This window comes from Lichenostomus cassidix, chromosome Z, assembly GCF_008360975.1.
Source record: "Lichenostomus cassidix isolate B80296 chromosome Z, HeHo_3.0, whole genome shotgun sequence".
NCBI lineage: Eukaryota > Metazoa > Chordata > Aves > Passeriformes > Meliphagidae > Lichenostomus > Lichenostomus cassidix.
In genome coordinates, this window is record NC_139511.1 from 33261465 (window position 1) to 33405643 (window position 144179).

Below are 144179 nucleotides of genomic sequence, written 5' to 3' on the forward strand. Positions count from 1 at the left end.
AAGTGCTGACTGAAAGAAGTTTATGCCTGGCTTCCAATTAAATACTAATACGATAAGCCTAGGTAGCATAAACTCCTTGTTGTTATGAAGATGGATTATGTTAGCTATCAGCAACCTCTGACTTGCCAAATTTATAACACTGACAGTATCTTTTTTCTAGTGGGACCCTCCTCCACTGATTCCAGTAGTGTTTGGATTGGTGTCTTAGATATGCAGCTGTTGCTAACACAGGGTAAGTATTCAAATACTACACAAAACGAGTACAAGAAGTGGTTAATAAATTTATCTTGTACAAAAATCTAACCTGGAGATAGAACAGAAGACAAGAGGAGATCTAGTCCTTTTTCTTAGCTCTCCAAGGTCATATGTAGCTGACAGTTCTCCATCTATTCAGATCAAATTGCACATTTCAGTGATACTCTGGCTCCAAGTTTAGGCAAGATCTGGGCATTTGTACCTCTATTATAAAAGGGACAGAACAGAAAGAGTCTACATTATGTATCTCCACCTGGACCTTTTATGAGCCCTGCCTGCATGATGTATCGATAATGTGAGCACTTTGGACTCTGCTACTCTGTACAAACAGTATGTTCATCATTTTTTTAGATGCAAAAAGTGAACTCTACTGTTAAATTCTTCACAAAGTGATCTGGCTATCATGACAGAGCTTGTTGGGCTCTACAAGCTTTTGGAACCTGCATGAGAAAAGATAGACATTTTAAGTCTGGGACAGACAAAAAAGCGATGTAAGCAGCAAACAATCTAAGCTAGCCAATAGGGAAATACTGAGGAAAACAAGGTATTTAAAAAATATTATCTTATCCACAAAGCTGTTTAGTCCCATTATGAAGAAAGAAATTGCTTTTGCTTTGCCACTTACTGGGATTAGAACAAATATATTCAGAAGGCTGCAGCAACTCCTTAATTTTTTTTCTTTCAAAATTGCTGTCTTCCAATTGTTAGCAATTATCTGTTTCTTACCTTTGTTGCCATTGCTCCATCAGTAAAAGTGTAACAGCTGGTTACATTCTATGGAAGGAATGGGAAAGTAGCTCACTTGGTGCCACTAAGCATCTTGTAAATGCATTTTTACTCAAAGACACACTGTATCCCACAAGTCTGACAGACCACATAATACAGCCAGTAAGAAGTTTTCAGCCAACATATGTAATCGAAGACTCGGATACAGTAAAAATGACTAAAAAAGATGCAAAATCTATCTCAGAAAAATATCATTTTGTGAACATACCAACATTAATTTGAATAAATCTTTAAATGGTATTTCAATTAACTTTCCCAGTAATGAGTAAAGAGTGCATGTACCAATTCTTAATCAAAACATATTTATTTCCCAATAGTTAACATTAAAATAACCTGCTTATTTTCACTACTTGTTCATTATTTTGTCTATTCTGTGTACTTCTGTTTTGGTATATGTGATAGTTCAAGGTCGGTTTTATGATGCACTTATACATGTATTTTACATACAACTCTAAAACATCACTATGTTTTTGAAACAGAAATTTCATCCAATAAACCTAAGTAATAGATCACCTTACTCTTTGTATATCCCTGTGTACTTTTTCCTTTTAGCTTGTTACCTAAGCTTTGCTATTTGAACAATGATTTTCTTCTTCTCTAGTCTGATTTTTTAAAAATATTTGATGGTGTAATGAAGTTCTAATGAATTTGTGACATCACTCATTTCCATGGGAACAGACTGATGCTTTAAACACAGGATTATGATGAATTCAACACAGGATTTAGTAGCAGGGAAACAAGACCATGGGCAAGAAAGCTTTCATTAGACTCAATGGTGGAGAAAGGAATATAAATGCTGAATACACTTCCACTTTTTAGCATTACATTTCTATGTGATGATCCATACACTATGGTTATTTTTTTCAGAAGTTCACAATATTTGATACAACCTCTGTGGAATTCAGACATTGCCAAAAATTTCAGACAAATTCATTAGTCTTATTCTTGTGTACCTAACTCAAGACATGGTGGGTTTTCATAACTTCCTGCAGTGGTACGTATGCTTAGTAGAGGTAGTAGGCTCTCATCACCTTTCAAAAATCATGCTTAGAACATTTCAGGTTTAACTTGGAAAAAGTGAAACACAAACAACTGTTGGAAAATATGACGGTAGATTAATTTGTCTTAGTAAGTTCATGTTAAGTAATTCTAAATGTTTAACATAATGAGTCAAAAACCCCACCTATTTTAATATATATTTATAGTCCAACACAATCCAATTTATGTAATGAGGGGAAGAAAAATCTGTGTTCTGTAAATGGCACTCCTTATAGCCAAATTTTGTCATTATGAAGCACCTTGAGTATAATACAGACATGTAAAGAGATGTGGATTTCTGTTGGGTCAAATTCCTACTCTTTGTTTTCCAGGCTAAACAACTACAAGTTGGATAAGTAATTTTACTAAAAATTTCACTCAAGAGTGTTAGGGTTTGAGACAGGACACTGCCAGGAGGATGCATAAAAAGAGGGCAACCAGGCTCCAAGCTTAAAGTTGCAAAAGAGTGATTTAATTACTTAACAGAGTTGGAGGATAAATGCAAGGCAAAAATAAACTTTCCATACAGTTTTTGTTCATCGTCCCCTTCCTTCTTAAGAATCTATAGTATTCACCCCCTTTCCTCTTTTATAACCACCAAACCCAGGTAGGGAGGCAGGATGTGGGGGGTATTTTCTCAGTCCACAGAGCAAGTCCATACATCTATTCCTCACTACAATTCTTCTACTACAAATACTTTTTATCTATACTTATCTCTCTTTCTCGTCAGGCAGTTTCTCTGCTCTCACCCCCCTGCCCTCTTTCCAAACCAGCAACACAGACAGGGGCAGGGTGAGAGGGGTCCTCTGGTCAGTCCAATCAGGGAGAGGGGGTTCTCTACTTAGCCATGGGTCCCTCTCACGAGAGACAGTCCTCTGGGAACTTCTTTGGCGTGGGTCCAATCTCATGAGCAACATCCTGCCCGAATTCTGCTGCAATATGAGTCTTCTTGTCTATAAAGTGCAGACTCTCCCGAGCTAAGGCCACGCTGCCTTCATCCCAGGAGCAAGGTCTTTCTCTCCCTTGAAAAGGCCTCTGTAGCTTTAACTCTTTCGAGACTCCAAACTGGATCACAGCTTTCTCCAGGCATCCACCTGCTCCTCTGGCATGGGCTGTAGGTGGATTTTTGCATCCTTGTGGACTCCATGGGCTGCAGGGGAACCTCCTGCTTACCCCATGGCCTTCACCATGGCTAGCAGAGAGTTTTCAGCTCCGGGACCCAGAGCACCTCCTCTCCCACCTTCTCCACTGACCTTGACGTCTCCATGCTGTTCTCCCTTCACATATTTTCACCTCCACCTCCTCCTCCTCCAACTACAAAGAAATGAAAGAAGTATGTTCCTCCTTTGTTTTGATTTTTCTTAAATATGTTTTCACAGAGGCGTAACCAGCACCTCCAACTGGCCCAAACTTGGCCAGCAGCATGTCCAACCCCTTCAGAGCTATCAGAGATTGGCTTTGCTGGACTTGATGTAAAAACTTCCAGAACTTTCACTCAGGACATACAGGTGCTATCTTTGTGCCACTCCCCACCCCTCAAACACCTCCCCAGGCCTACCACAAGAGTTTCTGAGGGGTCCAAATTTCTCATAGATGTTAAAAATACTTTACTGATGTTTTGGGCCAATCAAAATCACCACAAAGAGTCAAAGCAGACTTCAGTGGTTCCATCTTGTTGCCACTTCACCCTACAGTGCATACACTTGAAGCTATACTGACAAGGCTCAAAGTAACACTAAGGAACCAGAATCTGTGGTGATATCAAAACTACAAAGAAAACTACAAAAGTTTTACTCGGTGGTGAAGCTATACTATTCCATGTTTCTGTGCAGTGGCCACTGGAAGGATTGTCAGTTCTAATCCTGCTCTGCTGAAGATGTATGCATTCAAAGAACTATGGCATACTCCTTATGAGCTTCACTGGCAGAAGGTGCCAGATGAGATAGCAGAAAGATGCCAAGGATATTCAATACCTCTGTTGCAAGAAATATCAATCTTGAAGTCGTAACTTGAGTCTGACTAATACATGTATTAACAATAATACAAAAAACTGGCCCAACATACCTAATTGTATTAAATATATTCCAATCTTCACAGTTTACTAGCTCTTCTGAATATCTTGGGAACTTCTTTCACTAAGTAGCTTTAAAATAATGTTTCAGAACATGGAAATGCCTTTACTTCTTTACCCTATTGGTAGACTGTACCTTTCAGAGGAAAACAGCATGCTTGGAAAACTTCAATGAAGAGGAAAACCATAAACTTTACTTTTCTTTCAGGTACACTGTTGAAACACCACATAGGCTGCAAAGTTTCTGAAAGTTGTGGGCCACTGCTGAAGTAGAAGGCTGTGGGCAATATTAGTTTAACATTCTGACCTAATCTTGGAAATTTGGTTTATGTTTTTTTTAAGTTTTAAACATGGTAGATTGAGTTCTGCTTAGCAGGTAAAACATACTTCACCAGGCATAAGGGAACTGGATAATAATTTCACTTTACAGACATACACAAAATGATGTACACAAAAAGATATACCTAGATATATCTAGAAAGAAAATGTTAACTATGACTTTGCTGACAGGGATTGTTTTTGGTAGATATGCTTCCTTGAATTGATGTTTAATTTTAAAGAATTGCAAAACTTGATTCCTAGATGAGATCCTATTTTTATGGATCTACAAAAATGTGTCCTTAAGGAATGTAAGAAACTTGAAGTTTGAAAAACGCTGTGTTGAAGTGGCTGTTCACTGGCATTGGTGAATAACTCTGTACTGAGTCTATGACCAGGCACACAAGCATGCTAGCCACTTACTACATATTTTTCTTTTGTTTTCATATACCAATCAGTAGGTTCGTTGCTCTTGATCTTAAGGATCCTGCTTTCTTACATAGGCAAGTGACTCACACTGGGGTGATTAAATAGAAGTAAGGTTATGATGAATCCATTTTGACAAAACAGTCCTTAGTTTATGAAGTTTCCCAATTCATCTATTCTTGAATCCATGTGAGATGTGAAGACTGATGGTTTAACCTTTGCTCTAGCCCGGAAATTCGGGTCTTAAGGTCATGCAAATTCCTTTGTGACATTAGAAGAATTCTATATAGGACTGAATAGGCTTTCAGCAAAAATGCTTATTCAGCTTATCAAAGTATCTTAATTGCATCAGTATGTAAAGTGTGAAGAATGCAGGAAAATCTAGTTAAGGCTAGAACATAAAAGGTAATGTAGTCTAATGAAATTGAACAGAAGATCAAAAAAGGTTCCAATGTTTTCTCCATATGGTGTGAAAATCAATGTGAAGTTTTTTTAAGAAAAAGAAGTATTATATTTAGTACAGCTCTGCACAACATAGGGAAAGATAATGAAAATGGGGAAAGGTAATAAATACATTTTAAATCATAACAGCATACATTTTCTTACAGTGATTTGTGCATAATGCATCATATTTTTCAAGCAGTAACAATGCAATTATCTTCTTAAAAAATGCTGCAGCTTTTAGCAAAAAAGTGAATACCTTAAACTTCATGTATTATCTACAGTACATTGACTGTAACCTGAGTTTTGTGTTTAGACTGAAAAAACTAACCCACCTCCCTCCAGAAAAAATTAGCTAAAGAGAAGGGAAGTGAAATTATGCTATTCAAGAATGTAATATACATCTTAACTCTTGGCTTGCTCATGAAGACTAATAAAGAATTGCAACTAACAAAAACAGAATATATAGTGTTTTTCATTTTTCTGTTACATTTTTTTACATTACTTGAGCCTAGAACACCAGGCTTCTCTTAACTCCTCATAGTGAGCTGGCTTTCATGACAAATGTATTGCCTTCAAACAGGGCAGAGGTTCTTGGTAACTTCTTTTCACTAGAAATAGCATTAAATGAGGACAGACATATTAAAGTACTTTTGATCTCCTGATTGTAATGGTGACAGAAATTTTTAATTTGTTTCATTGAGAGTTCTACTGAAATGTCCTTTATTACTTTAATTAAAAAACTTTTAAACAAAATGTTATTCAGGATAATTTCCCCTTTTATTTCATTAAATGCTCGCTTAGCTGAAAACACCACTCTCTGCATTTAGACACTGCTTTGATGAAGATAGTATTTCTTTGTTCCAAAATGCTTCCTTCTGTGGGCTAATACCTAGCTCTATTTCATCCTTCTTGATATCACAGATTTGACAGGATTGTTTTACTTCCTCCTTAGCAGCAGCCCTAAGCATTTCACCACACATAAAAATACCCTGATAAAATTGGGAAATCCATTTTCTACCAGAATTTCATGTAAAATATCTTAAATCAAATGTTGATTTCATTAGTACTGTTGTCCCTGGTTTCTGTGCTTCTTGAGCAGCTTTCACTGGCCCATCTACACTACAGGACCGCTTGCCCTGCCTGTTGCCAGAGCTGTGCTGCTGCCAGAGCTCTCAGGCACAGTAAACATTAATGTTGGCTCTGGAGTTCTTCAGAAGGATACAGATAGGGAAGGCGAATATTGTTTCAGACAAAGGTTTGCCTGATCAGGAAGAAAATAAATGATTTAAACAATCTTAATAAATAGCTGAATGGGGTGCATTCACAGTAAGAAAAATATTCAATGATGTTAGAGTTGGTTTATACTTTGCCTGAACACATAGTTATTTAGCTGGCTCAGTAGATTTCTGATGTCTTGAGCTATTTTAGAAACATGAGAAAACTTTCTAAAAGCTTTGGCAAAAGGTGACATATCAGCATGCACTTACTTGGGAGTTGTAACTAGATACAAATATATCAATTTTTAAGAATCTTCCCTGCCTGTAAGTTCTCTGTTTTCAATATGTGTTTACATCTAACCTCATAAAAATACCTTTATTTCATGCCCTGTTGGGATAAACTGTGTGTCCTGCCTCAAAATAAAGCATTCTGTATATTTTACTTAATAAATATCAGTCCAATTCCAGTTTTAAACACGTAACGGCCTCCCTAGGCTCTGATCTTCTAGTATTACAGGGCTGTAGTTCTGTGGCTCCTAGTTCAAATTTACCCATGGAAGAGGCCTTGCTCAGCATGTCTGTGTTCCTGTAATTGTTTCAGCATTATGTCTTGTTTGTGATCTGAAGAGAATGGGTGGACAATTTTGGGAAGTAGGATTTTAAGAAGTACCATATGTAATTGGCTTACATATGCCAGGTGCTTGTCCACCATATCAATCCAATGCAGTTGTCTCCATTTCCAAGATGAAGGAGTACATGCACAAATAAATGGGGCTGACATTACTTCAAAGCCAAAATCTGCCCCCTGCTCCAAGACGTGAGTGACACAGTCATGAGTGACACAGTACAGTTTTCAATAACATGTGCTGGAGCCAGGTAACAAGTGCCAAGTAAGCAAGCTTGTAAGCATACCAAAGCAGACTAAGTTTAGTAAGAGTAATTCCTGAAGAGAAAAAGTAAGCTGTAAAAATATCATGTATCTTGGCATTACAGTCTTAAAGCTGCACTGAGGAGAAAAAAAATAGACAATTTAAGAAAACAGCTACCTGCAAAACATATTGAATAAGCACAGTGCCAAAAAGGGAACGTGCTATGTGTGTTATATGCTTACTAATAATAAATACATAAAAACAAGGGTTTTGTCTTCATCAGTATCAGTGTTAAAAGATCAAAAAGGCTTTACAAAAAGTTAAAAATCAAGATTGGAAAGGCAAATGTACTAACTGCATAACACAAAAATCAGAAAAATCCTGCTGTTAGTAAAAAGCAAGTATGTGAAAACTAGAAGAGACAAATGCTTCTGGTGGGTGGTGTGAAATCGAAACAACCTTTATAAACCAACTTAAGACTATGGGTATCTAACGGATCTCTCTCTCTCTCTCAAATACCACAGTCCCTTTACGGAGACAATTACTTTTCAATTTGCAAGAAAGACAAGGGATCTGGTTTGATAAGCCAAAATTGGGTACTATATTTTCCCTCTAAAACATGCTCCCTTTTCACTTTATCCATTGACACTGATATACTCATCCAGATAAAATGAAACTATTTGTTACACCTCATCTACATTCATCAACGAAAGAAAACAACTGAACTAGGTGAGATTCCTTGTTCATATTCCTGCTTCACTATACATACTGTCTGCATTCTTTCATTGTTCACTGTAAAACTGTGTATTATATAAATACACATGCAATTATTTTTCTGTCTCATTTCAAATGATTTATTAGCATTTTAAATAGCACTAGATCCCTAACTGAACATCCACAAGTAGTTTCACACCCTTTGGTTTTAGGTACTTATTTTAGATCTAAAGTTAGAGACCACATGCTTCTGTTATACTTAATTAACAGTGAGATTTTGCATCCAGAAGATAAACCATGGCAGGTACCTTGCACTGAAGCACACAGAAGAGTGTGATGAAGAAACTTCTCTCCACAAACCACATAATCAGTCTCCCAACTTCTGCATGTCTGCACTGTGCTGTGTAAGTTGCAACAGTACTAACCCCAAGCCCCAACCACCCCTCCCTTTCAGACTGCATTATCAAACAAAAGCCATAAGCCAAGCTAAAAAACAGGCTGCACATTTCACCTTTCAGTTTCAGTCATGTATACTGTGAGAACTTGCAACCTGATGTAAATGGGCTTCCCAAGGCAACTCCAAACATAACATGAATTAGGGTGAAGGACCTTCAAGATTTTTCCCTTGGATTAGATTATGACTGAGGGACCATACCAATAGTTACAGCTGAGTGCAGAGAATTTGGTGAGCTAGTCTCCATCTACACTGGTTCTATTTTCATTCACGCTAACACTGCTTCTGTGGGCATAAGGGAGGCTGAGTCAAGATTTATTATAATAAATTTATTGTAACCATCATCAAATATCAATATTTGGATTTCTGTGTGCAGCAGCAATCAGGCTACCAATCAATGTGATATGTTGTTTAGGTAATTTATTTCAATAGTCTTCCAGTTGCCCCATTTTTTAAAAATTAGGATATATCTTTAAATAATAATCTACATGCCAACATACTTTACCTTTCTGTGTACTACTTTGACCCCAAAGCTGTGTTTAAAAACTAAACTACAGTGAAAAAAGCAGGCAACAAGAGAATTTGGAAAACTCTGCTTTCATCTGAGTCCTGAATTATGCTTGCATGTCAGTGGAAAGGGAGGAATTGAACACACAGTATTATACAAGGCAGTGTAGTATTAAATGACTACAAAAAACCACACATATATGCACATCGTATCACGCAGTTTTACACATTAATAGAGAAAAAGTAAATAGCAATTCAATTTTCTTTTCACTTCTTACACAAAGTAAATTCAAACAGTGGCATCTAAAAGAAAACTACATTTCTAAAATGCTATGTTTAAAAAATGACTGGGTCTTTCTACAACAGATATGAGCCTGTTGGCTTGATTGCACTTACTGACCTCTGCTCAGAAAGTCACTAGTCCTTGGGTCTGGGAGCCCCTGCAAATGACGAAACATCTGTCTTCAGCTTCAAGGCAACACTACAACGCTGCAATGAATCTAGTTCTGCTTTTAATGCCTTTTTACCTTCTGTGTCTTTTAGAATAGTGTTGTCTCTCTGTTTCTATTGATGTACTTGGATACGATATTTCAAAATTCCTTCTCATAAAATAGAATGTTCTTCAACTACAAACAAAATTTCTTTATTTCTTTCTACTGGAAGTCTTGAGCATACTGCGGGCTCTACTGGAAAGGGCTGTAAATCACAAGCTATCACCCTGTTTAAATAGTGGAACATAATAAATGCAAGGTGATAGTCTGCCTATTCCTCCCCACACACACACATTTGCCCTTCATGTGCTCCACAAGAACAAACAGGACATTATTTTTAAACTTTCATTTCTCTAGAAGGAAGGCATGGAGGAGCTGCTGAGCAACAGCATGAAGGAATGCAGTAGCTAGTTTCCTGAAACAACAACCAAAATGGCTCTATCTGAGCCTCTGCTCAGAAGCAGCATGCTTTATTCCCCTGATTAAGTAACACTGAATTATGAAAATGACAGGGGGCGGCTCAAAGGCATGTATTCAATTCTCAAGGCCTAATTCAAAGGAAGTAAACTTGAAGAAGACAAACTTCACAGCTTTTAAGAGCCTCATTACTGACCTGCATTAACTGCACTTATAACAACATTTCCCAGGTCCTGTGTAAGAAGTTGAGCCAACTTCTTTTATACCAAATGCATGTACATATACTCTGGCTCAAGTAAATTGTTATGGTGTTGACATATGCGTTGGTGAGATTTCAACTATTTTGAAACAGGTTGTTGAAACAGCAGTCTTGTATCATGTGAATTTAAAACAAAACATAGCAATTACCTGCAACCTCCATTGTTACCGCTTTTATTGTTTGACTTGTTTTAGGCTGATATGTCTGTTAGTGTGCACAGAGGGCAAGCTGACACCATGGCAGTGTTGCTTAGAGACCTAAACCCAGATCTCAACACCAAGTGTGTTAATTTGATCCTTAGTTTTGCAACACAATGGTAATTCTGAGTGCTCCAAAATAGGAGAGTATCCAGTGCAAGCAGTCTTTTCTTGCAGCACGCAGAACCATGTGCTACCTGGTTTCTGTTACTGAACATAGGTGTTTTCTTTGTTCAGTGGTGATGCCACGACTGGGCCTGGCCATGGCTGTGATGCAGGGGAAGGAGCAAGTGCTGCAGAGCTCAAGAATGTTCAATCTGATGCCACCACACACAGCACAACAAAGCCTGAGCATGCAGCCTTTAAGGTGGGATGTTCTCAAGTTCTCTGCAAATAACCATGCTGCACAACTTCCACCAGCATCATGAAGCCCTAATGAAACGAAACATCTGCCTTTATTGATGTTTCAATAAACACACACCTGTGTATCTCAAGCTGTGTGTGAGAATCACAGAATGCCAAGGGGTTAGAACGGGCCTTAAAGATCATCCTGTCCCTACCTCCTTTCCATGCCATAGGCAGGGATATCTCCCAGGAGACCAGGCTGCTCAAGGCCTTTTGTTATCCAGCTTCACCTTCAGCACTGGCAGGACTGGGGCACCCACAGCTTCTCTGGGCAGCCTGTTCTAGCGTCTCATCCACTGTCACAGTAATTTCTTCCCAAAATTTCACCTAAATTTCCCCACTTTTAATTTGTATCGATTACTGCTTGTCCTACCACTACAGTTGTAGTGATCTTCCCTTCAGACACTGGAAGGTTGCTATGGGGTCTCCACAAAGCCTTCCCTTCTCCAGGCTGAACAGCCCTAGCTCCCTCAGCCTGTCTTCGTAGGGGAGGTGCTCCAGCCCCCTTATCAACTTCATCGCCTCCTCCGCGCTTCCTCCATCAATTCCATGTCCTTCTTGCTGTGCTGAGACCCCAGAGCTGGATGCAGTGCTCTAGGTGGGTCTCACCAGAGCAGAGCAGAGCAGAGCAGAGCAGAGCAGAGGGGCAGAATCCCTCTCTCGCCACGCTGCCCACGCAGTTTTTGACGCGGCCCGGGATGCGGCTGGTTTTCTGTCAAGTCTCAGATCTGCCCTGGCCGACGAGCCTTTTCCTGCTGCGAGCACCAGCCGGGACGGGGCCGGGAAGGAGCGGAGCCCTGCCGGGCCGGGCCGAGCCTAACCGAGCCGAGCCGGCCTTCCCGCGGCCCCGGCGGCGGCGCGGGCGGGGGGAGCGGCGCCCCGTGCGTGCCGCAGCCGGTCACGTGGGCGGCGGGACCGGGGCCGGGGCCGCGACAGGCTGAGGCGGCGCCGGCAGCAGCGATGGCGGCGGCGGCGGCGGCGCTGGGCGGGCTCGGCCTCCTGCGCGCCCGGCTCAGGCTCGCAGCCGCAGCCGCCGCGACCTCCGCCGCCCTCGGCCGGACCGGCCACCGGGCGCCGCCGGTGCGGGGAGGTGCCGCCGCCGCTCTCCCCTCGGCCAGGAGGAGCTACGGCTCCCAGGCGAAGGAAGAGGAGGAGCTGCGCGTCCGGTACCTGGATGATGAGCACAAAGGTAACGAGGGGAAAGTGGCCCTGCACCCGCTGCCCCGGCCCGGCCGGGGTGACCCCTGCGGGCTGGGAGAGGGCGGCCCTGGGGGAGCTGCCCGGCGGCGAGGGGCGGGAAGAGAGCGGCGGCTCCTCCTTCTCCTTGTCACCGCGGCCGGGATGCGTCGCTGGGTGCTGGAAGCTGCCGGCATGGCAGTGGCAGAACTGGGTCAGCTTGGTCCCTCTTGGCTCTTAGCAGCATCGTGGAACGGTTTGGGTTGGAAAGGACCTTGAAGACTATCTGGTTCCAACTTCTCTGCCATGGGCAGGGACACTTCATACTAACCCAGGTTTGCTTAGAGCCCCATCCAAGGTGGTCTTGAACAGCTACAGCGATGGGGCATCCACACCTCTGGGCAACCTATTCCAGTGTCTCTGGAACCACCCTCACACTAAAGATTTTCTTCCTCTTACCTAATCTAATCTAGATCTGCTCTTTTTCGGTTTGAACCCATTTTACTTTGTCCTGTCACTACGTGCCCTTGAAAAATTGTCTTCCTTCATCTTTTATGTAGGTTCCCTACAGGTACTGGAAGGCTGCAATTAGGTCACTTCAAAGCCTTCTGTTTTCTACACTGAACAATTCTGATTCTGTCAGATTTTCTTCATAGGAGAGGTGTGCCATTCTTACCATGCTGGTGGCCTCTTCTGGACTCAGTCCAGCAAGTCGATGTCCTTCCTGTGCTGGAACCCCAGAGCTGGATGCAGAGTTCCAGGTGGGTCTCACCAGAGCAGAGCAGAGGGGCACAATCCCCTCCTTGGCCCTGCTGCCCATGCTGCTTTGGATGCAGCCCAGGACACGTTTGGCTTTCTGGGCTGGGAGTGCACATGGCTGGGTCATGTCCAGCCTCTCTTCCACCAGCACCTCTAAATCCTTCTGAGCTGGGGTGCTCTCCATCTGTTCGTTCCCAGCCTGTGTTAGTATCAGGGTTACCCAACCCAGCTGCAGCACCTTGCCCTTGGTCTTTTTAAACCCCATGAGGTTCCCATGGGCCCACTTCATGAGCTTGTCTGGGTTGCTGTGAATGGCATCCTGTCCTTGAGGTGTGTCAACAGCACCATGCTTCTTTTGCAGAGTACTGTAGCATACGTGCTGTGTGTGTGAGATAGACCTTTCTGAGTTGGCATCTGTTGGCCATTCTAATTGTGAGAAAATGAAGTTTAGCAGCAAACTGCTGGAGTCATGCTGCTTCTGACATCAGTTTTGTGCTTGTGTGCAGAGACAGACAAGGGCGCAGAACTTATATTGATGTTTTCTGTGCTGGGAGGTATAGCTTCAGTATTCTCTCATCTCATGCTGCTTTCCTGATAACCATCTTGTCCTCCTTGCTTTTAGTGTTGTCAACTATTACTCACCTTGTTCTACCCAGCTATACCAAGAGTCTTGTTTTAACTTACCTGGTTAAAAAAAGAAAGAAAATCTGTGCTCCTTAGTGACCTGCCACCAGTGCATCACAGCACAGACACTTTATACTTCCTCTGACTTCATGCTCACCAGATTTTGGAGATGTTAAGCTTCCTTTGGTGTTTGTCACTTCCTTCCCCTGTGGATGCAGCAGGGCTTGGAATGATGGAGCAGAAGTAAGTTCAGGCTCTGTGCCTGAGGATTTATTTTTATAGCCATGATGTTATACCTGCTTTTATGGAGAGGGCCATAGTATAGGGTTTTGATCATCTGCAGCACATGAATCTCTTTATCTCGAGAATATATCTTGGAACCCCCATGTGTTGAGATGCACAGTTCAGTTTACATCTTTGAGCACATTAACTCAGCTGTTTCAGACCTGCTGCAAATTCAGGTAAATGCCTGTCGGTTGAGTATACCTGTATATAGATTTGTATACAGAGAGGTAGCTTTAAAACTGAATTTTAGTGTGAAGCTTAGAAGATTATTCTTTTTTTCCGAGGGAAAACTGATGTGCTTTCATCTGAGGGCAGGTTTTAGTCATTATTTAGGGTTGATAGTAAAGATGATGTAATCTCATCCTGAAATCATCTTCTGTCTTACTTGTAGCTCTGTTCCCAGCTCTTTCCGTTTCCTTTAAGATGTACTCTTTTGCTCCAGTTTTTTCAGCCAAGTGGAAGTCTGAATTAATTTTAAACATCTATTCAGATTTTTTGGGGATTATTTTAAGTTGAGGAAGAGACTGGAGCAAAGAAGAGTTTGTAAAATGTTAGAAGAGTGTTTTTTCTTGTTTATTTTGTGCTTTACCAAGAAGTGGTAGGAAATAAAATGATCTTACTACTCAACTTTTATTTCTGCTATTACAAAACAAATGTAGAATTAAGCAGTGGGTTCCACCTGTTGAATCAGCTAGGAATCATTGTTTTTGTAGTGTTAGGAAGGTGTTTTTTACTGAATATCTAACCTAATGCCCCAAAACATGGAGATAGTATTTGAAATGTTAAATCTACTGTCACTATCATAAGGAAGAATTCAATCAGTATATTTTTAATTAATGAATTCTCTTCAGCAAAAGGATTTTTCTTTAGTATTTGACTTTCAGAAGGACATAGAAGCAAACACTGTTTATTAAAAAAAGATAAGAACAAGGATCTAGAAGTAGGCCAGAAGGAGATATAAACTTCGTGTGCCTTCTTCAGCAGTACAAAGAGCAGGCAACATTTCTGCAAAAGAAACATGGCTCTGCTTCCTTCTCATAGTGCTACCACATGCCCTCATCCTGGCCCTGTATGCCAAGTTAATCTATATTTATCTGCTTACAGCATGTAATATCCCTGCTGAATGAGGACACCACCTCTATAACATACCTGTTGTCTTTCTTGCTCTTTTCTACCTTGCCATTCCTTGGTCTACCATTTCATGTTCTACACTTTCCCACGTGGGACTCTGGTGCCCCTGTGGACTCATCCCACTCTCCCATTACATTCTTCTTGACTCCATGTAAGATCAGAACCTGTTCCTCTGCCTACCTTCTGTGGCACACACATGCTTGTTCATGTTGTGGTTGTGCTGTTGCACACACCTAGTGTTTACATGTTGCTCAGAGAAGATGTATTGTGAATATTGGGAAGATAGGAAAACTGTCAGTACGTGCCTCATGTACAGGCACTTGTGGCACATGTCATGTAGCACCAGACAAATCTTTGCCTGTGGGCAAAGTTGCAAACTGTTCTGCTTCATATCACTTCCACGTGATTTGCATACCCCAGCTCCTGGGAAGTTGTTAAACATAAGCTAAAATGAGACTATATTCAAAAAGGCAAGTTACTGAAATTTTAACTCAAGGCTTTCCAGCTTCCAAATTTGAGCTGAACTAGAATACAAAAGGTGTGATATTTTTAAAGAATGTGATTGAAAAATACCTGTATATTCTGCACATGTTGCAACTTGGGAAGCTCTTAGTATCAGTTTTCTGTGAGTAAAGGTGACTGTCAGTGCATTAGTATTTTTTAATTAAATCTATCTTTTGCTTTATTTAAGATTCTATTTGATCATCACTAGGGCTGAAATATATTACAGCTGCTGACATTTCAGAAGTCCTAGCCAAGTTGCACTAGTGATCCCATTACAGATTTAAATGAACTTAGTACTTTTGGTTTTTAAGTTATAGGTGCAGTTGGGAGAAATACCTCTTTAGTCTTGACTCCATTGTTGCAGTGTCGCTTGCTGGCATGTGATATAAATACTTCTTATAAAATTTAGGTTTTATACTAGAATGTCTCCTTATGATTAGATTTCCTAGCTGGTTTTACTTCAGTTTAGAGTAAGACAGCTTTTGGCCTTCATCAGCTAGAATTTTAATGTACACGGAATGGACAGAACAAATATGGTCTTGGTTGAAGTTGTTTGTTCAGAGGTTGGAAACTGATGGCTAGCTGAAAAATTGGAAAAACTTACCCTTCTTTTGCCATATTTAAAGCAGGGCTGAGAAGGTGAGATCTACAATTTAAGAAGTTCAGAAAAGAGAGCAGAATTTAGAGATGAAAGAGGCGCAGATAGGGGATTTTGAATAGTGTTTTGGTGCTTTTAAAAAGTACTGCTTAGTACACATCTGTGTGATTTTTCACTTAAATACTTCTTGATAAGATGATTAATGAAAGCCACCAGGATTGTGCATGATATACTCACCATATGTTCTTGTTTTGCTTAAGAAACTACTTTAGAATAATAAACATCTAAGTCCACTTGTCTGCCTTGGTTTATCTGAGTAGTTAAATGAAACAAGCTTAAAAATAACTTACCTCTCTTTCGTTTTCCTTCCATTTTTCAAACCATAATTCAAACTTTTGAGAGACTTTTTTTTAAAATTATGGAAGATTACATTTGTGTGAGTGTGTATTTAATACAAATTAATGATAATAAAATAAATACAAATAAAAAAAATCCGCAAGTGTTTTATATGCAGAGGTAGTGAGTCTTTTGAACTCTGACAAAATTACTAATATGGGTTTAAAGACAAGACTTATTTTTAAGGAACCACTTCAATATGTTTCTACCAAACACTGAGGATGAATGTTTTGATCCCTAAAAAGTACAAGATAACAGAGATAAACACCATTATTAAAAATAAGATTTCCTGTGTGCTGATACAACCAGAAGTTAAACCAGCATCTAATTTCTTCACTTTATTCAAGTCTTAAATTTAGTGGATGCTACGAAATCAGGATGTTTCAGGAAATTTATTTTGAAGCTATCTTCAAGATATGTATATATCTTTATTTCACTAAAAGACATTTTTTGCTTTTATTATTCATGACTTTAAATTTTTTTTCTCTTAAACATTGAGAATTCTACCACAGGCAGCTTTCTCTTTTGACAGAGGCAACTTGTAAGCAGAGAACATATTGTATATTTGCATATGCTTTTCTTCTAATGGTTAGCTAGGAAAGTAGTATGCAGGAATATTGCTGCTTATATTAGACAACACAGGGAGTCATCGTCTCTTGGAGAGCCTAGCCAGTTGAGATGATAGTTTTCAGTATGCAGATGTAATTTTTAGTAGATGGACATTATGTGCTGAAGTGTGTCCCAGAAAGAATGCAGGGATGACTCCCAGGAAAAACTATAACATTTATATTGAGGTTAGCATTATGTGAATTCTTATTCCTTCTTAGTATGTCTGTCACGTTTTTGACACCATACAGATACAACAACAAAACAATTATTATTAATAACATCATCAACAATAACAACATAACTTCGGCTTACATGTATTAATGACTACTTTTTAAAATTTTTTCTTTTATGAGTAGATTTTTAAAACACTTTATTTGAAAGGATTTTGGAAACCACATCTATATGAGGGTGCTTTGTGAAGAGTGAACCATCATTACATGCTTCAGATAACAATGTAACGGGTATTTTTATTGAACAGTTGCAGCAGTCAGGTCAAGTCCTAGGTGACTGGAAAAGAGGAAACATTGTACCCATCTTTCAAAGGGGTAGAAAGCCTGGGAAACACACCCATCAGCCTGACCTCTGTGCCTGGAAGAGTCATGGAACAGATCCTCTTGGGAGCTGTGCTAAGGCACATGGAGGACAGAGTATTGATTCAAGACAACCAGCATGGCTTCACCAAGGGCAAGTCCTGCCTGACCGACACAATGGCCTTGAATGATGGAGTGACTCCGTCAGTCGTCAAGGGAAGGGCTGGAGGTATCATTTATCTGGACTTCTCTAAAGCCTTTTACAGAATTCCCCATCAGTTGTTCACTGATGAGAAGTTGTTTGGATATTGGCATCCAGCATGTAGTGGTCAATGGCTCAGGGTCCTGATGGTCATCAGTGACAAGTGGTGTGCCTCAGGGGTCCATACCGGGACCAGTATGATTTAGTATCTTCACTGATGTCATAGATGACGGGATTAAGTGCACCTTCAGCAAATGTTTTGATGACACCAGGCTGAGTGGTGCAGTTGACACACCTGAAGCATGGGATACCATCCAGAGGGACCTGGACAAGCTCAAGAAGTGGGCCCATAGGAACCTCATGAGGTCCACCAGTTCCAAATGCATGCAAGGTGCTGCACTGGGCAACTCTGCGATTAATGCAGGCTGGGGATGAACAGATTGAGAGAAGCCCTGCTGAGAAGGGCTTGGGGGTGCTGATGGATGAGAGGCTGGACATGACCCAGCCATGTGCACTCCCAGCCCAGAAAGCCAAACGTGTCCTGGGCTGCATCCAAAGCAGCATGGGCAGCAGGGAAGGGAGGGGATTGTGCCCCTCTGCTCTGCTCTGGTGAGACCCACCTGGAACTCTGCATCAGCTCTGGGGTCCCAGCACAGGAAGGACAAGGACCTGCTGGAATGAGTCCAGGGGATGCCATGAATATGATTAGAGGGGTGGAACACCTCTCCTATGCAAAAAGGCTGAGGGATTTGTGATTGTTCAGCATGAAGATTAGGCTTTGAAGTGACCTTATTGTGACCTTCCAGTACCTCTAAAGAACCTACAAGAAGTCTGGAGATGAATTTTTTACAATGCCCTAGAGTGAGAGGACAAGGTCTTTAAACTGAAAGAGAGTAGGTTTAGATATATATTAAGAAAAAAATTTTCCTGTTAGGGACTGAAACAGGTTGCCCAGGGAAATTGTTGGTACTCCATTTCTGGAGGTATTCTAGGCCAGGTTGGATGTGGCTCTGGACAACCTGGTCTAGTGCAAGGTGTCCCTGCAGAGGACTTGAAACTAGATGATGTTCAAGGTCCCTTCTGTCCTCAGAATGCTGAGGTCTGGTAGTAATGGCATATCAGAACAGAACTGATTCAAATGTGAATACAAAGAATCTCTTTTCTATCTATCACTGCAATATGTAGGTATCCCTTGCTAACCTTCTATACTTTTCCTCTTGCAATTTCTGCTTAATATTTTTTTTCTTACTTAAATAGTACAACTGGGTGGGTGCCATCTTTATCCTTAACTTCTGTAGAATGAAGCAGAAATGGTAGTTTTATGTCCTGATACAACACAACTAAAATGAATTGACCTGTATGATTTGTCTTCAAGGATCATTCCTTTGTAGGAAAAAATGTTAAAAGTGCTTTAATGTTGACTGGAACATCCTTCTGAATACACTATTAGTGGTGGTGGAGTAGCAGTCTTTAGGCTTCAGAGGGGAGAAGAAAAAATCAAGTGTCATTAGGTGTCATTGCCATTAAGTATAACATGCATCTGAAAAGGAGTATATTTTCTGAGTCAAATATGGTGTGGGATAATAGCATCTCTAGTTTATTCAAGCATGGGATCTGTTGTGCCTGAAAGAGAGGCAAAGTCAGGGTAAAGGGTCCTTTTGTTGCTTTAACGTGGGATGTTGCTTTTGCTTAATCTACTTGTGTTGAGCATATGGAGTATTCAAATTTGGAGTGATCTTCCTCCTGGAGAAGAAGTTGTAACAGCTGAAGAAAAGTGCTACAGCACCCCTCCTTTTTGCTTAACAGAACATAAACAGATTCCAATCTAAATGCTGAATAATGACCTTAGCAGGCAGTCCTGTGTGAATACCTCCAGCCATGGGGATAAACAGGTGGGAATTTAGACTTAAAGAACAAGGGAGTGAAGGTCATTTGGGTTGGCCTAGCTCCTCTCCTCATTTAGGAGGTATCTGTACATAGCAATTGACTGTACCTTAGGAACAAGAAAGAGGCATATGCTTTATTACTTGTGTTTGACACCATTTTTATTTGAATCTTGGGAGTGCTAGCTGGGAAATGGGAGACTTTGTCTTCAAATTGGTAACTGCAGAAGGAGCAGGAGCTCTTTAGTCTTGTGTGCATGTGTGTGCATACATGCAGGAGGAAGCAGAGGAAGTGAGCTCAAACACTAATGGATTAGTCCTTAGGGAGGACATGTTTTCCTGAAATAGCAGAAGCAGTATGCACTGAGATGACAAGGAAGGCTATGAGAGCCAGATTACGTACAGATTGCACATTCAAAGCTTAATGGTGAAGTAGTAATCACCTGGGCAAATATGGAGTTTCTGGAATTTGTGTTTTGATTTTGTAGGTTGATGGCAATACAGTGGGAATTTTTGTTTGAGGCAGAGCTCCCCTTCTGCCTTTCATTCCTGGTCCCTGCCCTAGGCCTTTGGCTCCCCTTATCCTTTCATTGTATGCATAAAAGGTCCTGACTGATAAAATGTTACAAGGGCAGAATCAGCTGTGTGCTGGTGTTTTTAACTCAGGCAGTTGTGTTGGGTTCAGGCTGCTATAGGAATAGCAAGTTCAGTCATTGCCAAAATAAACTTCAATAATCACACCATATAAGGTGAGTGGGACAAAATAAAGACAAGTTTAATTTCTGCTGCAGCATTCAAACCAGTGCAAGGTAATCAGTCAGTGAGACAATTGATCTGTAAGTGGACTAAGGGAGCTGTGAATGTGTCCTTGGAGCCAGGTACGAAGCACTGAGCTTGGTTTTTGTGTATCAGGAGAGAATTTTTGTGTGATTTTGTTCCTTTTTAAACCAAAGTACAAGTTTCCCATCTGGGGCGTTGTTTCTATGTTTACAACTTCCTTTTACCTGTATCAGAGTTTCTAGTCTTTGCCATGGTAGCACTGTTAAGAAGTCTCTGGAGATAGGCTCTCAAAATATGGAAACATGTGCTTTACAGTTAAAGCATCTTTCCTGATTGCATGTCAGCACCTCATGCACAAACATGAAATTTGTGCATGCAAATGTGTAATTCCACATTCAACCTTTGTAAGCACTGTTTCCACATGAAGATGTTAGCGCCATATTTTTGTTCTCTAAGTGTAATTTCTGTTGAGTATTGAAAAATGTAAATCAGTTTATTTTCTCTCAGAAACTCAGTAGTGGTTACACTAGCATTTTTCTTGTAGTCCTCAATGCCTTTTGTATAATTTCATAATAATTTATGTAGATGATACATGTTTTACTACGTTGTAACAATTATGTGAATTTTTTCCCCTCCAGGAATTGTGGTGCTTGGATTAAACAGATCTCATGCCAAGAATGCACTTAGCAAAAATCTTGTAAAAATGGTAAGTGAAAAGAATAGTTTTTAGTATAAAGGTGAAGTATTGGAATTAAGCTCTTTAAAAAGTGTTTGGTTATTCCCCTTCCTCCTTTTCTCTGTAGATGTCAAAAGCTGTGGATGCTTTGAAATCTGATAAGAAAGTACGAACTGTTATATTCCGGAGTGAAGTCCCGGGGATATTCTGTGCTGGTATGCAAACTTAATTTTCCTGAGAAGCTGGAAGTCTGTATTCTCTTATTGCACATACACACACTCATACACACACAAAAAAAAGGCAAAAAAAAAAATCGCCCAGATTCCAAGGAAGCATGTCTTTTTCATATATTCATCTCAGTAGCAAACAAAACATTTTTGTATGATTTTCCTCAATTGCTAACATGAAAAAAATTTTGTGTTTATTCTTTCTGTGTCATAAAGTATTTCAAAATATTTAATAGTTTATCCATGGTGGTGAAAAATCATTTAATTGAACTAGAAACTCTTGCAAGTACTGTTAGAATAAGGTGCAAGTAATTTTAGAGGCCTTATAAAGAGGCTTTATAGAAAGCTGTATCAAACCTGTATTTTAAACACATTAACTTGAACCTTTTATTAAAGGAAATTATATAAACCTAAAATTTCATGATGAGTATGCGTGTTTCTTCAGGCTGAACGTATTCTTAAATTAAAAGCAAATCAAAACAAAAAGCACACACCCCAGCCCACATATCCAACAGTACATGCGTCTTGCCAAAGTGCTCAGAAAAGCAAAAGCACTCAACTACCCGATGCTGGGAGACAGAATTTGCTGACATGTCAAGATCAATTCGTAGAGCAGTATCTCTTATGAATATCAAGTGAATAGTCTTCTGATTTAAAAATGTTTCAACCAGTTCTTACTTTATTCAAATTTAATTTAAATCCATTTGAAACTGAAAACAGAAGACAGTTTGTTCATTCTAATGTATTAATAGAACTGTCAAGAAAGAAGAGATCAGTTCTGAAATTTTACTTTTCTGATCATTTATGTAGTTGGTATGCTTGATAGCTCCAAATAACATAATTATCTCCGTTTTAGATGCAAAGTAGTTTTTTCAGTTTTTTGAATATTTAACATACCTAAGCACTGTTAGTTGAGTTTAAAATTCTTTTTGTTGCTGTTAGTAATTCTGTTCTCATGCAGATACAGTTTGTCATTTACAAGACTTGTGAAATTAATTGTCTTGGAAAAAAAGGGAATAATCAGCTCAGTACTTAGCAATGTGTTGAATAGGTTAGATGTGTATGTATTAATCAGCATATTTAATTTAAAGGTTGTATCTTGTTTTAAATCAAGAAGTTTTAAGTTTTAGTAATCTCAGGAAAAAAGGTTTAAACACTGTAGTTTTTAAACCAATGAAGAATGAAGCATCAGTGCAACATGTGCAGATGGTGTTTCAAGTTAAATGTTATGTACATGAAATTTAAAGGTGGCTGATGGGTTTTCTATTTGACCTTCTTGAATTTTGTAATAGTGTTATATTGGAGATAGGAAAGCAGAAATACTGAATTTTAGGGAGACCATTTGAGGTACGCTACTATTAATGTATTTATGAGCTCCGAGTACGTCTCCAATATTCTTTGTTAGCTGTCTCTTTAGAGCTGTTTTGGTATTAAGATTTACCATAGTCATTGCTGTTTGTTTGTCTGGCTTGAAAAACCAAGCAGATCAGATTATGTGTTAACACGTAACAGTAGACAAGATACAAGGATGTTTATGTTGGACATTAGGAAGGCAAATTAGTCCTGAAGACTCTGAAAGACAGGGTCTGGTTAGTTATATCTGGATCTTAACCCAGAGAGTAGACAGAGTGTGAACTACATGTCTGTAATTTAAAAAAAGTGATGGGTAAAATAAGGGTCCTAAGAAAGGAGATTCCTGCAGGTGAACAGGTGAAATAAAGAATGTTCCAACAGTGGTTACTGAAATTCAAAGTGAACCAGAATACTTGAGGCAGAGTTTGTTAATGAAAACAGGAAAAAAGTGCACAGTGGATGGATGGGTTGCTTCAGTAGGTGACTTTAATGGATACAAAGAGAATGATAATGGAGAAAGTATAGGGAGATGTGGAAAAAATAGGTAACAGCTTAAGGAAGTAGGATGAAGAGAGGAACTTACTGGATGTAAGAAGGCATTTTCTGGAGCGGACTCAGGAAATTCAGTGGAACAGAAGAAAGTATTTTCAAACTTAAATGTTAAGGGAGAATGTGTTACTTCAAGAACATTTAATTTCCTTGAAAAATAACTTTGTGAAATGTCACATTTTCTTATGCCTTTATAGTGCTGTTTAGTGCTGGAATGTTTTTATTTTTTTGTGTTTCCTCAATAATATGCTTTCTTGCTAACATACATGGGAATGTATGTTTTAAAAAATACAGTTCTATGAAGATTTTGTGGACAACCATCTGATGTTTAACAGACCACATATTGAGAAACTTTGTCCTAGGACGTAGTTCCCTTTTATGTGAGGAATGAAGTCCAAGATCATTAAATCTTGCCATTCCTTAGCTATCAACAAGTATCTGTGAAAGCCACAAGCCAAGTGTCTTGTTTCCTTCTAAGGCCTAGTCCACAAAACATGACCTCCAACCATTTTCCACAAAGTAACAGTGTGGGTGATTAAAAGGTTTAAACTCTGTTGATGACTGATGTAGATTTGGGTATGATTTCAAATTATGAAATTTTCACATGGTGAATTGGGAGTGTGACAAAAAATGGGATTGCGTAAAAGAATGTAGAGATGTGGCAGAAATCATATCCTTTCATTTCTGCATAAAAATTCACTTTGAGTCTTTAACTACTGTTTCCTTTATGTCTTCCATTTAATACTTCATACATCCATGGGTGCAGATGGTTCCTCCTTAATGCTGTAGCAGTGATCAAATAGGACTCCCAGAAATCAAAGACTTGCATGTCTGGGGTTAAGGGTGTCTATGCTTATGCATAGACTATGTCTGTGAGTACTTATGTCTATGAGGGCTTCTTGTGATTCCTTTAGAGATGCTCTGGCATGGAGTCACTTCTTGACTCCTTTCTTTCTCCATCTGAAACCAAGTAAGTAAAATACTGGCCTTTTTGGAGTGAACATGTATGAGTAGTCCTGGCCTATGTAAGTAGAGGCTGTGTGCTTGCCCCATTCTGCAGCCAAAGCAGGCGAGTCTGTACAGGAGTCTTTTTATTTCCAGACAGTGTTCCATTCTTGAGGAAGGCACAGTCTTATGCAAGGAATCAGGCAGGTATTCCATGGGTCAAGTGTCTGTGACTAAGTAATCGTGGGCTGTGATGTGTTCACACAAGGGGCTGAATTACATTCACATAGGCAGTTTGAATAACTTGATTTTTCATTATTAATGTAATTTTAACATATGTAGATTAATGATATTGCTGAAGTACTTTTTATGAGCAGATTTTTAGGCTTTTTCAAATTCAAAATATTTCTGAAAGTGTAGGTGCATAGTAGTGTTGGGCAATATGGTACTGTGAGGAAGAGAGGAAGCAGTATCCACAAGTTGTTGCAAAAACCAGTTTTATGTCAGCGTGTTCACAGAATAATGTTGGAAATCACAGGATAATGTTGGAAAATACTTCAGTGAGGTCATTTGGTCCAACCTCCCTCCTCAATCAGAGTCATTCTGGAAACAATCTTAGAGCTTCTTCTGATTTTAACTCCATGAAGTCTAAGAAAAGATACAAATAAAATACATTGCTTAAGATCTACTCTTTTTTTTTTTTTTAAATCAGACAGTATTTGATAATGGCTTTGGTCTGAAGAGTTGAACAAGTTAGTATTGCATCTTAAGGCTTTTGTTGTTCAATTTTCTAGGGCTTTGAGTAAAAGCCAAAATAATATTTATAGAACTTCTAGTTATTATAGAATTTTATCTTTGGAAGTGTTTTGGCTGAAGCTGAAGACTGCTGCATGGTTCTAGGGCCTCTGCTTTCTTCTAATTTTTCCCATCTCACCCACTCTTGTCAGTGTGTTTGATGATGTGAAATAGGGATTGTGCTATATTTTGCAATTGAAAACTATGGATATTTGAGATCAGGTAATATGCTTTCCTTTTTAAACAGTTTTATTTGTTGAACAGTTTTATAGTGATTAAAGAAACAGATTCCTTTTATATTCTTTTCCTTCCACCTTTTTCCTTGTTGTTCCTTGTATTGTTTTTCTTGGTACTGTCATGTTCCTCCAGCCCTCTTTTCGTGTGCTGTCAAGAAGGCATTAAAAAAAGTATTCCTCATGTATTTGTTTCAGGGAGAAACTTACTTGCCTGTAGTCCATTGGTTCCGTTTACAGCTCATGCTGATAAATAAAACCCCTTATTACTGTTTCACTATTCAGAGTAGTTCCTTTTGTGCCTGAAAAATGAGGGCAGTTGCTTTACTCTTACTGTCCAAGTTCAGTCAGGGTTTGTTTGTTTCCTGAAAATCCACATGTGAATTGTCAGTTTCCCTGCATCCATCCCTCCTCTCTTGATATGCAGAAAAATCCTACCATCTTATAAAGGAGAAGAATGAGTAGAGGAACACCCTGCTTCTGGGCTTTGATTTGCATAGGAGAGTTAGGAGAGCTTTCTTGGACAAGGACTTGTAACTTTTTGAGATTTTTGTGGTGCCTGTGTTTAGAGTATAAGTGTTTAGAACAGTCTCTCTTCAGCATTGTTTTTTCAAAGTGAACTGATCTGTCTGAAATAGAGGTTGTGAGGTTGACATGTTACTTGCTCTGTATATGTGTGCATAGAAAGAGAGAAAGCTCTGGAACAATTTTTACTTGACATATTTGAAAAAATGTTCTTTGGAGACCTTATTTCAAAAATCTTTGAGATGTATCAGAATATAGACAGTTAACTTTTTGTTGTTGTTGTAACAGACTTTAAAGACAGTTTGAAAAGTTTGGGTATTTGAGCTCTTTAAACCACTTTGACCTAAAAGTTACTGCAGCTTGGCCAATAAAGTCCCTTCTTGGAAAAGCAGAAGTAATCTCTGCCAGCAAAAATTCACCATTAGAATCTGTGGCGTGAGTAAAGCCAACCCAAATGCTTTTCCTGTTGGCATGAATCGTTGGCATCAGTATTTTGTTTCCAGCAGGGTTGAATTGGCTATATGGAGTCTAATTCCCGGCTGCCACTTCCAGCTGGTGTAGTTCTTCTGGCAGAAGTTTACGAAGCAGACAAGCCTGGTAGAGCAGATCCTTGAAGACTTATTTGTTTATGAGGTTTTAATGTGGAGGAGTGGAGGAGTTTCATAATAGCTCTCAAATACTTGACCTACTCTTATTTTTATAGAACTAGCAGGAGTAGTAGGGAGGTATTACTGTGGGTGTAGTCTCCTTTTTTCTTGCAGTCTCTGTTTAGCAAGCATGGAAAAAGTGTATATTTTCCCAGGGCATATTTGGTTCTCTAGATTCCAGCTCCTGCACAGAAACTGAGAAGAGAGTTTTTGTATTACTCCAGTCTTCCCTCTTGAGCATTCAGATCACATATGAAAATGTTTTAGTATCTTGTGAATATTTCTGTTGCGGCACATACCTTTCATTCCCCCAAATAAAAGCCTTTTGATGTAGAGTGTAGCTAGGTTCCTTTCCCTTTTTCATTCCAGGCTTTCACCAGTGTTCAGACTCCAGCTGATGTTAGCTGCTTGTAGACTGTTAGGCTCAATGACAGTTGCATTTCCCCTGGAGCAGCATCAGTGACATGAAATGCGTCAGGTTGGTCAGCCGTGCAGCAGCTCTGTCTTGTGAGTGTGTGTGCAGTCATCTGTTACGTTTGAATTCTACAGCTTGCATTTGTCCGACATAGATGATTTTGCGTCTTAATTTTGTTGTTAGCTTTCTGGAATGACTAATTCCTGTTACAATTTTCTGGAGCACATTTTGAACAACTGAGCTGATAAAGAGTGCAGTTAGGATTGTGGTTTGATCCTCTAGTCTATATACAGAAAAAAATCCCAATAAGAAACACCAGTTTAAAATCTTTCTTTTGGAGGTACCTCAGTCAGCTAACTCCAAATGCTCCTCTACCTTGTGTGCTGACAACACATACTGAATTCCAGAAGAAATTGGAATGACAGTGGATTTTTCAGAGCTAAAAATTGTAAATAGGAGTTTTCCAGGAAGTTTTTCAGTAAGAATATGAAAACCTAACTGTATTAATTTTTTTAATCTCCAAAAGACCAAACCATTTCTGTTGAGAAAGCAGGCACAAGGAATGTGGTAGGAAATTGGGTGGGACTGTACTCAACAGTTGAGACTTTAAATCAGCATCTAATCAACTATGAAACTTTAGGCTAGGAATCAGTTGTCTGTCTTCTCTTAGTCATTGCAATGCCTTACTTGAGAAAATTACAGAATTTGGTTTTAGTTTGTTCAACCTTCTGAAATTTTTTCTCTACTTGGGAATAGAGCTTTTAAACCAATATATTCAGTTCACATGAGCCTCTCTGAGAAGGGACCAGGAGCTGTCCTGGTACTTGACAGAGCAAGCTGCAGCCAGTTCCAAAACAGACCTATGACTGCCCAGTGCTGAGTCTGTAAGTGATGCTGGTTCCACCTCTGTAAAGAGCATGTGCAGCAGCCATGAGGGACCAGTGAGAAAAAAATGCAAGAGGAACAGCCCTGGAGACATCTAGATCAATAGCAAGGAAGGGGAGGACGTGCTCCAAGTGCCAAAGCAGAGATTCCCTTGCAGCCCAAGGAGAAGACCATGGCAAAGCAGGTTGTTGCCCTGGAGATCACGAAGGATCAAGCTGGAGCAGATATCCACACTGCAGTCCTTGAGGAACCCCATGCTGAAGCCGGTGGACATGCCCTGTCTGCCTGAACCCCAGGGAAGCTGAACCCTGTGAAGGGCCCAGTCAGGAGCAGGTTCCTGGTAAGAGCTGTGACCTGTGCAGTACAGCCTATACAGGACCTGTGCAGGACCAAATGTCCTGGCAATTGCAGTCCATGGGGGACCCATACTGGAGAAGTCTGTTTCTAAAAGACTGTGCCCTGTGGAAAGGACCACGCTGAAGCAGTTCTTGGAGAACTGTGTATCCCATGGGAAGTCCTGGGAAAGACTATTGTGTGGGAGGGATCCTATGCTGGATCAGAGAAAAAGAGTAAGGAGGAAGGAGTGGCAGGGGTGAAGTGTTATGGTCAAACTGCAAGTCGCATTCCCCCTTCCTTTTGCTCTGCACAGCAGTGGGGAGAGGTGGGGGAGTTAGTAATAAAGTTAAGCCAGGAAAAAGTAGAGATGGAAGGGTGGGGAGAAGATGGATTTATTTTGGTTTTTGTTTCTCACTATATATCTTTTATTGGCAATAAACTAAATTTATCTTTCCTAAGTTCAGTCTCTTTTGTGCATGGTGGTAGCGAGTGATCTCCCTGTCTTTGTCTTGATCCATAAGCTTTTAACTGTATTTTCTTCCCTATCTTACAGAAGAGGGGAACTAGCAGACAGCCTAAGTTAACCTACCACATCCACTTATGGATTTTTCAAAGTAAGATTGAGGCAAGACCTTTGCTCTTGAAGAGCTATGAAATTGAGGGTGGATTAGTTATATAAAGTCTCAGAGGAATTTATGTAAATGTAGCATAGAGTTGTTTATATATATGCATGGGTAACATGCCCTTTATAATATGTTCATGCAGTTATGTAGGAAAATGTAGAGACCTGTCGATAGTGAAAATGGTTTGAATTTTGTATGAAGATTGTTTTTTTATGTGCAGTCAAATGTGGACATTTGTTTTGAACTTTTTTTTTTAAAGTAATACAGGTAATATGAAAATGAAGAAATTCTGAAATTTCTCTTTTGAATTTCTTGTAGAATTTTTACTTTTTTCTAGTTAAGCACTGATTCCATGTATGAGATTTAATAAATAAAAATGCATGTCTGCTTTTGTTTACACAGATCAGGAAACTCTGTTGCTGTCTTATAACCAATTTATAAGACAAATAAAAGAAATGCTGTGACTTTTAGTCAGATCTTGCCTGTTGTAGCAAAATGCAGTTCCCTCAAAATTATTTGATGATAAAAAGCTGCAGTGATACCAAAGTTGGCTAAGAATGAGCTTTGTAACACAATTTGAAGTATTAGAAAGCGGGCATTCTTTATTGCAGCTCCGGACACATTAGGAGGATTTTTCCTCTAATTGAACGCGTGTCATGAAACTTTACAACAGGGTATTTATTCCATCATGATCATACATATTCATTACAGCATACTTCCTAGGTAATACATAAACATCACTTTTCCTAGAACTAATTTACATTCATCTGCCTCCTACTGGAAATTCTTTTATGATCCTAGAGGGTCATCTAGAGAGGTCTCTGGTGGCCATGCTGGGTGTCCCCAATATTTTGATGACTTTACCTTGAACTTCTCTTAGGGCATGTGCTGTTGTTTCTTGGTACATGACTTTGCTGCAAAACGCAGTTATGTTCCTCATTATCTGTTTATGCACTGGTTCCAGCTACCAGTTTAGCATCCTGTCTGTCTAATTTTACATTCTTTTATCTAATTATCTAGTTAGAATTGGAGCTTTATTTTACAACTTCAAGGAATTGAAAATTTTTATTCTCTGTGTTGTCTGTCTGCAGATAGATAGTTGTCTACAATTTCCCTCAGCATATTCCAATCTAATGAATGTAGTATTCATAGTGAAGCATCAGGGTTTTGTAGGATTTAAGAAATTTAGATCTAAATTAGTATTTTTTTTGTATTTTAAGATTCCTTGGTGATGTTCCTTTCACCAGCTGAAAACTTACTGAATGCATGTGGATGGACATGGTGTTTAAGTGATTGAACTCTGGGTGCAAAATATCACCAGTCTGTATAATTTGTTAAACCCCTCCAGATGGCAGGTAATACTCCTGTGTTGAATCTCCTCTCCTCTCCTCTCCTCTCCTCTCCTCTCCTCTCCTCTCCTCTCCTCTCCATTTGCTGACAAGTCTATAGGATGGTCTTTTAAAAATAGTAGAGATCAAATATCTCTGAAGTATTTTAAAATAATAAGTTCTTAGACAATAGAATTGAGTTTGCAATATTGGTGTTGAAAATGTATTCAATGGATGGGAAGTTTTGCTATTTGCAAGCACTTTGATTTATTTTTCTGAGTCAGTTTAAAGCCTTTGGGGACGCTGGGAATAAGAGGAAGTACTGCTTGTGAGCTGCTTAACTTGGTAGAGTGACAAGTAGAATTGCAGCTGCTGTTTTCATGTCTGAGTTTTGTGTGAACAAAGGATAATTAAGAGATGTTCCTGCTTATGGCTCAAATACTTACTTGTCCTTAGTTTCACACAGAAGAACACATTCTGCTGTGTAAAATGGCAATACTTTGGCCTTGGGTGCTGCCCCAATATTAATTTGTGCCAGAGATGTTTGTGCAGGAATGCCAAATATTTTAATGTTGGTTTTTTTTTTTTTGTGTGTGTGTGTGCATGATTTAAGCTTTCTGAATAGACCTGTAGTGGCCAAAGATGAGCCCTATGTCTTTAACCTGGAAGGTACTTCTTCTCCACTTTGGGTTTTCTCACAAAAATCCTTGTTCTTCCGAGTTGTGTATCTCGGAAAGTTTTCTAGTCAAACTCAGTTTTCATGTCATACAGTCTTTCTAAGGCCATGACTTCAAGGCTTTCTTCAAGTTTGTTTGCCATCTGATGCATGCAGAGAATGGTCATGTTGTAATTTTGAGCCAACAGAATGTGATTATTGTTGCAGATATTATTTACAAAGTATCTATATTTTCATGTACGTTATGTATTATTTACCAGAATATTTAAATGTTCAGTGACAGTATCACTTGCTGCATAGCAGCACAGAATTCTGTATCATTGAATCTTGACCTGTGGGAAGCTTACAGCTAATGTACCATCATGACTAATGCAGATCATTGAAAAAATTAAAAAAAAAAAGGCAGCCAAAGAGATGCTGGGTGATGCCTGCGAAATCAAGGGAAGGAGTGAAGGGTAGTGAAAAAGAAGAAAAAGACTTTCACCCATGTCTTCATCTGCATTCAGGTAATCTAGCAGTTCAAACTGTTTTTTTTTCTCAGGAAAAACTCATCCTTTCTTTAATAGGATTTGTGCTTGAATATTGACTTTGGGACTTCTTTAGAAGAAATTCTGGCTTTCTCTTTTTTGCCACATAGCACACTTCCTCCTTTTCTGTTTACAGCTCATAAAACTGGGTGTGCTGATAGTTAACTATTTTTGTACTTATTGCTAATCAAAATAGATAAACCCAGCGGTATCAATTCCTTTTAATATTAAGCCCCCCATATCTGCAATGGTCAGATGTATGGGATATGCAAAATATTTGAGTCAGTCATCTGTGATAGTGCTATGAAACATCTTTTTTTTTGATTACTGAATTTACTAGAAATCAAAGTGGAGCAAACCAGTTGCTGAGAATTCTGGGTGTGTTCATATTTTTTGAGTTGAAAGGCCTAGTATTATTTACTAAGTATGTTTGGTCTGAATATTCATTGAAGGTTTGAGAAAAAGGATGAAGAATCTCACCACTAGCAAGTGTTGAGAGTCTTTCTTATGAATCAGAAGGTAGAAAACTGTGTGTCAGTTGTTATTTTAGGGATTAGTTGTTAGCAGGCTTTACTGCAAAGCTGTTGCAATTGATACAAATGGGACATGGTACTACATTAATGCTATTTTTTTCAGTAGTAGTCATGTTGGAATAGTCCTGTATGATTATTCTATTAAGTAAATTAGTTTTAGGTTTTTGTTTAAAAAAATAACTTTGGTGCTGGTCTCTTCAGGGTATTTTGTTACGGAAGATGTAGAATAAATGGAAATTAATGTTTGCACCATTAGTTTGGAGCTGAATAGTAGGGAGCTAAAATACAGCTTTTATGATTGTCTAGGTTGTAAGGATTCAGTTATGTTTAACATAGAAGTTGTCTTAATGAAGGTTGAATTTGAAAATGAAAAGTTGTTTGGGGAAGTTGAGTGTTCAGACTACCAGAATGACTAAAGAAGTACTTCTGTTATGCTTGATGTGGAAATAACATAGAAGAACAAGTGGTATAGGAAATAGCTGGGTTTTTTGTTTTGTTTTGTGTGTTTCTTTTTTTTTTATTTCTTTTTTTTTGTTAAAAGAAAAAGCTCTGTGTTGAATAATAATTGCAACATACATTGCTTTTCATTAAATGCTGGTATTATCATTACCATGATGTGATTTGTAAACTCATAGTCTCATCCTGTAGCTGGGATGTTTTATGAGATATTATTCTAAGCTTGGGGCACACAGGTTTGTAATGATTTGATTGTTTTAAAGGCCTATAACTGTGACTCCTAGCCACTTACCAGCTGACCTTCATGACTGCTACCACTGTTTTCTCTTTTTGGATCTTCTCCATTGATTCTATATCTACCTGAGGGTCAAAATTTTTGCCTTTGTGTTGGTCTTCTGGTGGTCGTGACTTGTTAGCCTGACAGAGGTTGATCAGAACGGAGACAGCACAGAATCAAAAATAATGTCTTAATTTACTATTTGGAAACATGTAACTGTCCTATGCTGGTATTTTTCCACCAGTCCTGGTGTTGTGGTTTAACCCCAGATGGTAGCTAAGCACACACAGCTGCTCGCTCACTCCGTCACCAGTGGAATGAGAGAGTGAATAGAACACCTACAGAATGAGATAAAGACAGTTTAAGAGGGAAATCAAGAGCTATGGACACAAGTAAAGTAAAACAAGGAATTCATTCACCGCTTTCCACAGACGGAGAGGTGTTCAGCTGTCCAGGAGAGGAGGATCCCATCAAGTGTAACGGTGACTTAGAATGAAAAATGACATCACTGCAAATATACTTCCCTTCCTCCTTCTTCCCCTCACTTTATATCCTGAGCATGATGTCACATGGTCTGGAGTATCCCTTTGGTCAGCTTGGGTCACCTGTCCTGACTCTGTCTCCTCCCAGCCTCCCATGCACCTCCAGCCTCCTCACCAGTGTGGCAGTGCAAAAACCAGAAAAGGCTTTGCCTTGGTGCAAGCCCTGCTCAGCAATAACAAAAACATCTCTATATTGTCAACCCTGTGTTCAGCACAAATCCAACACAGACCCATAGCAGCTGAAAAGAAAAAAGTTAGCTCTACCCCAGCCAAAACCAGCACAACTGGTCTCTTACGTGTTTCGTGGAGGAAACTGCAGGAAGTCCTGCTGTAATAGGGCTGTAAGATGAGAGGGACTAGGGAGTGACTGAGGCAGTTAGTGGATGATGGAAGTTTCACAAAGAAAACTGGTTGGTATTTGGGAAAAAATTCACTTTAAGAGGCAAGGTTTATCTTTATAATGTTTCTTGTTTTTTTTACTACTTCTGCAAGTGAAGATGAATTCAGGAAATGTGTGTGAGGTGTAAGCTGCTTTTTTGTTCTTCAGCTGAGGAGGCTAACAGGAGGAATATTGATGTGTGTGTCTAAATTTAGAGCTGGACATGCAGGATGGAAAAAGAGGCAGCTGACTTTAATCTATATCTGGTCTGAATCTGCATAGGCATTGGAAGAAAATTGTGGACCTTTTGTATATTAAGTTAGTTGTTTATATTCAGGATTTTAGGTGGAAACCTGTGTGAATTAGTGCCTGGGCCTTTCAGATAGTCTCAGCATTCAGAAGCTGAAAGGAAAAAAAAATACCCTGCCCACCCCTGCCCCCTGCAATCCCTGAAGTTATACTTTCTGAAATATCCTATGTATGAGAAGTGATATAGCAGATAGTGCTTCAAATATGCTGATCTGCTTGTAAATTATTGCAAGATATGTAAGATGACTTGTAATGGAGCTGTAATGCTGCCATCTTACCAGAGGGAATGTTTAGGACTGGCGTCTTGCCACAGGCTCACATATATAGAAATTGCAGACATTTTGTTTGTGTTTCACAGTTTGATGGGTCTCAGGAATGTTTCTGTGACACAGAGGGCATATATGCAAAGATACAGATATCAAGTCATGCTAATAAATTATAATAACAAATCTTACGGAAGAATACCAAGATCCCTTTTGGCTTAAAAATCATATATGCACATTTAGATAACTTCAGGAATATACAATATACATTAAAAAAAGTTGTTTCATTAATTTGAGTTACTTTCTTATGTAGGAAATATACATAGAGGCCTTCATGCCAAACTGGTTTTCCATGAACTAAAATGACTGCAGTGAGCACCCATCTCACTTTGTTTTGAAATTCAGTATATGGCTTGCTTTTTATTATTGTTTCATGTAAATGCATTTTCCTTTGTGCTCAGTTCACACGGTGTTTGCAAAGATTTGTGTCTGTACAGGTGTGCAACAGGATTGATGGTTGCTGTTCAGTAAAGCAAATGGCTACGACAGAAAGAAGATAGTTAATTTTAGTGATGAAAGGGGGTTTTTCCTAAGTTATGAAAGATGCATTAACCATATATTGTGAACTGGTTTCTTAGATAAAATGATATTTACAGGCAATTATGAAAAATGTGTCATAATCTCCTTAGTGTGTTTGTGTAACAGTACCAAAGGCTTAGAGATAACCCAGTTAGATAGGCATAGGGCCAAGGTCTGTGTTTGCACCCAGTGACTGTTTGTTTATAGCTCTTTGGCACTTCAGAGACATATCTTAGTATATTAATTCACTGTTAAAGCTGGGCCCCATGATAGTACTCTGGTTTTACTTTTTTGGTTCCTTATGTGTTGCATACTCAAATATCTTCCTAATGCCCATGAACATATGCGCCCTTACTTACATTAGTTTCAAATAATTTTGGATCTTTGCAGTTGCTGACTTTCTAAGAATTTTGTGCATCTGGAAAATTGAGTTCCAAATACTTACATGTAACTTTTGAAGTTCTACATTCCATTTTTTATGAGAAGATTTTAAGCCCTTGCATAATATTTTGTGGTAAATTATTGATTTCTTTACTGTTGGGGTTTTTGTTTCATACCTTTGTTGAAATCATTACATAATTTTTGTTTTGGCTGAGACAGAGTTAATTTTCTTCCTCGTAGCTGGTACAGTGCTGTTGTTTGGATTCAGTATGAGAATAATGTTGATAACACACTGATGTTTTGGTTGTTGCTAAGTAGTGCTTACGCTAAGCCAAAGGCTTTGCAGGTGCACAAGAAGCTGGGAGGGAGCACAGCCAGGACAGCTGACCCAAGCTGCCCAAAGGGATATTTCATACCATGGAATATCATGCCCAGCTTATGAACTGGGGGCAGTTTCCTGGGAGCTGCTGATTGCTGTTGGGGGACAGGCTGGGCATTGTTCAGCGAGTGATGAGCTGTTGTACATCGTGTGGTTTTTCTCCTTGGCATTCCTTTCTCTCTTTCTTTTTTGTTATATCATTTTCTGTTGCTGTTGTCATCGTGGTGATAATGATTATTCTTATTTTATTCTCATTATTAAATTGTTCTCATCTCAATTTTCTTTTAAATTTTCTTAACACTTTTTCTGACTCTCATTCCCATCCTACTGGTAAGGGAGGTGGAGTGGGTAAGTGGCTGTGTGGTGTATTTAGTTGCCAGCTTGGTTATACCACAACAGAAATGCACTAAATGTAGAGAACCAAGTCAATTTTGCCACATAAAGGTGGTGATTATATCTGTTTAACTTCAAATTAAGAAATAAATATAATAGAAAAACTAAATATGAGAACTTTTGAGAGTTTGAATAAACTTAGAATAAATGTACTGGAATTCTTTCCTCATTGAAAAGTTTCCAGGTACTCTCCAGCATAGGCAAAGTTAATGTGAATCTCAGTTTTTTTTAATCTATGCTAAAGGAATAAGAAAACTAAAAAAAAAAGGGCGTTATGCAAAACTATGTTTTACCAACAATACATTATTGTTTTACAGATTATCCTTTGAGGAAATGATCTTTTGATATTAATTTCACCTGTTGTGTGCATGTTTGATTTAAAACCTAAACATAAAACCTCAGAGAACAGAAAATGCTGAGTAAGTTGCACTGGGTTGTAAGAGCTTCCTTTTCAGTAGTACTCACAAAAGAAGCTGATCCTCAGAAGCAAGTGCTAGCAGTTTTTTGTTTAGTAGACTTTTTGGTACTTTTTTTCACTTTTTATACTTAAGTTCTAGATCTCTCGTAACTTACAAGAAAAAATCATGATCCTTGAAGAAACAATGTTTCATTTCTTAATGTTCTGAATTAGTAACTGATCTGTAGGTATTGATAGAGTTAGTTTGAATCTAAAATCTTGAAAATATTTAGGAATACACTATAGCATATTCAGTACATAAATTTATTTTGTGTGTTCTGTACCTTTAAAACATTTATATTGGAATATTCATTTTTATTCTGAAAAAGAAAATTCTTCCTCTCTTTTAATTCTTGAATATACTTTTTATAGTTTTGGAGGAGTTGTTTATTCACCCTTGGAAAATGGGACAGACTTCCAAAGCACTCAGTTATGCAGAGATATGCTTAGGATGAATGAAGTTCAGCTGGACTTTGAACTGGCAAAAGAGTAACAAGAAAAACTCCTATGTTGTGGTGTGTAAGTACCAAACGTAAGGTCAAGGAAAATGTAGCTCTGCTGTTACATGGGACTGATAGCTTCATTATGGATGACACAGTAAAGGTAGAAGTATTCTATTTTCTCTTTGCCTTGGTCTGCATGGGAAAGGTCAGCTACCAAGAAGCTTATGTCAAGAAGCAATAACAAAATTAACAGCAAAACATTGACGGGGTAGGACTGAGTTAAGGTCCAGCTGTAGCAGTTGGGCACATACACCTGAGCAGGATGTGGTGGGATGCATCTGAATTGGTCCACCATCTCTCTTATTTGAAAGGTCACTGAAGGCCTAAGTGACAGGAAAAGGGCAAATATTGTAGTCATCTACAAAACTGAAAATTTTGGAAACGACAGAGCTGTCAGTCTCACTGTATTCTTGGGGTTGTGGAACAAGTGTTTGTGGAAGTTGTTTCCAAGCACTTGAGAGACAAGAAAGAAAATGGCTGTGAAAACCAAACTCAGATTTACCAAAGGTAAATTGTGCTTGACTAACATGATGCTTCCTGTGATGAAACCACTTGTTCAGTGGATGGAAGAAGAGTTATGGATGCTCGCTATTTGACTTTAACAAGACACTTCACATGTTTAACCCTAGTTTTCCTGTAGACGGATACAGAAAAGATACAGTTTGGACATACAGACTGTGAAAAGCATCTTACCTGTAAAAATCAAAGGACAATGTGATGTTAGTGGCTCAAAGTCAAACTGTCAGGTGATCCTTGGAGTTCCTTGAAAGCCAATGCTGGGTCTGATAGTGCTATTCAATATCTTTGTAAATAGTCTAATTAAAGGACTGAACCTTTGCTGAGTTTGCAGATGACTTCAAAGTGGAAGGAAGGGAGATGTCTGGAGAGGAGGAGCCACCATTCATTCACAGAAACACTGACAGGCTGGAAAGTTGGACCAACAAGAATTGCATGTGTTGAACAAAGATTAATAGGAACTGCATCTGGGATGGAATAAACTTAAATGAACAGGCTGGGAACACACTGGCTGGGTTATATCTGTACTGTAAAGCCACCTGTGGGTTCTGGGAGACAGCAAACTTAGCATGAGCTAGTACTATAATATGGCATAAAGAAGGCAAATCGTGTGATGGACTGCTTCAGGAAGAGAATCATCAGCGGATCAAGGCATGTGCTTGTTCAACTGAGCACTTAGTAGGCCAGCATAAGGTCATTAGAGGGTTGGAGGTTGATGGAAGGGGGAGAGATAAATAGTCTTCCTGTGCCTCATCGATTCAGAGAAAAGTACTCTATTTACAAAGGTTTTTACAGTGACGGAGGAGGCAGTGGGCACAGGTTGCTCTAGGGAAATACTGTCCAAGTTAAAAAAGAAAAAATTTCCAGTGTGCGAAGATTATTAAGAATTAATCATAGGGATAGCTTTTCCAGAGGAATGGTGGAATCTCCCTTGCCAACAGTATTAAAGACTTGGAAGTGGCCTGGACAACCTAATCTAGGGCTATGCATTTGGTAGAAGTTTGGACCAGGTGATCTTGAGAGATTTTATATGAGAAGATAAAAATAAGATCTCCAGTCTAGACTTGTCTATTATTTTATCAAATAGGTGATTTTTTTTTTTTTGTTACTTTACGAAAGGTTGTCCAGAATGTCAGTCATTAGGGTGCATTCTGCCTGTTCTTAATTGAGCAGGTTGAACTAATTTGTATTCAAGATTACAGTCAGTAATAGCTCTAATGGTTAGAGATTGATGATCTGAGTACCTCCTGGCTGAGCTGGAGGTACAATGGAATTATTACTGCTGTGCATGCATATTTTGTCTGCATAGCCTAAGATGTTTTAGTTTTACATGGGCGAGGGTTTCAGTAGTGACTGACATTGTTTTGTACTGTCATTTGTCATGCATGTAGCTTTACATACAGAAAAATGTTAGTTGAAAGCAAAATAAAAGTCATTAATCTACAGGGTAACATTATTATGATCAAATTTAAATTACACTTTTATGGGTTTTAATAGGGATTATAAGGATATAAACTGGAAGTATGTATCAACAGAATAATACTAGTAACTTATTACTGTGTTAATAAGTGTACTTTGTGTTAGACTTGATACTATCTTTAGATGAATGTATTTGTTTCATGAGGTATTATAATTTTAAAATTGAGATTTAAGTTGTCCTGAATATGTTTCAGGATGTAAAAGCTTTATTTCTGAAATTCTTTGACATTTGGAGAAAAAAAAAAAGTGTTGATAACTCTTTCTGGTTTTGAATGTGAGTTGACTATAGTGTTGTCCTTGCATATGTACGTACACCTTCCTTTGGGGGTATCACTAGCCTCATAGAAGTTTGTTGATGTTCTGCTAATGACTTCAACTAATCTTGCATTTCTTGCAATGGCTTCTCTAGGAGTTGCACACATCTGCTTTTGAGAAAAGATATTTCCATTTACCTTAATGGATTATTCTTTTTTTAGTGGTTATAAGTTAATCTGTAATGTATGTCAAAGTTGGCCCTTTGCCCTCAGTATTTTATTTAGTTCAGTATGTATGGAGAAGGAGGCATATTAATTCATAGTCTGCTTAAATGCTTTGTGTGGGAATAAGATGTGGGTTCATAGGAATTCTTAACATTTTAATTGGTGAGGTAGTGCATGTTTTGTACTTCTAGCTGAAAGCGTTGTAAGTTTCCTTTATAAATTCCTTATCTGTTTGATTGGATAGGTGGTGCCTTTGTGTTCTGCTGTTTTGAGCATTCTTTGTTCTTGCTGACAAGATACAGAAGAATTGGTTACAGTATGCAAGACAGTATCTTCTGACATTCCCCAGTGTCGCTTCCTTACTGCAATTTTGGTGTGTTGACAGAATTAGTCGAGCTGTGTTTGGTAAGATCAAAGGGCAAGCTCACAATGACACTGCTGTGCTAAGAATTTAATACTTTATTCTACCTCAAATGCCTGTTCATGTGTCACTTCCTTTCCTCTACTCAGACAAAAGACACTTCGAGCATTTTTGACACTTGGTGGAATAACTTCCCTGATGAATTTTGGTGTTTCAGCTTTCTAAAAAACCACTTTTTTAATACGAAATATTTATTGAAGAAAGTTAATTGCTTAAGTGTCATGTACAAAGCATTAAATTTTATGCCTTTTAATTTAGAGATATTGTGGTGCGTTTTGGTGTGTTTTCTAGGCATTTATATTATTTGGAAAGTGGGGCTTACAGTTGGAACATATCTTACAAACACAACATACAGCTTTTCAACAGTATATAAATTCTGATTAGCAGGTTTGTGGAAATGTCCAAATAAGGCAGGAGGCATGGGGTCAGAATAATTGCTATAAAAATTGGTTCCCTTTGGTGTGTTCTCTGAGTTGAATAGCCATCCTTGTCATACATATGTGTAGGTAGAAAAATTCTGGTGAATAACAGCAATATCCCTATCTTGCTGGACTGCCCTTGGCTTTCTCAAATAAACATTTTCTCTGGCATCACTATGAACTGGAAGTCAGGCACATGCTGCAATAATTCTCTCGTCTGACAGTGTACTATAGCCATCCATTAAATAGCCAAATGTTTGAAACCGTGCAAAAGAGAGTTATTATGACAGGGTTTTCAGATTTAGGGGAAGTATGGTGAAAAAGTCAAACAAACTAACCTTCCTATTTTCTTCCAGTATTGGAGGAAGGAAGTGAAAAAGTGATGGATCAAATCAGCCGTAGATTTTCTTTTGGCTTGACAAACCTCAATACAAGTGTAGTTAGTATTTAAAACACCATGTATCTTCCTTACATCAGTTTCAAGGATTGATTTGGAGAGACCAGTTTACGTACTTGCTGCACAACAGACCTCTGACAGACTGCTGTTTATACTGGTGTTTTTCAACCATATCTGTTCATTGGAAGTGTGCAGGAGACTTCTCTCCTACGAGTTTGCTGTGTAAATTTTGAAGTGATACTTCTGTGAATTAAATTGATTCAAGAAGAGCTTATTTACAAGTGGAGAGTACCTGACCGAATCTTAATATAGCTGTAGGAGGAAGTGGTTGATGGTACTGTCAATGTAGTCTTTCACAGTGGCACTTCTCTTTTGTCCTGTAGTAGCAGCTAGTAATTTGAAAATGGCATTTCATGATATTTAAAATGTAGTTCATAAAATGATGGGACCAGTGAGGTGAGAATTGTGGGGCAAAGCTCCTGAAATCACAGCTTCTGTTATTGTTCTGAGTGGATAAAAATCAATTTGTGGGACAAAGCATCGAAACACCAGGAAGCAGAACATATAGAAAACAACGATTCATGCTCCAGTACAAACCGGATGGTTGTGGGGATATAATTATGGTGTACCATCAAAACTGCAACAGTCAGTTTGCCTCAGCTCGCTGGTAGCTCAGGCTTGCCCTTTTCCTTCTTGGGTAGGAGGGCTTAGAGAGTTCTGAGTTCATTGTGGTGGGGAGGAATGGGCCCACAGCAGAGCCCCCAGAGTCTGTTGGGTGTGGATGTGGGGGAGCAGATAGGTCAAACTGTCCACCCATTTCAGCTGCGGCCCATGTTAAAATTGTAGAGTTTTGTTGTGTCAGACTTTTTGTGGTTTGAAAACCTTAGCTACTTTGTTGCTCTCAGCAGTTAAGCAAATACCATTCTCGGCTACTTTGAAGTAGAAAACCTGGGGTGAGAGGAGGGGTCTTTGATTTCAGCAGCTGAGAGAGCAGAGCTCGCTGGTTCAGCCTGCATTCTCCTTCATGGCTAGCTTCAGAAACATAACCTTTTCTACTGCTGACTTGAGAACAGGTTTTGAAGAAATATGTGAATAGTTCTCTCATATATGGGTCACAGAATTCTTCAATAATTCTTTAACCAGTAGTCAAATCTTACAACAGGAACAAAGGTATTAAGTTGGTGGCAGTTCCATCTCCTGTGACCCAGAGGATGCCAAGGAGTGTGTTCTTTTGGACTGCAGTGAATGGCTTCTGACTAAAATTCTTCTGAGAAAGCTTCAATTACTATTATTATTCTTTGGAGAGCTGAAATAGATAAAGGGCTACCAAAAGGGCTCTTACAGTTTCCCTGACATTTATGAGGGAGAAACACTTAAAAAAAGGAAACCTTAGTTTACAAAAGTTGATTAAGGCACTAAGATCAGCTATTGTACTTGAAATTTCTTTGCTAGCTGTGTTTTAATCCATTCTTAAACAAGGTTTTTATTGAATATTTAATTGATTTATGTAAATGTCTTGAAGGAATTGTAAGTCTATATTGTAAGTGAAGGAAGAAGTCTGCAGTGTATTTTTTATTTTAGAAGGGTTGAGGTTTCTTATGGTTGAGTCCATTTTTCTATTCATATATTCATATATTCCATTTATTTTAGGGTTTGAATAAATCAAACCCTAAAAATTGCCTTAGTCTTATATTTACAGAAGATTTTCTTAGCAGTGATACTGGATGTTTTCTTTATAATCCCTTTCATGGGGATGCCCAGTGAGCAGGATTGCAGTGTGTGGAAGTTTTGAGTCGCATTGTACAGCCAAAGAGGTTTTTGTTTATAAAACATACAGCTTCTTACTTAGGCAGTGTTTTGAACAGAGTTGAAGAAGCTAGATCCAGATATTAACTAGTATCAAGTAGATTATATTTTTTGATTCACATGCTTGCTGATGTGCCTTTTAAAGCAATTTACAGCTTAACTTCTTAAACATGATGTTTCAAAAGCTCCTTTTAGCTCCAGAACTCTATACATAAATGGATTTGTGAAAATTATTTGCAGTTTTATATGATTTAGAATTCTATCCAGAATTATGGATGCAAATTTTGTTTGCTTTCTGAGTTCCTGGCAAGATTTCTGTATGCACTGATTGTGAATTACGGAGGTAGCAGTTGCAGTTTTGCTGCAGTGCAGGCTTGACCATAGTAATTCCTGTTTTGTACTGTCTGATCAATTGGCCTGTCCTACTGTGTCAGTTGGGGCACACGCTAGAAGGTTGTTTCAAAGTTTTTGGCAAAGTGCCTGCTAGTGTAAATTAAGCTTAACATTACTTAGCAGGAAATATTCAAATGCAGCCTGGACTGATGCTTCATTGATTTTACATTGACGTATGTTGAAGGAGAACAGAAGTCACAGTGAAATGAGGATGCTATGACTGAAGTAGAAGAAAAGTTGTAGAGCTACATTATTGGGCATGGTACTTTAAAACAACAAGTGTATATCCATCAGAAAATGTCATCTTGAGATACTGATTTTCACAGAGGTAGTCTAGAATTGATTAGCATTGCAGCTAATCCTCTCAACAAAAGTATGTCTAAAACTACATTTGATGAAGAGGGTCAGGAGGCCTAGCGTGAGTTAAATCCAGAAAGGTAAAAGGGGAAATGAAACCCATGACTGCATAATTTAAAATTCTGATCTACAATCTTAATTTAATCTGAGTTCAATGCATTTTTCTGAAGGGATAGTGTTCTCAGGGTAGAGAAACATAAACTTTTTTTATTGCTTTTTTTGGGTTGTTTTCTTCTTTAGGCTTTTCCAGCATGCAAAGACACTAACTCAATAGGTTAATTTTTACCAAATGGAAAAAAGAAATATGCTAAATTACTGTTTCAATTCTTTGGAGAGTAAATATGTCTATGCGGGTTTTGTCTGTTTTATGTATTGTTCCTCTATAAGAAAGATAGGCTTCTGTATTTAGGTATAATTATTGTTAGTTTCTTTTTTTTTACACACTTGTGAGAGAAAGTCTTAGTTTTTCCTATAAGTGAGTTTTTAAAAACACATCTATGTCAATGTCTAGTTATAGTATGCTTATTGAACAGAATAATTTTTATATACTCATGAAGAAATAGGTAAAATTTTTCAAGTTGTGGCCTTTTTGACAAACAAAAAATAATGGTATGTAACATTCTAAAATACATTTAAGTAAATGAGTTGAAAGTGAGCTGAAAAATTGGTCCACTGTAGCATTTTTATTTGAATAAATATAGTCTGTTAATGTAAAACCATGCAATGTATGTACTGTATGATCTACCAATATGAGAATAACAAGAGTACAATATGAAAAAAACATATTTATCAGACTTTGTGACACAGTTGGGAAAATCAAATAGCATGACAGATGAACCATAAGCGTAAATGCTACTGTTCATAAACTATTTTTATAAGAGAAAAAGAAATGCCACTGGGAAGAATATACTTAGTGAAAATCTGGTTATGGATTTCTTGGTTTTTGTTTGTTTGGGGCATTTTGTTTTTGTTTTTCCTTGAAAAATAGTTCATGTTTTCCTTGAAATCTGCGGAAAATTTATGTGACCAATTTAAACTCCTTGTCTAGAAGTAGGCTTAAAATTTTTATGAATGAAAAATTATTTTACTTTTGAAAATGTATTTACAATACCATTTACAGCTTGCTAACATATATATGAAATATCACTTACAGGTGCTGACCTTAAAGAAAGGGCAAAAATGCACTCAAGTGAAGTTAGTTCTTTTGTCTCCAGAGCAAGAGCAACTATTAATGAATTGGGTAAGTAACCTCTCCCTTAAAAAATGTTATTATAACTTCAACCTGAGAATGTTAGATCAAAGGCATGACATAAACATGCATAGTTAATTTTTGACAGGTAGCAGAGTATCCCTAAATATGTAGTATCACATTGCAGATCTTGGATTGGAAGGAACCCATAAGGATTATTGAGTATGTTGATAAATATGAATCATAGTGTGTTTATTCTTTTAAAATGTTCCAAGTTGAGTTGTACTTTTTTAAAGAGTGCTAGAAGAACTAAATCTCAACTGGAATAGAGGCAGTTTGCCCTGGCGTTTTTATAAAGGACAGATTGTTCAGTGACAGATTGTTCTGTGACACCAATGTGCTTTAGAATTCATGCTATTGCATTGTTGTAGTTGGAGTAGTTAATACAGTCTAATATGTTTTAGAAAAATGTTAAACATCAGCTGCTGATAGAAATTTAGCTACTAAGGTCTCCTAAAATTTTGTTTAATATGTTTTGGTGCAGAAAAACCTGTTAACAGTTTTGGATTTTAATCAACTTGTATCAGTTTTTAAGGACAGTAATTTCTCTGTCAGGTTTACATTACAAATTCACCATCAAATAATTATATTTCTACATCTCTGCTGGTCAGTTTAAATATCATTATTTTTCAACAGGTTATTGCCAGTATGATCTGAAAAGACAAGTGTAGTGTTCCAAGTTTGAAGAAATTAATTTTCTACATTTAACTTAAATATAAAATGTATTCTGTCCCTTGAAATTTTGGCACACAGCTCTGAGGAATAAATAATTACTCAGAAAATACTCAGAAAATTTAGATGCATTTTCTTAAGAACACTATGTCAGATTTTGGTTTGGCAGAATGTTATGAATGGATACCAGGTTTTTTTTTTAGGTAAATGACAAACTGCTGAGGAATGAATCTTTGATTAGGTAATACATAGAGTCCTGAAATGAATGTAATGTCTTTGAAGTGGACACTCAAGGCTATTTAAATAAGTGAAGTCTCTAAAATACCTAGAAGTGAAGAGATCATTCATTTCCTGCAGCTGATACTGTATATCATGCTGGTATTTGTCCTTTTATTGGAATACCAAGCAAGTGGCAACAAGTCATTCCATTCATTTACTTTGTAAGAATTTTGGGAAGCTGTCTTAGCATGAAGTAATAATTTTTTCAGCTTTCCTTGGCTTGAAGTTACTGGAAGTACTTTAAGCTGCTATTAGTGTTTAAATATGGGCAACTGGTTTCAAGATTTTCCTATGATTAGTAAATAGTTTTTTTAAAATTCAAATATTTTCAATTTTTTTAAGTGAGAAAATTTCTAAAGTCTGAATAAATATTATTTGGATTTGGCATTCTTCACTGAATGGCTGAAAAACATTCACTTTGTTTGATACGGATAAATATTGATGCTTTGTTTTGTCTCAGGGTTGAAAAAAAAAAAGAAAAATGTTTGATTTTCTTCATCTTCATTAAGGTTCCTATGCAAGTATTTAACTACTGAATATGTAAGCAACCTTTCACTTTTACCTAAAAGGCTTATAGTGAATTACTTGAAGTTTAGGAAACCAAAGTGAGTGCTTTCATTAATTGATTTATAGTTACTTGAGAAGGAAGCATGGAATTGTGAGCAAGTGGAATTAATATTGGAGAATCGAGGTCACTGAAGTAACTAGTTAGGAAAGTTTGTGTGGGAATGTACTAGCAAGTCACATGCATGACATTGGTTGGAAAAGAGACAGGATTTGAAGATAGAGCCTAGGCCTGATACTGGAACAAAACTTTTTGCTTAGATTGACCAAGTGTCTCTGTGCTCTCCCATCTTTGCCTCTTTCTCCCCCTTTCCCTTTCCTCCCTCCCTCTCTCCCTCCCTCAACAGTAGATATAGTTATGGGATGGATTAAAGATTTTTCTGGAAGGTCTTTGCAGATCAGTTTGGAAATCGTAGAACCTTAAAATGGTTTGGGTTGGAAGAGACCTTTAGATCATCTTGTTCCATCCCACTAGCATGACCTTGAACACTTCCAGTTCTGGCGCATCCACAATTTGTCTAGTCAACCTGCTCCGGGGCCTCACCACCCTCACAGTAAAGAATTTCTCCCTAAAATCTAATCTAAATCTGTTTGAATCCATTTGTCTTGTCCTGTTGCTACACTCTCTTGTAAAAAGTCCCTCTCCATCTATCTTGTAAGGTCCCTCCGGGTACTGGAAGGCTGCAGTTGGGTCACTCCAAAGCCTTCTCTTTTCCATACTGAACAATACCATTTCTGTCAGCCTTTCATCACAGGAGAGGTGCTCCATCCCTCTGATCAACTTGGTGTCCCTCCTCTGGACTCACTCCAGCAGGTCAGTGTCCATCCTCAGGACCCCAGAGCTGGTTGCATTACCCCAGGTGGGGGTCTCCTGTGTCGTTCCCCACATCAGGAAATGGTGGACAAGATTAAAAAAATATATATATTAGGTTAGATTAGATGGGTGGATTGCATGATGCCCTTCTGAATAGAAATGAACATTAATTTCATGATGAGTCAGAGGTTCTTAATTTTTTTCTTTATTCTTCTGAAGAAGTGATCTGTCATTACAAAATGTAATTTATGTAGATCTATAGAGACATTGTATTTGCGTTCGGTCACTGTGATTAATCTGTATATTGAAAATAATGATATTTTTCTTGCCCAGCAATAGCTAGAATGCTGTGAGATAGTTAAGAGCGGGAGACAATTTTCAAATTAGTATTTGCTACTGCAGAATGTTTCGCAGCCAGGGAACAGTATTTACAGTCTCCTATTTTGTTCTTTTTTCTATCCGAGTTTAATACTGTAATCTCATTTAAAATGTATTCTACTTCTTGCTTTTCAGAACTAGGTCATGTTTTGATAATTGTGTTTGTATTCAGATGTGTGACCTAGTAAGGAGATATGTCTTTTTAGCTATATTTTCAGAAAGAAGACCATTAAGTTACCTTTACAGATGAAATGCAATAAAGGTCAATTGTGTCTCGAACAACTAGATAAACTTAGCTTTTTAGAATTGACATGCTTTGGCTTTCTTCAATTTCTGTCAGTTTCATTACATTTAAAATCCTTACGCTGGTGGTTTTGTAAAAAGCTGTAGTATCATTTTGGAATACAGTTATAGAAGGGAATTTTCTGGAAATTAAAAGCATACTGCTTTTGTTTATATGGGAATAATTTATAACTTCTTGCTAAATTTAGGTGAAGTAGTAAGACTGCAGTAAATATCACTTTGTTTAAAAATAAATGCATAAAAAAAGAGCTGAAAATATTGAACTGAGCCATTAGTTGCACCACTTAGAGCTTTAGGTTAGGGAGGGGAGAAATCAAACCAGCCTCTATTTTTAGCAATGGTTGATTTTGCTAAAATTATACATGAATTGTGGAGGTTTGTTTAGGGTTTCTTTTTTTGTGTGTGTGTCTGGGGCTTTTTCTATTTTTTTCTTTGTTGTTTTTTTATTTTTTTAATAGTAGGTATTATAAGACTACTTGCCATTATTATGTTCTGCCTTGAAGCACTTAGTTACTAATGTAAGGCTGTCTTTACCCTCAAGAAAGTAGGAGAGAAAAGCCTTAATAAATGTCTCGTAACCATGCACAGCAAGACAGGCCTGGCTAAATTAAGTCAAGTGATAATGATTTCCAGCAGCCTTGTTTTTGATGCTTTTGTAGCGGGAAAAAATGCCATTATTGTGGGTCAGATCTTCAGTATGTATTTTATAGTATGCCTCTCATTGAGCCTATGTTGTTCTTTATACAGGCTGGGTCAGGGCTGCGGCAGTGTATATATGTTATCTTTTGGGATTTCAGTTGCAAAACAGAAATGTATGCTATGAATGGAGCTGAATGCAATAACCACATTCCTCAATAAAAACACCATGTTTAATAGATAGAAAAGCTGAAGCTGTAGAAAGAATTTCAATTCAGCAAATACATTTAATTACTCAAAGTGGCATTTGGCCCCAACCTCTCTTAAGGGAGAAACACCACTGATTAGCAAAGCTCTTCCAAAGAATGTAGGCATAAATGCCCAAATCCCACAAACGGAATAAAAATTGGAGGCTGACTTTCTTGGTTACTTTTTAAAATTAAGTTGTGGTCAGGCTTGTTTTTTATTTCATGTTTGGAGACAAAGCAACTTACTCATGGCTTGATGGAACCTAGATCTGAACTAAATTAGGAATTTTTTATTAAAATTAATTTTTAATGATTTTTAAAATAAAATACTAAAGTTACTTGTTTTCTGTTGGTCATGTTGCATTATAACAAATCTTACAGTTCTTTGTTTAAAATATCTCATTAGTGTTGATGCATAAGCTGTAATACAACTTCAATAAGTGGTGATATTTAGTAGCTTTATTTATACATAGTTCTATTGGATATGATTATTTTTAACATAGTCCACTTTGAATGAGATCATCCTGAATGAAAGCACCTTGTGGTCAGTTGGTTACATGTGTGTTTTTTATTGTGCGCTTTTTATTTTATTCAGAGTAGATACAGTTCTATATTTACAATTTTCCCCCCCTTTCTTTAGCAATTTTTCTGTCCTAGCTTCTTTCAGTCATCACCAAACTTTTAATTTACCTGGAAGAGTGCACTTTTTCATCCTTCAGAAGAACATTGTCTTTTCAGAGAAGTTCCTAGTTTGACTATTGAAGATCATGCCTACATGCATTTTTTGGTGGCACATTGTATATCACAGTTTGGTTTTGGATTCAACCTGTCAAAAATTGGTTTCAGAGGTCTGAAGAATGGTATCAAGATTATAAAAACTTTCACCTGATTTCTGATCTGCTAACTGCTACTCCACCTTGCCATTGTGAAGTCTGAAAAATAAGCAAGAATTATCACTGATAAGATCTGTGCTGTGCCTTGTTTTACTGTTTGAATTTCTGAGGGTTTGGGGAGCTTTGGATAGCATTTTAAACCCTGGTTTAGTAAAGAACATTCAAAATTTACCAAACTTACCAAATCTGTCTGTGTTTGCTGGAGGTAGATCTGGCTATCAAAGATGGAGTACTGTAGTTTGGAAATCCTTTGGTAAGAACTGTGGATTTCTCTTTCAGTGACGAGAGAGATACAGGTTATGAGTTAATTTTACGGGAAAGCTGAATGAAATTTCAGATAACTATCAAATTTGAAAGAGGACAAATTAAAGCTAGCAGAGCCATGCTGAACAGCAGACCTCAGGCACGATGGTCCTTCTTTGTTGCTGACCCTGTGAAAGGTAGATTTCAGCACAGTATTTCTCTTGCTGTATTGTGATATTACCTGTTTGGTTAATTGTACAACATAACTAATACAGTCCTTGACTGCTAGCATTCTGACTGTGTTGCTGAGCTCTTGGTTGTTTTCCAACAGTAGATTTATTTCTTCTCTTGATACTGAATTAATTTAAGATAGCCTTTGACTAAGTGTTGTCTGATCCTGGTGCTGCTGTACAGCCATGACAAAAATCAATGTAACCTTAGCAGTAGTTTAGTTTTCCTTGTGGTAATAATTCCAAATGTTGTTCTGTGGGGAAAAGAGGCTATGCTGTGGACATGGCTCCTTCCACAAAGGCATCTGTACCAAAAGGAGGGCTCTGCTTCTTCAAATGGTTTATTGAGATCAATGTAGCCAGTTTACACTGTGTTAAAACAGGCCTCCAGTATAGCTTGCTGTCTAGGGCTTCCATTCCCTCTCTAGTGAGCCACACTGCATTTTTTATGCATTGGAAAACACTATCCTTTCTCACCTTATACAGGTTAGAAATTGCATGTTTCAGTTGCTGAATGAGAAAGAATGGTTTGTTAGCTCTTTGTTTTGCCTGTCTTGGTCTCTGGCTCTGCTCCTTGAACGAATTGGTATTCATAGGGTAGCAACTCCTGACCTGGTACTGAGAGTGTAATGTTGCTCTTCTGTTGAGGAAGAGCTGAGCTCACTGCTTGGACGAAGCACAAGGCTTGGACTGGTGAGGCTTTGCATGAGGCATTTTCAAGTCTTGTATTGAATACACCTTTTGCCTAGATAGGCAGTGGCTTGATGATATTACCAAGCTAGCTTATTAAAAAATTAATTTATGCTTAATGTGAAATTTTAGGGAGTGTTCCTTCCGTGGTGTTCTGTGAATGACCTGGCTTAAAACTATTACTTGGTAAATTATTCTAATTAGGAAATAAAAATATTTTAGCACCAGACTGGGGAATGTATTGTGTCAAACAAGAATGCTAATAATCATAGAGTGTATGTTATCTTCATACTGTAAATCAGACAAGTAGACAATAAAAAAATTAAAACCGTATCCCATTTGATTCTCTTAACAACCAGAGATTATATTAGATACTATAGTTTTGTGTGTATATCATATAGAGACTATAGTTTGAGTTTTATTGTGTGCTCTTTAAGAAAGAAAAAAAATCCTAGTTGCGTAGAATGTAAAAATGTAACTGAATTAACTCCTTTGTGTTTTGTAAATTCACTGCTTGATTGTGTGCTGTGCTACTTGTGTGAACAATAAGTTCTTAAATGTACTTAATAAGAGTAAAAAGTACAAGAAATAATTTTCATTTTTCTTCCATCCAAAGCTTTCATTCTTTTGCACAGAAAGTGGATTCTGTCATCTAGGTTTTACTTCATTATTGTCTTACTGAGAGCAGAATGAGACTACAAGACGAAACATTAGTAAATATGAAGAAACTGAAGAATCTGTTTATCAAACTGAAGTGTGTCACTGGACGTGAATGAAATATCTAAATGATTTTATATAGTACAAGAAAATAATGGAAGAGTTGGATACCAAAAACTGTAGCTAAAGGGTTTAGTTAAACCCCTCTTTCATTCCCATTAGTTTCCCAGTTTCTGTTTCCATTATCAAGAATGTAGAACTCACTGTTTCTCTTACTTGTCCATAATAAAGTACCAAATGGAAAATTTTAAAATAAAGAATGTAATTTTCCTCTATTAAAGTTGGAAGGTTTTTTGTCAATTCAAATATATATTATTTCTAGGTCAAATATAAGGGTGAGTGATTAATGGAGGAAACTGGGAAATTAATAGGAATGAGTGAAGTGCTCTAGCCACTGTCAAAATAAATGGAAGAAAAAGTTTATTAATACCTTTTGCTTAATATCCAGCTGTAATGTGCAGTAACCATTTTCATTAAAAACCAAAATTTCTTTACAAATATTAAAAATATGTATTTTTATGTAGCTCTTTATTGTTAATGATTGTCTGTCTGAACTTTGAAGGTATTAAAGCAAATACAGTAATGTTCAAATAAGTCTATCAACAGCTGTAGTCTGTTAAGCTTCTTATTGAAAGCACAGAAATTAGAGGGTACCTAAAAGCCTTTCACAGGTATAACTAGCAAATGCAAGGCAAAGAATTGCGTATATCCAAATACACACTTAGCCTATTCAGACTTTAAAGTATGGTCGTTTTTGCAGATGGATATACTTCTGAAACATACAGAGATAGAGAAACTAATTTAAAAATCACCTTGTCATTATTTTTGCACTTTTGAGTCGTAGTGCTTTGTAACATTTAATTGCTTGCCTTGTGCAGAAATGGTTTGAACAATCTTCTTTACCTTGAAGTTCTTGCACGAAGATTTGACAGCTTCTCCTAGCCATTTTCATATGTTGCTGCATACAGTGGTTGGCTTTCTTAGTGATACAGAATGGATGAAAGTACTTACTGAAGTATTTTGTTTCTGTTAGCTTTTTTACCCTTAAAAAATCTTTTTTTGCTGGTAATGCTTGCAACTGAAAATTCAAGCAAACTGCTGTAGTCACTGACTTGATAGCACATTTTGGAAGGCAAAGTTACTGCCTGAAACAAAACTGTCATTGTAAAGGTTATATGCCATTGTAATGTTGTTCTTCCGGAAAAGGTCCCCAAAAATTAAATCAAGATATAGTATACTGTTTTGCAATTATTTTTCTGATTTCATGTGACATAAACTATTCAATATGTTAAGTGTAATTTTGTGATTATAATGTTGCTAGTATAAAGAATATTCTGATTATCAGAATTGCACAGGGACTGCCTCTACTTGCCATTCAAGGTGCATAGTTTATGTCCTTTGTGCCCCTTTGTTTTTCCTTTTTAAGTTAAAAAAAATCTCAGTTTTTATAATCAAGAGCTCCATCAAGAATCTGGGTAGTGAAGAGGTGGAAGAGAAGTCTATTCTGAGTTCCAAAATAAGAGTTTTGGTATAAAATTTATCATTTTAAGAACAAATTAAAAATAAATTCCTAGTTATTATGCAAGTGAGGATGTAGTTTTAAATTATCAGTACTGCTGATTCAAAATTCCTATTTATGTCTGTGACCTTTCAAAAATTCTTTTCTAACTGGTAACCAGACAACTTGGAGATTTTGGGTTTGTAAATAAACTCTGTAAAGAAACAGATCTCAAGCCTTCTCAAGCCTTTTTTCCAATATTGTTGGTGTAAGAATCAGCCTATAGCTTTGCAGTATTATGTGGGTTTAAACTCCTGTTAGTTGAAATATACACTGAAGATAAAAGTATGTAAATAAGTGCATTGCTTTGTATTAACAAGACTAAAATTTGTAATTCTTTATTTGACATTCTCATTCTTAAGATATGACTCTTTGTTCCTCTTTCTTGCTTTCCTAATGGGTGACCTTCAATTATGGAATCAATCCACAGATACACACTTAGTGGTATTTAAACATTTGGGGGGCATTTGACCACTTTTATTAGTTTGAAGTCTCCATTGTTGCTACATTTAAATAAAAAATATACTAAGAAATGGGGAGGGAACTTTATTATCTTTAGATTAAAATTTGTCCTTGGAAAGGTTCTGGAACAACTAAACATGGAAACTACTACTGGACACATGATGGACAAGAAAGTCATGAAGTATATTCAGCGTGGAGTCAGAAGAGGAAAATCTTGCTTTACCAGTCTTACAACCGATGATGAAATGACTAGTTTGTTAGATGAGAAACAAGCAGTTGGTATTGTCTACCTCGACTTCAGTAAGGCTTTTGACAGTATCTCTTGTGTAAGATTTTCATAGAATAACTGGTGAGTAGGGACTGGATGAAAAGGTGGTGAAGTGGATTGAAAATTGGCTAAATGAATGGGTGCAGACTGGGCTTCAGCAGCATGAAGTCTGCTTGGAGGCCTCTAGCCTGCAGTGTGTATCCCGGGGCAGTGCCATGTTCAGTTCTGTTCAACATCTTTAATGGTCTGGATGATGGTGTAGAGTGTAGCCTCAGCAAGTTTGCTGGTGATGTAAAATCATAAGAAATGGGTTGTGCTGCCATTCAGAGGGAATTCAGCAAGCTGGACAAATTGAGTTACAGAAATGTCATAAATTTCAACAAAGGAAAATGCAAGCAACCTCGTGAACTGAGTATGTTATAGGGGTAATGATATGAAAAGCAGCAGCACAGAAAAGCTGTGCCGGTCTGGGTAGGACACCAAGTTGAACATGAGACAGCACTGTGCCCTTGTGGCAAGGAATGACAGTGGTATCCTGGGCTGCATTAGCATGAGTGTTGCCAGGACTTGAGGGAGGTGATCCTTTCCCTGTCATCAGCACAGGTGAGGCCACTGCTGGGGTACTATGGCCAGTTCAAGGCTCCCCAGTAAAAGACACAGAGTACTGGAAGATCCAGTGAAGGGCCATGAAGGTGATGAATGCTGTGGAGCATCTCTTCTATGAGAAGAGGTTTAGCAAGCTAGGACTGTTCAGCCTAGAGAAGAGAAGGCTCGGGAGATAATCTCAGCAATATAAGTATCTAAATGGGAGGGTGTTAGAAGATGAATCTGGGCTATCTCTGGTGGTATCTAGTGACAGGACCAAAGGCAGCACACACAAACTGGGACAGAAGAGATTCTCCCTGAGCATGGGGAAGTCCTTATTCACTGTGAGGGGGACTGAGTATTGATACAGGTTACCTGGTCAGGTTGTGGAGTCTCCCTCCTTAGAGATCTTCAAAAGTCATCCGGACTTGGGCCTGAGCAACCTGTTCAAGGTGATGCTGGTTGAGCAGACAGGCTGGATAAGGTGAGCTCCAGAGGTCTCTTTCAGCCTCAATTATTCTGTGATTTAAAGGTTTCTCATGTGCTGCAGATGTATGTGGGCAGATATTTGCCACACTTTCTTAATCTGCTAGAGTTAGAAAACAAATTGTGGAACTGTTAATCTATTCCTCAGTTTATAGCATACTTTCCTCTAGTAATCCACGTAATACTGACAGTATGCAGGATATTTTTATACAATTCATCCTACTAGCTTTATGTTTTATGAAATCCATTATTCAAAAGGAAAAATGAGCTGCTGGAAATATCCCCTGAAGTTGCTTGCCCTAGTAAGCTGTTCACTGATCAACCTAATTTGTCAAACAATCAGAAATGCGCATGTGGAATAAATAGCTTGTACAATCAAATTCTTTGTTCTGTGGCAACTCAGTTGTGTTGTCATTTAAAATTGAATTCTCTAGCTACTTCTGTCTTAGATGGATTCTCAGTTTTTGAGGCAAGTACAGTATGCTCACTACTTCCTTTTCAGTTTCATTCTGGGAAACAAGAATTCTTCTGTTCATAATTAAAGACAAGTCAGGCTTTTTGGACATTGTCCAGTATAGGACAACATAGCAATAGCAAGGGAAGTTAAGGTGACTGTCTTTCATTTTAATGTTTTATATTGAATGCATAAAAAGGTATGCCCTAAACTGGGGCTTCATTTGAGTGTTCTTGGATGCCAAATTTGGACTGCTATAATTAGTTGAATTGAAAATATTTGTCCAAATCTGTAAAACTGTACTTCAAAAATAGAAGTTAATTGTATCTGAGGGACCATATAGTATTTGTACATTGTTAGGGCTTAAGTGGGCTTTCATGGAATTTTCTTTTCTGATTCAGGGGAATCATGAAGTGTTGCTGAAGTAACAGTGCAGACCTTTTACTTTAAGAGAAACTGAATTCTACGTCTGCTGGACTTCAGTTCTTTAATGATAACCACTATATCCTTGCTAAAGGAAGGGAATACTGCAGGTACTCTTCAGGTTGGCTGGAACTGCTGCAAAGCTACAAATGGGTGATTCTAATACGCTTCATTGGCACTTGAATAGTTGAAATATCAAAATCTTGTGCCTAGCTCAGGAATGTGTTTTTTTTCCTTTTATGTAAGTACAGTTATCTGTGGTTTATATAAGTGGTTCAGTTGCTTGCAGAAAATATTACAGGTATAAATTTATTTAGCAAGCAAGGAGGACTCTCCTAGGAGGTTGGTCTTTTTGAATTTGATGTTCTGAATTAGTAATTCTCTTTTCTGAGTATTAAATATTTTTAAGTTAATCAATTTGGACAAGTTCATGCAGGTTGACCAGGAACACAAATCACAAAGTCTGGAATTCTGGATAACCATATTATTTATTCTTCCTCTGCCTGTTTCAGGAACTCACAGTAAGGGATCATTGTTAGTGATAGGTCTTCCTCTGAGTAATTGGACACCATCTGAGGAATGTGTTTTTTGCCTGTTATGTGAAATCTACTGCATGTAATATTTCATAAAAACAAGGCTACTTTCATATGTAAATTGTTGCCATTCAGGTTTTACTGTATGTATTCATTCTTCATACTTCCTTCTTCTTCAGTAATTGTGGAAAATAAATTTTTCCTTGTTGATCAGATTATTTATTTTTTATCAGTAGTGTTAAAGTGACGTTGTAGAGGAATAGGAAAAGGCTGCTTGAGCATTACTAAAAAAGTGTCATATTTAATGCAGTTTCATCTCAGCTATTATTTTTCATATCCATAATTTTATAAGAGCTTTCTTAATAAATTAGTCAGAGGACTAAATAGTCACATATGATTCAGGTCAGTAGAATCCAGGCAATTTCTGCTTTCTATTTGGGGAATGTCAGTGTCTGCAATAATATGAATCAGCTGTGTGGGCTTTATGGCACACAGCTGAGAAACTATTTAGTGGTCAAGTCCTCCAGACCAGTTCCTTGTATTCATATGCTGGCCTGTTGTTTGTCATATCATGATCTCTAAGTAGAAAGGAAATCCCTTTTAGTCACCAACAGTAGTCATCCTGTGGAAAGTCACTTGAAGATGAAATAACAATTATCTTCTTCACAACAGTTGTGATTCTTTGAAATTACTTCCAACACAGTACCTGTGTTTTAATATGCTTGATTGCAAAGTGTTCCTTCTGTGATATTCTGTACTCATGGCAAAATTGTGGGAGAATTTAGCTTACTCTTCAGTAATGTTTATGTCTTTCAGTAGTGGACAGTCACAGGAGAGCAGGAGTTATCCAAAGACTACAAGATGCTGCTGGTCAACCTAATCTAAAACTTAATGCAACATGTCTGTCAACCAGGGATGTATTCCTGAAGTTGAGCTGAAGATTCAGTTAGTGCAGAGTAGGAAGCAGGTCCATTTCTTTATATTGCTATATAATTTTTTATTTTGTTTGGGCTTTTTATGGGTTTAGTTTAGCTATCTAATGTTACTAAGTTTATTTTCTCTTACTGAAGTTCTTCAGTTTACCTTTTGGTCACCCTATGTGTATCATGACTTGAATAGCCATCAACGATGCTTTTTTACACGTTTTGTCAGCTTCTGTGCTAACAGATTATTCCTCAAATAACTTAATACATAAAATTTATTTTGCTCTGCTTGCTCATGTTTGTCTTCTCTTCAGCTAGAACTCTCTCTTCCTGTGATCTCAAATATAAGGATGTGTTTTTGTCTTACATCTGGCTTTGTTGCTGACATAGCATAAACTGAATTGGACCCTTCTATTTCTTTACTGTGCTTAGAACCTTTTCATAATATAATTAAGCATTGATGTTATGTTAGGGTGTGACTATTAGCGTTTGCTTGGGAAGTGTTTTAGATGCAGGATAGAAGTGTATTTAAGGAACAAGCAGCATGTTTTATAACAGAATAGATGTGGGAAGTATCCTTTCTGAATTCATTGTGTGAATTACCTTTATTTATTTTGTATTCCACACTTTGATGTACTGTGGTAACTCAGTGAAATTCTCTAACTAAAGTTCAATGCTGCTTATTACTTAGTCTTTTTAACTACTAACATTTATTGTCTATATACATGGTCTGCTCTTGTCTCTGTGTTGTACTCTCTCATTTAGTTTGGATAATCTGTTTCTTTTACATATATATTAAATTCCTTTTTGATTTCACTATGCAGCTCATGCTTGCATCCTGATAAACCTGTATCAGATCTAGAATTTAACACTAATGATTAGTAGTACAACAATTGCCTGAAATTTATATCCTGTGATTTGAAGTGTGACAAAAATATTGAATGTTAAAGTGTAAAACCACTAGGCTTTTTGGTAAAGCTTTAAATACTTTTTTTATCACTCATAGCAAATGAGCCTTGTCATGTAGAATCATTGTGGAGATTGACCTCTCTATTTGTGTAATTTATTCTTCCTAAAATTTGAGTGCATACAACTCAATTAAGTCTACAGGGCATTATTTGTCAAACATCATCTCTGTTTTTGTTATGGGCTCAATAGCTTTTGCCGTTGTACATTAAAGTCATGCAGATAAATGCGATCAGGTGCCTCTTATGCTACAAAATATTAATACCCCAAGAAACTTTACCTTTGTTAACAACTTCTAGTAGCCTAGAAACTCAGTTTACAGTCCCAAATGATTGCTAACTTTTTTCTGTGCTAGTTTTTCTGATTCTTCATAAGAACATGTTAAAAGGATTAATTTCCTAAATTCATTTAATAGATATACACGAAGCTATTACAGAGAACTTGTATTTTTCCTTTCATTCACTGTCAGGTGATTCTTTCAAATTAATATCCTTGGGAAGTGATGATTCTAACATACATTCTCAAGCGCCTCTTTTTCTCCTTGAATTATGAATTTTTTATTATTTCATTATAGGAATGCTGGCTGTAATTCTTGAAACCAAGCTGTTTTATAATATCCATTCTTTAACTTTCATTTCCGTGTGTAATAGTCTACTTGAATTGCACCATAGCTAATTCCGGAAGTTGCTTATCTTAGGAAAGTATTCTGCTTTGGAGTACTGCTAAAGCTATGCATATAGTGCTCAAGATACTCTTTGCTAGTCTCTGATAAATGGAACATTCATACAGGCAGTAACTGCTGGAAACTGTAGTTAACAATGACCCTGCCTTCGTGTTCAGGAAAACTATTTTTTATTTACCCATGGCAAAGGCATATTCCTTTAAGAGAATTGCTAGCTGTGTCAGCTAGCAGAATTGCAAGATTGTTTGGCAAATTGGTTGTGTTGACAGGGTTATAAGTTTCTGTCAGCAACCTGGCCCTGCTGGAAATGAGAGTTGCCTTTCCATATAACTAAGGAGAAGTAAATAAAGAAAGAGCAGATTTTTCTACTATTTCTCTATCTCCTATACCTTCTGGGGCAGATGGCAGGTATAATGGATACCTTGAGCTCTTTTAAATCATTGAAAGAGCTCTTTCAAACAGTAATCAGTAGCCTCTTTTGACGCTGAAGTTGATTCAGGTAATCACTATTAATCATGCTCCAAAACAGCAATGCAGGGGCTTTGTTTTAAAGCATCTGTTAGAATCTTGAAAATCATTGCTAAGTTTCTGTTCTTTTTTTAAAGACAATTGGATTTTCATTAGTTGTTAATCATAAAAGCAGGTCGATTTGCAACTAAAATAACCTTTTTTTAATTACATATTTTGTTTGTTACCCAGTGAGAAATTGCAGATTTGTATAATAATTATAATGCTGATGTACACCAATATTTAATTGATTTTTTTTAATGAAGTTGTCTGAAGTGTATCTGTCGGACAGGAAAAAGGTAAACTAGGTAGAACAATTTCTAAATTTAGAATTAGCTAGTAAACTAGGAAAAGGAAGTATTATTTGTAGTTATGCATTAAATAAATAATTTTTGTCATATTACCTTTTTATATTTTAAAAGGAAGTAAATCTCTCGCTTCTCATTTTCATTTATATGTTAACAGAAGGTTTTTTCTATTTTTGGCTAAGACTGAATGAGCTGGTTTTTGAATTAAATTAGCTGAAACATTTAAACAAAGAAAATATTTTTTAACATCTGCAGAAAAAGCTATTGCTGTCAAGAGCTGGTTTAACATTTCAACAAGCTGTACACCCAAGTGTCCAGCTAATGAATTGCTTTTGACTATCTTTGGAACTTCAGCAGTAATAATGTACTACTGTAATACTGTTTGAGTATATTTTAAAATGGATAGCTTGTGGTAACTGTTACGTTAAATATAATTAAAGCTGTAATATACAAGTTTATTTCTCAAGTGAAAATGCATTTTTCATCAAACTTTTTGGTGAAAAAGGACGAAGAAAACTTAAACTTGCAGAAGGTGAAAAGCAGTACTTTAAGCTGATTGTTTAAATGAGTTTCCTGTGCCAGAATACTGATGATAAATTAGATACAAACCATGCCATGGTCACGCAGGCCTCTGGAGCCCTGCTACCTGTCAGTTGTGCTGGCAGCATGTGCATCTGCTTGTCAAGCTGAAGACTTTCCTGCCCCTATTAAGCTGTTAGCTCCTTCTTTACAGGAGAAAAGGGGCAATAGTGATGGCCACTATTGCCAGTAGTGGTCTGAGAATGTCAAGACACAGAGATCTTCTACCTGTGCAAGCCTCAAAGGCTCATACCTGCATACATACAGCTCTGTTTCATCTGGGATTGTTTGCATAAGTGCTTTGTCTAGCTCTGCTATCTGTGTTCTTGAAGTTTGCTTTTCAGATTTGTGTGAAAAGTGAGCAGAAGCCAGAGAAAAATACATGGAAACCTATTCAGTCCCAGAGGGAGAGGGAGGGTCATTTTTTTGGCCAAAGTGTGGCTGATCAATCAATTTTTAGTCACAGTTTATTTTATGAAACTTTTTTCCGATAGTATGACTGTGCAATGAGCAAAATGTAATGAACTCACCTTCCAGAGATGTCCTTTATGAGGTTGGTGTTAATTGGTGCTTTCTTTTTCAGCTAATTTGCCTGTACCCACTATTGCTGCAATAGATGGAGCTGCCTTAGGTGGTGGCCTAGAACTTGCGTTAGCCTGTGATATACGGGTGGCAGGTAGGTCTGAATGCTGCTATAGAATATAGGATTGTTAGTGTTATAGCTGGCTTGACTAATCCATCTGTTGGCAACAGTGTTATAAAACTTATTTTGTGTTTGACGTTGTTTATAACCCATTATTTTAAAAGACTTTAGCAGAAGCTTGTCTAAGTGCTTGCTAATGTTTCATTTAAAACAACTTAACTCTGTTAGCTGGATTGGTTTTGTTAAATGTTTATTTGATTCTTCTGACCCTAATTTTATCAGTATTGCCAGAAGGGTTATGTAACTATTATTTTTTTAATTCTTGTGCATTTGAAGTGCTCTAGATGGAGATTTGATTTTATCTAAACAGGGTGCAGGGAAAGAACAAAAGTTGCTAGTGAGAGAATTATTACACAAGAAATTAAATTATAAAAATGACAACAACTTTTGGAAAGAGGAGCTTCGAGCTAATAAGCTGTCAGAACTATAAAGCCAATTGATGAAAAGTAAATGGAAATTTGGTCCTGAACAATTGCCAGTAATTTAGGATTTATAAAGTTATTTGACCTTACAGAATATTCTGTCACCTAAAGAATTCAAATAATCAGATACAGAATTCTACCCCATTCTAAGATGTTAAACAATAACAGCCATTTTCTTTTAGTACTTTCCATTTGGGAACAAGTCTCTGTTACTCACTGTAATTGCTTATTTGCTATTTATAAATTAATAAGGTACTGAATTTGCCTTGATGGAGGTTGTTGGATCGTTAACTAAAGGCAGATCAGTTGAATCTATTTGAAGTATTTTTAATAAACAAATGCTTTTTAAAATGATTTATTGTTTTTGAAGAAAATCTAATAAATTAACAAACTTCTAGGTCATCATCACATATTTTCTGTGGGTTTTTCCCCCTCTACATTGTAGTAAGATCTCCTTTACATTCTCTTTTTTAGCTTCTTCTGCTAAAATGGGCCTAGTTGAAACGAAATTGGCAATCATTCCAGGCGCAGGTATGAATGTTTTGCTTTTGCTACTACAGATAACTAAATAACATATGCACTTAATATTAGATTCAGAATTGTTTATGGATTTTTGCTTATTTTTATATTTCTTTTAAGTATTACAGCAGGTTTTACAGCTTATTGCTTGTATTATATAACAAAATTAAATAAAAAGAGTAATTCTTGTTTTCAGGGAGGGTCACCTATATATTATGTTTTTAGACAAAGCCTTCATTGACTAAGTCAACATTGAGTGATTCTGTAGATGACATTTAATGTCTTGATCTGAAGGCTGAATAATTTTGCTAAGGGTCAGGCGAGGAAAAAAGATTAACTGTCACTGTACAAAAACAATTACTTGAATTAAGATCCACTTCTATGTAACATATGGTACTTTAGGATTCAAATTCAGTTTTCAAGATGCTTGTATATTTGTTGTTAGGAGTTTAAGAACTGACAGTGTAGCTATGGGTAAATCTGCTATCTTGCCAAGACTTTTTTAGCTAAAAACCTCTTTAATATTTGGAAGGCCAGTTGACTTGAGTTTCGTGGATTCAAGGTGAATGAAAGATATTTAATAAATAGTGTTCAAGGCAGTGTTACGAAACCTTTTGTTTTTATTTTATGCATAAATTGTTGCTACTTGAGTTGAGATATTTGCTGGTCTGGGAAAAAGGCAATAACTTGGAAAAAAGTGCATCCCTGTGATCTTTGGTCCTAATTTCTGGAAGTTCTGGAGAACTTGTTACTGTTTCTTTGCTCCTGTTTTCTTTTTAATGGGTGGAACCTATTTTGAAAGCACTATATCCAATTCTAATGGATATCATTGCAGGTCACGTAGGAAAAACAGTGAGAACAACCATAATGGGAGTAGTGGTATGGACTTTGTTTATAAAACTGTCTCATCCTATGACTAATCTGGACAGTTATTATACAATTTCAGTTGCCTTATTATTATGGCTATTGTTGAGATGTGATTTCAATCAATACTTTCTGTAGTCAGAGCTACATTTTACATAAGGAAAACAGTTATGGTTGATGCCTGGTTTCTTTTTAGTGGCGGATAAAGATAATAATGCAGATGGTTTTAAAGATGTATTTACTTGTAGTGGTGTTGTCATGAAATAATGTGCCTTTGAAATAAGTCCCGGTGAAGAAAAAGGCAGGAATGGTTGTTGTTTATCTTTGTTGTCAGTTTTTTCTCTTTGTCCTTCCATTCCCTCCATTCCTAAGAAATTCTGTAGTACAGTGTTGGAAACGTACTCTCCAGTTCAAGAAATTCAGATCAAATTCTCCATATATTCTCAGTATTCAACTTTTTTAGGTTGTGTCATTTCCTTGTGTTCATTTAATTATAGATGTTTCAAACTTCTGTACTCTTACCTTGAAATGCTAGTTAACTAACTCATTGTAAGTTTCATTCAGAATATTTTACTACTATTCAAAAACTGAGGTTTAAAAAATCCCTTTTATTTTTCTCCTGATCCTTAAATGATGTTTTGGGTGTATGTCTTCAGCTCCTTGAAAATATGACAAGATTTAATCTTGTTACACTGACTTTTCAACTTCAAACATTTTGGGGTACATTCAATGATGATTTTTTTCTCCCTATTCCTATTGGCCTTTCTGACAAATGTTTTTGTTGAATATATTTGAGCTTATCACAAATTTTTCCTGATCCACCTGTACTTGCATCAGTCCTGTTGAAGCAATGACAATGTTTCAGCCCTTTTTGGTTCTTGTCATCCAAACAGTAACTGATCATGCTTTTTGTCATCAGAAAGTGAAGAGAGAGTGAAGGAATTTTGCATATGTCATTTAGGTAGAAAAGCAGATATACCCACTTGAACCATAGGCTTCATGGGCTAATGGAATATTTTCTGAGAGTGTTTATTTCAAGCTGGTCTGAGCCAAAACCAGAGCTGGGGAGGGGAGCTGAAAAGTGAGCTGTAGCTCTTACGAGGCTTACATAGATTTCTGCTGCCATCCACTACACCTGAAACCTTCTGACAAACTGAGTGGCTTCTTTGAACTAGGTCCCTATGCCATGGCAAGCTACTATTTTTATTCTGCTCTGTCAGCTGCTAGAAAAATGGGGTGGATGTAAAATTTTAACTCTACTGATAATTAATATGGGTGTTTGAGTCTATATGGAAAACACAGTTATGCTGTGAGGGTTTGCTGTTCTAAAACTCCTGAAAGTTATAGTCAAAGAGCTGTGATAGAAGAATGTTACTAGAATTTTGCAGTATTAATGTACAGATCCAGGGCATATCAGCAATTGCGTTTTGAACCTTGTATGTTATGTTGTATTCCATTCTTAATTAAATGTGGTTATCAAAAAACCCAGTGAGGTGCTGTCTGTTCACCAACCAATTTAACACAAATTTCCCAGGTGCAAGAAATTTTGCTTTTGAATATGTACAGATGTACTGCAACTTTCTAAAGGCTAAGTTTGAGCAGCAATTAGTTGAGTTAACCAAAGTGAGTTGTTTCTTCTGAGTCTGCTGAGGATCTTGACCAAGTAGGCATTTATAGAGTGTGCTGTATTGTCTCAGGTTGAATCTCCTCAGAAAATTTATCCACAGCAGACAGCGTAGCAAGACTAAGTGGGGTGACAGCAGTGCCTCCTTTTATACAATAGCTATCCTCACAGACCTGTTGTTCACATTGTGAGGGAGCAGAATTATTCTTCTGCATTTGGAAATTATTCTGCATTTTCCGCACTATGGGAAAAAGATTAACTGCCAGAATGTGAACTAGGAAAATCAGAAAATCTTTCTCTTTTTCCTCTTCAATATACCCCACTTTCTACAAAGGAAGTCAAGATTCAGAGAACTAGTGGAAATATGGAACAGAGAGAAAAGCTTGGTAACTTGGTGATGGGAAGGTTACCTGAGAATTAATATTGATGATTGATTGTTTTCTAAGGAAAGTCTGCCAATCATCATTGCAAAAGTGGTCTTATGCCAATGCAGAAAAGATGTATCATAGAATCATTTAGGTTGGAAAAGACCTTTAAGCTCATGAAGTCCAGCTGTCAAATAAGCACTGCCAAGTTTGCCACTAAACCGTGTCACTAAGTGCCACATCTACACGTGACTCAGCCACTTCTCTGGACAGCCTGTTCCAGTGCTTGACAACCCTTCAGTAAACAAACTTTTCCTGATATCCAGTGTAAACATCCTTTGGCACAACTTGAAGCATTTCTTACCTGGTAAAAGAGATTGACCCCAACCTCCTTTCAGGTAGTTGTAGAGAGCAATGAGATCTCTCTTGAGCTTCATTTTCTTTAGGTGTAACAATCCCAGATCCCTCAGAGGTTCCTCATAGAACTTGTGCTCCCTTCACCAGCTCCATTGCCCTTCTCTGGACATGCTCCAGCATTGTAATGTCTTTCTTTGTAGGGATCCAGAACTGGACACAGGATTTGAGGTGTGGCCTCACCAGTGCTGAGTACAGGGGGACAATCAGTGCCCTGGTCCTGCTGGCAACACTATTGCTGTACAGGCCAGGAGGCCAGTGGCATTGGCCTTGTTGGCCTCCTGGACACAGCAAGTTCAGCTGCTGTCAACCAGCACCCCCAGGTCCTTTTCTGCTGGGAAGCATTCCAGCCACTCTGCCTCAAGCCTGAGGCATTGCACAGGGTTGTCTCCCAAGCATTTCTCAGTCTTCGTATTGAGTTCTAGCAAAACTCTGTTCAGTCAGGCTGGTCTTCTTTCCCATTGACTCTTCTTTTGCCACACAGGGATAGTCTGCTCCTCTGCCTTTGGGATTATCTTCTTGAGGAATGTCCAGCCTTTCTGAAAGCCTTGGCCCTTCTGGACTGCCTCCCAAAGGACTCTGTCTGCTAGTCTCCTGAACAGGCAAAGTCTGTCTTCTGGAAGTCTGAGGTGGCAGTTCTGCTGACCCCCTTCCTTACTGCTCTGAGAACTGAAAACTATCATTGCATGGTTGCCTGTGCCTTAGATGGTCTGCAAGCATCATATCAGCCTTCTCTGTTCACAAATAGAAGTAGGGCACCTGGCCTCTTGGCTCACTCACCAACTCTGTCAGGAAATTATCTTCTAAATGGTCCAGGAATCTCTTAGACTGTTTCTTCTTTGCTGTATTGTATTTCAGAGTGCATATGGGTCTGTTCATAACCTCTCTTCCTCAGGTTTCTTCAGTGTGAGCTTGGTGTCTGTTAGCCTGTTCTGGTATCATTTTTGGTTTACAGGGTAGAGGTTGCAAAAACAAACAGTCCCTGGAATTTTGTTAAAAGTATGTGGCCAGATGAAGAGAAATTTTTATTGGCCTCAGATGAAAAGGTTTCAGAACAAATTAACCTATTCTTGGGCATAAAAGAAAGGGCACAGGAGGGAATTGTCGTGTGTGACTTAGCTGTGGATAATGTTTCAGTTAGAATATCATCTCACTGGATGGCATTGAGCTTGTATGAGACAGGATTTCATGAGAAACCAAACTTTATTAGCTTTGCAGTTTGAGGAGATGCTTATTACCAGTCAGAGTGGCTTTTCTCAAATCTATTCATTGCTAAAAAAGTGACTATTTTTTGATCTCATAGTCAAAAAGCTCTTTAAACAACTTATTTTCTGTGTAATTGTTTGTCTGTACAGAACTCAAAATAGTGTGGGAAGAATCTTTTTACACAAGAAAATTGTGTTCATTCTCTTTGCCGTTGTTTCCCAAACTGACATTAAAAAAAGTGTAAATATCTGTCATTAATTTAATGTAGTTTTTGATGTCTCTCAAGTTGCAAAGAAAGTGTTTCTCAGTGATGACTTTTTCCTCGGCCAAAAATTGTCTTTTGGAGCATTTGTTTGCTAAAGTCCTTTGTTTTTCTGCTTTCTGACTTTTTAAAACTGTCTGCATCCATGACGTAATTCGGTTGTTTATCTCTAGATTCTCACAATGGATGTCATGCTAAGCCTGCAATTGATAGATTATGCCTTGCTGGCAGATCTGCTTTTATTTGTTAATATAATGTTTATATACCACTCAGTATTAGATCTGTTGTGAGAAGATAAAAATGCCTGTAAACAACATACATAAACTTTCTACTCTGTTAATAGAATGGGATGTATCAGTTGGACAAGGGGAAGTATTCGGTGATCCCAGAAAGTGCAAAAGACAGGCATATATATAAAAAATAATTTGCATTTTCTTTATGCAGTTTATTTCCTCGAGAGATTTTATGTGTAAGGCAGAGGTATTGGTATACATCAACAATTAAGTTTCCACCAAAAATAAGAAAAGCACTTCATTGATATTAATATGCTTGTGTCAGCAGGTAATTTGACCCTACTAGATAAAAACTGTGGCTATTGGCCTGCATACGTGCACCTGTCACTCTTTTTTTTTTTTGTTTGTTTTGTCTATCAAGGCATTTTAATTAGCAAGGCATTGTTCATGTTATTATCATTTTACCTTTATTCTTCCATGCTCCTCCCAAAAATCTCACTATTTCATTACCAAGCTGTCTTTCACTGTTCAATATGAAAATAAAAACCAAATGCATAACCCTGGGATCATGCTTTCCTAGAGAGTGTTCACTTGAAAAGCATATTTTATGAAGACTTAAAAAAAAAAAAAAAAAAGAATAAAAAGGAAACAAAAAGAAACTCTGTTAACTCTCTAAGAAAGTCTTTGTAAATAGGCTATATATTCTTTCTGCATCTAAAAGTTGCTTTGAGCTCTCTTTTCCAAAGGTGAAACTGAAGCTTGAAGCTGTAAGAGACTGGACTGGTTTTATCTTAAAAATGTAGAACAAGGGAGAGATTAAATGACAGCATTTCTGTGTTCTCTCCTTACTTTGATAACACTATTGTTTTCACTGCTTTTCTAGACTTTAAATTGCATTTGAAGCAATTCTAGTACTTGCAGATTACAAGACTATAAAATAAGAGAGAGGAACACTGAAATATTAGGGTACTTTTCATAGGAAGAAATAAAGTGTAAGAATTAAAAGTGGGTTTAGGTAGTCATACTGCATTTTCCTCATCTATGAAAGTATTAATTCTTTGCTTTTATAGACATCCTTATGGTCTCTGTTTCAGTATCTATTTTAAAGCTGAAAAAAATTTTCTATACTAGATGAGAAAGATGTCAAGGGAATTTCCAATTGCGAAAAACACAGAACGTGTTCTTGCTAACAGCAGTAGTTGTCCAGTTCAGCCAAGTATAAAGGTTAAAACTGAATGTCAGACATTTCAAGTTGAATGCACATTACAATGGACTCCTATGATATTCTTTAGATTTCTATATTTCAGTTTCACTAGTTATAGGAATAGCATTTGACAAATGCTTAAAAATTAAAGTGTTACTATCTGTGGTAGTGTCTGAGGTAGGACTTGAAACCTTCTGCACATTTAGTGTCGTTTTTCTGTATATGGGCTTCTTGATAGTACATCATCCCAGACGTACTTAAAATGAAAAATCTGCTTATTTTGTATAACTGTATACATCTTATTGGGTAATTCTGTACCTTTCTTCTTGTCCGTCTTTATTCTGACCCTCACTAGCCTATTCTTTCTTCTTTAATTTTTCATATAGTCTCCCAAATTTTTACATACATTGTTTTGTTTTCATTCCATAAGGAAACCTATATAAGAATCTTCTTAAGTTTTTAAAGTTCTGCTCTCACAATTGTCTGAGTGATTGGGGAAACAAACCAAAGTGAACAGTTAGCTCTGAGTTGATTTCTTTTTTTATTTTCAGTTAGTCTCTTGTGGCTTCTATTACTTCTGTTTCTTTATATCAGTCCTGTGTCAGAGTTTTAATACTGTAAAGTATACAAATCAAATACTAGTAGAAGGCAGTTTTAAATAAGCTCATGAATTAACATCTTCAGCACTTCATCAGTACTGTGTTTAAGATTTTATTTACCGTGGAACAAAAAAAAGTTGCATTTTCTTCTTCTTCTTGACTTAGAATTAAGCTTTTAATTTTTTTTGCTGTGGTTTAATAGTGACTGTTGAGCATTTAACAATCCAGTTATGATTTGATCCAGTAAAAACCCTAAATTATTTACTCTAACAACATATTTTTCTTCAGTCATCTGAAGTCTGAATACCTCTAGTTGCATTTTAATATTTTTAATGTTGGCTTCATGAGCTGTGTTTTATAAATGGCCTGAAATAAGAAATTGCTAATAGCACAGAAAACAGATGTCTTGACATCTATATTTTCTTTAAAGTAATTAAACGCAATATATAGAATACTTCTAGAGGGGGGTAAATTTGTTATACCTCTGTATGTTAAGACATTCTTACAGTTTCATTTTCTTAAATAAATATAAGCTGATTTTCATCAAGTGACTCATTTTGTCCCTGGCTTTGTAATCAGTTGTAATGGTGATGTTGAGGCAAAACTGCAAAATGTCTTGCAATACTAACAGTGCAAAAGCTCCACACATAAAACTGAAGATTTGCAAATTTTATATACAAAATTACTTCATTTTTACAAGTAGAATACTTCCCAAGTAGTAGCAATATACAGCAAAAGAGAAGATAGAACTCCATGTCGTCCGAATTATCCCCTGTACCTTCATGAAGCAGGTATCTCCAATACTTAACTTTGCAGAGGGGTACTCAAAGCAGCCTTTTCCCCTTGCCTGTTAGCCATAGAACACTTTCCAAATCCATACTAAAAACTCAGCTAGTGCGTCCTACAGGAAAAGAAGGTATCCAAGGCTATCATGTGTGTCCCAGATGGCTGCAACTGTATAGAATGGTATTTGAAATGTCGAGTTCAGTGTAAGAAATTGACCACTTCTGACATTCTGGTTTATTATGCTAGCAGAGGTTGTAGAACATTTCTTCCTGACATAAATTTGGAGATGTCTTGTTTGCAGAGCAGAATTAATAATCAGGCGTTTGAGAAATTTTGGTTTCTTAAGTAGCAGCACTGCATATACAACATTTAAAGTTTGTCTCCTGATGCTCAGAGGTTGAAGGAAGTAAAACAAGGACAGAAGAAAGCCCCAGAAGCCTAGTTGAGCATTAAAGGAAGTACAAGAGCAGAGATGGGGAATTTTCTTGATCTTGGAAAGCAGAGCATAGAAGTTTTGAAATCAGTATGATATACCAATGGAGAAATCAAACCTTAGCAACAAACAGTGGTTGAATGTTCCTTTGATTTTTGTCATGTCTTGGGAGAATAAAACCATTGTTCTTTAAATCAAGATTGAATTTTGGAGTACTGTTTTTATTAAAATATAGTGTTGCAACCTGAGCAATGTTATTGGTTTCCTAATTATCACGGGTATCTAAGACGGTTTTTATGAGTTGGAAAATTGTTTTGTGAGATTGATGGGTTGCCCCATTTTTGAATGACAGCCAGTGAAATGAAGCAAAAGCAATAAGTTAATTGTTTTTTTCCATCCCCCTTAAATAATGTAGACTTAAACCCCATTCAGATACTCTTTCAGTGAGTATGGTTTCTACTATCACATTTGTTTCTTTTCCAAACCATCTCTGTACTGTGGGGAACTACAGAGGGAAACTTTGAAAAGAAAGGAAGTCCAGACTTTGCTTTTGTACCTTGGTTTTTCTCACCACAAATTTAGAACAGTATGACACTGAATAAAAATTTTGGTCTAGGCTAAATGTAACAATATGAATGGAATTCACAGTAGGTTTCATAATATAGGTGCAAAGTAGGTTATATTCGCTTGGGGTGTTTAAGTGCAGATGATGTGGAGACAATAAAGTAAATAGAGAAAAGAATGATCTAGGATGCTGCTCAGTAAGGAACCTTATATTTTTTCAAAGCCAGTTAAAATTAAAAAATTATCTGTGTGCAGACTTGCACCTAATCGGTTAAGCGAATTTTCTATTCACTCATAAGGATCTATCACTTGGTGAAATTATTTTTCCCTTGCACAAAGTTTGGACTTAATTTAAAAAGTTGTACGAAGTCTTTGTACAAGACCACCCTTTTCCACTTGTAAAAGACCACTCTTTTGTTCCCCAAACGTGTCCTGAAACCAGAACCTAGTGTCTATCTTAAGCTGTCTTGTCCATTGAAAATCATGATAGAAACTTCCAGTGACACACTTTCATGTGAATTTTTTAATTGTTTTATTACAATATCTTATTTCTCAGCCTGTGCAAAGAAGACCAAGTAATAATAGCCAGTGTTTCTGAGGAAAAATGGGTCATGAGAAAAAAAAAAAAAAAGCTGATATGGAAAATAGAATTGCATGAAATTTTGTATTAAAAATTGGAAGTTTGGTTGTTTTGTTTTTTGTTGTTTTTTAATCAAAAAAACCCTGCATTTTGAAAGTAAATATTGGACAAATTAGGGACTTGACTCCTTCTGGTGGTCTAGAAGCTAAAACACAAATCCTGAACTTAGATTTCTATGCTCAACTTCTTCCATAGTCAGCATTTCTGAATTTTTAGGTTCTCTACCTTTTCTGACTACCTTTCCAAGTTTCTCTACTAAAGAGACTTGTTGGTACTTCATCTCATTGCCAGAGATTAAATATTGTCTCAACAGTGTCCTTTCTTCCTGCAGCTTCACTTAGCCACTCTATTTGGCAAACAAATGCAGCTTTTTTTCTATTCTTCCTATCTCTATGGTAGCAAAAGTAGTAAGGAGAGAGAACTCCTTAGGAGTTTTAGGACAGAAAAAATAGGTGGATGAAGTACAGGAAATCATTAACCTTAAAGAATCAATGAAGAAATAAGGTGAAAATGCTTAAGCAAGTCAGTTGGGGTTGGGAATTTATTTTCTAATTCCTTGAAATTACAAAAAATCTAATTTTATCTTTTAGTACAGAATCAAGCAGAAATATGTTATTACTGAACTACCAGTATGTATACATGAAAAACATACTAGAGCAGTGGAATACAGCAAAATAAAAGGAGTAATGAAGATTATTCATACAGTCTAGGCAGTTTTGGAAGACTTGGTTCTTTTTCTGTCTCTCTGCATTGACAGCCCAAGAAACATAGAATCCTTATTTTAGTTCTTGGTTTGTCACTAAATGAGATGTGTAAAAATGGTGATGAAAATACTCCTTGTAGTGTTAAGAAGCTTGTTAATCTGCACAGCGATAGACACACTTTAGTACAAGATGGTAAAGATGAGACAGTGGATGCAAACCCATGTAGCTGATCTTATTGCATATCACTTAGTAGTTTTCAGTAGTCTGTGAAAGTGGTGACCAAATGTACATTTCAGTAGCAAGACAAAAATTATCTGTAGAAGACCTGCATAATATTCATAGGTGTGATAAGCAACCTTCATAAATTGGAACCAAACAGCTCATAAGGCACTTTTAAAGTGGTTTAAAGCAGGTTTCTGTGGTGCATCCCCCTGTCCTCATCCCTGCCCTTTATTATTTTTAAATCTACAGTTGACACCTCCTAGTGACAAAAATGCCACAGCCTGTACGTGTAGTTGGGATGATAGTCTGCAATGAGGTTGTGCATAGACACAGAGACAGAAGGTGTAGGAGAGAAAAAGGAATAAAAAATATGCACACTGATCAGGAAGTTACTGACAGATAAACAAGACAGGTTGGGGATACAAACACAAGCACTTAAAAAGATTTCAATTACTGAAGAGAAAGAAATAAGATGCTAAAACCTTCCTATTGATTCTCTTACATAAATGCTTTATTAAGAAGAAGTAATTACTATGGGGTTTCATTCTGTTATTTTTTTCCCAGATACTCCCACAGCATTTTTGAAATTTAAATGATGGGTATGTCCTTCCAAAACATAGTCACCAGTCTTCATGACATTGTTTGCTCAAAATTTCCATTGACATGAGTGTTTGCCACAGTAAAGCCTACAAAAACTATGATCATCCTTTAGGATCTTTTCAGTAGTCATGAACCCAGAGGGAATCCGGAGGATAAAAGAAAACCCAACATTTTGAGGAGATTAAATTATCAGGGTTTTTTTCAGCCTTTTAAATTCTAGACCTCTTGTGTAAGTTATTGCGCAAGTGACCCTTACTGCGCATAGCATGCAGAGAACAGTTGTGGTTTTGTCATTGGCATGTGTTAGTAAGGACTTGTAAGCAGGGATTGCTGGGTGAAATTAATTGCATTGCATTACTTATGTCATTTTCAAGTCTGACTTATGAAAGAATGTTCTGGGATTTTTACCAGTGCTGTAATAGTTTTCTTACAGTATTTCAGTTTACCTTCTGCACTCTGCTGGATTAGTAAATGGAAAGCAATTTACAGAAAGCAACAGGCTTTGGAAAGATGAAAAGGAGATGAAATATCTTTTACTTTGTGTTGTTATTAAGATTCCCCTCTTCAAAATGTCTTCATCTCAATATAGATGTTACTGGAGGCGAAGGATTGGGAGTGGGGCTCTGGTGGACCAGCTGGAGTGTATAAATGGGGGCTAGATAGACGCAACAATACTTGGTAAGTTCCTAAAAATTATGTTGACAGCTGTTGAGCTCATCTATACTCAGTGTGTTTTTTGAAGAGAAGCCAAGGAATTTTTAATCAAGGAAGATTACTGAGCAGATTACTGTGTGCTTAAAAATAGACTTACTTTTATTAGTAAAACTTTTTGTTTAAGCCTGAAGTGTTACATTTTTCACTGAAAATGCAAAAGCTGTTTTGATTTAAAACAGTATTAAATTGTTATGAATGAGATGGAAAGAGATAATGAGATGGAAAGAAGATAATATTTATTCTGTTTGATCGAAATGTTGTGTAGAAATGTCAGCATGAGTAACATAAATGCATTTTAACTTTAGAATTTAATGGATCTCAGACTGACATTTCAGGGAGAGAGAAGGATTTTCAGTGACTTTTTAGATTGGAATATGTCTGATTTAAAGAAAATTCTTTATGGAATGCTTTTGTGTGAAGTTATTTTGGTAATCTGCTCTCTTAGGACCAATTGCTAGTCTTTTCCCACACTAATGAAACTAGGTCACTAGTTTTTGGCACTCATCCAAGTTGTGAGATTTATTTGGTGTTCAAGCACACTGTCTAGAAATAGTGATGCAATGTCAGCAAGGCCACTTTTCATTTCATGAACATCATTTTCAGTGCCCTGGAATTAATTTATTCATTGACCTGTTAATAACTGCAATCTGTCACTGGCTTAACAGAGGCTGAGGAAGTGTCTGGAAATAGTCATGGTCACCCTACCAGGTGATCAGTTACAGGATTTCTGTTAAATGTAACATTTTTGGTTTTGATCATGCAGAAGAGTCTGACTGCTAATGAAAACAGACCAGAAACTTAATCAGAAGGAAAATACATGTAATTAGTAAATATTGGAGGTAGAATTGAATGAAGTGGTGGCTTTACCCCACATTAAACTGCAGTGTATCTGAGAACTATTCTGGTTGCTTTTGAAAAAATACAGAAATTCAGCATCTGTAGAGGACATATAATTGTTTGAACAAGTACATTATAATACTACTGTTATTAAATAAAAAGAAACTTAGTAATTTGAATTTGCTGGTCTAGGTTTGTTCTCATCCCCAACCCTACATTGTTTTGTTGAAATCAGGATTGTCTTTTGTCATGGGCATGGCAGGCAGTTGCTTGTGGCAGTGAGTTGCTCTGGAGAGCAAAATAGCTGTTAGCCCTTTTCTATTTCACATGAGCCAGAGCCCTGGAGAGACAAGCTTGCTGCTGCCATTGAGAGAGAAGGGTTCAATGGTCAGAAAACAGTTCTTACTGCACAGTGACACAGCTGGCTGTTCCTAGCAATGCTGCTGCTATCTTCAGGTTTTCTGTTTCTGCTGTAGAGAAGCATCAAACCTAGCTCTACAGGGATCCCCCACCCCCCTCTGTGTGCATCCTAGCTCTGAGCCTTTTACATCACTTTAGATCTGAATATTTCTCCCGGTCCTCATTTACTATTCCCCATGGTACAAGCTGCACAGCATCCTGGCCCTTAATCCACCGTCTTGAAAAATTAAATTTTGCCTATAGCAGTAAGCTGGCTCTGATTAAAGTATCAGGCATCATCAGTTAAAGTAGTAAACCCTACTCTTGGGTATATATGGGGAAAGGCTTTTCTAGACTTGTACAAAACTGATCTTTGGGCACAGATTAAAGCTTAATAATGAAAGTGATTTTTACGGGATTTTTTTTGATTGTTTGTTTGGTTTTTTTTTTTTAATGTGGGGTTTTTTTGTGGTTTTGAGAGATTTTGAGGGGCAATTTAATACAACTGAGGAGCTTCTGATTTAGGGTACTTCTTATGATTTGATATATTAAATTTCTGATGGAACTTACAGAAGAGCATAGTGCTGATATGCTATCACTGCCATTGCAATCATGGAAAGAATTGCCATTCTTTTGGTCACAGGTTTCATGATCAGTAGTGGTTTTTTTTAAAGTTTTATTTTCAGATGAAACTTGTGGCCTCAACTTCCATGGCAGAGCAATGATAGTTGAAAACATGTCCCTTCTTCATAGTCCCTTGGAAAGGTGGTGTAAGTGAATGGTTTTTTTTGTTTCTAATCTGATTTTCTGTGGTCTTGCTTAAATGTCTTAACAGCATTCGAGGATAGAAAAACACTAGAGATCTTTTCTAATGGTAACTTTTATGTTAAAATGGAGTATCTTTGAAAATTCCAACTTTATAGAGTGTACCTGAGCTCTGTAGAGGAGATGAACATTTTGTTATGTTGTCCATATAAGTATTGTTGTACCCCTCTGTAGTGCTAGAAGAGAACTTATGAAATCCAGTTTAAAAGAATATGATATGCATAGGAAGTATATTGTTTTAATAACAAAAATGGAAAAATGAGACAAAAACCAGCAGCTTTCTCATCAACTCTTGCTCAAACTAGTCTTTTCAATGGAGACTTGTATAAAGGGCAGTTGCTACTGCATACTCCTCTGTTTTGTGATATTTATCTTATCAGACTACATGGAACAAAGAAAGGTCTGGCTGCTTTGCATAATATTCAGTCTTTTGGTGTATGGAATACTAGCAAATTTAGATGACTTGGTCCAATGCATCTTTTGATGTCTCCTTTGTTTTCAGATTCTTTCATGTGACAGTAAATTAAACTGTTCTCTATTCTCTGCATCTGCTGACTGGTCCCCAAAGTCCTTGTAATAAAAAATGAGTGAAAACAAAGTCATTTATTAGTGATTCATTTTCTCATGTGTTAAAACATAAAACTAAAACTGGGGTTGAACAATGTGAAAGAACATTCTGATCTAGTAAATCACATAGATGTAGGACATACTTACTTGGTTTTTCATGCCAGGTAAATTAAATGAAAATGATTTGGAGATGTATCCAGAAATGTTTGAGACATGTTTTTCTTGAAAACATACTATTGAAATAATTTTGGTTGCATTCATTTTAAAATTACTTTTTGGAAAAATCTGTTAGTAGTTTATAATGTTCTTATACTATAATATTACTAGTACCTAGTGTGGTCATGATTCACATGATTGTTTTTTGGGAAGTGGGTGTCTATTTTTATGTTTCAGCAAGAAATAGAGAAATATGTTAATATTTAGTGACTTTCTAAACTCATAGTTGTTTTGGGATGTTGAAACTGTCATTTTTGGAAAATCCTTCAGCCTGAATCAGTAGTTCACCTGTACTGTAAGATACTTAAAATAGAGAAGTTTAATCATCTAAACATTTGAGTGAATGTTGTTCTTGAAAATATCATTATGCTAAGGGTTTGCTGGTTTTTTGGTCATTACTGTGACAGAGTTTATTTCATTTTGCTGAGCTTGTAATCTGCTTTATTGACTGTTTCAAATGTATTTCTGTGACACTTTTGCCAAAGGTTTGCATTTACCGAGAACATAAGCTAAGTGCTGTTTTCCTCTTCTGTCATGAGGTCACTTTTTTCACCTGTTTTTACTGCGGTATGTTGTTCGGAAAATCTCTCTCTTAACTCCCTGTTTTCTTGTAAAGAGTCAGCAGGTGATACTTCTCCCAGCAGAGCTGGAGTAAAAGTAGGTCTTGCAGAAAATAGAGGAGTTATAACCAATTAAAAATCTTGAAAGTATTCATAGGTTTGAACATTTTATGTGTTGAATTTTCACTGTATACTATAAGATTTCATTGTTGTAACTCTTGCCTTCAAAATCATCAAGCATTTTCAGGTGCCTTAATCTCAAGTATATCTAAAATTTCAGTGAATTCACATGTCTTTGAAATAGAAGGAAACATTAAAACATCTCTCAAGTCTCTTCTTCGAGCATATATGAATAAGTGAGGTGCTAGGTGGATATTAGCTAAATTTGAAGGAAAAGATTTCTGGTAAATTCATCTTAGATCTCAGACTTCCCCACCATTTTTCTTGTAGTGGAAGTCTGTCTCAGGGTAGCAATTAACATGGAAGAAGTTGTCCTCTTAGAAAAGATCAGTGAAGGGTAGCTACTTTAATTGGAAAGCTGATATTTTCTGTGTAATTTCTACTGTCCTCCTTCTAGAAGAGTCTTGGAGTGCTACCACACCTGGATTCCAGCACAGGCAAGGCTAAGTTAAAGTTTCTCTCTGTGTACCCCTGCTATCTGGTTGGACAATTCTCAATTCAGACATCCAGTAACTAGGTTAATCTTAATTGTCAGGACAAAGGCACACAGTAACAAAAGAACCTAAGTGTGTCTGAGTTTTCATACCTTGAAGCAGAAGCCAGCCTTTCTCTTCAGGCAGTTATTAGAAGGCTGTTCTTGCCAGCAGAAGATAGCATGTGGAATTTGGTTCCCTAAATGTGGTTTCCTTATGCCCTGGGGTGTGTGGCTGGGGTTCTGATTACTTCTGTGGTCTTGATGTTAGTGCAGGAGCTGTACAGATACTGTGACATCCAAAAGCACTTTTCAAACTTAGATGCATTAAGCTGAATCCCCTGCATAATGTCAGTGTTACAAAGGTTCAAGCACACAAGGCTTAAAGGGAAGTTTTTTGTAAAATATCAAACATATGAGCAAGTTGGTTTTATGTTCTTTCAAATGTATGTGTCTGGTTTTATTTTTATTTGTTTTTTACTTTTTTTTGTCCTTTTTCTTTTTTGGTTTTTTTTTCCGCCTTTTTTTTTCTTTCTTTTTCTTTAACTTTGAAGGGACAGGCAATTTACAATTATATGCATATAATTTGTTCTGATAACAAACTCATGCACGTACAGAAGTACACCATAGCTCTGCATACAACCATCATAATTATGCCACATAAAATCCAAGAGGAAAAAGTGTGCTTCAGAAAAAATATTTAGTAAGCATACATTGCATGGCCATAGACAGTAATTTCCTTTGAATTCTGATATGTAAATGCTCGCATAAAAGATTGTAGCAACTCTTTTTTAAGTAATAAGTCATAAAAATAGAGTAAATGTTCATATTTTTATTCTTTTGTTTTCCACTACAGTCTTCATTTCACATAAAATTAAGAAAAGGTCAGAAAGAAAAGAGTTGGTACAGAATTGACTGCTGCCAGTATGGAAGAGAAATGTGATCATTTGAAGACCAAATGCTCCCTGCTGTAGTAATTCTGCCTGAAAATGAGCTGGTAGCTATTGATCTTTTATTGAAATTCCTGAAGTTTGATGCTAGATTCAGGTACTAATTGCCATGAGTTTGAGCAAGGCAATATGTAGCTTGTACATTAAAGTTCTTTCAATGAAGAGTTTAACACAGTTTTAACCCAGTTATGGGCTATCGCTTCCTACAGGACTGAACCCATAGCAATGAAAGATTTCTTACTGCTTCTCTAAGATTTGCTATTAGAGGCAGGAATGAGTGTGTGAATTTTGATACTTACGTTGCTCAAAAGGGTGTTATGCCTAGCCAGCTTTATAACTACTACAGATGATCAAAACTGATCATGCTGAACACTTTGGTAGTGCCAGATTTCTGGATATCCATCTCTTCAACAGAATAGGTCACCGAGAGCATAACACTGTTGCCATTAAAAGCTTTCTTCGCTTCAATCTTGAAGTGAGAAATAGAGAGGAAGAAAGAAACACTGGGAGTACAAAAGTAGTGGTACATGTCCTTGCTCATTGTTCAAATGGAAAGAGTAAGCCCATGTGAATTAAGAAGCACTTTAAGTAGCCTTGGAAATGTCAAAGGTCTAAATAGTGAAAAAGGCTGATACGTTGTCTGTTCTGACATGCTTCTCCATGCTTCTCCATGCTTCTCTGTTTTAAAATGGGTTAAACCCCAAGTAAACTGTTTCCATGTTCTGTAAAAGAAGTGTGCTAAATTAGAGTATGTAATGTAACTACAGATTGTAATGTAACTAGAGATTTTCTGATGCTCTTGAATTCCATGCAATGCATATGTAATGTCTCTAGACAAGACCTTTGTTTCAGGTCAGAGAGCACTACTCTACATTGGCCTTTACTAAAAGTTTGTCTTTACAATACCTTTTTTTTTATTAAAACCTGGATTTAATTTGGTGTAGTTGAATGTCTGCAAAGACAAATACTTTTCTATTCCTAGAGAAGAGGTGATTATACGTAATGAAACTGATGATAGTCACAAAATAACTCTGTTGTTTCCTTTTAAAAAAGCCCACCCCCAACATCCCTCAAAGAAACCCAAAACCTCAGGCCCCCCACATTTATGCCTCCAGGAAAATAAATGGTTGTTTAAAAAACAAGGACAGAAAAATCAGTGAAAGCTATATTTTGCATTTCTTGTTCTTGTGGGCCAAATAAAATATTTATTAGACTAGTAGCTGTTTCAGGTTTTTCAGGTGCCATATATTTTAGCAGATTTGTGTAGGTGTCTGTTTGCTCATCCTGTCATTCAGGAGCTAGCTACTGCATTAGGAAAATCTGGTCTTCAGAATTCCTTGATCCAGACATGAACTTTTCTTAGGTGATCTTTCATGTATATTGGACAAGGTTATCACCAGAGATCCCTTTCATTCAGCTCCCTAGCATTCAGTGATTCTGTTATTTTAGCAGTTCAGTGAAGTATCAAAAGACAGTTTTTTTCAATGTGTTCATCTAGGTTTTGGTTTTTTACTTCTCAGAATCAGGTTAAAGTAAGCTTGCTGGTTTTAAGCACAAGTACTAGCACAACAGAAAGAAAGATGTTAAATATATATGTGAGTATAAATCCGGTTGGTTTTTTTAACTTTCCCCTGCCCCTTTGCATAGAAAAGGGAAGTAGTGCTTCACAGTGGTGTCAATGGAAAAATCGTTGAATTTCCTGAAAACAGTGTTCATAGAACAAAATATTGTTGCAGTTTCATGCTATTTTTCTAATTTATTTTTTTTCTATTCGCTTGTTTCCTCATGTAATAGGGCTTCATATTATCAGTTCTGACAAAACCCCTACTTCAGAGGTTTCATTACATGTATGATTTGTACTTTAGTCTTTAGAAGAAAGATGTTTTAGTCTTTTAAACAGGGGTCTTGTGTGATTTCTACCTTATTTCTTCTTGCTTTTTGTGGTGTGGATAGTTAACTCACTTTTATATTCTTTTATTGATTGTAATAGGCTTGCTGCAGATCTTTAGTGTACTCCTGCTTAACCAAAGATAAGGTATGTAAGATGTGTGCAATTGTTGAGTTGCTGCCAAAGGGAGTTTGCCTTAGACTATCACACCAACAGTAACAGGAAGGAAAATGAAGTTATCCTTACAAATAAATGCAGAACAGTGGAGCAATAGTACTGCTACAGCTAAGGTTTGGCTGTTTAGTTGAAGATCTTTTCCTGCTCTAAAAGTAAAAATATGTTCTGCGATTATTTTAAAAGTATCTGTGTCTTACTGAAAATGGGATTATTGTGAACAGTCAAGTTTAAGGAACAAGAGATCTTCAAGGTACAGTGATTCTTGACCCAGAACATGGCAGGACAGAAAATATAAAAAGGAATGAGTGTGTATGAGGATATAGATGTAAGGATCAACTTGTTCTAGTAGTTAATTTCAAAGCGTATCACCAAACTGTAGAGAGACTATTCTAAGAAGCATTCTGAGATTGGTGGTGAGTTTCTAGAGTCAGAGGTTTTGTATGTGGCTGAAGAAGTGTTTGTCTGAACTAAGCATTACTAAACTCTAGCATGTTCGACATTACTGACTGAGTTGCCTTAGGGTGTTTTTCCCAGGTCTTGCTGGGTCACGTTGGGTTGTTTGCTCTAGGATTCGTTCCTAACTAGGACCAAACACCAAATAATAACCTTCCTTTGAGCATATGTCTAGGGTCTCTGCAAATGGAAAGAATATATGGAATGACTTTAACTAAAAGGTTATCTTCTGAAAATAATATTGAGGTTGTTGTTTTCTTTGATATTGAGGAGAAAAATGAGAGGTTTTTCATTTTGTTTTATTTGTTTATTCTTGTTGAGGGTGTAGTTTAGCTGTTGCAGAGTTTTCATCATTGTCTGAAACAGCCATTGGTAGACGTAAGGTTCTGTGTTGGCTGAAGAATTGTGGTTGAAATCCATCAAGAATGCCTAAGTAAACAGATACGAAAAAACCCACAACTAATGCAAGTGTCAAATTTTCTTTGCTTAAAGGAATGATCTCTTATTTATATGTACATAGTCTAATTCTGTCAGGGACAATGTTACTGTTAGGCATTTACATAAACAGATCAATAAGCACTTAGCTCAGGGGAAGTGCACTTTCAGAATCATAGATCCATCATTTCTCTGTGTGATGACGTAGATTTTCTTCTCAAACAGAGAAATGACTGCTTGTTTATATAATGTGTATTTCTCTTATTCCTGTAACATCATTACCAGATCACAGGTTTCTTAAAGGATAGATGTAGATAATATTTTACGGTGAATCTTTAGTGTATGCTTGAATAGATTGTAAAGTTACACTAATGATACATTTTTAGTAGAATAGATAGTAGAATCATAAGCACAGACCAAGTGTAAGGTTTGGTTGGCTGATTCTACAGGATCAAACGTGACTTTTGACATTTACTGAAAGAGAGGTTTGGCAGCTTCTGTAGCTGTATGCATTCCCCTTTACTGTCCCTTTCATCTACAAAATAGTGATGCACACTAAAATGAAAGTAATTTCTGGGGAAAAGTTGAGATTGTTTTGATTTTTCTTCCTGGTACTTCCCTTATATTTTGATATTTAAGCAGGTGAACATAATAGCTTTGAAAAATTTAAGCTATGACAAGCTTTAGCAAAGTGTAATGACATTTGGTTTTTTTTTTTTTAAATAATTGTAGGTTATGAAAACTGTTGTTGTGAAAAGTATTGTTAAATAACTTGAAAATTTGTTTTGTATAGAAAATGTTACTGATTCATATTTTTATCATCAGATATGTGTGAAGTAAAGTATGAGTAGGGATTTTTTTGCCTATTCATACAAATATAAAATAACTTCAGACTAACCTGCACTACTACAGAAGTGAGATATTAGGACATAAACTATTCCCAATGTAGCTCATTGATTTTTGAATGTCTGATTAAAGTAAATTGCATCAATCATTGGGATGGCAATGCAGAAATATGGAAGTGGTGTAATAGCAGTAATCTTTTCCACAATGAAAAAGTCAGCTTTAAGAATGTGTGTAGGAGGAAATTTTTTCCCAAGAATTAACTGCATTTGAATATCATTTCATCTAAATAGAACACACCAGCATATGACTGATATTTTCATTCTTAGTAATCATTGACATTCTTTGTGAGAAGTTGCTTTTGATTCCATCTCTTGAATATTAGCCTGCTAAGTTTTGTTTCTCTACACAAAAAAATATTCTGCTTTTCATTACATCATATGATGAGTCAAATATTTTCAGCACTTGTTTGTTAATTATTTCCATGGTCAGTCTGGTAGTTATCTCTGTCATCTTTCACTGTGATTTACTAAGTACTTTTAACAGTGAAAAGGACTGATTTGCACGTTTCTTAGCTTCATACAAGTATGTGTCTGATTAAGGCAAAACCTTAAAATCTACTACTTCTAAACACAATGAGACTTAAGCAAGATTCTAACTTCTACAAAATAATTTTCTTAAGATGTTAGTAAGATTTTTTAAAAATTATTTATTTATTGTGCTGTAGACTCCAAATACTTTGAAAAAAATACAAACCTCTCTACTTAACTAAGTCAGTCTTTTACAATGTGTGATTAAGGAAAATCCAGATTGATTCAATAATGTGCCACACTTTCTGTATCTTTCTGGGGAAGAAATAAGATGCTGGATATAAAACTAGGTGGCATCTGGCTTCATACAGTAGCTAATGTGTTGTTGTTGCAAAGGCTATTGCATAATGCTTTGTCACCATACCTGTAGTTTAAAGTGCAGAAGGAGAAAGTAACCAATAGTTCATCAGTTTGAAAATCCTACAGCTTGGAAAAAATGGAGAAGCTTGCAAGAAGTCATCTACTTATTAAATTATTCTAGATCAAGTTCATGTTTACAACATTTAAAAAGGTATAACAGAAGTGTACTTTTAGTCTTCTACTTCCAGTCTGCTTAGAAAGCAGACATCTGAAGCTTCATTAAAATTTGTCAATAGAACTTTGCAGATAAGATAAACAAGAATATATATCCTACTATAAATTCCATACTACTTATCTGTGCTTGGTATCACTGACTGTGCCTTGTGATGCTAGGCAAATAAGAATTGTTCTAAATAATTAGAATGGAATTTCACACAGCCAATGACTCTATCGATAATTTACCTGGAAGTGAGATTTTAATGAACTATTTAACCTAGGTTAAAGTTGTAGAAGCTGCTACCACCGTTGTTGTATTTTCAGGAATCTAACCAAATATAGAGTTAGAAGTTATCTTAGTAAAGAATATGTATACATAATGTTACACTGTATCTAAGCAATTTTAGTTGTTTGATGCCTATTTCTATTCTACAAGTGTTCCATAACTGGCTGTAGGATGCCTAGCTCTTTGTACAGACTACTTCTTATTGTACTTGCTCTTTTGAATTACTTTAAGTAGAGGTGATGAAAAGTAGTTCAGGAAATGCTTAGTGAAAGGTAGAATCACAGAATCCTTTAGGCTGGAGAAGGTTTTTAAAATCAAATCCAACCGTTATTTACTTGACTGATTTATTGTAGTAAAGACTTACATAAACTTATATATGCAGAAAAAAAAGTGTAATATATTATGATTTAGTTAGAAATAGTATTCACTTTGAAGGACAGAGCATATAAAAATCTTAGATATTTTTCTTTGATATGTGAAAGTTTAAATTTGCAATGCCTCTGAATAAAGTTATGTCTTACTGTTCCCTTGGACTTGGTATTCTGCAACAACTCATGTAATATTCTAAATGTGAAAAAAAAATTGGTGTTGAAGGGATTGGTACAATACCCAGAATATTTTAATTAATTGTAAGAATTAACAGTAAAATAACTTCTATTTTCACCTTGTGCAGAGTGTTGTATACACATGTATGCATCCTTACACTCATGTTTTTAGGTGAATGGTAGTTCACTAGCTACAGTTTTCTTTTTCTTTTTTTTTTTTCTCTTAACTTTTATTTTTGTGGATAATTTAATGTAATTCCTGCTTGAATTTTTTATTTCAGAAACAGTTTGTGGAACCATGTTAAAAAATCTTAATGATGGTGACTCCAAAATTCTTATTAAGTGTTTTGTAAAAGAGTAAGCTACCAAAGTATCTGTTTGCCAGGAAAGAAAATAGATTTAGGCAACAAAGGCTTATAGCCACCAGTACCACCTTCTATGGACACTGAAGAAGTACAAATAATTACTTTGTTCAATTATTGGCAATTAAAAATTCAAAGGTACCTGTTTTGACTAGTGCTCTGTGATATTTGTATTTCTTTGAATGTTTATATATGAAAATTTCAAACCTAAAGTAGGTGCAAAAGTGATACTGGTGGTCATTAAACATTGTTCTTTATCTTTTTCTTTTTTCCTATTTTTTTACACTACTAATTATAGTAAATGTATTTGCCTTCATTGCATGCAGGTTATTAGTAGTTGTATTTCCATTTTTACTTGTGGTAAATGATGTGCAGCTTGTTAGTTTTCATTTGAGCAGTAATAAATGTTCATGCAACTGATCACTCTTAAACTGGTGATGTTACATTTTTGCACTAGCTTCGGGATTGAGACATTGTATTCAATGTTTGTTGATAGAGGGAGCAACAATTGCCTGGTCTCAACAGGTAGCACCAGTTACCTGACAACAGTCACCCCACTGAAAAGAAAAAAATACGAATTTTTGAGCACTATCAGTGAAGAAGCTTAAAGGGATTTATAGTAATGTCATAAACAACAGAAAGTGTTTTCTCACATTTCAGAAGGCCTAATAGGTGAAACCTTGTATATTGAAATGGAGGAGCTGAAAAACTCCTGTAAATCTTGTGAAAAATAGGCAAAGGTCTTTTAATGACTGTGGCAGAACAAGAAGTGATAACAGTGTTTAGATTTTACTAAATACCTTTTGTGTTATAGCACTTCTTTGACGCTAGCAAATGTCTGTATATCAAGCCTTCTGGACAGTTAAGGATTTGTATCATACTTTAATCCTTCTTTTATGGAAGAGTTAATGTGGCATAGTTTCTCAGAAGTTTAGAAAATGTCTATTATATGAATCATTTTGTCTCAGTGGAATAAAAGCTCGTTGAACTGTGATCCACATCAGCCTCTTGTTTTATAGTCATATGAATCAGTGTTTGGGTATTATATTATTCATACCATGAAGCCAGTTCAGTAGAATTGGGCAGTTATATTACATGTTGGAAAAATATTATGTATTTATACCTGGACAATTGCTCTGGAATGATGTAATGGCAGCAGTCTGTTAATTTGCCATTTACTTTAAAGTTCATTAAATCACTTCAGTTTTGAATGTGATTTTTTTTAAAAGATCAACCCACTTCAAACCCAAATTATTTGCATGTCCTACTTTATCTCTGTGATATTTAGGTGAGTGATTTAAATGAACCTTCCAATTGTTTTTATATAAAAAAGAGCAGTTTTCTTCTGATAACTGTAAATCTGTAAATCTACTAAGAGTGGAACTAAGTAATTTTGAATATTTTCTAAAATCTGTAATAACAAGAATAGTTTTAAAATTACTTGATATCATTCAATTTTATTATTGTAGCACAATAATACTCTGGTTAAGGATGAGAAGCCTGTATTTTAAGGCAAGGTGCAAAGCAGAGGAAGGTGATTAGTCCTGATAGAAAATACTTACAATGTAAGTGCAAGTATAAATGTAGAAAAGATGCAATATATTGTTTCAAACTATAAGGCAACCATGAGACCACAATATCTGGTGTGATCAGTAATGGTTTGAGTAATGATGCAGTCTCTTCGGTTTTCTTCAGACATCAGAGTGGAAGAAAATTTAAGGCCTGAGTTGAAGAGGATAGTTAGTGTTTCCACAAGACTACTCTCCAGCATGAGGTGTATGAGGGAAGAAGGCACAATAGTGCTTGTTTCTCAATATGAGAAGTGAATGGTGGAGGCTGGAATTACTGCTACAGTTCGAAAAGCAGATTAAAACTCAGTACAGAATGAGATTTCATGGATTGCAATGAGCTTTCAAGCACTGGACTTTTATTTTTACTGAATACAAGCAGTGTAGAGTCAAGAAGAAATGCATAGAGAGGAATGTCAAGATCAGAAACAGAGCAGAGACACTATCTTCGACATTTAGAGAATGAAGAATTTGCTGAAGTTACATCCTTATATGCTGATCAGCAGAAGTGTTAAAAGATAATTGTATATGCTGTAATCTAAACCATTGTTTCTGTCAGTAGGACTAGGGAATAATGGCTCTGACATTCCCAAGAATCTCTAGGTGGAGAAAAATAAACTGTTTTCGGTTCTGTCTCAATACATGACTTCTGATCTTTATGACAAACCTTTTTTGACATGAAGAATAATTGTTTGATGCTGCAAATGAAGCTCAGTATAGGGGATATAGTATTGAGATATAGTATGGAAGAAAGGTTTTGAACTGGCAAAGGAGTTATAGGAAACTCTTACAGGAAATAAGAGTACACTTGATTGAGTAAATACAGCTTGAACTGTGAATCTCTCATGTATAGTTTACACTGGTTCAGGTGATTATGCACGCCATTTCATGACCTTCTTTTCTGTCTGATCCTTCAATGATTCCCTTAAGGCATAGATGAAGATGTTATTAGAACTTTGTTTCTGACACCAATTTACAATTTTATACACTTGTCTTGTTTTCTCCATATTGAAACAAGAAAAGAATTTTAAATCAAATAAAATTTAAAATGATTTCTATTTAAACTACAATAGACTAAATGTTTTTGAGTTAATTACTGTATCTCCTGATGTTCCTGCAGTCTAAAATTCCTCAACAGTTGATTGGCCTCAGAGAAGTTTAAAAACTGGTTGAAATCTGTAAGGTCAAATTTAAACTTTGAAGTACAAGGATGAATAGCGGCTATAGTTTTCCACATATGATTCTCTAGGTTACAGATGGGGCTTATTTGAGCAAGTGTGGCTTTAGAACCAAAGAGCTTGTATTGCATACCCCAAAGGTCTGTCTAGTCTTATGTCTTGTCTCCCATAGGGCAAGTGTATATAAATGAAACTTCACTTTATTACTTTCCCAGTCTCTGGTTTTTTGATTAAGGGTTTTCTGAGCTGGATGAGGTTTATATATTTTTAATAACTCTTGCGGGATTTTGCTTCCATGAATTTGTCAGATCTTTCCTCCCCTTAAGCCCCTGCTTTGTTACAAGCTTTGTTCAGAACTTGTACCACTGAGCTGATTTTGCACAGAGGGATCTGTAGATTCTAATGTAACAGTGACCTGATAGTTAAGTGATTGAATGATCTAAGTACCATTTTTTTTAATGGCCATTACATCATTGCTAGTGTCTGCAACTGTGGATTCTCTGAGCAGTAAGGGAAGTGCTGACAAGACTCACGCATTTTTTTGATTTTCTGCTCCCTTGGACCTTCCTCCTTACCTCACTCAGACTAGCTCATTTGAGTTTCTGTATTACCTGACAAAGAGCAGTTGCTTTGTCAAATGCTAGCTCTAGTGACCTAGTCATGATGCACTTTATCCTGATGTGGTTGTTTAAACAATTTAAATAGTTACATGGAAGGGTGTCAGCATATTTCAAGCAGCTGTGTCAAGAGATTACTGCTTATGATCATACCCTCAGCTGCCTGTCTTACTCTCCTGCCAGAAGTCATCACCCATTTAGATCTACTTGCCTGTTCAAATAGTCAAAATAAAAGGTCTACAAAAGAGCTACAATTTAAGCTGTCCAGGCTAATTTTGACTAAAGCAGACTCAAAGAATCTGATTCCGAGTCCAGGAATCACTTGTAGAAGTAACCTCATGGGTGTTTAGAGAAGCAGTAGCCTCTTTTATTTGAGCATCAGGACCTGTCTGATTGACCAAAGCTGACACCATGTAAGATGAACTTTTCTTGTGTATTCTAGAACGATAGAATAACTTAGTTTGGGCAGGCACTTTTGAGGTCATATACTTCAGTTGAAGTTTGATCAGGCTAGTCAGGGCCTTGTCCTAACATTTTTTATATCCTAAAGGTTAGTAATTTCGCAGCCTCTCTGACCAACCATTTCTATGGTGTGATCCCCCTCCTTGTGAAGAATTTATTCCTTCTATTTTATTAGAATTTCTCTTGCTGCAACTTGCGTCTTTTTCATCTGAGGCTTTTGGTGTATATCTCTGAGACAAGTTAATCTCTGCCTTTTCTATAATTATCATTTAGCTAGTTGAGGATAACAAGGACACTATGGTAGACTGCCAAAACCTCCATAAATTTGTGGTAAATTACAGACTTTGCTCTCCCTGCATCTTTTTAGTCAACCATCTCACTGTCAGGTTGGTCAGGCATTTCCTCTCCCATGAATACAAATGACTTCTAGGGTACTTTACTTGACTGCTATGACCTTCTGAAGAAGAGACTTGTATCACAGTGACATTAGTCAACTTCCTTAGCACCCTTGGCTGCATCCCATCTTGTCCCTGGAGACTTGGAAATGTCCTGTTCTGGTCATCTGGTCCCTGACCCAGTCATCCACTGCTGTGTGCAGTACTTCAGTCCCACAGACACCACCATGATGCTCAGGAATTCTGGTGGGCCAGGGAGCAGATCTTGATGATGCAAAACAAGGCAAAGAAAGCACTGAATAATATTTAAGGCTTTCTTTGTTCTTTGCCATACTTTTTTTCCCTGTCATTTGTTGCTTGGTCTCATGCCTTATTCACCAGAGACCCACACACTTTGTTCAATTTTGGTGCTAACATATTTAATGAAGCTCTTCTCATTCCCCTCCCTCTTACTTCCACTTGTGCTCATGTGGGTGATGTTTCTGTACTGTTCTTAAGTAGTCTGTCCCTGCTTCCACTTTATATACACTTTATGACATTCTGGCGTTTTTCCTCATTTTCCTTTAATATGTTGTATTTGCTGCATCTGTATTAGTAGAGGGAATTTATTATGAGGCTTTTTGCATGCCCAGTTTTTTTACTTGATGACTGCTGCTGAAATTTTGTCAGCATTCAGTTGAAGAAGTACCTATCTTTGATCAAATAATTCAATAACCTGAAGTCTCTTCTCATGACTAATTGACTGTGTTCCATAATTGAATTGCAGCTCCTGCTAGCTCATGTGGGAATGTGATACTAGAAGTATGTTCTGAAATATGAGAGCCAGAGTGCAGTCCAAACCCGTATAATAATTACCAATTTATATAGAAGAGTGTATAGTAAAATGAGATTAACCCTTTTCTGATTTGCAGAGTGGTTTTTCTGTTTAGTCTGTTCATAAAATGGACAAAGGCCATTGTTAAGGTAAGTCTTGTTCAAACCATATGAGTGGCATTCAGGAGTTTCAAGTGTGTATTTACGCAGTTTTCCTTCTTTTTTCTTTTTTCAGTATTTGAGGCATTCCATTAAAAAATAGGCAGCTCTGAATACCTGTTTTGTAGCTAACTTTTTTTAAAGAATCAGTCAATCATTCTGTGATGAGTAAATTTGTTTTTAACAGCAATCCAGAGAATTAGAAAGATTGCTGTTAATATCCGTATCATAGTGGCTTTATTAGCAAATGTATGTTTAATTTTATTTCATTTAGAGAAATTTATAAAATGTTTTACTGTTCATGAAGAGTTATTTTATGACAATAAAGTGCAGAAAGCTTAATTGCTGCAATGTGCAGATGTAATGGATATGTGTTTAACACAGTTCAGGGCTCACTAACCAGTTTAATGGGCTGATTACAATTTTTTCATTATGTTATTGTATTTGCAGCACTTATCATGTACAATAGTTGTGTATTTACATTTTGTATGATGTATGAAGAAGTACGGAGTTTTGTTTTTTTTTGTCAGTGTCTTAAATTGGACAACTCTAGTGGTTTTTAAATGAGGGGTTTAACTGCATCCAAAGCTATTTAATCATGCTCTTCCTCAAAAGAGTTCTTTCCCTAATATTGTCTTATGAGATGATGACTTGTCTGAAAAGACAAATTACTCTGTTGGTGTAAAGCAGTTTAGAAGGCACAGATCATAGCTTTCAAATGGTTTGATTTAATAGTTTACAGACACGTAGGATGTTCAGTGACAGTTTCAAGCTTTATGTGGTGAAGTAAAATGAGTTTTAAACTCTGATGACTTCATGTTGAACAAAGTAAAATTTTAGCTTTGATCCTCGGGGGTGGAATATGTATGATGACTCAGTTGTGGTTCCGAATATGATTGTTTTTGTAACTTGTGGAATGGTGCTACATGTTGGGAAGCCTGTAGGAATAATTGAAACAACTTTTGTACTGTATTTGCAGTTCAAGTAATTAATGTTTTAATGGTTAACCTTACCCTCATAATAAGCCCCAATTGAAAAATATTATACTTTTAAAATTAATAGCAGATATATTATATTTCAAGGCTTTTAAAATACAAGTTCTTTCTGTAATCTACTTAAAGCACAGGTGTGTTAGACTAATTGTCAAAATCCCTTCCTGATGATCTTTCAGTGATAAAGGAACAAAACATAGTCACAGTGTAATTATTATAGAAAATTGCATTTGACATGTAACAAGAGCAAAGGAAGATTCTCAGTATCCTGTCTCATTCTTCAGCTTCTGGTTGAACCTAAAATATAATTATTTGCATGCAAGTCAAAAGCCCCTTCTATTTGATTTTTTTTTTTAAGTACCACAAATTTTTTTTTTTTGAAGTTTGACTTTAGAGATGAAATAAGAAAGAAACTGGTGACCAAAATCTTACTGTTCAGTCACCTGCTCTGGGACTTCTGAATTAGGAGGTAGATGAATGATAAAATGCTGACATCTCCCACCACGAAATTCCAGTTGGTGTTTCTGCACTTTCAATCCTGCCACTTTTGAAAAGCTATCCTTTTTCAATTTCATCTGTGAGTTATACGAATAGTTTTAGAAGTTACATTCAGACATGAAATACACTGCGGCAAGGATAGTAGTGACCAGAAGAAAAATCATGGACAGATAGAGAATGCAAATAATATATAGCTATCTAAAATATCCTCTCTTTTGTTGATTTTTTATAGAAGCTACTTTTACATAAATAGTAGATGAATATGTGCAGTGTGTCTGTTAAAAATCTTAAGTGATTGTGGGGAAAGTAATGATGTGTCAGAATTAAAATTAGAATTTCAGAAAATATCTGTGGCATTGGAAAAAACTGCAGCAAGTTTATCAGAAAACTGAAAACTGGTACTGGACCAGATACATCAAACTTAGACTTTTCAGCACAACTCAGAGTTCTATATACTCACAATTCCTGGCCTGAACATCAGACCAAACAGCGTCTCAGTTGTGTGACTTGAGCATCCTGACCTACATTGTGCTGCCAAGGGAGCACTCCTGTAAAACTTCAATGAGCTCTGAGATGAGAAATGACTTGCAAGGCTGATGTGAGTAAAAAGAATGAATTCCTAATCAGAACTGGATTGAAATGTAGCAGACCATCAAAAATGCTGGTTCAGAGATTTTTTTCTTTTTATTTCTTATTTTTCTTTTTTTTCTGGTGAAAGCTAATACCCACCTTTATCTGTTTAGGTGTACCAGCTGCTTGACTAAGATCTTTTGCTTCTAAAGTCTACATGCTTCCTAAATTCATGTAAGGGTCTGCAAGATTTCTTAGTTCTGCAGCAGGGGATTTGGATTAATTTGGTGTTTCAGCCTAAAAATGGTATGCTAAGGCGTTGCAGAGGAATGGATTTTGGAGGTCTTTAAGTTCTTAGTTCAGCTCTGTCATCAATATATGAATTGCTAGGAGACTAGGAAGGAAGGCTCTAGCATGTTCATTGAATTGCCACTGAGGGCTTTTGTGTTACATGAGTGTACAAAACTAAGGTTAAAAGGTGGAAGATAAACTTCATATTCAAAACCAAGAGAGAATTGCTAGAAGTCTTCCAGAGACTCTGTGTTTCAAAATGCATACATTTAAAATCAAAAGGATTTTCAAAATGTTCCCTAATGAAGTGTCAACAGAACATAAAAGTTTGAAGAGAAGGTGTTTGATATGCAGGAGGGTATTGAAGCATTTAGAAGCATGCAGATGGATGACATTTGATCATCAAACTGTATTGCTGCAGATTGTACTGAGTAGGAAATGCACTTTGTATAGCTTATTCTAGAAGATATTTAGTATCTCCTGTTAATGTATGCATCACTATGCCCACAGTTATGTTGAGCTTGCCCTTATAAGTTTCCGTTTCTATTCGTTTTAGTAATAAAATAACTGGAAAGTCCCAGAGCTGACAAACCCTATGACAAATACAGAATTTAAGCATGAAAGGTTATCATACCAGTAGGTACATGTTTTTTTTTACTTAAATATATGTCAAGATTGTACTAGAGGCATGATATATTCAAGTATGACGTTAGCATGTGTTATTTTTGTCTTGACTCAGAGAGCAAAGCTTTGGAGCATATTGCTATATCTCAGCTTCAGAAATGAAAGTGAAACACTTAGATGGACACAAATCTCTTTGTGGTAAAGAGTGAACCTTTCTTAATTAAAGTTTTTGAGGAAAGTCTCTGAGGGACTGCCCAGAAGGGAAAAGGAATTGCTCATTACATTCAGGATTTGTTGCCATATTTTCAGTTTTCCAGTTGGAATTTCCTTGTTTTGCATTTGAGAACTTTTATGTTATTTGTGGTCAAAAAAGTTCACATTTTGAAGCAGGCTGTCAGTTTAACTGTGGTGCTGTTGAGGGTGAAAAGTTGTAAAGCTTCAATTCAACAAATTACAAGGCAAGTAATTGTTTTGAATATAAGATACCAACTGATTTCCTGGAGATGTAGATCTATGCATCTCTTATTATCTCATGTCAAACACTGATGTACTTTGCAGATGCAAAAGGTAATAGCTCTTAACAAGTGCAAACATGATGTTACATTTCTCTGTGTAGTGTTCACTAATTTGCTTTAAACATAAGCCATTGTTTGTTTATGAATGTCAATAAAAATGATAATTTCCTCTTGGCAGAAAGAGTTTCAGAAAGCCAGAAGGAGCTCTGTACAAACCTAATCGTTAATGCTGTCTTAAAGTGACTCAAATATGTGTATATGCATAATGTGTGTATCTATTATATATTTGTTGCAGCTGTAGTTTTCTAAATTTGGAAAGATAGATACATGCAGTTAGAAAACAAAGTAGATCTTCTAATGTTTCAATGGCACTAGTGTTTCAAAATTAATTTTGAAAAGTATACTACAAGTTAAGTAATCTCCTGTTTAATTTTAAGAAATTAAAGAAATTGTTATTATTTACTCTGTTTTAACTTTTTCTGTCTGAAACTATTAAAATGGTATGATGAGATAAGTATATATATACGAGTTGAGGTGTTAGACAGAATAGTCCGTGACATTCATTCTGGTTGCAGTGCTGTGTGTGATGAAAAGAGATTTGTGTGGGTTCAGTTTTCAGTTTCTTCTCTAAAGAGGTCAAATTATTGTAAGAAACAACACTGTTGGTATATGACAGAGAACCACTGTATAAGGAGGGAAAACCACATATAGTTTGAGTGGACTTTACCCTTCTCAGAATGCTTTAAGACATTCAGAGGAGAACATAAGATTCATTGCAAAGCTTGCAAGGACATGTTCCACTAGAGGAGGTAGCTCAAAGTCTCATCCAGCCTGTCTTTAGACACTTTCAGTGGTAGGGCATTGACAGCTTCCCTGGGCAACCTGTTCCAGGTTGTTCACCACCCTCATTGTACAAAAAAAATAAAAAGTCCTTCCTTATATCTAATATAAATCTACTGTCTTTTTGTTTAGAGCCATTTACTCTTGTCGTGTTGCAATGGGCCCTACTAAATCTATCTTTCTTATAAGCCCCATCAAAGTATTGAAAGGCCACAATAAAGTCACTCTGTAGCCTTCCAACGCCAACTCTCTCAGCCTTTCCTCATAACAGAGGTATTCCAGCCCTTGGATCATTTCCGTGTCTCTCCTCTGAGCTCACTCCTGCAGGTCCATGTCCTTCCTGTGCTGGGACCCCAGAGCTGGATGCAGTGTTCCAGGTGGGTCTCACCAGAGCAGAGCAGAGGGGCACAATCCCCTCCCTTCCCTGCTGCCCACACTGCTTTGGATGCAGCCCAGGACATGTTTGGCTCTCAGGGCTGGGAGTACACATGGCTGGGTCATGTCCAGCTTCTCCAGCAGGGCTTCTCTCCATCTGTTCGTCCCCAGCCAGTGTTAGTATCATGGGTTGCCATAGCACAGGAGACCTTGTCCTTGGTCTCGTTAAACCTCATGAGATTCCCATGGGCCCAGTTCTTGAGCTTGTCCAGGTCCCTCTGGATGGCATCCCTTGCTTCAGGTGTGTCAACTGCACCACTCAACTTGGTGTCATGTGCAGGTTTGCTGAGGGTGCACTCAGTCCTGATGTCTGTGTTATTGCTGAAGATAATAAACAGCACTGGTCGCAATACAGGCCCGCTGAGGGACATCACTTGTCACTGATGTCCATCTGGACACTGAAGTGTTAACCAGTGTCTGCAGGATGTGATGTCCAACCAATCCCTCATCCACCAAACAATCCACCTATCAAATCCATCTCTCTCCATTGTAGAGAGAAGGATGTTAAAGGGGAACGTGTCAAATTCTTTACAGAAGTCTTGTCCCTTCCCTTGTCCAATGATGGAGTTATTCCGTCAGTCAAGGCCACTGGGTTGGTCCGGCAGGATTTGCCTTCAATGAAGCTCTGCTGGCTGTCTCGAATCACCTCCCTGTCCCACATGTGCATCAGAGCTTTTAGAAGGATCTGTTCCAGGACCTTCCCAGGCATAGAAGTGAGGTTGTTGGGTCAGTAGTTCCCAGATAGGTACATTGTTTCCCCTCTTCCCATCCACTTGGGACTTCACCTGGCTGACATGACTTTTCAAATATCAGGAAGAGTGGTTTGGCAACTGCAAAATTAGAGAATTACACAATGTTCTGAGTTGAAAGAAACCCACAAGGATCATCAAGACCAACTCTTAAGTGAATGGCCCATATGAGGATTGATCCCACAATCTTGGTTTTATTAGTACCAGGCTCTGATCAACTGAGCTCATCTCAGGGTCTCATCAGCCAGTTTCCTCAGGACTCTGCAGTGCATCTCATCAGGTCCCACAGACTTAGGTATGGTCAGGTTCCTCAGGTGGTCAAGCGCCTGTTTCTTACACTGGAGGAACTTCTGTCCCCTTGTCCCTGTGTTGTGGGGGCTTCATAGGGGTGGGAGGAGAGGCTGCCATTGAGAACTGAAGCAAAAAAATGAGTATTTACATACTATTTATAGATTTATCTGCCAATTCCCAATGACATTTATTTGTTTCTGTTCAGGCCTGAGCAGTGTTTTCCTTGTACTGAGAAGCTGAAGTCAGCCTCCAGGGCAGAAATCTTTGGCCTTTTGCTGTGCTTTTGGTTACTCTTTTGGGCAATGCCCACCACATTACAGCATATGAATGGATGCTGAGCACCCCAGCGGAGATTCATAGGGACTGTGTGGAAGGAAGACGCAGCTCAGGACTTTTTTAGCAGGAAACTGTACTTCAACAAGGAGCAAAATAGGAGAAGAAATGGTGTTTTGGTGGGGAGTTGCATTAGTTTTTTGAGGTGGAGAAAATTGGTAGGTGATTCTGGAACTTAAAGGACAAGGTTTTAAGGAACCAGTAGGTAAGGACAAAGAGAGAAAAGCCTGTTAAAGAGCCGTAACTCTGAGAAGGGAACTGAGCCTGATAAGTCAGCAAGCAAATGGGAAAAAGGGCAGGGCACAGTTTGAGTGTCCAAATGGACAGATGGTACATCAAAAACGTTTGGATGAACATACCAGAAATGATTGTGCCTGCTAAAATACGAACCCTTCTGGAGTTGGGAATGGAGCCAGTGTTTTTTAAAGACTTATCTATGCTGGAAGAGGAGGGTCACTTCAAAATTTATTTGTTTATAGTATCACTTAAGCTATGTTAATTTTAGAGTGGATATAAATGATTCTCAGAATGGACTTAACTTGCATTATTTAGTTTACTTTGAATTTTCTTACTTAAATATAAATCAGTCTAATATTTTAGAATGCTCCCATACAGTCATCCTGCAAGTTATATTACTCTTCTGTCATCAACACTCCCAACTGCCGTGTGTACTGTGCTCTACGTGGCATTTGGTGTTGCTGTAGGAAAATTTTCCTGTTCTCTTTTAGCAGCAGAGAAATCCAGGACCTTGCAGCTGAAGATTAGATACCTTATATGGTTCTTCAAAAAGTCTACATTACATGGTTCCTCATACAGAGATCCTGAAAAAAACAGGAACAGGGGCAATGCCTAGAAGATTATACTGACATATGTAAAATGTATTTTGGTAGAAAGTGATTGAAAATTGAAGCACACAAAAAGTAGCTACTTAGATGCAATTTTGCACAAAACTGTACAATATAGCTTGTAAAGTTTTAAGCCAGCTCTTCATGCTTTATTCTGTATATTCTTTCATTTTGTGGGCATGCATACTGATGGTGTTCATAATAAGATTTTTTGTAAGACTGAAACTTTTCCAAATATGTTGTGTTGATTGCAAATGACACAGCTCCCAATATTAAGACAAATGTAACTCTGTATTTCAAAGTAAAAATGTTAGAGTGACTCAAAACAAGGCTTTCTTTTTTCTCACCTCCCCTCCCCTCTCCACCTCTTCCCTCTCCTCCCGTCCCTTTCCCTCCTTTCCCTTCCCCTCCTTTCTTCTTTTCCCTTTCCCTTCCCCTTCCCCTTCCCTTCCTTTTTTCCATTTTTCAGTTTCATTCTTAGGTACAGCTGAAATTTGGAAAATTTTATGTGATAATAATAAAGGTGATACTACCAGCCCTGCTTGAAGTAGAAATATAAATTTGTCATATTGCTAAGATTCTTTATATTGAGGGTTAACTTTTAGATGGATTTTAACATTTTTAGCACTTGATTTAAGAAAAATGACACCTGTGATAATCTGCTTACCCTACTGTTTCATACGAAGGAAATTAATATGGGTGTGAAATGAAAACCGCACAATGGTATAAAGTGCAAGATTGTTAGACAATGCAACAGAAAATGAAAAAATATGACACCGTAATTCAGAGAATTCACAGAATTCCATCTTCGTGTTTGAATCTTGGATTTATCTTAAGAAGAGTAGTTTGCACTTGAAGTAGCTAAATGAAATGAACTGCCAATTTTATCTGCTTGACCAGAGGAGTGTGGGTAGTCTGGACAGCTTGATATGGATGTGAGAAAACGGAAAACAAGGAAGACTATTAAGTATAATCCCAACGATAATAGTAGATACTATGGTATTGTGCAAAAGACACTATCATTTCCTGAAATTGAAGAGATGGGTGAAATACAGTAAGAACTCCCTTTGGTATTCTCTTCACCCAGAAGCCTAGAAATATTTTATTAAATATTAATAACAACATAAAAGACCTTTGGTCTTATTTTCATTTTAATTAGGCAAGATATATATGCCATTCACTTTGAAGTCAAATGCTACTCCTTTGTATTAACCTGCAGGGGGTACTAGAAATTGAACCAAGTAGCATTTAGCTATTTCTCCTCCTGCCAGAGATAATTAACATCTACTCTTTTGCAGACTCTCTTACTGTTACCTGATCCCCATATACAGGTTTCATATTGACTTCCAGAGTTCGAGCAGTAGGGTGTGACATGCTGCCTCATCCTGTTCCTTAAAATCGCCAGAACTCAGGAAAGTTATTAACCTTCAACTTTAACCTACTAAACGTAGAAGGGAGACTTAATCTCATGATGAAATCAGGTTGGACAGGCAAAATGGACAATAATTCCAGGAGGGCAACAAAGCTGTGTATTATGCACTGAACCCATTTCATTGTCTGGTAGATGATAAAGACAACTGAAGAGCCTAAGAAGACCAAAAAGAGTAGTAAATTTTTTTGACACACACAAGGCAGGAATTAGCAAGAAGCAAATGAAATAAAAGTTGTAAGAAATTATTATATGAAGTCTGTGGGTTTCTAGATTTTTGGCTAGCTGTTTATGCAACATTTCCACCTCATACATAGATTTTCCACTCCACATCTAGAGCCTGAGAATCATCTTAAAGGCGGCCTTGGAGCTGCTGATGTAGCATCCATTGATTCTGGGGCCTTAACTGGGAGGACCTTGAAGAGATGCCAGGCTTCTTGGCCCACTTTTTCCTTTGGCTAATGGCCTCAGGCATTCACTTTGGCCAGAGTTTGGTATACTTTAGCCAACTGTCCAGGTAGCCTAGTACTTCTTGATTCTTAAACCTAACATATTTAGTCTGGTTGGTCCACCACAGAGCTGTAACCTGGCCAGTCCTTCAGTGTGGGACTGGACAATCATCTTGGCTAAGCTTCCTCAGAGAGAAGAGTCTGGTGAACTTAAATGAGTTAAGCACATTAACTGATAGGAAGCAGAGCTGCTTTAAGAAGAAACCCACCTGTGTTCCACTCAATGAAAGCAAGTGTGTTTGATTAGTACGCTTACTGATGAATTCACATTTTCTAGTGATTATCAGAGAAACCCTAACAAGTTTGGCTGTCACTATAATGCCCTTTGACTGAAATGATCTCCTTTGCACATAAGCATTATGAAACATGGGTACTTCTTTTTCACTGACCCCCTCCTTCATAAAATAGATGGTTCTTCTTTGATCACCTAATATTCAATATTTTGTATATTTTGTTTCCTGCTTATGTAAAATGAACATCATTCCCTACTTCTTTTACATTTTTTACCCTAGTTCTGGGGACACAATTATTCATTCCTCCATATAAAAGTACATGAAGGTGATAAAACTTCATCTTACAGGAATGTTATAGAAATAGATTTCAGTAGTATCTGTGAGGAAACTGTGTTGAGGTGGTGATAAAAAGTTTGCTTTTTCCAAGACTCCTGTGGAGTGAAGGAGTGTAAATAGCTTTGTTTTGTCAACAATGTGAAAATCAAGCTAACAGCAGCTTCCTTCATCTCCTAATTGTCCTGACTTTTTAGACAAAATGTGATGTGGTCAAAAAATATTTATCTCTACTTTTTCTGAATAAAATTACATTAGTCCATTTGACTAAAACACTGAGGTATTTTTCTGTATAGTTTGTAAATTTTAACAGGTGTAATCAGATTTGTAAATTTAAAACTTCCACATCTGCTGTAGCATATCATCTTAGGTTCCACCCCTCTGCTATTAGAAAAGCCAACTTAGCCTGTTGCATGGTGATTACCAGACTTGGATTAGTAATGACCACAGAAGTTGCAAAACTGATTCTGATGTATCTCACTTCCCTTGTTCACAGATACATATACAATGTATTAGAGCAAAGCAAAAATAATAAACCTATTTCATACTGCTAGAGCAGTTGGTTTGAATTCGAAAATTTTAATGTTCAATCAAAAGAAACCCATGTCTTTGCATTTAGGGAGCTATAAGAGTATGACCTGTTACTAAGGGGCAGGAAACGGATAGGAAAAAAGCTTTTGATTGTGCATACAAGTTTTTAGTGCTTTTTTTGTGTCAATAAAAAAATTAAAATAGAAACCCTCTGAACTACTCATTTATGAATATTACAAGTGGACAGTTTTCTGTGTATTAGAAGTACTACTACTCAAGAATTTTGAGGCATGGAAGACAGAAAATATTAGGCTAAATCTTTGTTCTTATTAAAAAATAAATTACTTAAGGATTTTTAGGAGCAGAAGATCAAAAGTGGTAATCTTTTGTTTCCACTAAAAGGAATAAACAAAACCACCTGATTAAGCTTAAAAGATAATCAAACTTATTTGTTTTGGAGGTACAGTAACCAAATTTAAGAGATGCATACAAAATGCAGTTATGCTTCATTTATCCTGTAATATATAAAATGCAGTTGTTCAGAAATATTTGAATTAATTGTATGGGTGCCATCATAGCATTATAGAACACAGACGCATACTTGGAAAACACAAGTAAGCCATCTCCTGATATCTCAGGATAATGTAAAGATTGAATGAAACATCTGACATCTCTGATATTGAAGAAAAGCTTTCTAGTTTATTTTGGCCTCATTTTCAGCTGCCACAGGTTCAGCTGTGACCTTGAAGTAAGTCACATCAATGTATCAGGCCAAGGTAAGACAAAATACTAAATTTGATCTACTTACGATCAATGTTAAATTTGAAGCAAATGAAAAATACATCTTTTATATCAATATGAAGAGTGTAACTCTTTTTAATTGAGTAGTTTATTTATTTGGAGAACTGTCATTACTGAATAATAGTACAGAGTCTAATTATTTCCATTTCATATTCATTTATGACTGTATTATATGAGAAAGAAAAATAGCTTCCAAATTCATAACAAATTCACTCTATGTCTGGCATTTTTCTTCAGCATTCAGAAAATTCAACAAATGAAATGGCAATTGTGTAGTCTGCCTCAGAAGAACAGCTGCACGTTAGTTCACCAAAAACAAGTTGGACAAAATGATTTGTGGAGTACTGTTTCCTTAATTATTTCACAGAACCTTTCTGGCTCTGGAGACTTGTTTGAGCCAGCTATTGCAAATCTGTGAATTCCAGAAATAGTAGATTCTTGTCCTTCTGTCTTTACCTCCATTTTTCCTCACAAAAACAAAAGCTGTTAATCCTTTGTAACTTTATGCTAGCAACTCTATGTTAATGTTCTTCATATTTTAATAAGAAATTGAGATCTGCAAAGCTAGTGTTAATCAGATGACTGAGTTAATCTAAGTTTTCTCTTGACTAATTCTAAGCTAATTCTTGTTCTGGCAGTTTTGTGAAACTGTAAAGAAAACTGGAACAGAGTGCAATGTACTTGACGTAGACATGAGTGTTACAAGAATTCAGTCTCTCAGAAGCCTATCCTGATGCATATTTTGACATTATTTTGCATCTGAGCGTCAAGAAATGTGAATGACTACACTGAAACTTGATTTATGCAAACTAAAATGATGAAGGAAGTTAATTTAATTTTGACCTTACAGTTCAATATGCTAATATCAAGAATACCTAACAGAAGTAGTTTCTTAGTTCATTATGAATAGAGTGAAATTCTCCTCTTGGGCCCTGTGAGGTCCTCATAGCTTCTTGGCTTCCTTGATTTTGCAGAATGATGAAATATATTTATTGGCCAAAGAGAATTAGGATGGTCCTAAGAATTTTTTTCTAGACATTTCAAGAAAACAAGCTAAAGGAAGGCCTTATTTGCTCAGTTTCTAGGAAATAGAGTGATGACCTTGCACAGAAAGAAGACATTTAGGAATTTTGCACAGGGTTACTTGAAACTTTGCTTCCAATTACAGTAATCTATTCTAACTCCCTGCGATTGCAGGCTTACTCCCTCCCTCAATTTCCCAGTGTTTTTTCTTTAAAAAGTCTTTCACGCCATACCCTGCCTTCCTTTATGTGCTCCTTGAGCATCAACTGTATGTATATTTGCAAAAAATGTTTCTTAATTTTTGAGGAGTAGGTAGTTGTTTCTTTCCCATTCAGCGTGTTTGCAAGAAACCACCATTGCTCTCTCTTATTTAGAGAGTTAAAATGACCTGAGCCAGAGTACTGTGGGGGATCTTGACTGTGTTTAGTCAAATAATGAGGGCGAGGTTGTCCATGGGATTCAAACCTAGTAGCCTGGGCTCACAGCTGCACCTAGCCCTCTGTTCTGTTATGAACCAGTAAGAAGAGTTACCTGTGCAAAATGATTAAAATTGCTTCTGCTCAAGGCTACTTCACACATTCAGTGTGAATACCAATAGGGTCACTCTCACATTAATGGTCTCATTTTTATTGATTATGTTTTATTTTTATCAGTTCAAACAACCACGGCTTTCTTTCACACAGGTTCTCACTGGTATGAAATAGTACGTGGCTTGAGTACAAGCACCAGGCCAGAAGGGAGGGATAAATTTGCTTTAATAAGTCTTTTTCAGTTGTAGGTAGGACTATTTAAATCCTGAGGGTTCAGTTCAATGGCTGAACTTAATTATCAACCAAAACCAAGTTGTAAAACCAAAATGTTTTGATTCGGATTAAAGTATAGTTTTTTGTTTCACCTGAGATATTGTTTTAGAATCTTAAAAAAAACCTGAGGAAATACATGTGTATGAACAAGGTAACAGATGAGAGAGACTGAGATAGCAAAGTAGACTGTCTCAAATCATATTTATGTTTTGTAGCATAGAAAAGGCATAAGGGCCATGCTAACACATTGCAAGCTTATCTTGCTTTTGGTGTTCCACCAGATATCTCCACAGGTAATTGAAGGTCTTTTTTTTGTGTGACCTTCAATTACATGTGCATGGTAAGATACAACCCTGTTCGACTAGGATTAAAAATGGAGGTGTGATAAATGCTTTCAATTTCTGAGCTGTTTCAGTGGTCTACTTCCAATAAGGATAAATGTTACAACTGAGTTTGGATAGGGAAGAAGGCTGACAGTAATTAGGGTGAAACACATCCCATGCTTAAAATGAAAGAGAAGTAGTAAGTTTGTTAAAAAATACTGTTTTATCTGAGAAAGAAGGAGAAAAGAGAGTGAGGCCAAGAAGGTGATGTGGGTTCATGCTTGCTCATCAAATTTCTGGCCTTGCAGGCAAATGGACTCTTACAAGGCTTGTCATTCAGCATTTTTTCTTCAAGATTCCGTGATTCTCTTCAAATTTCAAGAGTAAGGTGTCCTTTATTAAAGAATTTTTTTTTTTTTAGTTTCTTGCTCAAATGCCATGTGTTCTCTGAAGGACTTAGGTAGTAGTAGAGTTTTTGATGTCTCCAGGCTCCAGTCAGGCAGATGGATTGCTGCCGGAGAAGGGTCAAAGGACCTGCATGTAGGAGTGCTGTAAGAGATCCAGAAACTAGGAGCAAGGGCCGGCTGTAGCCACAACTAGAAGCACAAAGTGTTCAGGAGCGAGCTCTGTTCGCTGCAGAATAGTCCTGCCTGAAAAGCAGGATGAGGCCAGTTAGTGAGAAGTGAGTGGGGCTCCCTATCTTGTTGAACCTTAGCATTTGTTGCACAAACTATTGTTAATGACTTGCATTAACTAAAATATATGTGCAAATTTTTAATAAGTGCAGTGCATGGCTCCACACATGCATGGCAGCTATTCTTGCTGTTGATACAGGTTTGTTTATTCATTACCTCATGCCTGTATAGCCCCTAATGTGTCTCTTCCTGAAATTTGGATGTAGGATGTAAGGAAAACAAAATTAGTGTCTAATTTCTTTGATCCTTAAAACTGTAAAGGTCCATGAAATCCAACTCATATGTGCCTGATTGGGTGACAGAAGAATATAATTAGCAGTAGTTTCTCCATCTGTGGGGAAAGACATGCTGTTGCACACAGCCATGTTGCAATGCCTGCTAAAAACTGTGATTTCTGTATTACTATGTCACAGCAGCAGGCAAGAGGAACATAAAAGGTGTTTTCTTAATGTACTTCCTTAGTGTTGTAACAGTCTGACAGCTGAAGACTGCGAATAACAACCTTTTTTGTCTCTTTCTTTGTTGATTTCATCTCACTTGTTGATTTCTTGGTTTTTTCCCAAGAATTAAAAAATGTCTAGAAGGTGATGGAATATGCTGTAGTTAAGGAAAAAGTCTGACTAGTCCCAGGCAATAAAGTGTTAAAATACCAGTTTGTGCTTATTGGGGTAGGTCCACTGTTGCAGGAACTGGCTTTAAACTGAAATGTTTATACTGGAGTGTCTCAGGTTCCAATTTACGGAAGAGTTTCCTTTTTGCATTGCATATTGTTCTATTAATGCATGCCAGCTTTGAAGGTTTTGGCCGATTCTTTTGTAGAATTTGTGTTTTCAGAGCCCCCTCAATTTGTTGTAGACATTATGTTATAGCCTAAATACTGAGCTAGATGCAGTTAGCTGTGTATGCTTCCTCAGCTGGGAGGACATTTTACTTAAGATGAAAAATGTGTTCATATGTACAAGATCATTTTGCATATATTTACCAGTAGAGAGAGTGCTCTGCCTTCTAGCTACTTGGTAGTTGAACCAGGTGGGATTGTGTCCTCCTACTGTCTTGTTAGCTCTGCCGTTTTCCGTGAGCTCCCATTGTTTCAGCCACCAATTCTCCTTTCTTTAGTGCTGCTCAAGTCAGAGAATTTCAGGGATGAATAATTTCAGACATAAATTCTTTAAAACCCATTACTCTGAAAGGGCTGAAAGCAGATTAATTTGATAGTCGGGATGGGAGAAAGAATAGGGTTAGGAATAGGAACTGGCTTGGGGGGCTTAGCAGATTTCTTTGCTGTGTGGAAGAGTGAAATGGTAGATTTCCATAAGGAGAGCACTGAAGTGAGGAAAACATTCAGGACACTTTATTTTAAGTGGTGAAGACTTACTAGTCTGTTTTTTGCCTTGCTTGTTGTTTCTTCATTTCAATTCATTCCAGTGAAAACTATAGTAATTGTCCCAATTTAATATTGTGATCTCATTAAAAAAAAAGTAAAAATAGGATGCTACCAATACTACCATAGTAATTAACTTTTCTCTTTCACTTACCCCAGATAGGGACAAAAGTTTTTCTCATGCCCATTTTTTTCTTGTGTTGATTTCCACATTAAGTGAATTTTATCTGTCATAGCTAATTGAAAAGTGTAAGAATGTGGACTAGTAAAATTATTTTTTTAAAATACAAGTTAAATAAAAGTTCTTGCTTAATATTACACATAAATCCCACATGATTTGTGAAGTATGATCATACACCTCAGCACTGGTCTAAACCTCCTACCTGTTGTTACAGCTGAGTAATGACTTCATAAATGTGTGGGTGTAATTTTGAAACTGGAAAATGCCTTCTTAGGGGCCATTAATTTCTATCTGCAGCAAGAAGACTTACGTTTTAATGTGTATCTACTTTTGAATTTCATTTATGGTGACTTATTGCATCCTCAAATGAAATACCAAGTTCCTATATGGAGTAATAGGAAGGCACGTGTTCTTACTGAATATCTCTGTGTGCTCATGCTTGTTGCACTTGTGTACACTTAAGTAAAAGTTAGTAAGTAGATTAACAGTCTTTAGTACTTCTGGCTTTTTTTCCTCAAGTAATTTCAGTTTAAAACTACATAAGACATATTCTCAGTGTGTGCTTTAGCAATACCACCAGTCCTAGGAGTCCATGGGGGGTAATGCAGAGTTGTGCTTCTCAAATGGTGTTCTGTCTGACAATGGAGTTGTTTGTGCCATGTTTTTGAGTGAAATGTGGAGTGAGCTCCTTGCTCCAGCTGCAGGATTTCTTTTGGAGTCCATTTCATAAACTTAGGGTTCCAGATGCATTTCTTTGGTTCCATCCATTTCACGTACACAGCCATCTGCTAGGAAACCATCTTCTATGTTCTCAATCTACAAGACAATTACTTATTTTGAAAATAAATTAGTTTTTCTAAATTACATGACCATTTAATCTTTCAGTACAAAAGCTGTAATTATTTAACTGCTAGTGAATTCTTAAAGTGTTTTTACACTTCCTCTCATGCATCTTAAGCATTCGTACATCTTCAAGCCAAGTACTGCATTCTTCTGATTCAAGCTGTCACCTTCAAGCCACCCACGCATGGCGGTTTGGTAAAGGCATTTTTCAGATAGGTTTTTAAATAAACCAATCCACAGATGCAGATGAATAGGACGGATTGTGAAAGTTAAGGACTGATTTGCAAATGAAGTGGGCTGTTTTGGAGATTGGCTTTGCCACAGCTAGGCTGGCATAGATAGCAAGTCGTCCTGCCTCTTGGACCTCAGCTAGGGAGACTGTGTCTGCTGTGCCTGTGGGGCTTTCTTTGGCTTGACTGACAAGCCAGACTTCTATGAGCCCTTTGGGCAACCAACTGTAGAATTTTGCTCAAAAAGCCTCTTTTCTCAGTCATCACAGACCCCAGGCCAACCTCTGAGTCAGCCTGAGGCCACTGTCTCAGGCTTTTCTCAGATCTCCAGTCTTTTTCCAAACAATGACTTACATGGCCAGATAGAAGAGTGGCCTTACGTACTGCCTGCTCTTTCTCATCTCAGTGCTTTATTCCTCTTGCAGAGATAATGGTTTTTTTTCCTTTTTCTTCTCCTTTTTTTCTTCGGGGTGACATTTTCACCCTGTCATCTTTTTGCATCTTTATTGGTGTCTTTTCCCATCTCAGCTGGTTTTGGTTGTTAGTCAGCTATCTGGTTGGGGCTGGGGAAGGGCTCTTCATGTTCTCTTCTGAGACAAAACTGGAGATGCCTGAGTCCATAAGATTTATACCTGGATTTAAATTAACTAAAACATGTACAATGTCTCAGGATCAGGGCCTAATTTTGGAAATAATCTGTTGGAAACTTGTTGTTAAATATTATCTAGGTGGAATGTTTAGACATTTAGCATGTTTTATATTCTGAAAATTGTTTAACTTAGCAACAGATGGCAGGTACTTTAAAAGCAGAAGCTAATGTTTGTTGCAGAGACTTTTAAAATATGACATAATATGACTGAAAAGTGTTATACTAGAATAATAATTTTTTCCATATTAGTCTATGTATGGACTTATATTGTTGAAGATTCATTATTATGAATAGCAGCTTTCTGCATTCTATATTTTTATGAGTTTCAATGGAAGAGTGAAAAATCTACTTAAAGTTTTCTGCAAAAAAATCAGAAGGGTACATTTTACTTGACTAATTAGAAGGGGTGTGGGTGGCAGGCTTTGCTTTCACCACTGATTATCAATAAAATATAACAAGTGCACAGTACTCTTTAAAAGAAGAAAGCTAAACCTGTCAGTTAAATTAATCCACTGTGAATCAAACAATTCTTGGATAGGATAGGATAGGATAGGACAGGACAGGACAGGACAGGACAGGACAGGACAGGACAGGTTAGGATAGGATAGGATAGGATAGGATAGGATAGGATAGGATAGGATAGGATAGGATAGGATAGGATAGGATAGGATAGGACAGGATTGGATTACTGGTTTTTACTTGACTTAATAAAGAGGATTATTACTGAATTAAAGTTTGGGGGTTTTTTGTGAGAACATGATTTTTTCCAGTATATTTTGACCGTGCTGTCAGCTATGAGAAACTACTGACTGTAGATATTCTCTGCCAGAATGATGAATTTATTTCCAGTAAGCTAGTTGCTTCATCTTGTTGGATATACTCTTGGGCATTTATCACGTAATTCCCTTAATTCAAACCAGTTGTGTACATATTTTGTAATTGATGAATTACTGACAGTAAATAAATACTCATACAAAATCAACTATTTGTTAAATTAGGAAAAATACTTTTTTGTACTGGAAACTAGCAGTCTTTTGTTTGCTTTATCTTTTCACAGTAAACAAACTTTAAACATTAACTAGTGTAATCTAAAAATGCTATTTACAATTATTACAACATTGACTATATACCATTTCAGGTAAGAACACATTTACATTGCAACTGTATGTTAAATACTTTTATCAACAGAATGAGTAATACCAGATCACTAGTCCTTGAAATAACATGTCATTAAATTTGTGAAGATGAAACAACTATTCTCCCGTCAAATTCTGCACTACATTTAGATGAAATGCCTTGGTTAAGTAACGTCTTTGAAGATTGGGTGTTACTTCCTTTAGCTCTGATTGTAGTTGGCAGGCATTATGTGTTCTTTGTGTATTACCAAAACAGAACATCTATCTGTGGTGTATTCTGTCTTTTCTTCATAAATGGATGCAAGTTTAGTGTGTTGGATGTATTTTAGTGTGCCGTTTGCATTTGATTAATTTGGTCTTACAGCTTTTCTGTGTGCATGTATCTTACCCCTACTTCTGAATAGATGTGATTGATGCAGTGAACTGTTGGCTTCTGTTCTGTGAATATTAATCAAAGAGTATGCTCTTCTGCTTAATGGCTTTTCAGTGTAGGAGGCAGCCAAACAACTATAGTCTGCTTTTTTTTTGCTCTTTAATCATTATTGTGTAAGACACTGGCAAGAACAGTTTTTTTTTTAATCTATAAACACTATTTCATGCTTAAACATATCCATTGTTTGGTCGAAGTTATGAAATATTGTTGCTCAATTAAATTTTGTTTTCAGCATTTCCTGGTAAAGCAGCAATAGAAGAGATAAAACAGTAAAGGAAGGGGCAGATAATTAAGTAAAAAAATAGTAGGAATACATGCAAGAAAGAAGGAGAAGATGCAGAGTCAGTAAATTCAGCCTCATATGGTTTCAGGTCTTATGATTTGGACAAATAGTTTTCTTTAATCAAAAGCCAAACTGGATGCTTTTCTAGATTCCGTGGCTATGGTGAAAGGAATAATTTGTGACTAAAATATTCTTAAGGAGAATAAGGTAGACATTTGCTATGTTGCAATATGTGCTTAAAATGGGTATAAGAATAGATGTTGATTAGAGTGTGACAGCTTATTTGGGTGAGAAATTACAAGATCTTCAATATTTAAATAAAAAAGCTAATAAATGTTTGTTTGTGGTGATGGTGGTGGTACAGCTCAATATCAGAAGCAGAGAGTTTCTTGAAAACATGGCTCACATTTTTCTGGCATGTAGGTCTGGTAAAAATTTGATAGATACAGCTTTAGTCATTCTCCATGAATGTCACCAGTGAGGCAAGCCAAGGCTGAAGGGAAGGGTTATGCTTAAGGGTATGTAGTGTTTTTTGGGTTCTGGTGGAGGGCTGCTTTAGTGTGTGTGCATTCCTTGCCCCTTTCATAAAAATGTCTCTTAATTGTGCTGTTAGCAAAATTTTACCCTTAGCACTACCACAGGCTTAGCTTTAGAAAATGAAAATGCAGAATTAGCAGAATTTGTTGAGTAGGAATTCCTCTTGCTGTTGCCTGTTGTCACTGATCACTAGAACAGTCTTACTAAGTCCTCTCAAGCATTGTAGGATCATAGAGAATATCACATTGTTCATATTTACCAATATTTTTGTTCTACAAATTTTAATTTTTATAATAATTTTTCATTCCTCTAGTTTTTTTCTAGAAAATATATCTTCGTTTTTCTTATAGATCATCATCTTCTGATATTCTAGAAAAACCTAAGGCAGAAATCTTCCAAATCTTCTGCAATTTTGTATTATACAAGGTGTTCAAAGGCAGATCTGTTTTTGTGGAAAGGAATATAGTACTACTGAAGCCTGTGGTTCAGAAAAAACCAGTAGTTGAAAGCTGAATCATTAAATGACTAAAACCCTTAATTAGTTTCCAGTCAGTTTCTATATCAGAAGTATATTGAAAGTATGTTCAGGAGACATCAGTAAGGAAACTGAGTGGTTTCAATAAGACACTGGTGGCTTAGTCTGCCATTATATACTGGAAATTATTATATTTTGTTAGTTCAACACACATGTTCACGGTGTTATACCACCTCGCTTTGAACAACTCCTATAAATATTCCTCTTGCATATATACATATATTTATATTTGAATATATTAGCATTCTCTTGCAGAAATAACTATTTGGAAAGAAATTTTTGCTTACAGACTGTTTGTATAAATAGAATACTTGTTTCAGGTCCGTGTCAAAATGGTAGACCTTGTGATTTTCAAAATTCTTTCTCCTGGATAAAAGCCTTTTCCACTGTTTTAATTTATAAACATGTGCTACAGTGATTTGAATCTACATCTCTCATTTTGATAATGATTACTCCCACATTCTCATTCTTTGTTAATTCTTCAAAAAGTTAATTGTTAGTCCAGCTAAGCAATCTTTACCTGCCTGGCTAATGTAGTTACCGCGTATTGACCTTCTGGAAATGCTGATAAGTCAAAGAAGTTTTTAATGTGCTAAGAACAGCTAACTGTTATAAAGTTAGATGCCTTTCTCTGCTGATCTGCACCTGCCATTGTTCTTGACTAGTTTTTGTAATCATGCTTTAAGGTTGCAAAAATAATATGGAAGTAAGAAGAGACAAAACCATGGCTTCTTAGAGACCTTGTCTAGTAGTGGTTTTAGTTTAGTTTACATATAAATATTGTCCCTAAGGTGCAAATTTTGGAATAGGCTACAGTCTTGTAAAGGTATACATTCTTTTAAAGTATAGTTTTGTGAAAGTGGTGATTTATATTATAAAAATACATAATTTTAAAAAGAAGCAGAGTTTTTGGATATGTTAATTACTGTCAAGATGTTTTTGTTCAGCTTTTGGCTGATATGAGTAAGGTAGCTTGTCTATAATAGAACAGAATCTCTATTAATAGAACCTCTTCTCAGTTATTTACATGTCTTTCTAAGAAACAGGGCAATTGGTTTCAATATAGATGTAGTTTGAAAACTGAAGAAGGTATTTAATAATGACTTTGTACTAATTGAATTTCTGTGTGTTCATGTAATTGTTTATGGAATTTAAAATTAAAATACTTAAAATGAACAAGGCATCCTCATTTGTGCTATAGATACATGGAAAACTAATAGTTACATTTTCTCTTTTTACAAACTCTAGGGGGGACACAGAGATTACCTCGCACAATTGGAGTGTCATTGGCAAAAGAACTAATCTTCTCTGCACGCATTGTAGATGGTGAGGAAGCAAAATCAATAGGATTGATTAGCCATGTGGTACAACAGAATGAAGCAGGGGATGCTGCATACAGAAGAGCATTAGCTCTGGCAAAAGAATTCTTACCTCAGGTATATTAAATTATTTTGATTTTGGTTTTTAGTTTTTACCAAATACTAAGACTGAAAAAGAAACAGCTGTATTAAAGAGAACGGTTGTGTTGTATATTAAAAAGCCATACACATTGCTAGTTACGTGACAAGAATAAGAAGTTTTTTCTCTTGTATTGAATCGTGTTACTTAGTAATTATTTCATAGTGAAGAAAAAGCCTCTATCAATTCTCATCTCATCATAATTGGTCTGTTTTCATTACATGTTCTGCTTTCAACTTTTAAACAAGAAAAACAATGGTGTGTAGGTCTTATTTTTTAGTATAGCAATTATCTTAATAGGTTATTTTGCTGCTGTTGAACACTTCAGAAGAGAGGCAAAAGGTCCCAGGTAAAAAAATCATAGGAGGCAGAAAAAAGAAGTGATTAGTGAACCACTTTATTGGATCACAAGCGTAACAGCTAAAATTTTTCACTGGAAATATAAAATGTTATAGCTTAGATATGGCATTTAACAGTGGTTATTTGTGTCTTGAACACCCTGATGGAAAGACAAAAATGAAAAGTACAGTAAGAAATTTTAACAGTGGTTCTGGAAAGTTGTTTTATGGCTACAACTTCTTACTGGAATTGCCTCATAAGCATTTGGCTTTTGCCAAATCAGCAGGCCTGAACATCCAGAAGCTGATGGATAGGCACAGGACTGAGACAATTCCCAAAGTTATCTTGCTGTTCTGCAGCACACTGGAGGCAAGTGTGGAAATCCTGCTGCTCACTGGGGACCTCAGTCACTCTCAGGAGTGTCATCACTTGACCAGTGCAGCCTTTGCAATAGTGTACTGTAGGTTTGAAGCTTGCAACAATAAATTTTATTTCATGGTCACATATTTTCGTGTGTCTCTGTTGTGTGATAGTAGGAACATAGGGTTGACCTTGCAAAGACCTATAATGATGTATCTTAAGGTGGCTATTCTGAGCTTTGTTTTGAAGGGAATTGATGAAGCTTGACAAATGCAGACATACTCAACACCTTTGAAACGTAAACCAAATACAATAATTAGGTTCTTTTGAAAATAGTATACTTTTACTTTTTCTCAATAGTCAAACTGTCAGTTTGAAAGCAAATGTCTATTACAGTGATAAAACCCACAACATCTGATTTATATAATATAAATTGAATGAAAGTCCAAAGTCTAGATGGTCCCAGTGTAAGAACATTGATGTGCAGACTCTTCAACCAGAATTCTAGTAGGTTTTGATGATATGTGAATAAACTTTTCCTTTCATTTTAGGGACCAGTAGCAATGAGAGTTGCAAAACTGGCTATCAATCAGGGAATGGAGGTAAGGATCTGCACTTTCCATGAGAGTAGGACAGAAGTCAGGCTGGCAACAGTTCTACTGCAGTGAATTTTTTTTTCTAGAACTCTTTTCAATTTCTCACTATGTAGTCTTTCAAAAACGTCTATTTGGTTAAAACTTTCTAAATAATAAAATGCAATTTTCTTATGTCTCAGACTCCTGAGATGCTGATTTCTGTAACAAGGCTTGGTAACCTCAGGAGTAGTGTACTCTGCTAATTATTAATAGTAGAAAGTAAACCTAAACTACTATGAACAAATTGTGTTTCAAATCCCAGGTGGAAAAAATTATCAAAGCATACTCTGTCAAGTCTGTGAAGCTCTCAGTGCTCAGTGTCTAATAAAGTTAAAGGCTGAAGGACGTATTATTTATTTTAAATGGTTTAATCGTGGTTAGTGTTAAAATTGTATCTGGAGCCTGATTTCATGTTTGATTCTGATTGCCACTCCATTTTATACACTATTGACCTAGCTCTAAAGCTCATTAAAATCCAGTCTGGACATGTGTTTTGCTTTGTGTGTACAGATCCTCTTGCTGAGTTCAGCAGGCCTATTCATATTTAAAGTTAGGCTCTGCATCAGGACACCTTGTCGCTCAATCTGGTACAATAGGAAGGGGATCATACCACATACAACATCTGAATCCAAGAAGATTAATTTGAGAGTGGTTCTTTTTTCTTAAAAGTCCCAGAAGCAACCAGTGATATAATTGAGTTCAGCAAAGCGTGACACCAGTAAGTGGTGGCCTGAGAACCAAACTCAGATGCCATTGCACAAAGAGTATGTTTGTTAGCTTTCCACGGCAAGTAATAGTGGAATTCAAGTATTATTTCAGTACCCAAGGCTCAGAATGCTACAAGCTAAGTTATCGGGCTACCAGATAGAATGGATTGAAAGGGCAAAAATAATTATGTTTATAGAATTAGGGATGTTAGGGTTGGATGGACTTGGAATGATCATCTGTAGTTCATCTTGAGACCCAAGACAAGATGTTCTGCATCAAATGCAATCAAGCCAAAGGTCATCCAAGCTGTTGTTACAAAACTTCCATGGCACAGATATCATGGCTTCCTTTGATAACTTATCCTTGATTCCTTTGATAACTTATCCTATAGCTTATTTGCCCTTGAAAACTGCTTGTGATGCATAGCCATAGTCCTTCCAGTGGCCAACTGGAGAGCTAGTGAATTCTGCAGCATCTGGTACTTAAGACAGACAGAGAAATAGTGAAGGCAAAATTCAGCCTTTTCAACTGTTTAACTGGTCACAAAGAAACTAAATGTATTAAAAATAGATGATGATGATGCAGAACAGCCAATGGCCTCTTTTTTTGCTATTTTAAATAGTTTTAAACTTGAAATTGTGTTTATTTTGTGACATGGTATCCTGTTCTTATATAACACTTTGAAGATACATTGTTTCAGAAAAATTTTTAAATAGTTATGCAGTGCATCTTTCCCCCTGTAGCAAATGAGATTATTATAAATGTGCAGGTAGCTAATGTCTTTTACCTAACCAGATGATCTGTAGTAAAGAGCAGACATTTTTTGAGTGTATTGTGTACTAGTTATATTGCCAAATCAGGATTCTGTTACAGAAATATTAACGACTCTCACCACATGTCAACATAGCATTGCTATGTTAAAGTAGCATAGCAGAACTTTGCAGGAGTGTTTTAGTATGTGGCATATAGAAGCACAATATTTATGTTAGCTGTGACAGTATAATATATTAAATTTTAAAAATTCTTTTAAAAACCATTGTATTCTTTTCCTCAGGTCGACTTAGTAACAGGTTTAGCAATTGAAGAAGCTTGTTATGCTCAGGTATGTGAATATGATGAGATGAAAAAAACACAGAAAACAGGCTTTGTTGGTGCCTGTCATGAAACGTGCAGAAATTCAACTAGAAATTACTCTGTGATTTCATTTGCAAACTTTTTGGCATTTTGTTAAAACCTTCCATTTGGTCTGTTTTTGTAAAGAATTTAAGGAAGGAGGTGTAGCTCAGGACAATAACATTTCCCTGCCAGTACTGTTAGGGTGAAGGTAGTGAAGCACTACCAGCCATATACCCAGCCAGTCATATACTACCATGCCAGTCCAAGAACCGCCTTGCTTGTGCTTTGTTTTGATTTAACATGAAATAACACAGAAGACACTTCACTAACATGTACCACTAATGGCATATGTGCTAACCAATAAAAAGTGGAGACAAAACATGGGAATGATGTGTTTAAGATTGTATGTTCTTGGACTTTGAAACAAGTTTTTGTGATAGAAGAAAAAATAGAAGCATCAACATTATGTGCTTATTCAAGATGTAATCAGATTAATAATCTTCTTCCCCCTGAGAAACCCAAAATGAACCCAATCAAAAAAAAGCCCAACAAACCCCCCAACCTCCCTGCCCCCAAAAAACCTCAGAAGCAAACTCTAGGGAATTTCTTACACTCATCTGTTTGGAGAAAAGGTACTCCTTCTCCACCCAAGTTCTTTATCAACCTTATGTCATGACCTTGAAGTGTCTGATACATTCGTATATCTGACTAGATAGTTTTAATTTTTCTGTTCTATTGTATGTTTCATCTTGGATGCATTGAAGAACTATGATTTATATGAAAATATTTTTTTTGGTATTGCTTTTGGTGTCAATAATGAATTGTTACTCTGCTCATTGCAGACTATTCCAACAAAAGATAGAATTGAAGGCCTTCTTGCATTTAAGGAGAAGAGACCTCCTCGCTACAAGGGAGAATAAAAGAATCTGATGCCTTTAAAATACAGGGGGATAAAAGTACTTCTATGAGGACCATTTAGGTGCACTTTGCATCCACACCTGGAGTATCACAATCACCAAAGTAACAGAAAATCATAAAGATGTTACAACATTTTGAATGTGTCCATACTTGTACAAGTGCAGATAGAAATGTGTGTCAGCTCATGCTCATTGCAGTTCCTCATGGTTGATCTGTGTATTGGCAAAGTCACAGGTTCATGCAGCATTTTTAAAATTTCACATGTATGAAACATACCATTTCACAATTGAAAAAGCTCTGTAAATTCTTTACATAGACAAAATGTATCTGTGATGTTAAGCATAAATCTGCTAAATCATTTTATCAAAACAAAAGCAACTACTGAACACCAAAAATAAGAAATTGTACCAAATATGCATTTAAATGATTCTCATATCAGTAAAAATCATATTTGCATATTCTACTGTAATATCTATATTATTAATAAAGCTAGGGGAAATGAAAATGACTATAATTTAGAAAATGTTAAGCTTTGTTTATCTAACTTAGACTATTCTAAGCAAAATGAAATTGACTTTAGCACTTCATGGTGTCCGTTTGATAAAGTTGTTGCCATTATATTAATTTAATTCATTAAATGAGGATGTTTTTTGAGGCCAGCCCTTAATTATACATTCTTGTATGTTGAACTTGTCTTTGTCTTGCATTTTTATAACATATCATCTGATCAATACTGTCAGCTGTGAAGGAACTTTATTTTACCTGCTCCACTTATTTTAAATTTTTGATGATTGTATTAAAGATGGTTGTGCAGGTAATGTGCTCTTACAGAACCTAGAATTATCTTAATCTCCAGAATATTCCTTTTGCAAGTTTTATGAATGTATATTTGTATACAACAGGGATGATATTGAAAGGTTCTTTATTTTATGGTGGCCTCAGAGTTCTTTTCATACATTGAAAGAGAAGTGCAGTAGGTTAGAAGGTAAGAAAACTGTTGTGATTCATACTGTGTATTTGCAGTGGACACAGCATATACAGCAAATGTCTGGAAATAACCTTGTAGAAAATATTTTTGTTAATTTCACTGGAAAATAAACATGGCTTAGCAGTTCAAGGCTGTGTTTTTATATGGAAACAAATATATTCATGCTGGGTTACCATTGGCTCATGAAACTTGTGCATGCTTTGCTGTTTCTGCAACATTAGCTATGGTCACTGTCCATATCTATGATGATAAAGCAGCTCATCAACATGAAATGACAAGAACTCATTTAAATTCATATTTAGACATATCATTACATGTAAATTGATTATAACTGGTAGAGCTCACACTTTGTTGACTGGTAAACTTGCTGAGTCGATCATTTCTTGCACAATAATTTGCAAATAAAGTACTAGTACTTGTTTTGATAGTCATATAAAGCCTACAGGGTCATTTTCTTGTGTTTTTGAAATGCTAACATGTCATTTTCATTTTTACTGACTAGGAAATAATTATGTTAATAGGAAAAAAAATATTAAGTCTATGCTGATGGGTTTCTGTTTCATAACATTGATATACAGTCTGGTTATTGAGCCGCCTCTTTTTCTACCAAGCACTGATTAAGTAGCATCTGTGAATGTCTATTCAAAAACATCTAATAACTCTAAATACTGTGGCATAAGACTCTATGTCTTAACTAGTAGTTTTGATCTCATAAAATAATTTTGCTGTCACAGTGGTCTCTCCATTCCTTTTCTCAGAAGAAGATAGTGTCATATCTTAACAATTTAAGTCCCTTCTTTGAAGTCAACAGTTTGAATATTATTACAAAGTGAGTATCAGTAAGACAATTTTTAAAGGTGCTTTGGACTGATGCTGAAATATTTCTGGATGAACAATATTTTAGCAAAAGATTTTTTAATCACTTACTGTCTCGTTCATTAAGTGATGTGTTATGATGGCTGCAGTGCTTATGATTAATAGCAATGTTAGAACTCTACTTCCGCAAGAGGGTTATTTGTAACAGAAATGTTCATATAAAAGCTGACTTTTCCATAAGAAAGGTATGCTCTGGCAAATCCTCCTTCAAGCACTCAACTCTTTCAGTTCCTGGTAAAGCCATGCTTTTCCCCACAATATCTCATGGGCGAGTGAGCCCTGGTCTCCACTGGTTTTCTGAAAGATTATCTCGTGGTCCCTACACATAAGCAGCTTTTTCTCATGTTCCTGTCGAGCTCAAGTGGATAGTGAGTTCTTCTGCACTTCACTGAGTTGGATATTGAAAAGTTATAACACAGGTAGGTCCATTACCTTCAGGCAATAACTTCTCAACATTTGTAAGTTCAACTTAATAAATTGCCTAGAAATTCTCAGTTTCATGCAGAAATTAATGTGTGACTTTGCATAACACATATAATTTTACCCTTTAATCTAGCAAACCATTTGTATTTTCAGTATTACTGAAGTAATTCACATTCTTAGTAGTTTTACTAAATTTCTGAATAAAGTTTTCATGATTGTCTGCATGGCTTTTGTCAGTTCAATGCTTTTGAGTAGCTCACCTGTAATGAAAAAAAAGGTGTCTTTTATTTATTCTAAGGTTATGTAATGATACAGTTAAGTACTTTTGGAGATGTTTTCTATGGAACCTTTTTATGACAGGTGCAGAATCATTGGTGCCCGATTATTGTTGAAATTCTGTCAGTCTATGTGAAATTAGTCCTAGTCCTCTGATATGAACCTACATCAAGGTTCATATCAGAGCTTTTCTAGAACTGCTTTTAACCAGCTGCATTCAGAAAAGTAAACATCAGTATGTGTCATTCTCAGCTGCTTCATATTTTACTTAGTCATTGCTCTTTGATGCAGTTAATCGTAGTCACATTTGTTGAAGAGATCAACACAGGAGAGAGCAGAATATCATGCTCCTTGGAATCTGGTTTTGTGAGAGTTTGGGAGTAAAGTAAGGGGTTTTGGCACTAGTGTTACTCCACATCCCAAACCCAACTCACAGATGCAAAGTGAAAAAAGTAGTTAAAATCTTAATTTATCACTGCATAGTCTTTACTTAATACTTTTTCATGCAAGAAAATCCCTGAAAAGGTGTCTACTGAGATTAATGAGCGGATTTATTTACAATTTTTAAAAATGTACTCAAAAAAATAATTGTTTTTGTAATGTGCGTTGAACAAGATGTGCTTTCATGTCTAATTTGTGGAACTTTAGCCTTGTTCTTGCACCTAATGACACTGCTGAAAAGCTATAGGGCTTTATTGTCTACTGAGGCTGATACAGTCTGTGTACTCAAGGTGTGATAAAGTTCATGATGATGGGATTAAGATGTTCTTTTTCTGCACACTTTTAGAAAGACAATTATCTCCATAAATTAGAAGAAAAATAATTGTGAGAAGATAAACCAAAAGAAGAGTTGTGTTCAGCTAAAGGTAATAAAATTCCTCTTGTGTACTTTGTGGGATTACAATGACTAGCTTTTCTAATAGTGCCTTTTTTTTTTTTTCTGTTGGCTTTTCTTTCCTCCCAAGTCAGAGGCATGAGTGCAGGGAACACTAAAGAATTTGTATGGGCTGTTTTCACTTTAGGAACTTTAGTATTTTATAAGCAAAGTTAGTAGAGTGTAAAAAAATTTCCTGAAATGTCTTTGAAAGATGTAATCAGAAATTGCCATGTTATCAGTAAAGATTAGGTAATACACCTTTTTTATTACAGATTTAAATCATGTTCTGTTTCAGCCTTGGAACCAAGTTGAATAGACGTTTCTGTAGTTATGCAGAAATGTGCTGTGTTTATACAATGTGTTCATTATGCTTTATGATGTATGTGTGTGTATACTGCCATGTCATACGCATGCAGATCTATCTGTATGTGCATATGTATGTGTGTACATGTAAATAAAATTATCCAGACTGTCAGGCAAGATCAAATCAATCCCTTAGGATGCGATACTACTATTCTGCTTCAGGAAGTCTTGAATTTTTTTGTGCGAGAGCACAACCACCAAAACAGTGGACTCCACACAGCAGATACCATGACTACTACAAGTGGCCATACTTACCATGTGTTCTGTAGCACAGAAACTCTGCTGCAGAAGCAGCAGGCAAGTAGTGAGGGGATGCATGTGTATTACTGTATATCTGGTCATATACGTATGGTAATTCAAGGCTAGAATAAATGTAGTGGGAGTCAAAGTGAGTTCTTGAGTTTCAACAAAGGTGTGGCATCCAGATAGCACATTCCTCCCAGTACTATAATATCATTTTCTCCTGCAGTTTGGAGAGATCTGCTGCAATCATGAGCAGCTCATTAATCAGCCGCTGTCATAGATTATAAGATCAGTGTCTACCCCCTTTAAATAAGTCTAGACTTAGATTTCATCTTCAGCTTTTATCTAGTAGATAATTCTTCCAAGGACACACATTCATATGGGAAGAAATATGAAGTATGTTAAAAGAATTTATTACAGAGGGTGTGAACATTCTGTGTCAAAGCTAACTCCTATTGCAATACTTGAGTTCAAAATAGTACATTAAGCCTCTAAGGCATAGTCTGTATGTGTATGTTTTTAAACTCTTCAAAGTCCTGGCTAGTGAGTACTATCCTTTGATTATAATTTCTAAAGCGTATGCTAATAAAGCCTTTGTAACATTAAAGAGCTGAGAATATGGTGCAGTTTTCTGGTTGCATAATATAACCACTTTCAGAAGAACATGGAAAGTTTGTTATTTTTGTAAGGAACTTATACATCAAATTGTTGGTTCTTTAATCTGGCAACTGCTAATTGATTTAACATTTTCTCTTAAGCATAAGGGACTTTGTGATATCATCTTTGGCTCAATTCTTTTTAGTATGTTAAAAATTCTGATGCCAGTTGTACAAATTTTTTAAAAATGTGTCTCTACCATACAGCTTAGAAAGACAAAATTAAAAAATATAATTGTAAGGATAGAGTTGTGAAGGTTGGGCTTTCATGACATATGAATGTTAATAATACATCTGTATGCTTGTGTGGAAAGTTTGACTCAGCACCTTTTGTGTAATAAGTCTTTACTGCTGGGGCTGTTGTCTTCAAAGCAGAAGTATTTTTGTAAATGCATGTGAGTATCTTCAGCTAGTGAACCCTGAGGGTGTGTGGCTCATGTTGTCCTGCAGTTATGGTCTCTTGGCTACCCCTTCCAAGTAAGGGTGAAAGGAGAAGAGAGCCAAGGAACATGCTTCTAAGAAGCAGTGGGTCTTGAAAGGGTGGGTTCAGACCGCATGTTTAAGTCATAGTTCATTTCAACACGTTTGTTTCTAGTATCTTCCTGAGCAGCTCCACAAATTGGATCTTTCTGCACTGGTTGATTACAGCATCTGAGTTCTGTACCCAAATGAGTAGTAGGGATCGTAACCTCCAAACGTGATTCCTAGAGTGTCTGTATAACAGATGAAAGGAGGTGGGAGCCACAAAAATGACATAACAAGAAGGATTCTGCCTGAGTTACTTGTTTGTAAATGAACACGTGGACTCTGGGTTTTCCACTTTGGATGGAATGAAATTCCTTTCTTTATTTTGGATTTTACAAATCTTATCTGACATCAGTCCTTTTTTAAAAAAGTGAAGAGTCTATGCTACAGCCCTTCCATCTGTATAACTGCTCAGTAGTTGAAGGACTCATGAAACACCAAAGCAACTCAGTTTCCGCTCTCTCCTTTCACTTAATAGACCTGAGACAAACTTTCCTACAGTAGTGACCTGTTCACTGGATTCTCTGAAGTCATTCATGATGAAATTTCTCTAATTACTTATTCTACAAGTTAATTTATTGGGATGTAGAGGTGATTACATCCACCTAATAGTTTAGAGAGGTAATGGCTGTCTGCAGTTCCCTTATGCAGCATCACACTGGTTTTCTGTTCACTTTCCTCTCATCCCCAGCATCTCCTTTGTGCTGAATGGTGTCCTGTGTGCTGAGCATGAAGATGTTTATTGAGTCAGACTCCTTAGCTGTGGAAGGTTTAGTTCATGAATCCCAAAAGGCCTTGGATGTGGCACTTTCTAATTGCTGTTGCCTAATATCATCACTTTCTGATGCAAAATCTCACCACAAATTTTGAGAATCTAAGTTTTGGACTCAGACAGCTATATATCTGTGTAGACATAGTTTTGTGATTGTGCTTCTAGTCTGCATTACTCTTTAGGATTCTTAGTTAAACTTGAAAATACTTCCTCTGTGTAAGCAAGGGTTATCAGAAATCACTTTTCAGCCATTGCTATCATATACTAGATCGCATGATAGAGCCGACTTGCTGTTAACAGGTGGTAATACTTATGGATACTGGCTACCCCTGTCTGTACCAGCTCACCAAAGTAGTCAAGACTGTCATCATTGAGAGAGAAGGAAACACTAAGCAAGTTAAGAGGGGAGGTGATGTAGGAGCAGCAGTGACTTGGGTACAGTTGGCTGTGCTTCAAAAATTGTGTGAAACTGGTTATTCCAGTTAAGTAGCCTCATTATGCCAATAGACACGAAGTAGCTGTGTGCAGGACTCTGTGTGTGTGTGTCTGTATGCATACTATATAAAATGTATGTCCATGTGTCCAGTCTGCTTCCAGCACATAGTTTCAAGGTTATTCATAGAGGCTTTTAAAGCATTGATTCCATTTCTAAAATAGTTCACTAAAACCACATCTCCACAGGTATGTGTGTTTAGAGTTACAAAAACATTTTGCCCTATACATGTTTTTATATTTCATATAATTACAGCATATTTATCTGAAGTATTTCGCAAGTATAGTTTTGTGTAATACTGGTAGGAGATTAAGTAATAGCTGCTTACTAGCACTATTGCACAAGAACATCAAATGTTATTACGATGTTCCGAGATTTGAGGTACCAAGCATGCTTTTGGCTGCTTTGCTCCTGTGACCTTTATGCTCTTCTGGTTAATACAGCAGTTCTGTAACAATGCACATGTTTTCCTTTACACAAATGCCAGTAACCACTTGAGCAGGGCACTTGATTCCAGTTTTGATGGGCGGTGCCTATAATGGACAACGGTAGTGTATCCAAGCCAAGTTGGCTATCTTTGTGCTTTACAGTGCCAAAAACTTCAAAGCTTCTTCCTCTAAGAACTCTAAAGCAATACAAGTTTGTGTTTCTTCATATCATCAGACTTAATTATTGGCAATAAGCAAATGCTGGCAGGAGCGGCACATCACATGGCTCCATTTCTGCTTTAGAAAAGGTCAGCATATGGCATAAACACTTTGCTGTATTATGCAGCCTTGTACTCTGATCACATAACACATGCTTCAGAAAGCATTATGCAATGTTAGACTCACTGATTAATGACTGCTTGCACAAGAAGTTTTTCATTACCCCGAATGCTAGCATCCTGGGAATGATTAACTTTGTGACATAACTCTCATCACATAAATATGGAAGATTCAAACATAGCCTCAAAATAACGTGTTTCAGAAATAACTGAACACTTTCCTGCTTCGTACTGTGTACAATATTTGATTAACAACTGCTTTAAACCTTCAGAGTTGAATAGAAAAGCCTATTTGTGAGAACTGAAAACAAGATTTATTTCTAGGGTTTAAAGTTTTACCCAAGATGAATTTTTGCACACAGCAGCATCTCATTTGCAATGTTTTTCCTCTGCTTGTGTAAGTTTGAATTTCCTGAGAAAAATCTGTGCCAACTATTTTCAGTGTTCAGCCAGTGAGTTAAACAGAACAAGTCAAATCTAGCCCTTATTTAGACCAGCAACTGCATGTATGTGAAATGACTCAGTTCAGTGTGTTCAGTGGTACAGTACATACAGTTGTATGCTTAAATCAGCATAGTTATAGCACATTAAGTTTGCAAAAATTGCTGATGTTTCTACAGGCAGAGTAAGAAAGCAACGTGTGCTCCCAAATGGAGTATCTTGCAAACTTATAAACTGAACATTGCTACAGATTCATATTTAACATTTTCATATTCTATTGATTAATCATTACATAGTCAAATGATGCAGATTCCTATGTTAAAAAGTATCGTAACAGTACATCTCTCATATTATGATCTTCAGGATGTACAGAAAAGGAAAAGCCTATAAAAAGAAATGTTCCTTACCATGTTCCCTCGCATATGAAGATTCATCCCTGGTTTTGAAGTAATTGCTACAAGTTATCTATGTTTCAACAGCTTTATTAAGGAGAAGGTCGGTTTGCCTGCTTGGAAATTCAAGATCAGTGTTCACAAGGAAATATCTATATTAAACTCCCACTTACTAATTTGCCTTTAAATGTCAGACTTAAAAAAAAAAAAAAAAAAAAGACATCTGCTTTTTTATGATTCCCTCTCCTGTAAGTAATTCTGCTCATGAACTGTCACATTAAATGAAGCTACTTAAAGCCCTTGTAATATGGGGGATGATTTAGGATGCCACCACATTAAAGCATGTGTGCCATTTCTTCAGAAATAATCTTCATTGAGAAAAAGTAGAGAAGGTAAACATTGACCTTCAGTATGTTCACTTTAGTTTTTGCCTTTTCCTGCATTCCAACTCCTACAAGCAGTAGCAAAGGCTAAAGGAAATGGCCTCTGACTAAGCATTAGCTACCAGTGTGCCCTCATTATAGCTGAGGGCTCTTATTCTCGCCTAGCCTACGTGCAGAGCCAGCTAGTCTTTCAGCTGTGATGACGAAATGCCATGCATTTCTTCCTGGAATAGTACGCAGATAAGAGGCCACTTGTTATGCTGAGGTTTCAGATGAACTCCACTAAGGGTTTCAAAACACTCTGTCACAATTATATCAGGTTTCTTTAGCAACCAATTCATTTCAGAGACTTTTAAGATAAAAAGGGAAGAGATGTTAGTTTATTTTCCCTTGTGGTTTCACTGTTTAAACTTTTACAGGATATGACTGGATAGTTTATATACAGCCTGAATTTATTAATTTTAAAGAAAAATAGCAGATCAAATTGGATCAGTTTCTCTCTTGAAGTTCACATTATTTGTAGTCTCCTCTATGTACCTATAACTTCAGAGAAGAAACAAAATGTCTCATGCCTGTGATGTGCTGCTCGAACAGTCCTGCTGTGCAAACTCAGTTGCTGAGTGCATTGAACTTATTCTGGGTCAAGCAAAAGCTGAGCGTTTTGGGAACCTTGCTGCACAAAAGGTTAATCTTTTATCCTGGAGTTGGGTTCAGATTCTAGGACATATATGCACAGTACGAGCCCAGTTGGCCTAAGTGTTACTTAGCAGTGGTGGGAGAACCTGTTTGTGAGATCATTTTGCAGCCTTGGCAGCCATTTAGGTGATTCCATGCAGTAACAAAAGCGGCTTTAGTGGAATCAAACAAATCATGAAATTGTCCAGACTGTGAAAGAAAGAAGAAACCAAACCAAAGGGTTTGTTTCAAGCCAAGCAATACCATTAGAGCCAGCAGCAACTATATGCTATTGGAGAAAGGAATAAAGTGTCTGGAATAAGCCGTGGATCCTGTGCAGGTTAAATAGGTATCTTTGCTCACCCATAGACTCCAATGAAACATTCAGAATCTGTGATATGCCCCATTTCCATTGTATCTGAATGCCACTTTAGATAGATGTAGTCAGTAGGAAGGAGAGTCTTACGATGATAAATCTGAGTAATCACAACCTAAATAAGTATTTAATATGAAAAAAACTAACCCAGCCCAAAATGGCATCGCTCCTTTATCACTTCCCCTGCAATTCTCAACATTTACTAGTATCTCATTAACTGGGAACTAAAAGCTCAATTCAATTTCCTTTTAAGACAACAAAATTTTCTTTTTCCATTTACATAATGGAATCTGGATCAGGTCTTACTTCTGTAATCTTATTCCTTTAATGCCTTCCAAATAAATGTGTAATTCCCAATGAGATCACTAGGAATCTTGGCTAGCTATAGTCTGTTTTGTTTTTTTCTGCAACTGTTTTTCAGTGAAGAGAGTCCCCTTTGAAAATGTCCAGGGAACACAGAAGTTTGTAAACCCACCACTTCCCTTAATTACTTTTTTTCTTCCCTTTCTTGGAAAAGTTCCTTTCTTTAGTTACTACTGACTCAGGAAAAAATAAGAATGAATTTCCCTCACAAATAGAATATTTCTTAATTGTTTACTAGAAATGGATGATACTTACACATTACTTTGAAGAATTCCTGTCCCTGCCAAAGCAGGATGTACTGACAAAGCATAAGTTTCTCTGTGATTTTTCTGCTCTCTTTTTGCCTAAACAGTGCTGCTGCAGTGATCTAGCAGGTCTTTTAAATGTTTTAGATAATTCACTTCACAAAAATTCTAATCCACTAAGTATAAATATGAATTATGGACATCTTCTTTTTTGAACTGTCACTGTTGTGAAGTTTGATTTTAAATAACTACAATAATATGAACCTGTTAGAAATGGTACTTGTTAAATACTACTACTTCCAAAATGTCTTCACTTTGTAAACTTGTTTATCCTATGTTTCATTTGAAGTATCTTGCAGTGTCTTTTCTCATTCTCTATTTTAGAAGATTTAGTCTTAACCTCTGAAAAAGACATTGTTTTTTCAGTGGAATATCATGGGGAAAAAAACCCCAAACTGAACTACCTTTCTTGATAATTATGCTAAAAAGATAAATGCTTTTCTGTGGTTCAAAACCTGGAAATATTTTAAACCGAAATTACTACAATTGAAAATTTGTTATCTTTAGTGAAATTACAGAACTAGCGAACACCATCCCACAAGCACACATACTAGTGAAACTGGTTTTCTCCTCCTCTTTGGCCTTTGCCACCTTCTGCCCATTATTTCGTACAATCCCTGCTCCCATATCCCCACTATTCCCTGCTGAGGAGGGGGATGTGTACCATCTAACCTTGGGTATGTGCTGTTTGTGGCTAGAGCCCCCGCAGAAAGTGTGATGACCAAGTTTTGGAAGGAAGGAAGGAGGATAAGGACTTCAGTTTGAGCCTTTTTTCCTTCAGCAAGCTTCTTTTCATGGAAAACTTATGGATCCTCCTTCTCCGTGTCTTTCAAGCTCAGTTTACATTGTGTAAAGCTCAAAAGATGCAAGGGTGAGGACTGACTGATAGTGATGCCATGTTGTTTTCTAAGGCTATTGATGCATGGGTAGAGCACAGGAGATAGGGGCTGGGTTTTGCCTTGTTGAGCAGTCAGTCATTCGAGCTGTCAGAAGCACAAACGCTAAGGATGGGGAAACTGCTGACAGGCTTCAACCAGCGAGCAAATGTCCAGGGCCACCTTGAACTGACATAGTGATTCATTATTAGCAGTATCCAAACTAGCCAGATGCAAACAACCTCAGATTTCTTTACATGCATTTGCAAATAATGCTAACATGCTAATTCCAGAATAGCTCTAATGGGCATTAACAAAAAAAAAGTCTCTACAAATTAGAATTATTTCCACCTTAACTAAATCAAAATTAAAGAAAGAAACGGGAAGAGTCTTTATTGTGCTGTAAATATCAGCAGCTTTATTCTAAGTCATAAAAGCCATAGCAATAGCAGTTGCCAGTCAGTCATTCATGACTGGAATGTAAACAGTTTATGCTGGTGATAACTGATAAATAGGTATATTGAACACTTACAGGGGTGTTGTGACCTTGCAGTATTATTTGGTGAAATAAATAATGTTTACAAGTAATATGCAATTGTGACTTTCAGTCTTGCTGTGAAAGATATAAGAGTTGGGGGTAGGCTTTTTGTGCCTATTATCTATTCTGGAGAGAATTATTTAATTTCTAGAAGCAGATGGTGATTTTTAGGCCCACTGCTATTTTGGTGTACTTTAAAAAAAGAAAAAAAAAGCCCTAAAAATAGACCTAAGTTACCATATCCAGCAAAAAAAAATACGTTGTCAGCGCTTTACTCTGCTGGGCTGAAAACAAATCTGTCAGCAATTTCTTTGGGTTAAAGTATCTGAGCACTGTGGGGGGGAGCAATTTTTCTTGGTTTCTGGTGGTTTTTGGTTTGGTTGGCTGGTTGGGTTTTTTTTAAAGAAAGCATTTTAAGTGGTTTTATAACAGAGTCCATTTAAAGCTTTACGTATCAAAAAATTGCCATCTGTTGTTATAAAGGCACTTTATCAAATTGATGAAACCTACACTCCAGTTAATGTTGTGGATCAGCTGCATGAATTAGACTTAAAAGTCTGAATCAGTCTGAAATCAACATCTTCAGCTCTGCTGGAACAGACATTAAAAATCAACCCATTTTCTGTAATTACCAAAATGAAAATGAGAGTGACAGTTATTCATGCAGGGAAAAAAAAGCTCTGGTAATGCATCTGAGTCAAATAGGGCTCTTGTGTTTGCCTTATAATTTAATAAATTTCTTGTACTAAAAGTGTGGTTTGACAAAATTACTGAATGGGAAAGGAATAAGACTTTTGGATTCCCTGTGCACCTACAGGTGACTGACGTAACAACAGACTGACAGTACAGTATTTTCAGGAGTATTTTCAGTGTTAGATGATTTTGGCATAACTCGTAGCATAAGGACAAAATTTATGGGTTCATGTAAAAGAATGTGGTATCTGCTATTTCTATAGCACATTAATGTATTCTAAAATGATGGATGCAGAAAGCTGAACCAAAACCAGCTCTCTAAGGTAGGTATTTCATTTTAGTGATCTCAGTGCAAAATATTTTGTCTGGCAACATTTATATCTGAGGTACAGCTCCTTAGAGTCAAATCCTGTGAAGTATTAAGAATTCTTATTATTTTTTGGAGGTTGGCAAGGTCAGTAATTCCCCAGATCAATATTTTATTTTACTAATTTGGTGCTGTGAATGCTCACTTCCTATCTGGAGGTGCTCAGATAGATGTAGTCGTGCTAGAGATCCCTGGTGACAGCATCAACTCCTTTCCATTGACTCCTGAGATTACTTAGGCTCCATAGCTTGGTCTTCATTTATACGTAAGTTACAAGCTTACAGCAAGCAGTATGGCACTTCTCGAGAGTTCAGCATATGCTCCATGGCAGACCTTCCTTCAAGGCCCCTGAACTTCACTTGCAATGTTCAGTTTGAAAAGCTGTCTCCCTGTAGTTACATTATCAGTAATGTTGGCAGCTGGGAAGTAGAATCCATTGGGCTGAAAACCAAATTGGCTGAAGTACTCCTGGAGAGAAGCTCTAGAGCATTCAAGATGTCATGAAAAGGAAAGGTGGGAGAGGAGCCTCTGAGACAAGTTTTGTTGTAGTATACTGAAGAGTACACCTACCTCCTGTGTGCTGAAGACCCTGAACTCTGCCCTGACCTCTGGCTTCAGCTCTCAGATCCGTGTCGTGATGCCCAGCACTGAGTCTACAGTTTAATATGACATTCTACCTACAGGAGCCTGATGCTCCAAGGGCAGGTAGATTGTACGTGCATGTCATCAGCAGAGTGTGCCAGGGTCATGGAAGTGCTGTAGATTACAGACAGTTTCAAGGAATGGGCATAGCTGGGAAGGTATACATATAGATACTCCAGTGTCAGTTTGTTGCTCTGTGTTTAATATTTATAACTGTGCTGTAGTTGGTGCCACACACATCTGTGTGTTTGCTCATGTGGTGGGATCAGACTGTGGCCTGACCTGGATCTGGCCCTGCCCAGAACCCTAGGACTGGGTGGGACAGACTGTGAGTTAGAGGGGAAAAAGGAAACCACATGGAAACAGTCTTAATTTCTTTTTAGAGTGGTGAACTAGTGTGTCTTTTTAGAGTGGTGAACCTTCTCTACCTTTTAACCTTGCACAGGCTTGACATTTTTTGATCACAATTCTCATTATCTCAGTATTATCTTCCAAGACTGATCCTGAACTTTCTTGTCATCTTCCTCATACCCTAAGCATTGATATTTCTGTTGTCTTTCCCTGCAGTACCACATTAGTTCCTTTCTCACACCAACTCTTTGGTGAGTATTAAAAGCCTACCTTTCCTACACAGATTCACTGTCTCACAATCCTGAGATGAGAGAATCTGTGGGATGATGGAAAATGTGAAAAAATGCCTGATGCCGCCACGAGAGGCATATGATTTACTGTGGTGCTTGTGCTGAGGCAGCCAGCAATCTGATGCTTAACTCCACTGAGGGTTAACTTCCCTAGGCACAACCACAAGGTCTGCGATGATTTTGAGATAAAATTTTGGTTATGCAGTCAGCCACTATCTTTGCTAGAATTAAAAAAAGAGGAAGATGAAGTGTGAAACTGTTTTTCATGCGAATATTGTCAATCACATCACCTTAACCCAATGATGATCTTAAAGGAGAATAAGAAAAGAAGTCACTAAACAAACAAATTACTATGGTTTTGGCTGTAGGATTTGCTTTGCAAGCATGAGCATTTGGCAAGTTTCTACATTTTTCTATTCAAGCTGATTTGAAAGCTGAGGAAAAGAATCAAAGTCAAAGTTGAGTATATTGAGTTCCTCTGGCCTAGCTGAAGTTAACAAGTTAAAATGTCTTAGGCAGAAGAGAAGGTCGGAGATCTACCTCCCTAAAAAAGAGGCACAAATTTTGTGTTTTAAGGGTTATAAAGGAATCTTTGTTTGAAGAGCACAGGAAATGAACAGAAATTAAACTACACAGAACTTATTGTACCTAGTATTTTTTTGTAAAAGGATGTAAACTGATGGCAGGTATGTAATTTTTTGTGTTTATCTGTGTGTATCTATATAAGCACAAGGATATGTAAGTACTTTTCCACAGCTCCAGGTCTCCAGCATCTGTCAGGATCACCAGGTGCATGTAAGTTATCTGAATCCTACAGCCTTAATTGCATAACACAGACATATTACAAAATATTACCACACCAAGATCGTTTACATTATTTCATAACAAAAAGAAATACTATTACAGAACATTTTTACCCTTAAGGGAAAACTACCAATTATTTAAAACATTGTCTGTATGTGTGTTTGTATTTGTTGTATAGGGATATATGAACCTCATTATGGTAAAACGTAGGGGTGGATTAAAGCAGGATCCGTGGGATACAGCCCCAAGGTCAGAGGAGTTTCAACAGACAAGAATGTGAGAAGCTATGCAGGAAGCACCAGCGTGGCTGATTATAGTGTGCTTATTGGGCTCATGTTGATCATTTAAGTTGAGGGGAAAGCAGCCCTTTTGGAGGGAAAGCTGTGTGAAAGATTGTCATAGGCATGGCCAGAGGACTTTGGTGAACAGGAGGACTTTGGTCTCCAGGTGGAATCCAGACACTGGTGTTAAACTTCTGCATTCTCTAGACTGCAAGTGAATTGCTGACACTTCTAATACAAATTAATTCAGTTACCTGTTTTCTCTGTTCAAATCCATATTTGTTCCTGCCTGTAAGGCCACAGTACAATTACTTGGCTGCTGCCTATGCCTTCCCACGCTGAAGATTTTTTCAGTGTATAAAATTTTGTTGGTTTTTTTTTTTACATAAATGGTGAGAAGAAGACTTGTTTTCTTGTTCCTGCTCATATGATTGCTTCCATACTTCATTTAGTGACCAAAATGAACTCCCCACCCTCAGGTGCGTTTTCCAGTTTCCTGCCCATGTGGACTCATTTGTTTCCACATGTGTTCATGCATATCCTGCATCCTTACCAGTAATTTGCTGGTCAGTAGTGCAATTCCAGTGGTTTGGAAGATTCAGCTCTCTAGGCTGAAGCACGTCTCAGGATGCTTTCATGTGAAATGAAGACTTACAGCTCTTCAGGAAAAGAGGTGGTGACTTATGATGTCCCATATCCAGGGTACACCCATATCACCTATAGCTGTGCTGAAAAAGAAAGTGAAAAAAGGCTATTATTTTTTTACATCAGCCTGACCCAATGAGTGGACTAGATGTATGGTGACATATTTGTGTCAGACTCAACCTCTTCAGGGGCTGATAGGAGGAACACCTAGTTTATATGTTTTAAGGAAAGGGCTTGGCCATGAATGATCTATCTGAATCACCTGTCTAAATCAACTAGATCAAGACAGTTTTAGGTTATTCTGGAGTGCAAAATCTAACACAGTCCTGTAAGGGTTCAGGTGCTTTCATGGAGAGACTAGGGCCGAGCATTTTGGTTTTTTACTTCTGAGAATTGTAATGTGGATACACAGTTTTTTGTTGTCTCTGACAGTCAGAATTTGCTTGAGTTTAGGATCTGCAAAATACTGGGCTTGATATACAGGCCTAATTCTCTTATAGATTAGGGTTTATTTCTCTGTATTCTGGCTCCCCAGAGAAGTGGTCACAGTACCAAACCTGTGTTAGTTCACGAAGTTTTTGGACAATGCTTTCAGGCACATGGCGTGATTTATTCGTGGGGTGTCCTGCACAGGGCCAGGAGTTGGACTTACAATCCTTATGGGTCCCTTCCAACTCAACATATTTTATGATTCAATTATCCTTGTGGGATTAAATGTGAGATACAAAAGACTATCTGTAAAGTGCAAGGAACTCCACTAGAGGACAATGATGTCTGGTGTATACTGGTGGGAGATGTTGCACATTGTGGCAATGGACCCTCAAGATTTTTTTATTAAAACATGCATCTGGTCTCAAACATAATTTTTCAAAGCGCCTTTTAGGTCTTTTTATTGTTCTCTCCAGAATTCTAGATCAATACAGGGAGAGTAAATAATAAACCCCCCAAAAAACAAACAAAAAAGCCCCCCCTACAAGTGGTACTTGGCATCTTCTATCCCTCTAACCTTCTAGGGACCCTTTATCCTCTGCCATTCTTGGGACCTTCTATCCCTTTCATGGACCACCAGCAAGAGGGAGTGTTCTCAGAGGGCAAACCAGACTCTGGGTGACAGACAAGAGGACACTGTCCACAGTCTCCTTTTCATGGCTCCACTGCCTTAAATTCTCACCTGCTGAGCTGGAACGGGGGAGTTAGCTTGATGGAATGGAAACTTCACTGTTAGTTGGAGGAATTCCCCCCACAGGTCAGGAAGTCCCTTCTTGGTCAGATGTTGTAAGGCGACTTGGGAACAAATGTGTGCTCTGCAAGAGAAAGATGGCAATCTTTCTCTTCCAGCTGAACTCTATCTGTTGGGAAGGGGGTCATTATGGTATGTAGAGTTGGCCTGGAGCTTAACAGGTGACACTAGCAATCAGGGTATGCAAGATGTTTCTGATCTTGCTGTTGCATTGCATGCTCAAAAAAGAGTAATACTTCACCCCAGGATGACAGGACTTAATTCCTTTATGCCGTCTTGAGGCTTTCTAATTCAAAGAAAAGTGGTAAGTGTGGCTTTTGCAGGCCAGTGCTGGGAAATAGTTTGTGCTTTTGCTCATTCACCTGTTTCCACATAACACAGGCTTCTTGTGAAACACAACAGATGTTATTCTAGAAGTGCACAGCCAAAAGTTCTGCATGATTTTGTGGCAGCTAGCACCATCTAAATGTTTGCCACACCTCTCATCTATATCCTACAGCCACTGCTGCTTTGTGAGTCCCCATATCCCTTCTTCTTCCTGCAGCCAGGTGCCCCCACATCTCAGCTACCTGTAAGACAATATTTGACTGCCTATCCACTTAGAAGACAGGGGCCTTCCATCTGTCTGACCATTCAGGACATATTTTCACTTGGCAGAGGTGGATCAAAGTCCAGTAACTTGGTGTACTGGGTCTGACCTGTTTGTCTTTCAAGCCTGGTGCTTCACATTTTTCTTTCTTTGCTTACCCTTAATACAAACATACCTCTGCAGATAGGAAAGAAGACAAAACTCTAGGGTTGGTCAGGTTACCCAGAGCTACTAACAGAGAAGCCTTTATAAAGAACTTGCAACTGCAGCTGGTAGTCAGCTGGACTTAATTTGTGAGTGATTGAAGAGAGCTAGAGATGCAGCAGCTGAGAGAGGTCTTGCTTATATAGCATATATGATGTGCCAGCACATGCCCACTTAATTACCATTCCTCTGAGTAGGTTTCCCTTACAGTATTCTTTGAACTGACTTGTAGGACTGCACTTGTCAACTATTTCAATAATCAAATACATGACACCTTTTCGTACAATTGTTTATATCATCCGAGTTTTCATCCTTGAAAATGAGAATAAAATAGGTGTGTATATTAAAAAAATCCCATGTAATGTATCAACTGCCTGTGGGGGCAATGCATATATGCCCGTGTCTACTTAATGGCTGTAAAGTAAGAATTTGCATAAACTGTTGCTGGATTTTTGTTATCCAAGTCGTTTTATATTGGAACTATGATGAACTCAGCTAAATTTACTCCCCAGGTTATAAAAAGGGTCAAAATAGTTCTTATGCCAGTTTGTAGCTATATGCTACTAGACTTCTATTACTGGCTTAGGGTAGCACAGCAAAAAATAGACCCATCTGTGCTTATGTGCTAAACAAACACTTCGTCACAGAAAAAATTTATTAACTGTAGATGGGCTCTCTGTTGTCATTGTTCCTCCAGTTGCAGCCTCTCCACACAATTCACCAATGCTGCAAGCAGCTCTAGGTGGTGTGGCATTGCTTAAGCTGCTACCAGTACTCTGAAGAGGAGTGTCCTGTGCAGTGCACTTGGGTACTTGGGTACATGGGTCTCATTTATACCTCTTCCTGTTAGATAAAGGGTCTGTTTAAACAGTGTAAATGCTGTGTGGAACATTATGTTTGATACTTTTAGCAGGTATCAGTGGCTTTAATATCTGGAATGGCATCATTAACATCAAAAATTAAATATACCTTAAATTTAGCACTAAAATTTTCAAAAATAAATTTAGAAGAACTGGCACAAGCACTCTTTGGGTGAGCAGTAATTGTGTATGTAACTGAGGTGATGATTACAGAAAGGAGTGACATGTAATTCTATGAAATACACATGCAAAATATACTACATTTATATGTGCTTAATATGTCTCTATTACATATAGACACTAATATGTAATTAGTGTAGTCGCATATATACCCATGTGCTTATCATACCCTCATGCATGCAGCATACCTTATATGTTTTTATGAAAAGAGGACAGCCTCTTTATCTGACTTTTCAACTATCTCTTTAGGACCAGGAAGTGACTTTGTGCATCATGTGTGACTTGTCTAGTGTGGTTGCTGAGCCTAACATGTTCCATTAACACCAAAGCTGGCAGAACCGGAGTTGTTTTAGCTTTGAAGAGCAGCCCTACCAGTGTGGCACAGCCCTGCCTCTGAGGCTGGAAGAACAGTTTCATTCCCATCATTATCCTTTTGGGCTTGTCTGCTTGAGAAGCGTGCCTAGCAGTGATACTTTTCAGTCAGGAACTGATTTACCTAACTTGGCTGGATTAGAAGAGCAGAGACCTTGTGCGTGTGAGTTACTACTTTCCAGCTATCAAGCTTCACTTAGACTGACATTTCTCAGGGCTAGGGTGTCTGTCTTCTGACTTGAGCCAATCATTTAACATTTAGCATTTGTAATTGTGGTATCAGCTCATTTTTACTCAAACTACAGCCTCAGCAAAACCCCAGTGCATAATCTGGAAGCTCAACGGTTGTTTTCAGAGAAAGCATGCTTTTGTCCACAGTAAATACGTAATAGAAAATTTCTGAGTTGTTGTCAGTTTCCTTTTTCAGTCATCATTGCCTCTTTGTGCTCACATAGTCTCACAATGAATAAAGTGATACTCCTGTTCTTTGTCCTCCTGCTCAGAAGGAAGAAGGATTAGGAAGTTGGGAAAAACTGGAGAGCACAGGGAAAAAATCCCTACCTTAGCTTTGAATCAGTGGCATAGCTATCTAATTTGAATTCGTATATTCTTGCATGTCCTTAAAAATAGAACTTCTGTGTAGTGGTGGTGGTACTTTCTGAAAGTAGAGTCTGTCCTTCCTAAAAATAATGTTAATTTATCAGTGTAAGCACTATAGAGTACCAGCATGTAATCTTCTCCATCTCCAGTGGAATTCAGAACTCCTTATCGTTGGTCAGGATTAAGTTGTGAAACCCAAGGAGATATTTTTAGCAGATTTCAGTAAAATAGATTCTTGTAAAACTGAATTTTGCCCTGTCTGACAGAGCATTTTGTCTTTGTCATGTTGTTTGAAAGACAGAACGCAGGAAATACACTAGTTTAGTTGTTCGTGACATTAAAAGACAGAAATTGAATGGAAATCCAAATATACTGAAATAGTATTAATTGTACGTGCATAATATTCAGGCTTGTATTAGTCATTCAAAATGTTTCCTTCTCTGAAAAGGCTTACATGGAAAAATTTGCATTATGCAAAACCTTATACATGATTTGACTTTATGTGACTTGACAAACTGTGGAAATAAAGTTAACCACCCACTTGGTAGGACCGGAACTTTCTTCTGCTTTGTTTTATTCCCCAGAATTGAAAAGCATCTTAAGATCTGAAAGTTATTTTATATGACTTCTGACAGGACAAAATAGGTAGAGTTAAGATTAGAGGCTAGGTCTTAGATTTGTGTCACATTGTTTCTTTCAGTTCCTCCTTGTGTCTTTCTCAACCATAGTATTCATACCTGTCAAGAGGGATTTATATGTGATTATGCACTTAAGTTCCATTAATACAAGGATTTTTCTTTTGTTTTAGCTGACAAGATTATATAATTTCTGGACTTCATCTACGTGGCACAGTGCAACATAAATGACCCATGCAAACCTCTGTGTTAACAGTGCTAGGAGTTTCTGATACCCGCAGCAACTTGCTTAAAGCACATTAAAGCAGCTAGCAGTACAAACTGTCCTTCATCTGGTTTCCCAGAATGGATTATTTTGCAGTGGTTTTGTTATTGAAATGTGTTTCATTAGTGTTTTACTGATAGGTCTTTAGCAAGACACTATCTTGGTGTTGCTGTTGCCTAGCATGGTGTACTTCCCCCAGCTCGACCTGACCCTGCGCTGACCCAAAGAGTGTTGAAGTGGAGGGCGGAGCCATGCAGCAGCTGACAGTGTGTGATAACTGCGAGTCTTTTCTGAAACACACTCGAGGCTAGTTTTCAGTTTTGAAGGACATTTCACTCTAGCATGAGAAGCATCTTGGGAAATGTGGAGTCCCTGAATGTAGTTGTTCTTGGCCATACCTGGTGCTAAATGAGACTAACTTGAAGGCAGGGGAACAGCTGATTCCACCTTAGGCTGTCTTCCAGAGCAGACAGAACTGGTTCCTAAATGCTGTCTGTCTCAGTGACTCTGAGGCAGTAGAGCAGGCAGATTTTTGGGTTACCAGTGTGCTCAAAACCTGTACTTCAAAGCTGGTGTACTGGCAACAGTTTAAAATGGAAGTCTGGTCATCCGTGAGCTCCCTGAAAATCAGTGTTGCTTTGATTGCTTTTGTGACAGAGAGAAAGAATTTATTTTTTTATTGCAAACTCCATAGTTAAAAAAAATCAATATTTTCTTCAAATAGAAACTCTTAATTTACCGCAACACAGAAAATTGTATTTTTCTAAAGATATCTTACAAAACCATTGAGCTGTGGCTTGTGGCCTTGAAGTCTAGGCTTTTATTTCCTCTAAATACACTCTGTTCAGTTTTCTATGTGTCTGTCATGTTGAATAAGTAACAGGCAGTGGGCACAGAACCAGGACTTGTGTCCCATGCATCATGTGAAACAAAACAGGCAGCTTTTTCAATTGTGAGGCTAGAATGCCAGCAGGGGCTTCTTCTCTAGTCACAGAGCTGGAATGGAGGTGCTGCAATCCTGAGACAGAGCTTCCCTTCTAACACAAGATGTGCTAAGAGTTTTCTTGTTACATATAATATGTACTATTCTACTGCCTGTTTGGCGTGCAGTCTCACTTTTAAAATTTCTTGTTATCCTGCGTCAGGTTCCTCCTGAGCCATCCTGCAGCCTCCCTCCTCTGTTCCCTTCTTTGCTGTCCTTTACCAGTGCAGCATTCTCTCCCATCACATCCAGGGTCCTCCCGCTGTGCCTGCCCTGGTGCTACAGCTCTGCTCAGTGTTGGCACAGGCACTGGTACTCTCAGGTCTGCTACCTGCCTTCCCTCTGAGCACTGCTTCAGCCTCTGAGCAGTCACACAGACTTGACATTGAGTGCTCCCTCGGCAAGTTTGCCAGTGACACCAAGCTGTGTGGTGCAGTCATGTTGGAGGGGTGTTATCCACAGGGACCTGGACACACTTTAGAGCTGGGCCTGTCTGTACCTCTTGAAGTTTAACAAAGCAAAGCACAGAGTCCTTTACCTGGGTTGTGGCAATCCCAGGCACAGCTACAGGTTGAGTGGAGAAATGACTGAGGGCAGCCCTGAGCAGAAGAACTTGGGGGTGATGGCTGATGAAACCAACCACATCCTGAGCTGCATCAAAAGAGTTGTGACCAGCAGGTCAAGGGAGGCGATTCTCCCCCTCTACTCTGCTCTTGTGAGACTCCACCTGGAGCATTGCATGCAATTCCAGTGCCCCTGAGATCAAAAGGACCTGGAATTGTTGGAACAAGTCCAGAGGAGGCCACGAACTTGATAATGGGAATAGAGCAACTCCCCTTATAAAGACAGGCAGAGGAAGTTGGGGCTTTTCAGACTGAAGAGAAGGCTGTATGGAGACCTCATAGCAGCCCTCCAGTATCTGAAGGGGGCCTACAGGGAAGCCAAAGAGGGATCCTTCATCAGGAAGTGCAGTGATAGGATAAGGGGAAATGGCTTCAAACAGAAAGGGAGTAGGTTTAGATCAGCTCTTAGGAAGAATGTCTTCCCTGTGAGCAGGGTGAGACTCTAGAACAGGCTGTCCAGAGAAGCTGCAGATGCCCCATCCCTGGAAGTGTTCACAGATAGGCTGGAAAAGGCTTTGAGTAACCTGGTCTGATGAGAGGCATCCCTGCTCTTGTCAGAGATTGGAACTAGATGTTCTTTTAAGGTCCTTGCCAAGCCCTGCCTTTCTGTGATTTTATGACATTCAGCTTCTCATAGGATCCAATGGCTAATCAATGGCATGCCCCACCTCTGTGCTGTTTGTGTATAAGAGAGAGAACAGAATCTTGTGAGAGTAAGTTAGCTGACTCATACAATTTTCTAGCCTCATCTTCTCATCAGCAGTAGATTTGAATAATTCACTGAAGTAATGCTATTAGTGCAATTAAAGGAAGGATTATTTGCAAACGCTCTCTCAGATTATTTTGGATCATGCTTCTGAGAATACATTAGAAGGTTCATCTCATGCTACACCTACCTTAATTCAGGGCTTATTGTATCTAAATGTTGTGGCCTATCTGTTAAAAAGCATGATTTGGCAGCTCTCAAGGTTGGTGTGCCAAACTTTTCCAAATCTGCAGTTGAACAGCTATTGAGTTATGTGCTGATCAGGGATATCTTGCCCATGGGACAGATAATGGTTATTGAGCAGTGACCCATGTGTTCATGTCCCATCTCTAGCATTCATGTTGTCATCTGCTGGTTCTGCCAGATAAGAAAATAACATGCTCTTTTGCAAGAAAAATGCATTTTGGATGTGTCTAAGGGAACCAAGTCCTGTGATGTCCTGTGCCAATAACGTGTTGAATGCAATGGTTTAGAGGAAATTCTGCAAGATTTTTTAAAAAGATTAAATTCTTTTCACGTTACATAATTACCTACCTGTTGAATTGAAGTATGGTTGATTATTTTCTTTCAAGTTTCTCCTTGCTAAGTACCTAGAGGGTAGTATTTCAGTGAGAGTTAACTGGATCCCCTTCAAAATGCAGCTGTTGATCTTTCCCACTTTAGGTTTCTTTTTCCTTAAGTGAATGCCACTTCTCAAATGTTTTCTGTTTTACTTCTTAAATACTGTGATAAATGTTAGGGTCTGTTAAGTTTCAACTTTCTATTTTTGTCCTTTGGTAAACACTGTACCAGATGTGGGTGTGAAGGACCCTGAGAAGCTGAGGGAGTTCTGCTTTTATTCAACAATTTTAGCTTTCATAACTGAGCATTTCAGCTCATTTTGTAGGGTTGTGTATGTGCTGTTTTGGGGTTTTTTAAGAGTTGAGAAAAACAGGCTTACGCAACTTAGTTTGCATAAGTGCAGTGAGTCATTCATATTTTATTTTTGCGTGCCTGTGTGTGTGTGTGTGTGTTGTATCGCTTTATATAACCTGTCTTTGAAAAAGTACTACTGCCAATGCTAAGAATATATTTCTCCTGTGAAACAAAACCAGAAATATGCCTATTAGGAAGATAGCTACTTCTTGATGATGTCTCCTCATATATATTGTTCTTCAGGAGGGCATTTTGTTGATTCTTCTTAAGGCTGTGGTTCTCCAGTGGCAAAGTTTATGATGGTGTATGAAACTGTAAAGGGAAGGCCAGGTAGCTCTATGCTTCCCTTTCTGTGACCACAGCTGGGAGTAGCTGTGCATGATAATGGTGCTTTTACACACACACATATATATGTGAGTTTCAAGTGTGTGTAGTCCTTTCAGCATACTGTGGCTTCTGCTTCCTCCCATCTATGGAAGAGTGGAGCTTCCAGGGCAGTGTACCTCTGTGCATTGCTGAAATAAATTTGAGGCTTAAATCCTTCACATAGCTATCAGACAACCATCCTTCATCAGGCATGCTTACAAAGAAGTCCTCTGAAAAGCTTCATCTATTTTGACACTGCTTCTCTGCTCTTTATGATCAAGTGTACCATGAACATCTGGCTGCTTGGAGTTTATTGTTTGAAATGCAGTTACAGGTATTAAGTGTCAGTACTCTATAAGTGGTAGAATTGCTATTTTATTTTATTTTGTGGTTGTATGTTTCAGGTGGTTTGGGTTGGTTTTTTTTTAATGTCTGATGGATGATGCTGTGACTGGCATGGAACTCACTGTTAGTTTTTCCAGAGGGGGGATGTGGTTCATGATGCAGAGATGCGTGCACAGGTCTTCTTGCCCCATGCTTCATCTGAGCCTTACCACATTTCTCCCCAGCTCTCTGCTGTTTGCTGATCTGATGTGCATCCTGCCTGTCCATGCTAGAAATCCCCCTGGCATAGAAAGTTCTTCATAACAGCTTAATGCTGAGTACTTCCATGCACACTCAGAAATTCCTCCATTCTGCCCTATTGCCTTGTGTTTTACCAAATCAGATTGAGGACTTCTTCCTTTCTATAACCCAGTTTTTATTTCCATTGACACACATCACAGTTTTTATTTTATTTCAGTGCTGTCCTACATTGGATGCAAGTAGCACTGTTCATTTTTATGGCAACATTTTAATGACTCCAGTAATCACTAAAACAGAGAAACTGTGTTTGCTGTCCAGTGCAGAGATGTTTGCAGTTGCAAAATAAGGCAGTTGCAAAATAAGTATTCTACTACCTAGCTAGCAGATAAGAAATATCTGGGGTCCACAGAAATGCCATGAAATATTCAGGTACTGTTTTGAATTGTCTATGGTAGTGTACGCAAATGAACATTAAACATAAGAATAAAAATTTAATTAGAATAATAGAATTGTTAGGTTTGGAAGGGGCGATAAGATCACCTGGTTCCAATTCCCTCTTTCATGGGCAGGGACACCCTGCACTGGCCTAGGTTGCTCAGAGCCTAATCCAGCCTGATCTTGAACATTTCTGGGGATGAATAACCCACAGTGTCTCTGGGTAACCTGTTCCAGTGCCTCACCACTTTCACAGTAAAGAATTTCTTCCTAATATCTAATCTCAGCCTAGCCTCTTTCACCTTAAGGCCATTCCCCCTTGTCCTTTTACTACATTGGCTTGTGAAAAGTCCCTCTCCAGCCTTCTTGTAGGCCCCCTTTAGGTACTTGAAGGCTGCTGTAAGGCCTTCCCAGAGCATTCTCTTCTCTGTGGTAGTAGAGGTGCTCCAGACCTCTGAACAAATTAGTGGCTCTCATCTAGATCTGTCCCAATGGGACCATGTCTTTCTTTTATTGGGCACCCCAGAGCTGGATGCAGAGTTCCAGGTGGGTCTCACCAGAGCAGAGGGGCATAATCTACCCTCCCTTCCCTGCTGCCCACACTGCTTTGGATGCAGCCCAGGATACAGTTGGATTTCTGGGCTGAAGTGCACATGGCTGAATCATATTGAGCTTTTCATCCACAAACACCCCAAAGTCTTTCTTCCAAGGTCTAGTCTCAGTCCATCATAATTAAAAAGTTGGTTTCACATGAGGAATTGTAGCACCTGTCTAGATTCAAAAATATGAGCGGATTTCATCAATATACTTAGAGGTGCAAAATCAGGTATACACTTAGATTCCTTGTTGGATTTGATGTTCAGAAGAGCAGCTCAACTGATTTGGGCTCTAATCCAATTAACATGCCCAAAGACAAAAATACTGAGTAGGAGTCACATAGATATAACTGCTTCATCGAACAGCTGTTGAAAATAAGACTTCTCTTTCACTCAGCAGATAATAATTGGCGTGACATCTGGAAATAAGAAGGGTCTCTGAACTTGTGCAACTCTCTACAAACTAGAAAAAAAATCTTACTCACACACGCAAAAGCTATTTGAGACTAACTTCATACATACCATTTTGCACACGGTTGTGGAGAATCTCTCCATGGGCATAGTAGGTAGTCTCAGCACTGCTTGATTGCTTCAAATGACCCCTATATGAGCAGGCAAATAACAAATTGCCTATGCCTTTGTTTTAAACTGACCTCAAATGTTAGATGTGAGAAATGGGAGGCTCTTAAAAATAAAATTGCACCCATCTTTTTAACATTTATTCCTCTTTTTCTCATCAGTCCTTTGTCCCTAATGGATGTTATCCTTGTGCACATTTTTATACCCATGCTGCATAAGCCTGTTACAGAGTCACAGAATGGGTCAGGTTTGAAGGGATCACAGTAGATCATCTGCTCCAACCTCCCTGCTCACGCAGGATCACCCTAGAGCACATGGCGCAGGATTGTATCTGGGTGGTTCTTGAACATCTTCAGTGAGGGAGACTCCACTACATCTCTGGGCAAGCTGTGCCATTCTTGGTTACTCACACAGTAAAGAAGTTCTTCCTCAAGTTCAGGTAGAACTTCCTGTGCATCAGTCTCTATCTCTTGTCTTATTGCTTGGCACCATTGAAAAGAGCCTGGATCCATCCTCTGACTCCCTCCCTTCACATACTGATAGACATTGATGAAGTCCCGTCTCAGTTGCCTCTTCTTGAGGCTGAACAGTAGCAGCTCCCTCAGCCTTTCCTCATAAGAGAGATGCTCCAGTCCCTTAATCACCACTGGACCTGCTCCAGGAGCTCCATGTCTCTCTTATACTGAGGAGCCCAGAGCTGGACACAGCACTCCAGCTGTGCCTCACCAGAGCTGAGCAGAAGGACAGGATCACCTCTCTCTGGTGGCAATGCTCTTCCTAAAGCCCCCCAGGATCCCATGGGCCTTCTTGGCCCCAGGACACACTGCTGGCTCATGGACAGCTTGTTGTCCAACAGGATCCCAGGTCCTTCTCCTCAGAGCTGCTTTCCAGCAGGTCACTCCCAGCCTGTGCTGCTGCCTGGGGTTGTTCCTCCACAGCTGCAGGACCCTGCACTGGCTTTGTTGAATTTCAGAGGGTTCATCTCTGCTGATTCCTCCAGTCTATTGAGGTCTTTCTAAAGGGCTGCACATTCCTCTGGGGTATCAGCCACTCCTCCCAGCTTTGTGTCATTGGGGAACTTGCTGAGGAGGCATCTGCTCCTTCATCCAAGTCATTGATGACTAAACAATGTTGGGCCCAGTATGGAACCTTGGAGGACACCACTATTAAAAGGCCTGCAGCCAGACTCTATGCCACTGATTACAACCCTCAGAGATCTGCCATTCAGCCAGTTCTCAGTATACATTGTCCATAGAAGTCAATAATCTAAGCCAGCCATCTCAATGAACCACATAGAGTATCAGGAATTTTGAAGTCTTGCTAGAAGGTAAATGTACGCTTACATGAAAGAATGGTTCTGTAAGATGCTGTGTAGAGTGCACTGGTGTGTTCTTGTGTGCACTCTAGACACAAAGGTAGGAGACTAGAGAATTGGGGTGGGCTGAGCACACAAGAGATCATATGGTTTATTCAGGGAAATATACCCTCCGTTCTTAAAAGTCGTAGAAGCTTAGAGTTGAAATTAAACATTTGCTTTCTGCTGATGCTGTTTTGCAGATTTTTTCACATACTTTAGTGAAGAATCAAAGATTGTATTACTTATAGAAAGAAATAATTAACAGGCAGGGCATTAAAGGAAAGAACAAAAGCTTTACAAGGCTCAAATTAATCTTTCTTGGTTTTTCTCTTGCATGCTCATCTGATTGCTTGAAAATCAGTCTCTGGAACTAAATTTTTAGCAACTTTCTTTTAGAAATTCCACAAAAGTTTGCACAAAGAAAGTTAACTTTCTATAACCATGATAAAGTAGTAATAATTGCACTTTAAGTGACCCTTATGATAAGTTTCCAGCTGCCCGAAGTAGAAATCTGGGTCACAACTTCACTGAACAGTGATGTAAGATATCAGTACACTGCTGTATTCCAGATAAAATAAATTGCCCTTGTCCTACCGATGTCATGGGAGTGATCCTGCTCATGGCCACGAATTTGTTCTGAGCTTGTCTGAACTTTGTCAGTGATATTTTTAATATGCATAAACTAGAAGGCTTGTTAAGCTTTTTAATACATTCTTTACTTACTGACTTGCCTTTGCCTTCTCTTCATTTTAATGGAATTTTTTTAAGATTGCCCTTTATATGGCTGGAAAACTGACTCAATCTGTTTAGGATAGCAGTGAGATGAAACACAGTATGTCCTTTATCTTAACCAACTACCTTGAGCAAGTCATTGCTACTATTTCTAAAAATACACAGCCAACAAGTCACAGTAGCAGAAGAGCATGGGTATCAGCTCATTGCTAAAATTTGCTTATAAAGCTTCTGAAAAATTCTGGAAAACCATGGAGATTTTCCTATCAGAATTGAGAAGAAGAGCATTGTTTTACATATTTTTAATGTGGATTTTTGGCACTAATGAAGCCTGGGATGCAGAAGCCACCCCACACCAAGCTCCTGCAAGGTTATCAGATTACATCAACAGCATACTGGGGAGCAGGTAGTCAACATTACCAGCCTTGCTCTGGGTCACAGGAACACACTTGAAATAATGCATATGAAAAATCCTTTTTAGAGATATGTAGAAAGGAAAAAATAAGCTTCAGCAACTTATTGGAGACTTCTTAAACCATTTTTTTAATTTGTGAGCCAAATACTGCAGTAATTAAGCTGCAAAATGAAGGGAATGTGCTTTGCTTTTAGTGGAAATTAACATTGGTTTTCTCCAGGCATTCAATCACTTAACTCAGTTGTCTTTTTATATTATTCAAATGTGATACACATTAGTTAAACATAAGTGGTTGAAGAATCTTGTTGCAGAATGCCTCTTGAGAGAGAAGTATGTTATAAACATTTCTACTAATGGAATATTTATGTTAATGTCAATTAACTCCATAAGGGTGGCAAACCCTTTGAAAGGTGAATGTGATGTTCCTGCTGCACAGTGATGCTTTCATTATTTTGTTACTTGTACAGCACAAAGAGTGGTGTATGGGCTTCTGCTGTAGCCATTAAGAAATTTGCAAATGCCAATTTGGTGACCCTCAAGAATGAAGGCCTGTCACACAATGAATATAATGCAGAATTATGTGATGCTGAAGACAGCAAGGGCATTTTGCAGAAATAATTGTAAGAACTGTGATCTGAGAAAAAATGCTAAATGAACTGAATCTGTAAGAGAGTAGAGCAAAACAAAGAGCTACAGCTAGCAGGTAGATTTACTGAGATTGATAGAGATAGTAATCATTTTGAAGTGATTAGTTGCCAAGAATATTAGGGATAAGGACATAAGAATGACAAGAAAGACTACAGTCATTGTCATCTCTGTTTCCTGTAATTCAAGGCATTTGCTTAGAGGTGTGAGATCTGACAAAAGCTGGAGGGATGCAGGGGGCTGGTAGCAGACCTTGCCTGGAAAGCATTTCCATTGTTATAGCTGAATTCAAGACCCAAACACTTTTCAGGGAGTGGAAGCAACAGCTTT

The 144179-nt window shown here is 37.3% G+C and overlaps 1 protein-coding gene and 1 long non-coding RNA gene across 3 annotated transcripts; both read left to right on the forward strand.

Moving 5' to 3' along the window:
- Nucleotides 1–11773: 11773 nt before the first annotated feature.
- On the forward strand, nt 11774–115346 carry AUH (AU RNA binding methylglutaconyl-CoA hydratase). 2 transcript variants are annotated; one of them, XM_085043573.1, is made up of 10 exons: nt 11774–12057; nt 20984–21051; nt 21149–21236; nt 43957–44043; nt 60037–60129; nt 61053–61109; nt 109944–110131; nt 111404–111454; nt 113250–113297; nt 114154–115346. In XM_085043573.1, the coding sequence occupies exons 1-10, from the start codon at nt 11829–11831 to the stop codon at nt 114229–114231; spliced, it is 987 nt and encodes a 328-aa protein (XP_084899699.1). In that variant the 5' UTR covers nt 11774–11828; the 3' UTR covers nt 114232–115346. The 2 variants fall into 2 exon arrangements, with proteins under 2 accessions (XP_084899699.1, XP_084899698.1); XM_085043572.1 differs by lacking the exons at nt 60037–60129; nt 61053–61109.
- On the forward strand, nt 29626–36621 carry LOC146424674 (uncharacterized). Its single transcript, XR_014846972.1, has 4 exons — nt 29626–29909; nt 30934–31064; nt 35894–35995; nt 36406–36621. It is a non-coding gene; the product is annotated as an uncharacterized LOC146424674 (long non-coding RNA).
- Nucleotides 115347–144179: the final 28833 nt, after the last annotated feature.

Excerpts from the sequence above, each read along its gene's own strand:
- AUH (XM_085043573.1), top strand. The coding sequence starts at position 11,829 with ATGGCGGCGGCGGCGGCGGCGCTGGGCGGGCTCGGCCTCCTGCGCGCC. Across the intron at positions 21,237-43,956 it reads CCCGGGGATATTCTGTGCTG|GTGCTGACCTTAAAGAAAGG; the intron begins GTATGCAAACTT and ends TATCACTTACAG. Across the intron at positions 44,044-60,036 it reads AGCAACTATTAATGAATTGG|CTAATTTGCCTGTACCCACT; the intron begins GTAAGTAACCTC and ends TTTCTTTTTCAG.